Below are 144,179 nucleotides of genomic sequence, written 5' to 3'. Positions count from 1 at the left end.
ACAGAGCCTACCCCACACCCAAATTGGCTGTTAATGAGAGCTATCTGTTAGCGGAACCCACCCCACATTCCAAACTATCTAAAGAACTAGGTGTGTCATCTCCTAGTTGTAACTTCCAGGCCTACTGTGACTTGACCGAAGATAACCTCCTGCCTACGTGACCAACGAGGACCATGTGACCAACGTGAACCACGCGGCAAGAGCCCAGAACCCTGTGCCCATCCCCCCAACTCCTTACCCTATAAAAGGTTGTATCTCGTCCCTAATAAACGGAGGCTCTGACAAACTTTGCATGGCCTTCTTCCTGTCTCCTAGCCCATATCTTCCAGGTAGTGCCTCTCCGTGACCCTGGAATAACTGACTGCCAGGCGGGTTACTAACCCTAGACTAAGTAGCCCGCCAAGGCAATCAACAACCCTGTCTCAAAACAACAAAGATTATCATGGAAGAGAATTATGTAGAGTGCACATAGTTTATGACCTGCAATTATGTTCCAAAGGAAAATTTATTATTTCCTGCTAATGGTCAAAAACAGAATTTTGCATGCAAATGGATGGAAATAGAAAACACTGTCCTGAGTGAGGTATCCCAGACCCAAAAAGATGAACATGGGATGTACTCACTCATAATTGGTTTCTAGCCATAAATAGGGCTCACAGAGTCTACAATAGGCGAATCTAAAGAAACTAAGTAAGAAGGTGAACCCAAGGAAAAACATATAGTTATCCTCTTGGATAAGGGAAGTAGACAAAATTGCCGGGGAGAAAAGTGGGATCTTGGGGGGTGGGGTGGGATGAGGGTTAGGGGAGATGGGGAGAGAAAAGGTAGAAGGGAAGGAGGGGGGACTTGGGGAAACAGGAGGATCGGGATAAAGGAAGGTTGGATAGGGGAGCACGGAACCACAATTCTTAGTTAAGGGACCCACTTTAGGGTGGGCAGGAGACTTGACTCTAGAGGGGCTCCCAGGTGCCCAAGCTGAGGTCCCCAGTTAGTTCCCTGGGCAGCTGAGGATAGGGAACCTGAAATGACCCTACCCTAGAGCAATACTGACGAATATATTGCATATCATCCTAGAACTCGCATCTGGCGATGGGTGGAGATAGAGACAGAGACCCACACTGGAGCACTGGACTGAGCTCCCAAGGTCCCAATGAGGAGCAGAAAGAGTGAGAACATGAGCAAAGATGTCGGGACCACGAGGAGTGCACCCACCCACTGAGACAGTGGAGATGATCTACTGGGAGCTCACCAAGGCCAGCTGGACTGTTACCAGAAAAAGCATGGGATAAAACTGGACTCTCGGAACATGGCGAACAATGAGGGCTGATGAGACACCAAGGACATTGGCACGCGGTTTTGATCCTACGCAATGTGCTGGCTTGGTGGGAGCCTAGCCAGTCTGGATGTTCACCTTCCTAGATATGGATGGAGGGGGGAGGACCTAGGACTTACCACAGGGCAGGGAACCCTGACAGCTCTTTGGACTGGAAAGGGAGGGGGAGAGGAGTGGGGGGAAGGGGAGAGGGGTGGGAGGAGGGGGAGAAGAGTGGGAGGAGGGGGAGAAGAGTGGGAGGAGGGGGAGGGAAATGGGAGGCTGGTGGGAGGAGGTGGAAATTTGTTTTTTTTCTTTTCTTTATCCTCCTTTTATCAATAAAAAAAAATTAAAAAAAAAAACAAAAAAAAACCCCAAAAAAAACCAACCAAACAAACGAACAATTTTTATACTCTACTATATTAAATCTTATAGAATAAATATTTAAAAACAGAAAAAAAAACCAGAAGCAACTCTTTTTGAGCCAGTGGTTCTTGCATAATTCCTTTACATTGTAACAAATCTCTTGGTGTTATTACTTTATTCTAGTAGTGTCTTAGCAAATAAGACAACATGGTAATTTTACCAATAAATGTAGGACTGAAAGCAAAGCCTACAGGCCCAAGAACATAAGACTAAAAATGAGGAAAATTGCGGGTTAGAGCACACTTTGGAAGAGCCAGACATTTGTGCTCTTAGCCTCAGGTTTGTTGGATGTAGTTTAGCTGTCAAGCTAATAAGTAACCTTTTAATTTCCTCTATATAATTTCATCTATAATCAGATTCTGAGAGTAATGTTAAAAGTATCTGGAAATTGCACCATGGAACAAGATATGTTTGGCAGATAACACTGCTAAAGGGGCTGTACCAGAGCTGTATTCTTAATCAGAAGGAATGAAGTATTTTAGAGAAATACTGAAGGTACAAAGCTACAAAAGGTTACTGAGAGGAGTTGCTATAGAGATTCTGCAGTTATAACTGAAAATACGCAAGGGTTCTTCATTCAGAACCATACCTGGTTTTGAAAAAAGAAATTCCAGGCCAGGGCCCAAGTCTCAGACTACGCAGTGGGTAGTCACTCATAAAAGTGAATGCTGAAGAGAATTGAGGTCTTGTAAATGTTTGGGTGTCGGAACTGAGTGATAGTACTAGGTCTTAAAGAATTCTTGCTGTCTGCAGAATCCAGTGTGCCCACAAAACATGTTCCTGAGGAGCTAACGGAGTCTCTGATATGGAAGAGAGATATATGAGGGAGAAAGGGAGTGTTAGTGATATTTAGCTAAGTAATTGAGAAGCAAGGTGAAAGAATCTAATAAGATAATGGGCAAGGCTACAAATGGTGGTCCTGAGTTTGACCCGGGAGAAACACAACTAGCATTCTCCAAAGCAGTCAGGCAAAGCATTAAAAAATAACTGATAGGCAGAGGTTAAGATCTGAAACAAGAGGCGGTGTGGCAGTGCAATGGGATCAATATCGTTTCAAAGTGGTTATGTGAGCGATGTAAGAACCTTGGAGGAACCTTGGACCACATCACCCACTATCCTTATACCTAGGAGTTGAAAGAGTGGGATATGTACCTTCTGTGTTTTGATTATGCCTGATGGGCAAATGTAATCAATTCTATAGAAAAGATTACCAATTATCCCATCTCCCACCTGGGGTGCCATGGGTCATTAATTAGAATATAAAAGATTGGTCATTTTGCATAAAAGGTAGGACATCTTCCTGAATACGCATCATGTCTCCTATAGGACCAATAAGGGCAGCCTCCATGAGTCTCTGGCCAATGTTGACAGTGATTTCTAGTTTGATCAAAAAGAAAGTAGGCAAATGGAATAGGTGTGATAGATAGCAATTTAGGTGTTACAGGTACAAGTATCTCCTATTGGCAGTCTGCTACTGAGCAATCTCCAGACCCCGCCATGTGAGTAGTCTCCCACATTACGTGTCGGTTTCCCGAATTTTTGAAATCTTACTATAACAATAACACAGAGGGGGAAAGAAGTCTGGAACATTTTCCATTACCTTAAATCACTTTCTTGTACCTTCAGAACTTTCTTAAGCTTTTGTATCCTCAGACCTTCATACACTTTCTGAGACCCTCAGAACTTTCTGAAAGTCTCACATTCTCAGATATTCATAACACTTTCTTAGACTCCCACTACCACTGGGCTGTGTCTTCACCAACAACCTCTCCTGGGCTCTCTGTAGAAACTTCAGTCACACAGTGTCAAGTCTCAGTTTCTCTCCATGACTTCTTCATGTCTTTTTAAAACTAATACCACCTAGGTAGCTCTTACATTACCAAGTTTGACTACCAAGATGAGGTACATTCTTGTATGAGTGCAGGGCATTGCAGCTTTAATGCCTTACTACACAAGCAACTTTTTAAAATCTTATCATAAACCCTATTTTTATGGTTTTTGTTTTCAGGCAGGAACTATCATATAGAAATAGAGAAAATGGGCATGGGGTAAGGTACTGTGAAGGAGAGATGAATAGGGAGTACAGGGAATTAAATTAGCCTTTGACAACCTGTTACAGAGCAATTTTCCTACCCTATTAGAACAGGCTATTGGTTAGAGGTGGGAGTCTCCATATATAAGAGCTACCTACAACAGGTGCAGATAGGAAGAAATGGAGGAGGAGACACCAAGCTTAGATATAAAATATTTTCAAATCATTTGTTTGTGCAATGGCAGAAGTTGCCACCATTGAAAATCAAGCATGTTATTTTAGGCCATCAAAATATACTAAGGCCAAGTTGTTTTTAATAACAGAATGAGGCTTTAATAGTTTAAGTCGGTGAAAGAAGAGAAGGAAAGTCACAAGACGAACTCATGAACTCTGCTGGAGGGAGTTTTTGTAAATTTTCAGTTGGAGCTGACAGGCAAGAGAGAAGCTTAGGAGGGTGCAGAAAAGCTGTGAGACTTTGAGGATGAAGCTGAGATTCAGAAAAGACAAGGTTGCAGAGGCCAAGAAAGGCTTAAGAAAGCTACAGGACTTACCAGTCAGCCACCAGGAAGATAAGGCAAGAAAATAGAAATCTTCCAGTAGAGGGAGAGGAGTCAATTTCTCAGCAACTAGAGAGTGGCCCTGAGGATGAATTCCCAGTGGATGAAGCAGGGTACAGATACCAGAGAAAGGATACTTACCTAGTAGGGGAGATGTGAATGGACAGAGCAGGTGGAAGGAAGAAGCAGTTGAAGAAGAAGACTCTAAAATTTGGAATCAATATGATGGGTGACAGAAACCAGCAGAAACAAATGACCCATACACACCATGTGAGAGTCAACTCAGCAAATGTTGAGAAGTAAGTATGGCTGAAATGTCAATGTAGCATCCTCTACTAATACTAAGTGAAGAAAGAGGACTCTGGTAGGGGATAGTGTTTGGAGACCCTTCTAAGTTAGGAGATGGGATAGGTGGTGAAAAGGACGACAATCATGGTTAACCTTTTTTATTCTTGTATATGAAGTTCAGCTGTGGCCAGAGCACACAGGCAAGGTGTCCATTTTTGGACAGCATGTTCTAATCTTTTGATAAGTATGCAATGGTCACAAACGAAGGTCCCAGTTGGTACCCATGACTCCAATGGCATACCTTTTCTTTTCTGTAAACTGAAAAAAGAAGGGGGTGAGTTAAGACTAGAAGATGTAGGGTTAGTACCTGGAGGAGGGCCTATTGAAGCTTACAAATTGGCTCCAAGAAGGGGTTCATGTGAGGGGATGAGGGCCACCTAATATAGGAGCATGTAAGAAGAGAGAAAGGAATCTAAAAACAGAGGAAGATGGCCAGCCCTAGGAAGGATAGAATTTCGTCCTTGGTGGTAGGAGCTATGAGTAACTGAATTAAGTGTTTTCTTTCTAGGGTAATGAATAGCCTTGTAAATTGAAGTAATAGCTAATCCTAGATAAATAACCTGAAGGGTTGACATTTGTACTTTAGAGGGTGAGACTCCATAATGCCACCTGCACAGAAAGTTTAATAAAGAAGAGGTGTTAGCTTGGCTAATTTACAGGGATGGACTAAACAGAAAAAGACCAACTATATATCATAAAAGCTTGGATTTAGGAAAAGACAAAGAGACTAAGTCAGGGGCCAGAGCCTGGCCAAATAGATGTGGGATGTGGAACCCCTGGGGTAGGACAGTCTACTTGGGTGGAAAGATGAGTATCTGGTTCAGACCAAGTAAATGCAAAGATACTTTGTGGCTAGACATTGAGAGGTATGGAAAATAAGACATCCTTGGGGTCTAAGACAGATAAATAGGAGTTCCCTGAGGGAATGGTGGAGAGGAGAGTACTACAGGGGTTGTGTACTCTGAGCCACTATTCAGTTGCTGAATCAGAGATCCTGAGTCAACTGGTAGATTCCATTGTTTTTCTTTTTTTTTTTCTGAGAGTATAGGGGTATTAAAGACAGAAGAAGTGAGGAGCAGAAGATTCTTTCTTAGGGGTCAGAGAAAAGAGGCTTAAGTCTCCTGAGGCTGTGGAGAAAGAGTGGGTAAGGAACCTGGGTGATATATTTGATGGGGTTTGGTGAGGCTGGTAAAGCTGTCCCCCTATCCTGGAAATAGGGGAACAAGAAGACATGGGTCCCTAAAACTCTTGTCAATGTGGTGGCTCCAGTGTCCAGAAGGAAATGAATAGATAGTCCTGAGATTCTGGTATACAACCAAGGCTCCTGAACAGAGATGGGTGTGGTTGGGTCAAGGGAGCCTGGGCCTCCACAGTCATCTATGGTCAGACAGGAAGTTGGCTGAAAGGCAATCTGGGCTTGATGTTCCCATGCCATGAGGGATACGGAGGCAGTCAATACCCCACTGACCTTCTTGGTTGCACCTTGGACATGGTCTGGGTGGTTTACATAGGTTCAGACAGACTTTGGTGTTTTGGAATATTTGTTTACACTTTGTGAAGATGTGTCACTGTGATTGGTTTAATAAAGAGCTGAAAGGCCAATAATGAGGCAAGTGAATAGGCAGGAGTTTTTGGAGAGAGAGAGAACTCTGGGAAGAAAAGAAGCAGGGAGAAGCTCATGAGATGTAAAACAAGTTGGACACACAGTGCAGAGGAGAGGAACAGTCACGTGGCAGAACATAGATTAACAGAAACAGGTTAATTTGTGTTATAAGAGCTAGTTGGGAAAAAAAGGCTAAGCTAAGGCCAAGCTTTCATAATGAATAATAAGTATCCATGTCATTATTTGTGGGCTTGTGGGCAACGAAAGTCCAATTAGATAGTACAACAATACCTTGGCCTAGTGACTCTCCTGACTGCATTTGAAATAGGGTCCCAGAGGTTCTCAGGCTTTGGGAGACCAGGGAGTCTAGGCAGATGCCTTCACTGGTATCAGGCATTTTTATCTCTCCAATGGTGCACTTTAAAGGTCATTGCTAAGATTTCTGCCTGTGGAGTCAGGGATTCATTCTCTAGATATTCAAGTTTGACCTTAGCTGTTATCAGGAAGACTCTGGAAGAAAAAGTAGGCCATGAGGAGCTCGTTTCCATGTGGGTTCTCAGGATCCAGATTAGTAAATTGTAAAATGGCCTTTGTGAGGCGGTCTAGGAATTAAGGTGGATTATCATGTTTGTCCTGGATCACCTCTTGAATTTTCTCATAATTTACCCCTTTAAGGGTAGCCTTGTGAAGACCAGCCAGGAGGCAAGTGACAAATAAAACTCCCTGAGATACTGTAATTCCATTCAAGGTCTGATGTGGGATTCCCCTCTGTATGCTGTGAATATCATTGGTTAATAAAGGAACTGCTTTGGGTCTATAGCAGAGCTATAGGGGAACAGAGCTAGATGGGGAAAACTAAACTGAATGCTGGGAGAAAGGAGGCAGACTCAAGGAGAAGCCATGTAGCTCCGCCGGTGACAGATGCCTGAACTTTAGCCAGTAAGCCACAGCCATGGGGCAATACACAGATTAATAGAAGTAGGTTAAATTAATAGGTAAGAGTTAACCAATAAGAAGCTAGAGCTAATGGGCCAAGTAGTGATTTAATTAATACAGTTTCTATGTGATTATTTCTGGGCTGAGCAGCAGAGAACCAAAAGGCAGCTCTTTCCTCTTACAAAGGCCCTGGTCAGGGACTGCCTTAGCTTTGACTTGCTGACCAACCTGTTACTAAGGAGGGAGAAAGGGAATCCAGAGGGGTTAGAGAAGAAGAGAAGGGACTATAGGTTGAGGGTTGTCAGTATGATAGAAAATACTGGAGAATCATCTGGTTTAGGAGGAGTTGCTTCCTTGGTTGCCTTATACCATGTGGTCACTTTTCATCAAGTGGGAGTAAAGGTCACAAAGTGTATCCTTTGCAACCCTAGCAAAGATGGCTGTCAGCCATGTGACTGTCTCCATCCCAATGGGGAGATAGCAGCAAAGATGTAAGCAAGCCACTTGTTTCCTTTAAGATTACCTATGTGTGGATTTTTAACTGCCAACCACGGTGTTATGAATTTTAAATTAACCTTTAGTTGAGGATTTTACAGAATTTTTAGTCATACTCAATATGCTTATGACTCTTGAGGTATGGAAATTTTACACAATGGTTTTACAAATATTGAGATAAGATATATACCATAGCAAAAGCTTTAGAGAATTAAACAAAACCCAAAAGAGAATGAGACGAGTCGGAGTAGCCCTTTGTCCCTTTACTCTGTTTTGCTATCCTTTCTCTGTCACATAGTTAGGTGGCTTGCCTGAAATGGAAGATTTTGGAGGAAAGTTTTTAAACAAGTGTGCTTGGGTCTAGAGGAGGGGGAACCCTACTCCAACCCCAGATCCGGCTTTTAATTGATGTAGAACAGCACAAAACAATAGTCTGATGCCACCCATACCTAAAAGACACTTAAATTTCTATAAAACTGAATCTAAGATGCTAGAAACAAAGAAGGATTAGAGATGGGAGATTTTTCAGTCCTGGCTATAGATGTCCCAGCCATTGAAGAGTGTGTGCAGCAGCCTGTGCTCACATTGCAGCCTGTACACACCTTTGCTTTCTTCTCCTCCTGCTGGGCCAGCCTCCTGGCTACCACTTTGCCACCAACTTACAGATCCGTCAACTAGTGACTTAAAAGACAGGACATTTATACCATGGTGGGTGAGGGAAATTAGACAAAAACAAATAGGGCTTGAAACAGAGAAAAGGGAAATGGGGAATGGGGAACCACTTTCCACTTCTGTGATAGTTCACGGTATTTGTAATAGTTTTGAATAATATTAGGATCTAGAGTGACATTAGGTGGCCCCTTGAATTGATTATATAAAGGGGTATTGAAGCCAAATTTGATGGCAAAATAGAATGAATTCAGGGCCTTTTGGGTTGGGTGCCAGGTCTAGGGGCTGGGCATTTTTAAAAAGGCATTCTATGGGGCAATGAGAGCATGTGGAAGGCACCATTCCCATGGGTGAGAGAGGGAAAGGAAAGTGTCACTGCAGCATCTAGTCATGGGCATCCCCGGGACTCAGGGAGGACTGAACAAGGACCAAGCCATTCAGTCTTGCTAAAGGCAAGACTAAGTACATGGTACCAGGGTTTTCATGGATGCCAGAACAAAGACCGAGTTCTAGGAGATCTCATTCACAGGAAAAGGTTAGAGAATGGAGTCACAAAAGTCACAAAGGGATTATGGGCAGCTCTGAAGGGGAGGCAAGACAAGAGGTCAGGGGTGGTGCAATAGCCCAGGTGTACCTAAGGAAACTGCAAGATTATACCTTCAAGGGTGGGAAAATAGGGTTAGGTGAAGAAGACCAGACATAGTGAATCTTTAAAGACTATGGCTGGGGGTACATCTGCCTCCAGGAGTACTGGGGAAGGGGAGGTCCCAGACACTCAACAGTCACTTCCTTGGACTTAGGGAAATCTTTACACTGACCAAAGGGGAAACTTGCTTAATGGCCATTGGTGGGTGGAGTTCTGAATGATCAATGAACCTGAAGGTTAGTCTGTTTTGGGTGGACTTGGAGATGAGAGATAGGGTCCCAGTGAAGCTTGGGCCCCCAAGGGAAAATGCAGGAACTAGGGGAATCTTTCCTGGGTTTTCACAAGCATTACAAATTTGATGGAAAGTTTATCCTGGTAACTGGGACCCAAAGAGTACCACAAATTCACACCACACAACAAACTTCACACAAGAGATTTGTTAGGAGGGAAAAACAATAGGAGGGTGGCTGCCTCTGCTCAGGCAAGAAACAACAGAGAACTGAACAGACCACAGGGCTTATATAGAATTTCTTGGGGAGGGGGAAGGGCTTTTCAGGGTAAAGCTTTCGAGGGTGGCGATTGGTGGGATTTCAAGTCCAGAGCTTGGGATTTATATTCAGTAGGGCAGGAACAGGGTCAAACCATTAGGGCAGTTAGAGTATTCTGTGGGAGGTCCTCAGGGGAGGGGCCTGGCCACTCATGTAGCTTGACAGCTTACAGTGAGAGCTCATATTGAGAACTTGGTGACTATTTATTATAAGGCAACAAAAGAATCTTTCATGGACAAGTTCCGTCGAGCCTAGGAACAAGTGCTGTGTGACAGAAGCTATGTGGTTCAAGAAGATAGAGAAAAAAAATGTGTGTATTTGCTAAAAGATATCTGTGAAATGATGAAAATAATGTCTTGATATGCATCTCAGGTCTCTGATGCAGTGTAATAAGCTACCTAGCCACCTGCAGTTAAAATACCACCAACGTTCACCTTCTCAGGTGAGAACAGGGGCCCTACGAAAGCCCTTCTCCCATGGTAGCTTCTCAAATACACTTTGAACAGCTCTTTTAATGAGTCTTTCTCTGTTAAATTTACTTTTGTTCTTGCAGATATCTTCACTAACCTGGGAAGAATTCTTAGAGCTTAACTGTTTACCTATCGAGCTGAGATATCAAGTCTAGGCTGTAAAGTGATATCTTTTTTTTTTTTAGCATTATCACAGAAAAAGGTAATCATAAAATAAATCATGGTTTAGCAACCAAAGTCATCGTCAAAGTAACTGAGATTCTTTGAAATTCCTTATTCTTGAAACCGTTTCTTCCCAGTCTCCAGCTGCTCAGGTGTCCCTCACAGCACTCACCCCAAGACCCTCCACCTCACCTCCTAGTCATCTGTAGCCTCTCCACACCTTTTGTATGGACCTCTCACTTTTTCATGACTTTGGTCACAGAGGCCGACTGTATTGAGTGCTATGAAAACAAGATAGTAGACCATTGTATGGAAAGTCCCCTCCCGGGCATGGGCGGACAAACTGCACTGCCTGATCTCACGTCCTGCCCCTTCTATTCCTGGCTCCTCTGGTGAGATTTGGTATGGAGCCTTCTCTATAGATTCGAAAATGTATTCATTTCCCACACAGCTCATTCAAGGTTGCATAGAGTTCCATGAAGGAAAGCTATTTACCTAGGCTGGATAGAGGCCTAACATTCCAACCTATCTAAAACATAAAAGAGTTAAGCCAGTGTCGCTAGAAAGTTACCTGGCAAGGGATCACCCCTCAGGAAGGTAAGCCATGCCAATGAAATAAAAATTATTTCTCTTTAATGGTGTTCTTTTCCTACCAAGAATGTGTGCCCCTTGCTTCTTATAAAGCCATAGCATATGGCAGCCTGCTTTTCAAAATGACACACAAAAGGTAACTTTTCCTTTTCTTCTCTGTCTCCCTTCTGAGCATGCTTCCTCTAACCCTTTGCCCTTGTACTTTCTCTGTAGCTCCCGCCCTTCAGTGTGGCTGCCTGTCCACCATCCAGCTGACCTCCGCAAAGGCCTAACTCAGACAGCATACTTTCTTCTCTCCTCCTCTTTGTCCCTTTTGTCAGAGTTGCTGTGATTTTAGCACGTGTCTACTCTATTGCTGTTGTTGTTTTCACTTGAATTAAATTGTCCCCATGCTTCCTTTGAATTGGTTTTTCAGTTCGTTTACTAATGACATGAATCTCTAAGTTACACTCTCAAATTCTAGTAACTTTTCTTCCTTTCCTTGTAGAGAAAGAGAGACCATTTATAAATGAATGTCTAGTTCATAGACATAAATTTTTATTATAGAATGGCAATTATCCAGGCCTTCCCTTGTTTGCCCCATTACTCTCGACAACCAGATCAAAAACTATTTTTATGTCAAAGAGGCATACTTACAGTATCATATTCTAGTAAAAGTCTAGAGTGATTTTTCACTAACCCCATCATTAAGATAAACAGAGATTTGATTCAGTAACTAGATAGAAAAAGTGAAAGATAATGGAGTTTGAAGGACCATAAAATGATATCTGGATGATGCTGGTTAAGTTTTAGGACTGGAAGATTGTATCTTTCCTATGCAAATCTGATATACTTACCTGAGAGTGAAGAACTGAACTTTTCCCTTTGTTTCTTCAGCAAAATAATATTGGTGTCTACTCTGAGCCAAGAAATCTGACAGAAATCTGTGGATGTGCTGTGCTGCGTGGGTCGTCCAAAGGAGAGCCACTCCAGAATGTCATTGTAAGCTCTCTGGCAGCAGAGAGGAACAGCTACTGGGAATTGACCTCAAACCTCTATTCAGCAGAATATTTATTGATTTATACACTAACATGTTTGGGATGCAGCAAGTTGCTCATGCCAAAGCACCTTTGTTCTATTCTATATGATCCCTGAGAAAAATTATCACCCCTGCCACACACACACACACACACACACACACACACACACACACACACACACATCCTTTAGTCCCTGTTGCGTACTGTTTGCAGTACTCACTAATTCAAGATGTACCAAATGCACCTGGATAATCTTGTGACTAAAGTCTTGCAATGGATGGAAAACGTTCTCAGAAAAACAACTCTATAAATCATAGAAAGCAGTCACTGTCCTCTGCGGTAATTCCTTCAAGGTTTAAGTGCCTTCAATAGACACTAATACATTCTACTATTACTCTAAATACAGTGAGAAACAACTAGTATGTTCTAATGTTTACCCTACATACTCTACTAGATTTCTACTAAGGAAATCATACTGCAATGAAAAGCTAGGGAAAAGAAAGCCATCCCTAAACTAGACAGGAAGAACTCAGGGTATGGAGGTGAGCAGGATAGCCAAGATGATTTGTTGTCTATGTAAGGTGCCTTCTGGGTCACAGCACACCAAGAGAGAGCGGGTATGGCTCTGGATGCCAGTGAGGTGGCACTCCCGCAGGGAAGGTTTATTTTAGAGACATTGCTTGCATTTTAAAATTCATGATTATATTTTAATGTTTACCTTTAGTCACCTTTATGGTTATTATTTGTATTTATTTATTAAAAATTTCTGCCTCCTCCCCGCCACCACCTCCCATTTCCCTCCCCCTCCCCTAATCAACTCCCTCTCCCTCATCAGCCCGAAGAGCAGTCAGGGTTCCCTGAGCTGTGGGAAGTCCAAGGACCTCCCACCTCCTTCCAGGTCTAGTAAAGTGAGCATCCAAACAGACTAGGCTCCCACAAAGCCAGTACGTGCAGTAGGATCAAAACCCAGTGACAATGAGGACTACTGAGAAGTGAAACAAAAATGCATTTTATTTATATGGAAAGAGTAGGTCAAAGGATAACTTTTGCAAGTCCCTTTTTCTTCCACCACCAGGTAGGTCCTTGAAATTGAACTCATGGGATCAGGCTTCTAAAATCAGGAACTGAAACTACAGGACTGCGAACGTGGTAAAAAGAAGAGCAAATGAGTGTATCTCGGCACCAAGGAAATATGACATTCTAAACTGCGAAGAATCTCAAAAGATTGGCATCTGACTGGAGGATAGTCAAGAATAATGGCATTATTATTGTCCCCTCCATCAAGAGTCAAACCAAATGGGATTGATACATATATGGGCAGGAAAATAGTCACCAGGAATATTGCCTGTTTCAAAAGTTTAAGAAAGAGTAAAAAGCCCACCTATTGAATATGTGCACAGCACTCCTTTTGTTCTTGGCCACTCTCACCTCGAGCCTATCCCCTTCACCATGGTGTAAGCCCCGCCCATCTTCTGTGCTGTGCTCTGCATCTGTGCCTGGATTCTTCAAAGATAGCAAAGACCAAGGAGCTGAGGGGAGAGCAGAGCTAGATGCTGGTCCCAGACTGACTGCTCTTCTCTGCTTCTTTGTCATTGTTCACCTTTGGAGCATATGTGATGCTGACTGCATTGTGCAAACAAAATGAAAAGTAGACTGACTTTTTCTGAGGAAGGTGCTTAGGAAAAAAATACCAAGACTATTGAGAAAGTGCATGTAGTAAAGAATAGTCATCTGCAGTTAACATACCACAAAGTAGTAATTCCCAACTGAGCTTTGGGATACACTGTTTGGTGGTAAAACAACTTGTTCTTATAACCAGTTTTTCCTGACATCATAGAATGCTGAAATCACTGTCACTCACTGCCCTGAGATTTATCCAGGCATCTTTGAAGTCTGGATGTGGAAACCAGACCCCAGAGCTCATGCATGCTGTATACTTGTAGAGGAAGGACCCTACAGAAAGAGCCACATTTTCCCTTCTGTGCCCTCTCTTGAAGGCCTGAGACACATCTGTGCTTCCTGGATCTGTATCCGAGGTGACTGAGGAATGTTAGTCAGAAGGGAGGAGCAGCAACCTTAAGCTGCATATGGCATCAAAGATCCTTAGGTATCCATGACATATTTGAACATTGTTCTTTTACGTTGCTTATTGGGATTGTTAATCTCTGAAATGCTTTCGGGGTCATGACTTGTTATGAACAGAAAATACCCTTATCAAAGGGTCACTTGGTCACACCCTCAGTGTCCTTTCCTCAACATGTTTTTCTATCTTCATAACAAGGCCCAGAAGAAAACTCAAACCTTTAGGTTCTGTTTATCTTGTAATTGTTTATAACTGTGCCTTCAATGTGTTTCTCTTTTTTCATATCCCAAAATAAACAAAGGAGAGAGGTCATATTTCATTCCAACACTTAACTTAGATATTTATTCTGTCCAGCATCCTATTTATTACTCAGAAGTTCAAATATCCACAAAGCACTTGGTCATGAGTGTTTTTCAGTCAAGTTTTCTTTTACTTTATAAGAATAACCTTTCTTTTCACTTCCAATAACATAGTTCTCAGTGGCATTTGTGACCTCATCAGAATGACCTTTGCCTTCTGTTCTGTTTATTCCTCTGTTCCCTGGGCTCCTTCTGGAATAACTCTCTGGTATTAGTGCTTCATTCAGGGCAATTGTAAGAGTGTATGCCAAGGTGTCTTAGAAACACAAAGAAAATCAAAAGAACAGGAGAAGAAAAGAGCCCCTTGGAGCATTTGCATACCAAATACACATCTCTTCATCTTGAGGAAGCAGTCTGTTGCTTTGGACCCCTGTCTATACATATAAGACTACCCTTGATACTGAAAGCATCCATGCACCATGACCTTGCAGCCCTTCACTAGCAAGTCTGTTAGGGTTCTCTAGTCAAGCACAGTGCAACTGCCCGCTGCTGCTATTCTTTCTTTCTTTTTTAGAATTTATTTTTTTAAAAACAATCTCTTTTTATTTGTATACCAATCCCAGTTCTCTCTCCCTTCTCTCCTTTCACTCTCCCTACCTTCCCCCCACTTCACCCCCAATCCACTTCTCAGAGGGCAGAAAGATTCCCATGGGGAGTCAACAAAATCTGCCACATAGCTTTGAGGCAAGACCAAGGTCTCCCCCCGCCCATATCCATGCTAAGTATGTCATCCCTCCAATGAAAATGGGCTCTGAAAAGTCAAGTCATAAATCCTAGGCATAAATCCTGGTCCCATTGCCAGTGCCCCCACTGACCGTCACAGTCACACAACTGTCACCAACATTTGGGCTTATACAGGTTCTCCTGCTGGCAGTCCAGAGTCAGTGAGCTCCCACTAGCTCAGGTCAGCTGTTTCTGTGGGTGTCCCTACCCCATCATGGTATTGACCCCTTTGCTAATAACATCACTCCTCACTCACTTTGACTGGACTCTGGGAGCTTCTCCCAGTGCTAGCTGTGGATCTCTGCATATGCTTCCATCAGTTGCTAAATGAAGGATCTATGATGACAATTAAGGTAGTCATCAATCTGACTACAGAGGAAGGTCAGTTCGGGAACCCTCTCCACTATTGCTTAGGGTCTTAGTTGGGGTCATCCTTGTGGATTCCTGAGAAGTTCCCTAGTGCCAGGTTTCTTGCTAGCATCATAATGGTTCCCTTAATCAAGAAACACCTTTACTTGCTCTCCCTCTGTCCTTCCCCCACCTCGACTATCTCATTCCTCACATTCTCCTCCTCCTTTCCCTTCTTCCTTCCCTCTCCCATTATGCTCTCCCTCCTGACTTCTAATTTTCTCAGGAGTTCGGTCTGTATCCCCTTCCAAGGGGGATCCATGAATGTGTCTCTTCGGGTTCTCCTCGTTATCTAGCTTCTCTGGGATTGTGGATTATAGACTTGTTATCCTTTGCTTTACATCTAATATCCACTTATGAGTAAGTACATATTGTGTTTGTCTTTCTAGGTCTAGGTTACCTCATTCAATATCATGTTTCCCTGATCCATCCATCTGCCTGCAAATATCAAGGTGTCATTATTGTTTTCTGCTGTGCAGTACTCCATTGTGTAAATGTAGCACATTTTCCTTATCCATTCTTCAGTTGAAGATCACCTAGGTTTCTTATTTGTAGGCACCACACTTGTGATTATCATGAATTATAGTTTATTTTGGGGTGTACCATGAATGTCGACTCTGCCAGCCCCAAAGACCTCAGCCTCTCCTATATTTTACCTAGGACCATCCTAAAGAGGAAAATAATTTCCTCACACTTGCTCAAATTTTTAGCTTCTTCAGCATTTATGTCTAGGAAGAACAGTAAACTCTGTGCTTGAGGATACACGCGCGCACGCGAGCACGCACACACACACACACACACACATTTTGCTTTAGAATTTTATGGACTACTCAAATATACTTTTGTAATAGATTTACATACAGCTTTTTTAAAAAAATGTTTTTGAGCCAAAGGAACTAAAATAAGGGGAGAAAATCTCAGATTTGTTTATTAAGGGTCAATGTTTTTAGTTAAAGTGTCCTTATTTCTGTTTTTATTTTCATGGCTATTCAGCCAGTGAACATACAAAACATAAGTAAATTGCATAAGACAGTCCCAAAGACTGAATTTAATACACATCAACAATTTTCTGGGGAAAACTGTTATTCCAGAAAAGAGTATTTCTAGGGAGAGCTTTGAGGCTCTTTGCATTCTGTTTTTTGTTTGTTTGTTTGTTTTTGTTTCTTTTCAGCTTTGGCTTATTTGGGGGCTCTTTATTTGTTTTCTTTGGGTCTCCCCTCTGCTTTCTCCTTGGCTTCTGCAGTGGGAGTGGTTGAGCAGTGGTAAAACCCTGCCAAGGAGGCATCTTTGAGCTCTGAATGGCAGCATTCAGAGATACCAGAGCTAGAGTTCAGAAACTGTGGCACCTTAAAGAAAAACCTAAGATTTTCTTTCTTTTTCTAAAAGTATGTCAAAACACCAAGATAAAGCTAAACTTCCAAAATTAGATTAAAGATCTCTACATGATTTTATTATTCATTTATAAAATAAAGAACATTTAAACATTAAAGAAGAAATAGTTCTTCATGGTAAATAATTCCAGTCACCCCATGTCTTTATCATTCTGGCTTTATTGTAATGAAGCTGATTAGCATTCTTGGGCTCCATTAATCCTTCTAGGAAGACAACATCTAAAATTGTGTGTTTGTCATTGGTTTTTTTAATGATATTTGTTATGACTGTATATTTGTAAGCAATTCTTGAAAATATTGTCATAGGTTGTCATTGTCATGGAATCAGTATGTAATTGACTGGTAAAAATAATACATGTAATATCTAGTAGAGATCCCACAGGTTTTTTTTTTATCAGTTTTACTCATTTATCGTCCCTTTGTATTTCTTTATTAACATTCAAATTGAGGTATTTACAAATAATTTTTATCTTAGAGACTTAATTATAAATAGGGGAGAGAGGACTGTTCAGCCTTCCCAAGTCCTTGCTGTAAGAATGCACTGCAAATGCTTGCAGCCTGTCACTGATATGACATCATTGGTTACTGCAGCCAACGAAAGCTGGATTACAATATACCTCCTTTTCTTCCAAGCCAATCCTTAAAGATCAGAACAGAACACGTCCCCATTTGTGACTTCTAGTGGCCCAGAATATGCACGGCCAGCCCTTACTCAAGCAAGGTCAAAGTACCTTTGTTCAGTCTTTATTTCTAAAAATTTACTAGAACACACCTTATTCTCCTGGAGAGACTGGTGGAAACCCAGGAACTGGGCAGATTAAAATAAAAATATTGGAATGTCTGCTAAAGTGTACCAAGGCTCAAAAATAATTTTCAAAAGGAAGACATGACAACCCGACATTCAACACTGGCCTATCCTTACAAAAGGAGGGAAATAAAGGCACATCCTCGGGGTGGCATCTTGCACAGCAATGGGAAATGATGTTCAGAAAGAAGCTTCAGGCCAATACCTGCTCTTTCTGGAGGCTGACTCTTAGGACACAGTGTGGAAACCAAGCCAGTCTTCAAGCATTTGTGGGACATCAGCCCATTGTGGTCCCTTTTGGGTTTAAGTGCTCCAACTTTGCATCAATTATCCCATTATACTTAGTACTCAAAACAACTCCAGGAAAGCCTCCTGCTCTATCTACTTTAGGAAGTAAAAATGCAAAGTCTCTGGAAACTAAACAAAATTTGTATCATTTTACAGGTAGAAAAATCACATGGTTGGCACCTGACTTTAAGTCTCTTTGGCATTGGAATATCTTTTCTTCCATATCGCTAGTCTCCGTGTGCTACTTGTATTAGTCAACTAATGAAATTCATTTTTATCAGCATTTTCCTTGCCATCTCAGTCCGCAGCACATGTACTGAGATCTTTGCATCAGAGGAGAGGTGTAAGAAAGAAACAATAACTGAAAATGATGGAGATAACTACTAAATATTGTGGGTTCTGTACCTCTGTGTTTAAGTAATTAGAGGATTCGAAGCTTGGATATAAAGTATATGACAGACTTTGAGATAGGGTTTGGGAAACAAGGTCTAATTATTTTTCCATGACTTCAGAGGTAGAGAGAGAGAGCACACAGTCTTGAAAAGAGACTTATTAATTACTCATTGCTGTGAAAAAATATTTTACAAAAGCAACTTAAAGACAGAAAGATTGATTTTGACTTACAGCTCTAGATGATACCATACATCATGGTGGCAGGCGACAGCTGTGTCCACAGTCGAGAAGCAGAGTAATGGATAGGCATGCTCCGCTCCCTTTCCCTTCATAACTGAGTCTCATGGATTGGATTGGTAGCACCCACACTTAGGGTGGCATTTGCTACTTCTGTAACCTAACTTACATAGGCAGGCACAGACAAGCCTAAACGCTTGTTGTCATGGTCCTTCTAATCTTATCAAGTGAGCAATCGGGATAAGTCATTGCAGAGTTTATACCTTTGCTCCTAGTCAAGGATATCATGGGAAAGGGGCACTTGCTGGGTTCTTTGACTCTGCAGCTATCTATAGGAAACTGTAAGCTGTCTATGTGAGGATCATGTACCCTGTGGGAGCTAGGAAACTGTTGGATCCATCAAATCAGGCTTGGTCATGTGATGTTTCCATATTATGCAATTAATCAAATGAGAGCAATCTAGAGCTTGGACAAGTCCTAGAGGAGGAATGGATTGCACATGAGTCTAGATTGGTTGGATATAATGTCTATCTCCCTAAAATAACCGAATCACAAAACAAATATTATCTTGAATTAGAAGAAACTGCCATTTTTACTATTAACTTTCATCAGTTTTCTAAGGCTGTCATAACAAAGACGCGCAAATTGGATGTCCTGATGGTTGCTTGCTATTGCTTGTCAGCTGGGCACAATTCTGGACCAAACAGGTACTGGGATGTCAACTTCTCCAGCAGAAGCCAGCCACTATGAAACTACTCTGACTGCTTATAAATGCATCCTCAAAGATTGAGCAGCTTCTAGGTTCTCAGTCTTAGGTGTGAGTCAACAGTTATTGGTATTTTAAGTATATGTACTTTAAAAATACATATTTTTAAAATATGAATTTGGATAAATAATTCATCCAATGGGTTCTATTCTTCTAGAGAAGTCTGACTAACACAGTCATAAAGTGTTAAACCCTCAGGGTGACTGCATTAAGTAGAGATGGGGCTAAGTGGGACAGGAGAGAAAGACTTAATGATTGCCAAGGGAAACTCAGACACGATTCAGAGGAGAAATTACTAAAAAGTTAATGCAAGATTTAGGCCCTGCTTGACTTCTCTGTTAGTATTGCAAATGAGTTCTAAAAATAAAAGTGTGCCAGAGGTGAGCCAAGGCCAATCCAAGCTCCCACAGTTCATCTTGAAATGAAGAGCTGCTGATTGGAGTCATAAGAACCCTACCCTACTGTGAAAAGTAAAATTGGTTTTCAGAGGTAGAGGGTTGAGTGAAACCTGGGCTTGCTTTTTATATCAAAATGCTCTGCTGTTTAGGACTATGAAAAATCACAGAGCCAGGACAGACGAGGAATTGGTTTATGAAGTTGTGGAATTCAAAAAGTTCTATAGCTGCTAGCCTGCACTATGTAGGTCTATAAAAATCCCAGGTATTGATGGCTTAAGTGCCACTCCAAATGTAAGACAGACCAAGTCTTACCATCATCAAACATCATCACATGGTGATGGTTACATTCGTGGTTTCAAGATGTGTCTCCCTTCCACATCTTGTGTCTTGGAAACAGTCTCCAATGCCAAAGTGTTGAGCGATGTGGACTGATAGGTGTTGTAGGTCGTGGGGAATCTCCCTTCATAAATGGACTAGTGTTTTAATTAAAAGGGCATGTGAGAATGAGTTCCACATTTTTCTTTGCTATAAAAGAAACAACTTTCCTCTTACTGCTCAACGTGCTATTGTAGAACTAGAGACTGAGCCCCAATAAATGTTCAAACCTGCCAGCCATTGTCGGTGAAATTTCATGTAAAAAGTTGCAATCTTTCTGTTTTTCGTAAAATTTCTCATCTCTATCACTCTTTTGAAGCCTCAGACACTTAGGCATGTTATAATTAAGACATCTGGCTTGTAATATTAAGCATCACATTCTGTAAATCAAACACAATCAGACGCTAGGGAAAAACGGAGAGAATCTTAGAGGAGGTTAGAATCGGTATGCTCTAGAGACTCGCTGCCTGGGTGTCACATTTACTCAATACCTGACTTCAGGAAATGTTTACTTTTCTAGGTCTCTGATAAAAGACGCCTTTTAGAGTCCTGTCTGGGAGAGTTGTGAAGACTGATGGACATAAAATGGAACAATGACTTCACAGCATGCCTGGTGCAAATGGCACCAATGTCACTCGAAGTTTTGGGTTGAAAGGGAAATGTCTTAATGAGTTATACTTAAAGACTTAGTGATGTTGCTTCAGAAAGCTCCAGACCTTTAGAAAGTGACGTATTGCTAGATGGAGTGGGTTACAAGGAGAGCACCTAGAGGTTTTATAGTCTGACCCCATTTCAAGTTCACGTTCCACTTCCTGTTTATGCAAGCATGCAATAGGACCAAGCAGCCTCCCCCTGCTGCTATGCTTCCTGTTCTGTATTGTCCAGAGAGTGATCTAGCCCAACTTCCAGTATTAAGTGAGATGATTTAGCTAAATATAGATTGTAAATCAAAGTAAAAAAAAATAAACAGCAGATAGAAGCTTGAAAAAAAGAACAAGGAGAATGATATAGAATATTATTATACACACGCATTCCCTACCAATCCTTGGACCACATCCAAAGCTGTTGAGTAGTGTAGGATGCCTCTCTCTATAAGAACCAGAACTACTGATAGCTAAAGAGCTGGCCATAGACTACAGCACCATGCAATATGGAGGAGCCAGAGGTTTACTTGAGGCTCCACTACTGTGAATCAGCCAACATGACAAGAATTAAATCTAAACTGCAAGGGGCAGGGGTTAAGGGACTTTTATTTTCACACATTGCTATTCTAAGATGTTTGAAGAGTGACTTTCAATTCCTGATCATAGCACGTTGTTTCTTGACTGGCTGTGCACACGTCCACGTTTGTCATAGGGCTCCAGAAATGTTTTGGAACAACTTAAACCTCTCATTTTGGCATTTGTCCACAGAAGCTTGACTGAGAATAACTTTTATCCCTCTCTTTCTGTAGCCCCTCTTCCTTTCCTATGCAGACAATCTTCCAGAGTGTTTCAGAAAACAAGATTTTCACAAGCCAACGAGCCCTTTAACCAAATACCTCAGCAATAACTTTTGAATCAAGTTAGTGCCCCAGAAATAAGCATTGGATAGATTATAGGGTTAACCTAAAAGCAATGAACAATATCTTTTAATGTTCTGTCGATATCTGAAACTCAAGTTTGAGTGAAACGAAATCATTAGTTGGTATGGTCTACATGTTAGAACTGTTTTTATCCTAAGTTAAATTCACTGCCTCCCCTAGGATATCATTATATCATTCATTCTGTATTGCTGTAAATAGAAAAACTACATCAAAAGAATCCATATACAGCTTCCTGGCTTCCTATTAGGCCTGGATACAGAATTGGCAGCACATACCAGCACAATTACGAACAGAAAAGTCTTTTTTCAAGGTTTGTTTTGTTTTCCTTTCATTACACAAAGGAATGAATAACAAAGAATTTTCTTTCCTACAATAAAATCATCTATTTTCAGCATTTTAACTGATGAAGAAAATTGTTTTGTTCAAAATGAAAATAGAAAGCATAGCGTTAATATGTGAATTCATATCCAATCATCCACTTCTCGCTTACAGAAAGGAAATAGTGAGATATTCAAGCTAAAATGCTCTGCCCAGAAATCAATGCCACAGAAAGATGATTTTCTATAGAAAATGTTTCTTATTGTCTTGGGTCATATTCCAATTTCCAAATATAGATCTGTTGAATAGGGTTTCACATCAGTTCAATTTTAGTATTGAAATGTGTTAAAAGAATGGGAACTCAAGAACAATCGCAGTGGGTTTTTGATCCTACTGCACGTACTGGCTTTGGGGGAGCCTAGGCAGTTTGGATGCTCACCTTATGAGACCTGGATAGAGGTGGGCGGTCCTTGGGCTTCCCACAGGTCAGGGAACCCTGATTGCTCTTTGAGCAGATGAGGGAGGGTGACTTGATCGGGGGAGGGGGAGGGAAATGGCAGGCGGTGGCGGGGAGGAGGCAGAAATCCTTAATAAATAAATAAATTAAAAAAAAAGAAATGTGTTTTCAGGGGAAGAGATTGAGGTATTATCTATGGACATCATGCTGACTATCAGATATAACACATTTCTGCAGATATGATTTATACTTCTCAGTTTCTAGCGTTCAGATTTAACATGATATACCTAGTATAAAAATAAGTTATAATTAACTGGTCAAACACTATGCCACATGAGGTCATATCAGACTTTGGGGCTCCCAGAAGCATCTATTATGGAATCTGGCTGATTATACCAATTGTTAAAAACAGGGGACTTAAAATAACAAAAGTAACCCTTAGGAAAAGAAAACAAAGGATATACCATGTCAACACTTCTCAATGGGCATGCGTGTATTTTCTATATCAGTCCCTGTTTCCTGAAACAGTGGCATACTGACTTGGGACCCAATCATTAGCATGAGTTGCCTTTATGAAAAATGCCACATTAGTCAGAAGTCCATACTCCACACACACACACACACACACACACACACACACACACACACACGAACTTTCACTTATGAAAATAGTATACATGAAGCTATATTGTTTACACAGGGTAAAGTGATAGGGTTGATGTCTACTTTGATTTAAGTGACTCAGTTTACAACAGAGCAAACCTAACAGTTTTCAGACAGTGAACAAACGGTAGCATTGGACAGAGGCTGAGAGAAAAGAAACAAAGAAGGCAACAGTGAAGAGGAAAATCTCACAGCTGCCCAGAACACACATGCAATGGTTTTCCTTAATTTTTCAGAAGCACCCTTTTATTCAAGAAATGCTTGAATACTGGATGTCAGAATTAAAAAAATACTTGGGTCCAGTGAGGAAAATCAGCAAAAAAAAAAAAAGAAGAAGAAGAAGAAGAAGAAGAAGAAGAAGAAGAAGAAGAAGAAGAAGAAGAAGAAGAAGAAGAAGAAGCACTGAAGCTTTAATACAGTTTCCATTGATTAAGAGCAAAATGTAAATATAAAATAGCATGTAGATTACTTGAATGATGGATGACAAAGGAGATACCAATTTAGATGAGTCTCTCATTGAAGTCATATGCAAAAGACATTTGAGCAGAATCCTGATAAGCAAAGAAAAACATTAGGGCAGGAGCTTTCCAAACTGCAAACACAGAAACATTACATTTATAAATAATGAGTGGGATTGAGGTGTGGTAGAAAAGCACAATGAGTTAAGGGAACTTGTCATCCATTGTGTTGAAAGTGTCCAACAAAGACTAAATAATGTAGGACACCAGAGGCTATGGAAAAGGTTTCATATTTTATTACACATGCAGTATGTTTAATATGGAAGGCCTTGAATGGGTCAATTATATTATCAACATTCATTTATAAATAACTTACCTTGCCGGGCGGTGGTGGCGCACGCCTTTAATCCCAGCACTTGGGAGGCAGAGGCAGGCAGATCTCTGTGAGTTCGAGACCAGCCTGGTCTGCAGAGCTAGTTCCAGGACAGGCTCCAACGCCACAGGGAAACCCTGTCTCAAAAAACCCCCCAAAAAAATAAAAAATAAAATAAATAAATAAATAAATAAATAACTTACCTTGTATGGGGACATGGCTCAGCGAGTGAAGTGTTTGTTCTACAAGTATGAAGAACTGAATCCAGATCTTTAGCACGTATGGGATGAGAGAAACAAACTTCGAGACATAGGTCTATTGTTAGCAGATTGGTAAGTGAAGAATTGGAGTGTCTTTCTTAGGGTGCTTTGTGTGGTTACCCTGAAACTCTGACCTCATCTATAGCTGCAAAGTTTAAACTTGTGATCTATTTACAAAAAAAACTTAATCTAGTTTGAACTTGCTTGTAGTGGGAGCAGAGGGCTGCATTCCTGCCACAAATTGTATTCTTTTAAACACTGTCTGGCCCATTGTATCTAGCCTCTTCTTGGCTAACTCTCATATCTTGCTTAACCTATTTCTAATAATCTGTGTAGCACCACGAGGTGGTGGCTTACTGGGAAAGATTCAGCATGTCTGACCTGGCGGCTGGCTCCATGGCATCTGACCCAGAGAGGAGAGGCATGGTGATTGCCTAACTTCCCTTCTTCCCAGCATTCTATTCTGTCTTCCCTGCCTACCTATGTTCTGACCTATCAGGCCAAGCAGTTTTCTTTATTAATCAACCAATGAAACAACAGATAAATAAAGACCCTTCTACATCACTTGCTCTGAAGTAGAAATAGTTAATTGTGCACAGTGGTCTTAGCAAAAGGAGCAAGGCAAGCTTTTAAGTGTCTGCAGTCCTCAGGGGACAATAAATCTAGTTATGAAGCATGTCCTAATATATATTCTATATATCAAAATTATACAGCCAAATGAAGTCACCTTCCTGACCACTCATAGATGTATGTGACCATAAGTTTGAGATGTAATCATGATATTGCATACACATAACATAAAATGCATGGTAATGGGGAGATATCATAGCTGTTATTGCCCAAGTGACATTACAGATAAAAGTGAGTTTTCAGAGTCGGTGGTTCCACAAGCCTTGCGAGCAGGTTACCCTTGAATACTTCCGCTGGAGGATTGGCATCTGAATTATCAATTGCTATAAGCTGTAATTGTGTCATGGCCCACAATAGCTCATGACAAATGCTCCTGACAATCATTCATGAAGGGATGAGTGTTTCTCCACTACTTTTGGGTCATCCACACCCTGTAAGTAACGTTACTCATGCTCCTGTAAATAACACCAATGAACTCCATACTTTTTCAAGCTCGACTTCTATGAATACTTCTGTTGTCAGTGTAAACATAAATATGTCCTTAGAGATCCTGGTGGATCCCAGCAGAATCAGCACAAGTAACTGAGGGAACTGGTCTCTAATGAGGTTCTTAGTCTTATTTGTAAAAGAATTTAAAGGCAGCCTCTGAAAGACACTAAAAGGTACATTTATTACAGTTTAAAGGAAAAGCCGCAAAGCAGACAAGCTGTCAATCCCAGAAACTGCCCAGAGGAGGGAGTTAGAAACAGGAAAGTGATGGAAAAGCTGTGCTGCTGGAGTTAGAGAATTGTGGAAGTGAGCTGCAGGGTGGACAAGCAGCCACAGGCAGGGAGGAGATCCTGGAGAACAGGTGGGACTCTTACAGGGGAGTTAGGTTTCTCTAACCATTCAGGAAAGTAGGCAGCCTTATGAAGTTGCATGGCTGAGATTCTATAAGCAACTGAACTAAGGAGAGGAAATTCTGAGATGGAAAAATACATTATCTTATTAAAGAAATAATTATCCCTCCATTTCTTTAGTATTCCCTAAGGTGAACTCACCTTCATTAGGATTGGTCCTATTGTCTACTGACCAAATGGCAAACAGAATTTCCTCTTGATGGAGGAAAAGATAGCATGTCTTCAGCCGGAGGTAAAGTCGACTCTTTTCTGTAAGAAATAGGTACTTGTTTGTTTGTCCCCTGGAAAGGAAATGTCACACAACATAGATACAAATTTCTATTATTCATAAGACACTCGTTCTGTGTTACTTTTCTTATGGTACTACAAATGGACTAAAACATTGCCTGGCAGATACTGTTATAAATACTTGATAAGCAATGAATGGCTCACTTGATAGTGCAACTGCAAAACAGTTCATCTCCATTTTAGAAATGAGAAACTAAGGAAAAGACGAGTTCAGCAACTTGTTATATATCACAGTGCATTAAGAGATGAAGTCCATTTTGATCCACAGATTTGGGCTCAAGAATTCAGGCTCTTTGCCATTGTATGGTACTACAGAACCCTTAGTATCTGTCGGTCTTCACCTTTATCACAATGGTCTCCTTTAGTTTATCGAATATTCTATTTTCTGTTTCTTTCTCATGCTTTCATATGCTTTCCTAGTGGAGGAAGATCAGCTGGAAGAGCTACCAGTGAACTTAACTACTGATCCATTTTTCCAGCCCATATTGTATTATGGACAGAACATAGTCATTTCCTTGAACCCAGGTTCTTTTCATTAATGGGAAAAATGATCTTTCTCAGCCCAATTTTCAAAAGGCAACATATGAAGAGGAGACTTTCCGAAGGCTGTTCAACCAAAGAGGACACACTAGCTCTGCCACAGCGGGACTGCATTTGGCCCTGGTGATTGTTCATGTAAAATCCTGTGCAAACTTTCTTCATTTGGTTTCTACAAATCACAGTTTACTGATCAGTCTCTATGAGCCTCTATGAGGCCAGGTTAGTTGGTTCTGTGGATTTTCTTCTGGTGTCCTTGACCCTTCTGGCTCCTATAATCCTTCCTCCTCCTCTGCCACAGGATTCCCTGAGCTCTGACTAATGTTCAGCTGCAGGTCTCTACAACTTTTTCATCAGGTGCTAGATGAAACCTCCCTGATGGCAGTTGGATTTGGCACGAATCTATGTGTAGAGCAGAATCATTAGAAATCATTTCGTTGACTTTTATTTCTTTGAAAATTGTGCTCAGTTCTAACCTTGTTCTCTGGTCTATCCTGCTTCTGGGTCCTGGTTCTCAAGTGAGTGGCCTCTCAGGGTATGGGTCTCAAGCTGAACAAGTTATTGGTTGGTCACTCCCAAAGTGTCTGTGCCACTTATACCCCAACTCATCTTGTAGATAGAACAAATAGTAGGTCAAAGGTTTTGTGGCTGAATTGGTGTCCCACTCTCTCCACTGGAAATCTTACCTGGTTACAAGAGATGGTTAGTTCAGGGTCCACATGCCCCTTTGCTGGAAGTCTTATCTAGGGTCATGCTCATATATTCCTGAGAGTTTCCAATGCACACAGAGATGCTCCTATATTCCAGTTTTCTATCCCAGAACTTTCTCTCCATCTTCCTCACACCTGATTCCTCCTGTTCCCATTCCCACCTCTCATTCAGACCCCTTCCCTAATCCATCGAAGATGCCTATTCTATTTTCTCTTCACAGTAAAATTCATGTGCCCACCCCCATGAACCCTTTTTGTCACTTAGCTTCTCTGGGTCTGTGGATCATAGCATGGTTATCCTTTACTAACAGCTAATATCCACTTATGAGTGAGGATATACTGTATTTGTCTTTCTGGGTCTGGGTTATCTCACTCAGAATGATTTTTTTCTAGTTCCAACCATTTACCAGAAAATTTCATAATGTCATTCTCTTTAACAACTGAGTAATTCTCCATTGTGTAAATGTACTACATTCTTTTAAGCCATTTTCAGTTGAGACATCTAGGTTGTTTACAGTTTCTGGCTACTACCAATAAAGCTGCTACAAACACAGTTGAGCAAGTGTCTTTATGGTATGGTGAAGCATCCTTTGGGTGCATGCCCAGGAGTATAGCTGGGTCTTGAGGTAAATCTATACCCAATTTTCTGAGAAACCACTATATTGATTTTCCAAAGTGGCTGTATAAGTTTTGCCCTTGTACCAGCGTGGATGAATATTCCCTTTGTTCCACATCTGTGCCAGCATGAGTTGTCATTTGTGTTTTTGATCTTAGCCATTCTAACAGGTATAAGATGGAATCTAGGTATTATAACTTGAGTTGGAATCTTAACTGACTGTAACTCAAGTCCCTGGGGATCTGATGCTTTCTTCTCTCCTTGGTAACCAGGCACACATGTGGTACAGAGACATAAGTCTAGGCAATACACTCTTACAATAAAGAAATAAATATTTAGACAAATATAGTATATACTCACTCAAGTGGATATCAGACATAAAGCAAAGGATACCCAGTCTATAGTTCACAATCCCAGAGAAGCTAGAACCCTCATCCAGAAGCAGATGGAAGAAGATGCAGAGATTCACAACTAACCACTGGGTTGAGCTCCCAGAGTACAATCAAAGAGAGGGAAGAATGATAATATGAACAAAGGGGTCAAGACTATGATGGGGAAACCCACAGAAACAGCTGACCCGAGCTAGTGGGAGCTCACTAACTCCAGACTGACAACTGGGGAACCTGCATAGAACCAAACTAGCCCCCCTGAATGCAGGTGACAATGGTGTGGCTTGGGAAGTATGTGGGGTCACTGGCAGTGGGACGAGGATCTAACCCTAAAGTATGAACTAACTTTGTGGAGACTATTATCTGTGGAGAGATACCTCACTCAGCCTAAACACAGTGCCGGGTGGGAGGGGGGCTTAGTCCTGCCTCAAAGTGTTGGGATAGTCTTAATTGACTTCCCAGGGAGGTCTTACCCTCTCTGAGTAGAGGATGGGATGGGGCGGAGGGAAGGTGGGGGAGGGATAGTGGGGGAAACAGAAGGAGAGAAAGGAGGGGTAACTGGGATTGGTATGTAAAAAAAACAAAAAGATATTTTTTTAAAAATTAGTTTTATACCTATATAAATTTATTTTTATTATAAGAAAATTTGATCTGAAATATGGCTGCACTTGAAAACACTAAGTACTGGAGTTGAGGACCTGCTATCTCCATCAGGATCCCATTAAGTTAGAAATTGATTTCACTTCCCACATTGCAGGTGGTTGTGTAAGGTGCTTTAGAACTGAGAAGTGCACAGTATAAAACTCAGTGGGCAGTACGTCAAACCATAGAGGATGTTTCACCAGCACCTACTACACAAACACACTTCCTCCAGACACACTAGACACACCTCCAGACACACATACCTTTAGACACATGCACCTCCAGACACACACCTCCAGGCCGACACACCAGACACACCTTCAGGCGCACTCACCTCCAGACAGATACACCTCCAGACACACACACCTCCAGACACATACCTCCAGACAGACACACCTCCAGACAGACACATCTCCAGACACACCACACACACCTCCACACACACCTCCAGACACACACACCTCCAGACACACCTCCAGACAGCCTCACCTTTCATCTCTTTAGCTGCAGGATCCACAGCTTCAGATGGGCAAATCAAAATCAAAGTCCAGTGGACAAGCTTCAAAGTCCGGGAAGCAATTTTTTTATAAAAACATATATAAATACTTACACATTTATACCATAATATGCAACCTGTCCTGCATTATTTTGTAGTATTCTGAGTCATAGAGTATGTATTTAGTACAGTATGCTGTTTAGGTATGAACTATGGATGACCATCCATTGTTTCAATGGGACTTTTTTTCACTTTCAAAAATGCAATCAAATCTTATAAAATACTAAGACCCTACCTGTCTCAACAGTCCAATTTCATATCCTTTCAGTAATCACTATTTCAACTGCAGATCGCAGCACTGGACCTCACAGTAGTGATTCTGTGAGGAAGGTTAAATATTAATACACATGTGAGAAAAATAATTCTCTTCCTTTCTTGCATTCAGCACTTCCACTCAGAATATCATCATGAGTACATGAGGCTAATGTACATAGACCAAATGAAATTAAAGATATTAGCATGTTAATACCAAATGATGAAACAATCATTCTTACAGCTAGACTGAAATGCTTTCTCTCTCTCTCTCTCTTTCTCTCTCTCTCTCTCTCTCTCTCTCTCTCTCTCTCTCTCTCTGGTTAATTATTGAGTTTCAATTTTTAATATGAACTACCAACTCCTGGAACTGACTCTAATCAGCTTCATTTGTATTTTAAATAATTGCTGTTTAATATTATATTATGCATTACACAGATATTCACAGAGAACCCAATTACCTGCCACTTTAAATTACAGGTGCCCAGTAATTAGCTTCTGCCTTAGAAGCCACAATGGAACAGATTCAAGTTAGTAAAAACTCGGAATAAAAACTATTGCCACCAGTTTAGCATGAGTAAATTTCAGAATCATCCAATGTGTATATTTTAGTATATTTCTCTACAAGAATTAATGGAATTCCTGTTTAACCTTTCTGAGGCTCCCTCATGTGCACTAAAGAAAGAACAAAGTCCAGGTGGAAGGCATGAATCCCAGGTAAGAGGATTCCATCGGTAACCTACTTTGAAATACCTTTGATCCAGACAAAAATCGCTTTCAAAAGCCAAGCCTCGTATTATATTTAGAATAGAATCTGAAGACCTCTGTGACCTCCAAGGCCTTGTTGAAATGGCTCTCTAACCTGCTGTGTGCTAGCATCACTCTTAGGGCTACAGTTTAGACTCTGAGAGGCAATGATGGGATCGGGAGGAATGGCAGTGTCTAGCATGAGACTATGCCGTAGATTGGCCAAGTGTGGCGATGGTTTAGACCACTGCCTGACATAATTGCTTCTCGCTGGATTAGCCACGAGGATATCAGGATTGCATGTGATCAGATTCTACAGGTTCAGATGCTGTGGGAACTTGGCACTAGAAAAGTTAATAAGTACCCGTGGGAAATGAGAGTGAAGATCAGAACTCCAAGATGTTTAAAGTGTGTTTTACCTACCAGCAACATCAGCACCACTTGGGAGCTCGTTAAATCTGAAGAACCTCAGACAATCCCTGACCTTCTGCATCAGAATTTGCATTTTAACAGGATCCCAGGGTGACTGGGGGGCACAGCTGGGATGCACTACTCTGGGGCAAACTTGTCTGCAAATTGGAAGCACTTAGAGGAACTCTATTAAAAATACACGTTTGCTAAGCTGAGCAGGTGGCTCTCACTTCTCTTGTCAGCATACGAGTGCTATTTTGAATTTTTTTACAGTGTTTGTAAGAGGCTTTTAGGAAAAGAATTGGTATCTGGCAAAAGTTTGTGAGACACCTTTGGCCTTATCTACTGCTTTCTTCTCTGGCACAGTCTCATTGCAATCACAGTAATGAGTCTGATTGTTGCTTACATCTATACTGAGGACTTCACAGCACCCCTAACTCCTAAAGAGGCCGCTAGTTCTTCTTGGACAGACAGTCCCATAATGCTATGCTCAGTTTCCAATAGTCATCAAAGAGCCAAAGTCTGTTCATTTTCTTTGACGTTTTCTGTTTAACCCTAGGTCATGTTTTGTCCTGTTTGCCCAGGAGCACAGCACTAAGTAAGCCTTGGTTCGTTCCAATGGTTTTGTTGCCTCCCAGATGAACTGATGCACGGGTTAGACCTCTGCCTCCTCACTCAACATCGAGTGTCAAATAAAGAAAATGGATAAATGTTCCTTTAGTTTCAACTCACACTGAAATTAATTCTCAGAAAATGATTTCTAAAACGCACCTCTTCCTACTCTACAATGTCAAACCGCTGCTGCCTTCTGTGAAAAAAATGTTTCTCCCAGGCTGTATCTTGGGAATCTATTAGATGATCATGAGAGGGACTGGTCCTATGTTTTTCTAATTTCAGTCAGGTCTTTTGCTCTCAACAACACCTCTGCTGCCTCTTACCTGTGGGCTGGCAATGGTGTCTTTTCCTCCACACTAGCAACTGATGCTCATGATGTATGGGGAGAATCTTTCCAGAGTGCTTAGACCCTGAGCTCAGCCTCAGTGTCTAAGCAAGAAGCTGGGATGTGGGAAAACAGACGTCCGCAGAAAGTGGTGTTTGTACCACGTCTGCATGGTGTACATCTACTTCAAAGATAGCAGATGACAAGACTTTAAAAAATATTGTTGGAAGTCCTTATTGGATGTCTTGTTTGAATGCAGGTCTTCCTTTTTGTCCACTTATTTCTAACTTGTACTCACAACCAATTTCTAGTTTCCAAGGAAGCTTCCTTGTCTTGAAATGTCTTTAATCTTGAGACAGTGAGTACATGTGTTTAGTGTGTCAGCATAGATTATGATGGGTCTGGTCATACCATTTCTGAGTGGCTGAAAATGTCGACATTTCAGGAACATTACTAAACTCTAGGCTGTTTTGTTGTCATGTTATCTAATAAAATCTGAAATTAATCCAAAAAACAAAATCAAGCAATTCCTGAATTGTGGTCTGTTAAGAGAGGTTTCTGTCCCACCTGGTCCTGCAGTCATTCACTCCCAAAGAAATATACAGAGGTCTACAATATAAATTGGTTGGCCTATTAGCTCAGGCTTCAAATTAACTCTTTCTTACATCTTAAATTAGCCCATAATTCTTGCACCTTTTATCAGTGAGGTGTTCTCATCTTGCTTCCTTTGTGTCTGGCTTCTTCTCTATCAACTGCAGACTCAGCCTTTCCTCTTCCTAGAATTCTCCTATTCTGCTCACCTCACCTATACTTCCTGCCTGGTTACTGGCCAATCAGCATTTTATTAAACCAGTACAACTTACAAAACTTTACAGGGTAAAAGACTATTGTCCCACAGCACCCCCCCACCACCTTTTTTCAAAACAAGAATTCTAAATCGAATCTCCTTTGTTTATCTTTTTTTTCCTGACCATTATCCATAACAACTTGCAACCAACATACCAACATTCTAAACAAAGACAAACATCCCTAATCCATTTTGGGGGATTGTGGGCACAGTTTTGTAGGCTACTTTCTGCTGACTGGGGGTACTGATAATCTTATGGGGAAATAAAGAAAACTGAGAATTATGATCAAATCCTGACTGGAGTATTCTGTGAGGCTTGATCATCTCAGCCAACAAACTCTTCTGGATGTAGAACTTAGACAACTGGACCATCTGTTCCTATCAAAGATTTCTCAAGGGGGTCTTCCTTGATCAAACTTGATTTTTCTTAACCCGTAATGAATCCACATTTCTTAAAGAAACAAAAGCAAAACCTCTTCTCCAAAGTAGCATATCTTTTGATTAAATTTTAAAGTCAAGGCATTTTCAAAATACATATGTTGGATTAATACAGCAATATTTATAATCAAATGTCTTTTAGTAGCTCTTATTCCTTTCTGAGCCATCAAACAATTCAAAGACAGCACAATAACATACAGTATCCAGATTCTCTACGTATTTTCCATTATTATTCGGCTTTATTTTAAACTCTATTTCTTTTATTTTTATTTTTTTAGGATGGGGTTTTCTGTGTATCTTTGGCTGTCCTGGAACTCACTCTATAGACCAGCTGTTCTTGAACTCACAGAAATCTGCCTACCTCTGCCTCCCAAGTGCTGAGAGTAAAGGGGTGTGCCACCACAGTGGTCTTCACTCAAAAGATGTCTGTAGAGTAGATAAAAATCTGAGTGCGTGAAGCACTGTGTTTATGCTATTGTTTCATAAACCTAAACATAAATATCTGCCTAAGTATTATAAAGATAGCTTAGCATAGTCCAGAAATCTTTCCTGAATTTTCCCTGAAAGGAAATGTTAGATTGTTTTATGCAATATGTATTTATTTCAAAACTTCACATATCCATATATTATTTTGGATAGTGCTAGAATATACAAGATAAATATACCAGCTTTTACTTCAGATATTATAATGTGCACTTTAAAATTCCATTCATTTATTTTTTAAATCCTAGATCATATTTTAATGGATGCATGGATTTTTGACCATATCTTGCTAGAAAACAAGCAATTTGTTGTCTGGCCAAATATTTACTTTGCTGAACTGGAAAGCTGTGAAAGACATGATGTTCGGGAATTCAGCATGAAATTAAAGTCATATTTTTTTTGCAGTTTAGATAGATATTGATGAAAATGTATTTTTCTAAACATTTCTTTCAAAAAGGTATTTCAGAAACCCCAATACTCTAAGTCTTGTTTGCTAAAGCATTCAGCTTCATATTTAGGTGAAAGCCAAGCACGGTGGCATATTCCAGGACAAGATGACAAGAGATAAGTTAGATTGTCTTTCATTTCTGATGCTGACAGCAAGTAGAACTGTTCAAACAACAATGCATACTATTTTCTACTATTTGTCACAAAGAGGTGAACAGATTTTTGTACTTTCAGTATTATATTTAAACACCACCCTATTAATGTCCATGCCTGCATGTTCTCCCATTACTGAAAGAGTTATAACTGAAAATATTCATGAGCACTGTGGCCACTTTCCAGCAGTACATCCCAGTTTGTTGGATGCTTCGCAACTTTGAGGAGTCATAAGACTTTCTTTATTCTGTTTCCTTACAGGTAAGGAGACGTGACAATCCCTCTGGCATTAGCATTAAGAGAAGTGATTTCGTAATGTATTTAAGAAGTATTTATTGAGTGTCTGCTACATGCCATGCACCATTGCAGGTGTTAGGAACCTGGTGACATGCAGAACAGAAGAGGTCCTGTGCTCACAGACGACATGTTCTTGTAACAAAAAACAGACTGCAGCACACTTAGGAAAAGGCCTGGCACTCAGTAAATAGCTCCTTCTACACGTAGTTATTCAGCCCAGACCAGAGCTACATGAGTTCAACATAGTCATCAAATGCAAATCTTCTCTTCAATGTTGGCATTCCAATTTGGACTTTACTGTAATTTTTTTGTAAGTTTAGCAATGAATAGGTATTACCTGAGCAATAAATTCAAAATAGCAACAAAAAAGAGCAATGACATAACTCAATATATATCTAACAGTGTTTCGTGGTGTTAAGCAGAGGAATTATGACTTAGGTAAGCATTCCCTAAACATTATTTGCCCACGGTGTTTTTAGGGGAGATGCAGTCTTTCCAGTGCCCACACACTGGCCTATTCATTGTCCATTATTTCTCTTGTGCTTTGATCTGGTCTCTGTTCCAGAACCTACTCCTGTGTAGAAAAGAATGTCTGGTTTGTTTGTTTGTTTGTTTTCAAACCCTCATTTAACAAAACACAATCCTAATTTTATTTAGCTCTTCTATACTCAGATACTTCCAAGCCCCTCTGAGATTTGCTCTGTTGGTAAGAAGCTTTCAGTGTTCCTTGATTATTTATCTATGTAGGATGCTCGTGATAGAATTTATGGCTTTGCAGGTACCAAGTACACACTGTACTACTGAAACCCATCAGCATTCCTTGTTTCTTGCTTTTCTCCATAAGCTGTCTCCTTATGCAAATGCTCTATGACATCTCTATTTTCCCAACCTTTGTAGAAGAGACCGCATACTTAATGATTTTCTTCTTCTGTAGAGCAATACTAAATCCCTTTGCCTACTTTTTAAGAATCATTTTTGTCTTATTTTTATTGAGAAGTCCATACATGCTCATAATTTCTATATGTGATTACAATGATACAAATAGAACAACCTCACGGTTTTGAGGAGAGAGTGCTCGCTGGGGTTCTGGGGACTGGTAGCTTAGGCTGGGCTGAATCACACCTTTCAAAAGCAGGCATGACAATTAATGGCTACTGTGGGAGGAGGTGTGTTTCCTTATGGGTGTGGCCTCTGCGATAGTACCCATGCTCCAAAGGATGGTCCTTTACTCCTGCACATACAGACAGCATCACGTGTACTCCATGGGATTTAAACCCAAAAGAGCAAAGGGATTTTGGAAGGAAATGATGGGGAAGAAGATAGGGAATTGTCTGGAAGGTAAAAAACTAGTGGTGGGCTTGATCAAATGCCTTTATTAGACTGCAGCATTCTTTCCAGCTCTCCACACACCAATGTGAGGGTATGGTCCATCATTTAATGCTGAAAAATACAATGTAGTTAAGATTTAATGAAACTATCTTGGGCACTACGGAAACATGATGAGTTTAAACACAACTAAATACAGAACAACTTAAAACTGTACAATCTATTAGACTAGATCCAGAATCCTCGAGCCCGTCTCAGGGATTTCTTAGCTGTTTCTCATAATTTCAGCACACCTTCGTGATGGTACTCAACTGTCTTCACTCTTCAGCCTGGAAAGACCTGACCTTAACTTTCCATTCTCTGGTTTCGATGCCCCATAGAGAGAAAGTGTTCTAATGTCAAAGTTTGAACCAAAGGAGAGACATGATGTGTGAGACTGGAATTTCGAACTTAGTGTGATGGTCACACATGCAATCCCAGCACTTGAGAGACTGAGATAGGAAGTCGCATTTGTTACGAGCCTGGGTTACAAAGGACACCTTACTTCACAAACAAGAGAAGAGAGACAACAGCAGCAAATAGATTTACGGTCTCTCTAAGTCCACCCCCAAGAAACACACAATGCAGAAGAGCCAGGAGTCTCGTTTTTCTAGTTCCTTCTACCTGTGGACTTGTTTTAAAGCACAGCAAGTTTAGAGGCCCCTCAGATTCCAAATGGTTTCCCCAAACATAAAGGACACTATTGTTTTGGAAAGACAAATGCCTCTAGCGATTTAAAATGGTGACTTCACCCCTTGTTCTCCTAACATTATGAACAGCCATAAAATTTCAAAAATATCTGAAATTAATCTCAGAAAAAATTGTTATCCACATAATGTAATTTTCCTATTTTTTTCTTTGCTCCCAATTACAAAACAAATGTTGAAACCTGAGCTTGGCTGTGGTCTCCAGCTGAGGAGTACCATGCTTCGTTTATTAACTCTAAGCCTGAGGACACTGAATTAGGACTAGCCAGTCAGGTAATTATCCATGGCTGAGGCCGAAAAAGATGGCTTACAGCTTTAAACCACATGGCTAGAAGGGAGGCTTGCTAAATTAAAGGAGGGGAAGAAGGATGAGAGAGAATAATAACTGGGGGAGGATTAAAATGACCAAATTTCACTATTTATAGATATGAACCTGCCAAAGGAAAAGGAAAACCTGAAGTCTTAACTTCCTAAAAGGACACAATAAACTGCCAGGGGAGACATCTGAGGGGACGAGAGTAGAGACGCCCAAAGCTAGGCAATTTACCCATCTAATGTCAAAGTTTGAACCAAAGGAGAGACATGATGTGTGAGACTGGAATTTCGAACTTAGTGTGATGGTCACACATGCAATCCCAGCACTTGAGAGACTGAGATAGGAAGTCGCATTTGTTACGAGCCTGGGTTACAAAGGACACCTTACTTCACAAACAAGAGAAGAGAGACAACAGCAGCAAATAGATTTACGGTCTCTCTAAGTCCACCCCCAAGAAACACACAATGCAGAAGAGCCAGGAGTCTCGTTTTTCTAGTTCCTTCTACCTGTGGACTTGTTTTAAAGCACAGCAAGTTTAGAGGCCCCTCAGATTCCAAATGGTTTCCCCAAACATAAAGGACACTATTGTTTTGGAAAGACAAATGGGTAGGAGCTAACTTATGCCATACTCTTCCTGAAGACAAGAACCAGAGATCTCTGATCTTTGGTAGAGTAAGGACAAGAGGGTCACTGTGGTATGTTGGTCAGCTGCTCTATTCAAAATGGTAAACTCTTGGTTCAGTGGGAGAACTATCTCAAAGGCATATGGCAAAGAGTTATAGAGCAGGGTACCCGATGTCCCCTCTGGCCTCCATATGCTACCTGCAACTTGTGCATATACCACACAAACCACACACACACACACACACACACACACACACACACACACACACGGCCTTTTAAAATGAATAATGCAACAGAAACTGCTAAAAATTAATATAGTTTAGTGATTGATTGTATAATAGTATTAGGATAGATGGGAAAGAACTCAGCCTACAAGTCTTGCAAACTGATAGGTGGAGCCATAGCTTGAAGTTTGCCTCCTCTGAAGCCCTAGCTGAGAAACAATTGCTGTTGTGTCAATGTTAAGAGGTGGAGCTACTGGAAGGCCTTTAGAGCTACTGAGGTTAGTAGGCTACTCCTGTTATGATTAGTGGATTTACACAGAGAGAAAGATTCTAGCTAGTAAGTTGTTCTATCTCATAATGTAACTGATGCTCTCCACCAGACTCTAGGAAGACCCCAAGTCTAGGATCATGGACATCTCAGCCTTTGGAACCATGAGCTAACAACCCTCTATTAGATACCCAGTAGATAATTTTCAGCTATACAGCAAGAAAAATTATCAGAGAGTTGGCTAAGGACAGGGCTGGATAATAATTTATTCTGAAGCTTAGTATATCTGTGAAATTTCAACCATCTGGAACCAGAAGCCATAGTACAAAGAGTATTGAAGATGTGGTTATGAACAATATCGAGCAAAGATGAAAAGAGAACACGGAGATGGCCAGGAATAAAGGCTTTCACAACATCTGAGAAGTCTTTTCCGTTCCCACTTCGGAGTCCTAATCTTCTCCATAAGCCTGAATGTAACTCCATCTGTAAGGACAGAAACTCCAACAGTCCATTTGTAACTGTCCTGTTTTCCCATAGTTCCTAGACCACGGGAAGTACTTCTGGTTATTGACTAGATGGTCCATCTGACTAACGATCATGAGAGATCTGGGAACTAAGGAAATTTTGAGAGAAAATCATGCCGAAACGACCTCTCAGCTAAAAGTCTCATGTCACTCACTTGGACATGTGAACTTCCTTCTTCCAGATAGGGAGTGCTGGGGAATTACATCTTCTCTGCTTCCTTTTCAGTTTTCAAATTCACCCTACTTTCTGCTTTTAAAGGGTTGTGAGAAACAATCAGTTTCCTCATACTGCTTTTTCCGATTGTCTCTGCAGTGAATATCTTTCTTGGTTTTCTTGGGAAGTCACAGGCTTATTCAAAGACTGAAAAGTACAATCACTTTGTAGTAAGTAAACATATGCTACCAGTTTATATATAGTGTATATATAGTGTATATACCAGTGTATAGACAACCTGGGAGTCCTATAAAGAGTGCACAACTCAGTGGTCTTGGGTAGTGGCCTGCCTACCCAAGAAGTACCCCATCATGCTACAAGAGATTTATAGGCATACAGAGCCAAGCAATTTCCCAAGGTTTGGATTCAAAAATAAACCATGGCCATGCGCATGGTAGGCTGTTTATCACTGAGTTATAACCTATTTCCAAGATGAGTGACTCTATGTCAGTATGACGAATCTTTTTCAAGTCATGGCTCATGACAAAAAAGAACAGAACCCCACTGTACCATCAACAGAGAGGCAGTTCAAAGTAAGCCTTGAGAGTTATCGGTGGCAAAAGGGACTTCATGAATTGGGTAGCACCATCTAATAAAACAAGAGTCCCCATGTATTTATTTATTTCAACACATTTTCCTAGTATTTAAGAATACTAGTAACTATTAAACTGAATAGGAGGACTGAGTGCTAAGCATGACATGGTCTACTTTTAAAGATTATTTACTTATAAAAAATGATTCTGTAAAAACAGCTTAAATCATCTCATTCAGATTTTTCCTGTTAGAATTTTATAACTTACAGAATTAACTTTCAAATTTTATAATGGCTTTACATTGTCTGATCAAATATAGACCAATAACTTACAATGATTCATTCCGTTAAATCACTAACTTTTATAACTTCATTATAAGAAAAAAATAATTTTCAAATGTCAATGACGACTCTTAATGCATATATGCTTGATAGTCTAATCAATGGAAAACTTTGAAATATACATATGTCTAATATTGGATGAAATTCATAGTGGAAGTTAAGATGAAGAGTCCACAGTTGAGGAAAGAAAAATATAAAATTTCTGACTGCTTAAAACACAATTTTTCTTCACGTTTAAAAAATGATGGTAGTGGAGTTGGAGAGCTGGCTCGGGGAATAAGAGCACTTGCTCCTCCTGCTGATGACATGGATTTGGTGACCATCACCGAAGTGGTGGTTCACAACGAGAGGTAAGCCAGTTCCAGAGGAGTTTACCCCTCTTGTGGCCTCAACAGTCATAGGCACTTAGAGGTAAACACACACAGGCAAAATACTCATCACATTAAATGAACAAATAAATAAATGTAAAAGTGTTGAAGGGTGATAGTACATATGTATTAAAGTGCTATATCTGATTCCACAAAATAGTTTTAAAGGGTCGTGTTGGGGTTTAGGGAAGCTGTGGAAGCTAAGAGCCTGTGTGCAAGCATGACAACTGCCCTGAGCTCTCAGCACCACATGAGAGTCAGACATGGTGCCGCACATCCTTAACGCCACTGCTGGGCATGGTGAGGCACACAAAGACACGAGGATCCCTGGAGCTCATTGGCCACACAGCCTACCCAACTGATTGCTCCACAGTCAATGCAAGACCCTGTATTAAACACAGTGGAGAGCAATTGAGGAAGATACCTGATATTGACCTCTAGCCTACACAACCATGTGTGGATAAACATACATACATGCATCAACACCACACACACACACACACACACACACACACGCTCGCACGGACACACACATTTTATGTGCAGAAAGATGTAAAATGTTTTTCAGAACTGCTATATTTAAAATATGACAAAACAACATCCATTTTTAATCTTTTTAAATTTTATTGTGATAAAAGTCTTGAGACGTGAAATCTGTGGAACACCTACCTTTAAACTTTATTTTAGAAAGTACACTATCAAAAATCATTTAACGGCCCTCAGCAGTGCACTTTTGATCTTTGTCAGAGATCATATGATGGACTCACACAAGCTCTGAATTAAATTTGGATTAAAACCCAGACTTTGCTAGCTAGGTAAACACCTCAACAGACCCATTCTTGTTCTGTTTTGGCAGTTGCTCTTTCTTGTCCGGTTGGGATGCAAACATACCAGAATGAGTAATAATGGGAAAAGTTTACACAGTTTCAAATGACTCATTCAGGGTCCTCTACAAACTTTCTGTTTAAGCTTGTTTTAGAGAAGAATAAATTGAATGAATCATCCTGGTTTGTTTAGCAAATATGAGTCACAACATAGAGGAAAGAATGGTACCTAACTTTCAAGGCTAACTCCACAGTGTGGAGCCATTGCTTCAAAAACAGTTTCTCCGCCTTTCTAATACTAGACAGAATTAAAGAGAAACACGCTAAAACTAGCCATTACTGCGTCTTTCAGTACATGGTAACACTGTTTGTCTTTCTCTGGAACATTCTCTTTCATAGACTTTCCTCTTTGAAAGTGGCTCTGCACAGCACATGCGTTAAACCAGCTCTGAAGCTTCAGCAATCCATTTTCTTATGGTGTATTTACTTCCAAACTTCTTGAGTTTGATCCAGTGAGATCGCTCAGAGGGTGAGCATCCACCGAGCTTGAAGACCTTGGTTTTATCACCAGGTCCCAAATGTTAGGATACCACCAATTTAGTTATTAGTACCTCGTCCACTGAGTAAATAAGCCATTGTAAACATAAGAAGTTGTGTTAAAGAAACAGCAGACTATACACTAATGTAACACACTCAGAAGGAAAAGCAGATTTTGTTTCCCTTTCGTTTGTTTCGTTCATGTTATTTTCAGACAGGATCCACTCTGCAAGAAGGCTGGCCTCCGATTCATGTCAATCCTCCTCTCTAGGCCTCCTAAATCGTAGGACTGGCATCAGGCCTGGTTTCAAAATCTCTTCTGTACTATGCAAGTCTAATTTCAGGTGTAGTTTTGTTATCCTAGGAGAAAGATCTTAAAATAATTTGACCAACTTTTGTTGTATGATATTGTCTTTAAATGTGAGTATAATTAATTATTTTCCATATTACCAAAAAAGGTACTGAGTAAATGGGCCCATTGACTGTAACCAATATAAAAACTTTTATACGGGCACAGATGTCAAACTTATTCTCCGTTGAGTTTTCAGAGCCTATGACCATGCCTGGAATACAGGAAGTGCTTAACGAGGAGCGAAGGATTAAAACTTGAAGAACTCATTACGGATAGATGAATGTATGAAAACATCATCTGGTAATTGGATATGGTCATTTAGTCTCTAAATTAAGGTTCTAGATATAAAATAGTCATGAACATAACCTTTTAAGTTTCTCTTGAGTGTATTACACAGGTTCTGTAGATTATCTGCTTTCACTCCACACTATGAAGTTTGGACAAAGAACTTCATCTCTCGATGCTCAGTTCTCCTTCCAAATGCAATGGTGGTCATCATCGGCCTATTGTGAGACGATGCTTGTGGACACCTGTCTGGTTCACGAGAAAGTAGTCTCTCACTTGAGCTGTCACTTCCTAATCAGTCTCTTCCACATCAGAGACCCATGCACAGCGGGGACATCAGGAAGGGCACTGCTAAGGTCTCTAGCTTAGGGGCTGCGGGTGTGTCGAGCCCTCTCTCTACTAAACATAAAATTAATTCATTTCACTTTCAAATGAAAAGTTTGGTGTGTATTAGGGTCTAAAGTTGGAAATAAACAGACAAGTCACAAAATAGTAAAAGAAGGATTTTTAGGTTTCTTTGGTGAAACAAAAGCAGATATAAAAAGTTACAAAGGTTTCCATTCACAAAGAAGTCATTCACATTTTACACTATACATGTTATAAATACAGGGAAGGATTATGTGCATTGTAATGAAAAAGGAAAGAGTTCTAATAAGTCAACACAGTGATTTTTTGTGCTCTGAGACACATAGGATGTGCTACACTTACTGCAGAGACCCAGGATTTTGCCTACAACACCATGGATGCTCGTGAGCACAGTTATTCCTTCTAAGCCAAAGGTGGCTTCATGAGAAACCATCGGCATAGGGCCACCCAAGTATGCTCTTTTTCTATTCTTTTCATTTTTAAAAATTTACTTTGATCTCATGTGTAAAACATAAAATTTGCCCATATTTATGGCATACTTTATGATGGTTCAATGCTTGTATACATTATGTAATTTTAAAGTTTTGTTTCTGTTCATATTTTATTTGTAATTATTCTTAAAGTTTCTAAATGAACTTTGTGGAAAAAAATGAAAAAGGCTCAAATGCCTTCTTTCTGCTCGGGCTTTTATCTTTGAACCTTAAAAGAACTGGGTCCTGATTCAGTGTCATCTTCAGTGACCACTATTCAAATGCAAGGGGGGCATGGGGTGGGAAGAGAGAAGCAAAATCTCCAACACATAACGCTCCACTTCACTGGAAGAAACGCCCACACTATTTCTACACTCCCACTCTTGCTTGGAATGGGCAAACACCACTTCCTGGAAGCTAAACGCCTTTCCATTCTCCGTAATAAACACTTGAAGCAATCTATTCGTCACATTATTGAATCAGGAACACGGCGCCTATATGAGAAAGGTTTCGAACTGTGGAGAAAGTATAAAAGCTAACACTGAAACATTACTAGCATACTATACTGCTTTCAGGTCTTGGGGAAAATAACATCCAATAAATTAAATCCGTATGGCTTACTTCATTTATTTACGTGTGCTTCACAGCTGCAGCATTCATACATAAACATTCAAAATTTTATAAAGGATTAAAATGGTTATATGTACAAAATGGAGGGGTTTTTTTTTTTGCACGACTGTTGTTGAATTAAGAACCCACCCCCACCCTCCACAACAAGGTATAAACCCTTGGTCTCTACATCCATTCCTAATACCTTCATCAGCGTTAGTGTTAAGAAAGCCATTATAAAGAAAACCTGGTTGAGTTAATAATTAGCACTTTGACCCCTAAAAATGTTCCAGGTCATAGAAAAGTCCTCCATTCGAGCCCTTCTTGTAAATGAAGAAAAAGGAACGTGGCCAAACAGGGTCACACCCCGGAACTCTGAGTTTCGCCAGTCCCCTATCCGCTGGGTATCAGCTCGGGCAAGCGTGGCTCCCGAAGCTGGCGTAGGCGTCGGAGACCTGCAAGAATCTGTTTGCTGGTGGTCCAGGAAAGCCATCCTCAAACTTGCTGACAGTCAATGGGCAGACAAAACCATTCCCAGCCTAAACAAACTATAGCAAAGCAGCCAAACCAATGATGAAAGACCTAGAAAGCTCCATAATCATCATTAAATATGCCTGAATTCAGTGTGATGTTTTATTTTATATACAGGATTAAAATCAACATTAAATCATCTTATTTACATGGCCATCGGGGTTGAAATCGCGTTTCTTTTTTAAATAGTACAGTAGGCTGGCGTACAGGAAGTGGTCTTCACTAGCGGAAGAGAGAAAACTAAAGAAATTAGGCTGGGGTGGCTACTTTCTTCCCTCATTTGCTCTCATTTTATTCGCTTTTTTTTCTTTTAATTCCATGTTTCATTGAAAATACTTTAAGAGCACAGCAACCCCAAATGACCAGACGGCAGTCCCCAAATCCAAACCAACTGCTAATACTTCTTGAGGTGCTAGGAAAGGCACGGAAAGTCGGGACTTTGGCTGAAGTGAGGAAGCACATGTTCGCCATTTTAAGGATCAGCGCCTCGATTCCTGCCACCTCCGGCTCCAGCGATGCTCATGTTTTGATGCATTTATGGAATTGTCCTTTGCTGATGAGGAATTTTTAAAGTATTTCTTAGAATAAGTCCTTTGGTATGCAGATGCTACATGGAAGAAAACAAACAAAGAAAACACAACAGTATTACTTGCTCCATACCCTAAACTACCAGTACCACAGCTGTAAAATGTGGGCATCTAGAATCTGCTAAAGCATGGTTGTCCATTCTTTCTAAAGTACCACTTACGGTTCATGCAGGTTATTTTAGGCATAGCCCATCTCCCGTTTCCTAGACACCGGATAGTTGGAAGATGACGCTGAATGAAACCATCTTTGCAGTGGTATCTAACCAAGGAGTTGATTTCATAACGTGGTTTCATTTTTCCAAAGGTCTTGGCATTTTCTACAACAGGGGGCTGGCCGCAAGCAACTAAGAAAAGAAAGCAAATTGTGTTACTTCCAAGAAATAAATCTATCTATCTATCTATCTATCTATCTATCTATCTATCTATCTATCTATCTATATTAGTGTAAGCATCACAATCAATTGCGCTTCTGTATTTCCTCATTGCAACATTGCCAAACCTCAGTCATATACCTTTGTGCAAAGGCATTAATACAGAATTTAAAATTTGAAGCAACTTTAAATATTTAGCTTCAGGCTCTGAATGTAGATTTTTATCTTAGATCAGGTCATTTTTGAGTTATATTTCCATTAAAATGCAGTATCATTAAATGACCATACATTTATCTATCCATCTACAAAGTCACTTTTCTAAAATACCTCCCAATCAAAAAGCACATGTCTGACAGCAGAAGGGAGCCTACTGATACTCTCTTATTATCCTAGATTTTACCAAGAATCTTGAGTTGAGGTGATGATACATTTGCAACAGCTAACTATCCTTCCCTGAAAGAAGAAGTATAATCTTCAACAGCAATAATTTGAAATATAGAAATATACTTCTAAGTACAAAAAAAAATGTTATCTGGTCCCACCTCTTCTATACTAAACTAGCGAATAGTGAACAGTGTTCTTGCCTTGGGTTTGCCTGTCTGTCTGTTCGTTGTTGTTTGAGATGGAATGTTATGTAGACCAGGCTGACCCTGAATTTACTGTCATTAAGGATAACATTGAACCCCTGATCATTCTGCTTCTTCTCCCCACACGTTGATACTACAAACAAATGTTACTGCGCATGGTCTATGCTGTTGTGGACTGAACTTAAGCTTCTTGCACATTAAGCAAGCGCTCTCTTTGAGCTGCATCCCCAGCCCCTCAGGCCTCAGTTTCTTAATTAGCTTAACATACATAGTCAACTCTTATGAAAGGAAGTGAGAGGAATGCCTAAAATACATTATTGTATTTTAATTCACAATGGAAACTTTAGCTATTAACAGACTAAACAATAAGAAGAGATGATAAGAAGTAGATGTTAGACATCTCACTATATGAAACTCCAAGATGAGAAAACCACCTCAACTGAATTTGTATTCATTCAGTTTTCATGAGTCCAATATCTTAACTACTCTTTAAAGATTTATTTATTCATGTATTTTATGTGCACCAATGCTTTGCCTGTATCTTTGTCTGTGTGAGGGTGTTGGATACCCTGGAACTGGAGTTAGAACAGCTCTGAGCTGCCATGTGGGTGTTGTGAATTGAACCATGGTCCTTTGGAAGAACAACCTGTGCTCTTAACTGCTAAGTCATCCCTCCAGCTTCTATTTTAACTATTTTTTAAACTGTTAAAACTATTATATTGTGATATCTATTCCTAATAGAAGTATAACATGTATAATTCTTCTTAAATAATATTTCTGACCCCACTTTAGCCATGTGCTAATAACATACATTGTGATGCCTTATGAAATAACATGACACCTTGGTGGGAAAATGGTTATGAGAAATTATGAGAAAATATACTTCAAATCTTAATATATTAAAAGTTTATAATTATTACATTTGTTTACATACTAAAAGGCAATTAATTAGCACATTGTTTTTCAATGACAAATTCAGGTTTAATTTTAATATTTAGTTCTCCCAATTTACTTTTGCTTTATCCAACTTGCACCTGCACAGTGTATTTATTATAATATTAAATGCTATAATTGGTCCCAGATAATGGCACAGATCAGGTAGAATGAGGTTACAGTGATAGAGAAGATTAAAACAGTCAGCTAGATAATTGATTGTATGTGATTCTGTAATCTGTTAACAAATTAGAACCTGAATTTATTTTTATTTTTAGGAAAAGTTACATGATTTCTTCAAAGTTATTTATATGTCAAAATTAATAAAAAGCTAAAATAATCCAATTGAATATGGTAGTGGCAAGGTTAAGAAAGTATGCTGGAATTATATTCAAGCATATAAGCTTGATATGTGACAGAAACAACATGTCAGAGTAGGAAGGAAAGCAGTCTTAAAACACAAGGGATCTGGTATTCATATGGTGAAATATATTTGATTCTGTACCTCCCGGAGCACATGGAAAGTCAGATCTAGGTAGCTTCAACACGCAGACACAAATGCAAAGTTATAAAACATTCAGCAAACAATACCACGTATCTTTATGATTTTCAAGTTCATAAAGACTTTCTAAAGCACAGGAAAGTTGAAATAACAAAGACATTAAAAATGATGAGTTATCTTCATCAAAAAACCATATTATGAGAGAAAAGAACAACTACAAACTAGGAGAAGATATTTACAAACTATGTAAATATCAAGAGATTAGAAATAAGAATGCAATCAGAGGCCCTACAAATCAAAATAGAAAAAGAAAACCAATTTTTTAAAATAAGGAAAATGCCTGAATAAAAAAAATTAACTAAAGGAGATCTACAAATAATTAACAAATATATGAAAATATATTCAGCAAATTACCAAGAAAAGGTAAAGTAAGTCACAAATGATAAATTTTCATACCCACCAAACTGGCCCAAAATTTCCCAAATCCAAAAATATCATATGTTGGAGAAGAGGTGAAGAGACAGCGCCTCTCACATATGGCTGGTGGGACTGTGAATTGCTACAAGTTTGGGATTTGCAAATCCAATTGCAATTTGACGTTTGCTAGTAAATCTGATGGTGCATAGATCTCATGAGTCAGCATCTTCAGTCCTGGAAATGTGTCCTACAGAAACTCATGAAAGTCTACGAAAAGCAAGTTTAGGAATATTCATAGAAGCATTACTTATAACAATAAAAACACTGACTACAATGCAGATGTTCACTGGAAAGAGAAGTAATAAATAAAATACAATTGTATATAATGAACCACTTACACAGCAGAAGCAGAGAATATGTAATTACATACATCCATGTGCACAAATCTCAACAAGACAGAATAGTAAAAAAGCAAGAAATAGACTATATAAATATAATCCTCTCCGTATATAAATTTTCAAAAAATTGGGAACAATCTGTTTTTCTGGAATATTACAGGGAAAAGCAAGAGAACCAAGTCATTATCTCTGGCAGGAATTTTGATGAGGAAATAACAACAAGATGGTCCAAAGATGGATGGACAGCATGAGGGAAAGAGGCTCTTCTAAAAACATCACTTTTCTATATATTAGGTATCTTTTCTTACCTGCAGCTAATAATTAGAAGAACTACTTGGGGTAGGTAGGTTTAAAGGTATATGAAATATCTAAGAGATTACCTTTTTACAAAACTTGTAAACACTGACATTACAAAACTCTTCTGGAACTGTGAAAAAAGATTCTAGTCTTTAGTGAAGTAAAATTAGCATCTTTCAAAACTCATTCCCCATTGAGGAATTTTAAATGTATTTGTATTATGCATATGAATCTTTTTTGGATCTAGAAATTCTCAACCTGCAGCAAACTTTCCTTTCTCTCTAAATTGTAACCACCCTAGAGAATATGGACTTATGTACAAGAATAAGGTCTTATGGGTTGGCACAGCGAGGAGAAAGTATGGAGGCATGGGTAATACTGGCATGCAGTTCACATGGGCCAGGAGGATGCTAAGTATTCTTGATGCACTCCACAGTCTGTCATCATAAAGAAAATACCCTGCTCAAGACATCAACAGCGTTGCTTTTGTGAAACGGCGAGAGGACAACGTAGCTTCGAAGACAGCATGTTGAGACCACAAATGAAAAACATGACTCTGGGACCATTTCGAGGTCGCAGAAGACAAACATGACATTTGGATAAAGACAAACAGTTTATTAAAGACTCGTTATCCTGGAAAAAGGAAAACAGCAAATACTCGATTTGCTATTTTTACCAGTTCCATGCAGACGTGCTGAGGAAATGCACAGGCAGGAAAGATTCTTACAGACGTAATGCATTGTGGGTAAGTTCTACCTTTGGATGAGAGAATGGCAGAGTAGTCAATGAGAGCAACTCTGAGTTTCCGCTGAGACTAGAACTGTGTGTATCTTAATGGGCTCTTTCTCCTAATACAGTTTGTTATAGGTGTTAAAGTATTGCCTAGCATGTTTATTCCGTGTGTGTGTATGTGTGTGTGTGTTCAAGCATGTGCGTGTTCATGTGTGTGTGTTCTGTACTTTTAAATATAAGAACTCAAATGAGTTTTACATTTTGTATCAGTAGTTCTCACTTGTCCTTTAGCTGGGTCTTTTAAGAAGCAGATGTTTGCACTTTAAGATCACTATTGCAATCAGTGTTGAAACTCTTCCATTTGCTTCAGGAAGACAACTATATGCTACAGATATTCAAACATATTCATCAATGACAAACACAAAATAGAGTTAAAGTTCAGCTTTCTCGGTAATTGGTTTTCCCAGCTTAGCATTAACTAAGGAATTCTCATCCTGAAACTTCCCTTACAAATACCTTTAATGTTTATTGAGGGTTGAAAGTACTCAGTTACAGGCATAGGGCTAATAGTTTTGTTGCATGGGTTATAAGTAGAAAATAAACCTCTAAAGGAACGCTTAAAAACTCAAATGCCCCTAAAGACCAAGCAGTTAGTAAAAACTGTGAACATTTTGGTTGAAGAGTGTAGTGAATCTGAGCCTGCAGCCCACTCTGGGTTAAGTTTCTCAGTTCTGCATCCTCAACCCATGAAAAGTTTGATCATGAGCTAAGTGTACTGGATTCTCTTATAAAAACAAAATTGACTCCTCCATGACATATTCAACGGTTTTCCTGGCAAGGTCTTCAGTATTTTCTTCACCAGAATAAAAATGTCTACAGGCTCTAGGCCAGCAATTTCTTTCTTACAGATCCTACTGGGCAGGTTTCCTGTATAAATGTCACCTTTTTATCTTAAGCACCTGTAATCTAAAGTGAGGATAGTACTGAAAACAAACGTTTTAATTCTATCAAGACAGCAAGACATCCTTGGGTAACAAGAAAGAACATGTCTAACTTTCACCTGCAAGGGTGAAACCCTTCTTCCCTGACATCTGCCAGTTGAGATGCAGATTTAGCGTCCAGCAGCCGCAGTCCTTACCTGTTCCCTTCTTGCAGGTGTAGGTGAGGTGGTAATTGCAGGGAACATCATTCCATTGGCCATTCTCATGCCAAATGATCACAACACAGTCTTCTCCTGCAGAAAAGAAGCTGTCTGGCTGGTTGGGTCTCCAGTTCTCATATTGCTGTAAACGTGGAGAGAGAAGATAAACACTCAATATTCAGAGGGTAACCTGACTACTTTAGTGGCTACCTGTTGGGATGAACTCAACAATTGCTGTTCCACCACAGAACTGAAATTATTTTCATTGTAAATACTTTCAAGCACTTATGGGAAATAAATATATCTCAAAGACTTTGTTTTACAATAAGCTAATAGTTTTTGGCAATGAAATGTCCTTGAAAATTTTTGGTCTAGTTAACCCAGATTCCTAAATATGTGATCTGCCCTCAATTTAAGAAATTTCATCATTATCTGATTATTAAATGTAATAGACAAAATTTTCACAATCTCCCTCTTAGTCAGTTGTGTTTTTTCTAGATTTTTGTATGCATATACAACCTTGTATAGTTGTAATTTGTAATGCAATTGAAATAAGTTTTACTTTATTTTATAACTATAAAATATGTTTTTCATTTAATGCAAATGCCTTTATCAAAATACATTCTTTGAGTGTGCAAACTGAAGGTGTTTGCAGTTTGTTTGTGTTTATCTGATAAGCCTATATTCAAGGTATTTTTTCAACATTCCAGAATCACTGTGCTTGTGTTTAATTTATTACTCTTATTTGGAAAAACAGTCAAGTTTTGTTTTCTGTCCTAATCTTTCACTAATAACATTTGTCAAATTTATGCATTTTAACATGAGTGATATACTTTCAAAATGCATCAAATGATATGTTCCCTGTGCAAGGTGTTCAGATAGTTATATGAATGCTTTCTGCTATCTTTGCATTTATGTTTGTAATAATACTTATTGCTGGTCTCTTTTCTCTCTGCACACACACACACACACACACACACACACACAAAGTACCTTTAGCCCTCTATTATGCTGTTACATATCATTTTATTTAGCATCAATACTGGATAAAGACTTTTCCTAAATACTTGATACACATTACCTCTTATAATAATTTGAGACAATTGATAATAATAGCCTCAGAACTCATAGGGATAAGTTTCTTTCTTACCTTAAAATGTTGCCTACATGGTAATAAAAAACACAGTCTTTCCTTGCATCTACATACATGTCTACATACAGAGAGAGAGAGAGACAGAGAGAGAGACAGAGAGAGAATGGTGAGGAAGTAGGGAGGAAGAAAATCAGAAACAGACAGAAACGACACCCAGCCCTCAAGAGGAGTAGGTATCTGGGCTCCAGTCCTGGCTGTGTTCCCAGCTTGCCCTACAATATAGCAAAGTTTGAATTCCCCATCTTTGAAATGACCAGGTTGCCACCATTTCCCAGATTTTGACTGAAGTGGTACTTAAAGGATATGAGTTTTAGCCCATGGACGGGTATTTTTAAAAATTGAACTAATTACGTATTTAACAAACAATACAAATGGCATACCAGACCCATGATTTTGCCAGTATTCCAACATCATTTACATTTCTCTTTAAACTTACTACAATTTTTTAAAAGGCACTATATAGAAAAATGGGTCGATGATAAAAGTTATTTGTGGGTGATGCAAAAACTGAAAGTGTAGATATTGTTGGAAAAGATGGGGTGCTGGTGAAATGGTTCAGTGGATGAGGGTGCTTCCTACTAAGGCTGATGACCCAAGCTCAATTCTCAGGATACACATTAGAAAGATAGAGCTGACTAAACATTGTATTCTATCTTCTCCAAGCATGCCATAGTCTACACAAGAGTACATGAACACACACACTAAGAAATGGAAATAGGAGGTGGAAAGATGGCTCAGCAGAGGACCCAAGTTTAGTTCCCAGCAGCACATCAGGTAGCTCACAGTCTCCAACAATTCCAGCTCCAGCAGAGCTGCTGCTGGGAGGTATTCCTGAGCACACATTCAGAGACAAACATACTTACACATATACTTAATTTAAAATAATAAAAATGAATATATTTTTAAAGAAATGCAAAGGTAAAAAGGAAAGCAATCTTCGTGACTGTCATACTATCATTAGAAGGCCATTTCCTAGATTAGGGTCTTCTTGATATGAATGTGTTATGAGTTCTTTCCTATCTTTCTGGCTCAACTTAAGTATTGCTCCCTCCCCAGAAGCCCTGCTGAGCTTTACCTACGATGGTGTCTTATCATGAGTCTCAATAGCAAGACGAATTCATGTGGACATGGTTGGTAATGCAGGCTCGGATTTATGGGACAACTAAACAACTATCGCTGGAGACATATACATCTTTTAGCCTTTCCTTAAATTCAATTTTAAATGCATCTTTAGTCTGATGCTGAGCAAAGATTTTACTTAGCAAATGTAGTCAGAAAAAATTGAAAATTAAAAACGAAAATTCTAAATTTAGAGTATATTACAAAGTCTTTCTGTTTTCTTAATCTTACCAGTAGCTGTTTTTATTGCCATAAACATGCATATTCCATGTTTTACTTTCAAATATCTATATTTTTGGGTTTGGATACTTACAATGTTTTTCATCAAATGTTTCTTTTTAGTTTTTAATCTTCAAAAACCAGTATTAGAGAATCTTCCAAGAAATATTTCTTTACTTATGAAATAATTTTGAGTATCAAGAAACCCTATACTAAAAACCCTGGAAGTTTCATTACTATGACAGAGAAAGGCTATAATTCTTCTTCTCAAAAAAGAAAAATAATTTTGAGAACTTTAAAAAATGATAAGCTGCTGAGAAAGCAATTGGTAAGTAGAATGACCCAGAACTAGAAGACCTGCCTGCCTTTCCATCTCCTTGCTTAGCTTTACTTGCGTCTCTTCCTCATGCTAGTCACAAGAGGAGATGAGCTTCCTGCCACGTGAAAAAATTTTGAAGGTTGATAGAATTGTGTGGAGCCTTGGAGCTAAATGAACCTGTTTCCTCACCCCACAAAACAACAAAAAATAACTCTTAGTTCTCTGGGGCAATGTATTTCAGGGTTGAGAGAAATTTAAATGCTGTCCTAGTAACTTGAATCCTGCCATAAAGATATCCTACAGGGCCCTGGAAAGGTGCTTAGGAGACCACACTCTCTAAAGCACTAGGACTGGTGGGTTTCCTGGCAGCCAGGAACTGACACTCGCTCTGAGAGGGTTTTTAAATTTCCCTTTTCCTGTTCTTTGCTTATTTCCTCACACTTCCTTTTTCACCTCTCACCCTCCATCACCAAGACTTTTCCGTTTAACATTCTACTTTGATGTGGGATTTCCCTCTGTATGCTGTGATTACCACTGATAAATAAAGGAACTGCTTTGAGCCTATAACAGAGCTAGGTGGTGAAAACTAAGATGAATGCTGGGAGAAAGAAGGGCAAAGTCAGAGAGAAGTCATGTAGCCCTGCCGGAGCCAGACAGAACTTTACCTGGTAAGCCACTGCCACATGGCGATACACAGATTGATAGAAATGGGTTAAATTAAGGTGTAAGAGTTAGCCAAGAAGAAGCTAGAGCTAATGGGTCAAGCAGTGATTTAATTAATACAGTTTCTGTGTGATTATTTCCAGGCTAAGCGGCTGGGAACAAACAAGCAGCCTTCCTCACTACACTACTTTCATAAGCAACAAAGGAGAAGTAGGAAATTCTTGTTCCTTGTGATGCTGATGAGTCATTCAGTGGGGTTTTTGAAATGTATGAATCAGTATAGGGCAGAAAACTTGCTAGATTCAGAGGTCAGAGAGACTGTGGCAAAGAAGTGGTTCTGGACATGAGAGGTACATTCTCTCATGAACGCATGGCAGCTATGGCTTCCTGCAAAATAGCTGGACAAGATCAAGCCCACACCATTCCAGCATGGATAATGGGAGGCACAGGAGGTGCCATCTCTGCTGAGGCGGTATTGACAGCTGTTGGCTGTTCAGTGGAGGGGACTATGGACTAGTGGATAGCCCCTCACCCATGTGTACATGGTCAGTACCGCCTGGCCTCAGTGGGTGTGAATGATGTTGTATAGTCCCTCCTTAATCATCTCTCCCATGCTGCGCATCCCCAAAAATTTCTACCTGACAGTCACCACTCTCGAACATCCTTCATAACTGATCCATTTGTTATCTTTCTTCCATGGAGTAAAATATATGTTCAGTGAAAACTTGCTTATTGGCTTATTTTCTTTTCTACTTCATATTTAGAGCTATATATGACATGTGGTTTAAGCAGTGTGATATTTAGAAATAATGAACTATAGTGAACATTTCTTAATAACCCAATTCATTATCCTCCTCAAAGAAGTCCCTTGCTGACAGCAAAAAATAGGGGAGATTGCAGCTATAATTTAGATGGTAGAAATAAGCTTTCTGAAGATGCTTGGCACTGTATATCAGGAACCTCAAAAGGTTCCTACCCTTGGATTCATAATTCTGCTCATTATATCCTATTCTAAAAAATAACCAAAGATAAGAACAACATTTATGATAAATACTCTTTATAGGAAAGTTAAATGAAAACCATTATATAGGAAGATCATATTTTGATGTGGACAGAAAAATGGAAAGTTATATAATCACAAAATAAATTATTCTTGAAGACTATTCAAGGAAATGAGAATATAAATTTAGAGATAAGATAATGCCAGACTCACACATCATTTCAGATGCCATTTCATATGTCTATAATACCAAAACAAAATCCAGTAAAATGTCATAATGAGTACTATGACACCAAGAGTATTTTTACGTATTTTCTAAATTCCACAGAATAAGAACAGTTATGTTTCTAACCAGTGAAGTTAAATGTTATAAAATCACCTACGCATTTATCTAAAGTAGTCACAGATATTCTAGCTACACTGCTACATCTAGCAGATGCCCCTGAACGCTCCCAAAGACACTCGACAGTTTTGTACTCTTCAGCCGACATTTTCTACCGGTCTGAACAACGCCTGTGCCATTTTCACACTGAAATTAATTTGAGCTCTATGCCAGTGAGCTGTCTCTTGGTGCTTAAATTACAGTCTTTGCGGAGAATTGAATCTGGCACCTAACAATGTTTCCAAATGTGTGCTTTTCGTGTTGGCCGGCAGAGATCTGGCTAAATTGTGTATGTAGTTTGTATAAGAATGTCTAATGCCTGTAGGCATGTCACACTACTGCCTCCTGATAACTCAGTGGTGCCATTTACCTTAGCTAAGATGCTTCAGATTTGTTCCTGTTATTGCCAAATTGACGCAGCAAAGGAAGCCCAGATTGCTGCTTCCTCCTTAATTGTTTTATAGGCTTACTTAACTTTTATGGAAAATGAATATAAATAAATAAATAAATAACTGTGGATTCAAAATAACATTAAATATTAAGAAGAAGTCGCTCCTGAGTAAATCAATCTAATTACAATAATGTAAACTCTCATCTTCACTATCTCTAGCAACAAAATAAGTATTCGTCAAACAAATAAAGAAAAATCCACCCCTTGAAATCCTTTCCTTCACTATGAGTTATGAACAAGCATCTTGGGTGTTGGCGTTTGCTTGGTTTTTTGTTTTGTTTTGTTTTTTTCAAGACAGGGTTTCTCTGTAGCTTTAAAGCCTGTCCTGGAACTAACCCTTGTAGGCCAGACTGACCTCGAACTCACAGAGATCTGCCTGCCTCTGCCTCCCAAGTGCTGGGATTAAAGGTGTGCACCACCACTGCCTGGCTGTTCTGTTTTTAAATAAGCTTTCTAGGTATTCCAGACCAGCTTCAGACTTGATTTGTAGTCTTGGATGATGTCTCGTGAACTGACCTGTCTCAGACCACTGGGATGAGAAAATTCTCTTCAAAATATTTGTTTGACAAGAATAAGTGCTGGCCATACATCTACATGGTTATGCCTCTGAGACTTAGGTTTCTCACCACAAACCTTGAACTCACGTTCCCTTGAGAGAGAATGCTAAAATTATTTTGCTCTTTCATTCTTCTCTGATGGCAAGGAAAAACTGTGACCTAAAACTCAAAGGACTGAAGTAGAGGAATGCCAACTCAGATGTAAATTTTCTTCTGTTTTATTAAAAGATAATTATTTGACACACTATGAAATTGCTTAATGCTTTGTATCATATGACAAAATTACTCTGGGAGTTTCAATTAAATAGCTAGCTCTCCATACCTGCAAAACAAGTTCTCAAATGACAAGCATTGCAATTAAATTAAGTTCGGTCACTTTTCAGCTACCCCTCCAACCGAATTCAAATGTATCACCTGCCAAAATAATAAAATGGCTGAAAAAAAACCTGGATAAACTCCAACTGCTAATAAGTATGGTTCTATTATACAGAACTGGTCTCCATATACAGGAAAGCTGTTTCAAACCAACCTTAAGGAAAACTCAGAGCAGACTGGAGTTATTCCACTAAGGCTACCAAATCATAAACGCTTAGTTATTTGTTACAAATAGTCTTTCTTATTAAAATTATCCTGCAGGTTCTCTGAAGCCCACGTGACCCCTCAGGCTGGCAGCATCCTAACCAGATTACAGATTGCAAAGCAACTGAAAGGGATTTCCCTCGAATGGGTGCAGCTACTTTCTCTCACCTGAAGTAGAGTAGGATTTGGGAAGTTTTCAGTGATGTACTACCAGGAGAATCTCTGATTATATGGAGACTAGCAATTCAAAATTCCCATTCATACATAATAGGTGATTTTTTTTTCTAGCTCTATGTAAGACTTAGAAATCAAGGTGTTTCCTCCAGTCCTTAAAACGAGTGGGGGAAGTAGTCTTGGGTTCAGCTTTAATACCACTTTTATTGGAAAAAAGAAAAGAAGGTTTTCAGACATTAGCTGCTGTTGTGGTGATTGAGATTTGGATTAGTCTTTAATTGACACAAATAAAGACCAATTAAAATCTGAGGAGGAGTGTGAACGTCCGGGTAGCAAGGACCACAGACAGGTTAAGAAAATTTCTTAAACATAAATGAATTCACTCTTTTCCCCATGCACCACACCAAAATACATTTTGGGCTTTTCTTTTGCTTTTGTTTTTGTCTATACTAGGATTTTTGAAAGAAATCTTGAGAGAAGAAGTAGGAGAAGGTGGAGTAGGAAGAGGAAGAGGAGAAGGAGGTAGTGTCTGGGAGGAGTTAGAGGGAGAATGGATCTTATCTAAATACACTATCTTCATGTATGAAATTACCAAAAGGATATAATAATACTTTTAAGAAAACTGAGGAGAAGAGTGGGGGTGAATATGATCTAAACACTGTATAAAATTCTCAAAGCATTAATAATGTGGCAATAAGTCATCTAAAATTCTATCTTAAAAAGATCAAAACCCTTAGGACACAAGGTAAAGGAATTCATAGAATACTAAAATGTCTAGTAAGGAACTAGAGAGATGGCAGTGTTTAAGGGCACTTGTTGTATATGATCCAGGTTTGGTTCCCAGCACCCACATAGTAAGCTAGGGGATCAAAAACCATCTTCTGTCATTCTCTTCTGGACTCTGCAGGCCCTAGGCATGCAGATGGTGCACATACATATACATAGAAAAAAACAATAATACACATAAAGATAAATCTGAAAGAAGACTTTTAAAAACACCTTGTTTAAATCTCTTTTATCATCATCTTAAAACTGAGACCTTTGGGGCTGGAGAGATGGCTAGAGGTTAAGAGCACTGGTTGCTCTTCCAAAGGTCCTGAGTTCAATTGTCAGCAACTACATGATGGCTCACAACCATCTATGGCTAGCGGGATCTTGTTGTGAAGAGCGGTGGGCTATGTTCTTTCCATCCCGGGGTAGCTTATGCCCCGAAATAATTATATGGAAATTGTATTCTTTTAAACATTGCCTGGCCCATTAGTTCCAGCCTCTTATTGGCTAGCTTTTACATATTGATCTAACCCATTTCTAATAATCTGTGTAGCCCATGAGATGGCTTACCAGGGAAGATCTTAACCTGCGTCTGTGTTGGGTGAGAGAATCATGGCGACTCATTAACTCAGCTTCTTTCTCCCACCATTGTGTTCTGTTTACTCCGCCTATCTAAATTCTACCCTATCAGAGATCCAAGCAGTTTCTTTATTAATTAACCAATGAAAGCAACAGATAAGATACAAGTCCCACCTCCATCATTTCAAAATCTGATGCCCTCTTCTGGAATAAAGGTGTACATACAGATAGAGCACGCATACATAAGATAAATGAAACTTAAAAACAAACAAACAGACAAAAATCTAAAAACTTTTCAGTAATTTGAGGCCCATTCCAGGAGAGGGAACCCACACTTCACACTGCCTAGAGGGCCAGGAAGCAGAGGCTGGACAGTCCAGAGACCTAGGAGAGAACCAAACACAGCTGGCAAGAAAGAAAGAAAGAGAGAGAGAGAGAGAGAGAGAGAGAGAGAGAGAGAGAGAGAGGGAGGGAGGGAGGGAGGGAGGGAGGGAGGGAGGGAGGGAGGGAGGGAGGGAGAGAGGGAAGGAAGGAAGGAAGGAAGGAAGGAAGGAAGGAAGGAAGGAAGGAAGGAAGGAAGGAAGGAAGGAAAAAGATAGATAGATCAAGGAAATGATTCCTTAAGGATATTTTGCTAAACTCCTCGGATACCTGAGCCTAGCTAGCCCTTTTCTTCATCCAGACACTGATAGAACTCACAGTCAACCATTACACAGAGCTCACAGAGACCACAATGACAATCAGGAGTCTGCCTGGGTCTAAGCTAGGTCCTCTGCATGTATGTTATGGTTGTATAGCTTGGTGTTCTTGTGAGATTCCTAACAGTGTGAGTAGGGGTGACTCTGACTCTCTTGCCTACTTCTGGGACCCTATTCCTCCTACTGGGTTGCCTTATCCAGCCTTGATGAGGGGATGTGCCTAGTCTTATTGCAACATGGTATGCCATGTTGGGTGGGTATTCCTGGGAGACCTGCTCTTTTCTGAAGGGAACTGAAGAAGGAGTGGATCTGTGGGAGAGAGGGATCAGAGAAGCAGAGGGGGTATCTGCGGTGAGGATGTAATAAATGAGAGAAGAATACATAAATCATTAAAAAAGAATTTGAGCAGTAGCTAGTTCCCCTTCTGATTCTTTTCACTTGACCTTATTTAATTTGGTCAAATAACCACAGAGAAAATCAGTGAACACTGATTTTCTTAATGAATCTCTCCTTAGAGACTGTGGGAGTCTTTTCTTCTGCTGGTTCCTAGTTACTACAATGTGAAAAAGAAAAGGAAACAGTTGTCATAGACACTAAATAATGTATTATTATTATTTATTATTATTATTTTATTAAGTTTCATCTGCATGGGAGCCACAGCTTTGAGGTGTACTTTTGTTTCATACACACACACAATCACATACACACATGCATGCACAAGGGTCTATCCATATAGCCCTAGTAATAATTATGGGCACCTAGAGGGTGTGTGGAAGAATTCGAGGATGTCCTTATGCATACAGACTTGTGTAGCAGATGAATTTCTGCTGAAATGTACTAGAGAGAAGACTCAGGATGACCAGAGCAGTAGAGAGAAAGATTCCCTGCGAGACGGGAAGTCGGAGCTGTCTACTGTGCAGAAAGCGAATGGAACACTTGGTAAACGCTGGCTGCCCATCAGGGCCAGATGAAGTCTGTGCTGTGGGGTATCTCAGCTATCACTGGCACTTTAAACCCTTACTCTGTGACTGCAAGGACCCTACTATATGTGCCTCTGCATCCACTCAAATATTTATTATAAGTCCTAAGCTTAGATGCCACTGTATTTTATACTTGAAAATTCACCATCCTTTGGATTTCCTAACGTAATAATTAAAGACTATCTTTTAGAACTATTTTCATAGTGCTAAGAACATTTAAATATTATCCACAACCTGTTAGTAGAAGCAATCGTGACAGCTTTCCAGGCATGATTTGAAAAGGGAAATTTACTAAACTTCCAACTATAATTTGGGTTTATTTTCCTTGATAAATCCATTCATTGCTCTCCACTTATCCTTTTGCTCCAAACACAAATAAATGAATTCACAGAGGGAAAAAAGGTTTCATACTAAACCACAGAAGTCCTCTCAGGTTACCTCTCAAGAAAAGAAACTAAGGAAGCTATTCTATTGATTTTTATTACTATGTTTGGAGTGAAAGTTCAGGAAAGAGCTAATGTTAGCCTTATCTACCAGGACTTTATCAAGCATATGACTAACTGGTAGCTTCCTGTTGAACTTTAAAATTATCTCATTTTGCATTTAGCTATAGGCTTACAATACTATACACATCAAGGCTATAGAAACCTAAACATTCCTCCTTGCTCTAGTGGTGTTCATTTTGAAACACAAAGCACAATGTGACCACTAGGTGGTGACATAGACCGCTTATTGTGGTCATAACTTTTTGTCAGCGTTTTAGAATCACAAATATTAACTCCAAATGGAGAAAAACTTAAGGGTTTACCTGTGGCATGTCCTGCCAATCTTAAGAAAGACTTCAGAACAAGACAAAGCTTCTAATCTCAACCTGTTCTGTTATTGACTGATATTATCTGTCATAAGAACTTTCTGCCAATGCACCTCCAAAAACTTGTTTCTCTATGTTCCTATTAATAGTATCTGATGATTTACTTGATTTACATCAATAGTAAAATTTCATCAAAAGTAAAGTCACGTCTAGTGTATCCACCAAACATCTTTATAAGCAGGACTAATCAATAATTAGCACCAACGCACAAAAATGAAACAACTGCTGTGTGAATCTGAAAACTTATTTTCTGAGTATATCATACCTGTAATACAAGCCGAATTCTCTGGGCAAACTTCATTCATCACCAATGTCCATTATACTACTACTGACCTCCAAGAACTACAAACAAAATCCAAATATAGCCCATGCCACCAAGGACAAGCAGACTGTTGCCAAAGAATACAAGCAAATTCTATATACAAAACACTTTTTTAAGATAGGTACCTACCTACAGCACACACACACACACTCTTGCACAATCATGCACACATACTGATCAGTAGTTTTTCACTAGGTAACCTCTAGAGTCAGCAGGTGCACGCGCACACACACACACATACACAGAGTCATGCACAGGCACACACACTGATAAATAGTTAGCTTTTCAGTAGGGAACCTCTAGAGTCAGCAGGTGCGCGCACGCACACACACACACACATACACAGAGTCATGCACAGGCACACACACTGATAGTTAGCTTTTCACTAGGGAACCTCTAGAGTCAGCACGCACACACACACACACACACGCACACACACACACACACATACAGAGTCACACACTGGCCTGCACATGCACATACATTGATAAGTAGTTAGCTTTTCACTAAGTAACCTCTAGAGTGAGCTTCAGTCTTTCCCAACACAGGGCAAATGGTTATCTGAGGAAAAGGCTCTGGGACCACTTATTACAAAAATCAAAACATTTGGTCCCTTTCAAACGCCTTCCCTCCTGAATAGCTGGTGCACAATAGGCATTTGTTCGTAGTCTGCAGGGGTCATATTTAACTGTTCTACTTGAAGGAGGCAAGTTCCTTTCCTGCAAGGTAGGTATACCCGCTTTTGATCCCTGCAAGCTGGTCTGGGTCATGATTTATTTATGTTTTGCGGGAGGTTATGGTTTTTCTGTTATCATTTAGTTGAACCCACAACTGGAAAAGAAAAGAGCAGCTTTGTTTCAGAGGAGAAAGAGGCGTTTGTTTGGGTGTCGCTACGCGCTGGAAGCCTGCAGTTGGACTCTACCAAACTGAGCATGCTGAAGGGAAGGAAAATTAACTTGGGGTCTCCAGATAGCTGTTAAAGTGGCAATGTGCCCATTATTTTCCTAGCTGGCAAAGTTCTGCGCGGGAGAGACAATCTGGCCACTCTTGAGTAAGGCACTAATCTTGGGAAAAGTGTGAGCTCACTGCCTGACAAAGCAGTAATTATCAACAGCATTTCCAGAGGGCTGTGAGTTCCGCCCACTGTGAGACCACTGTGAGACAGGGGCCCCAGGCAGAGCCCCACGGAGCAACATGCACTTAATCCATGCAAAGCACGGTGCCAGTAGGCTCCCGCACGAGCTTGTTTGCACAAGTCGTCAGTCATGAGATGCTAAGGAACCAAAGGCTGGAGAAAGTGCCAAACCCATTCAACCTCTTTCCCTTCGCTTTTTCCATGGTTGCGCACAGCCTTAAACTAATTAGCAGCTAAATTTAAACATGTGCATGTGGTTCTAAAGTTTCCTGCGGTGCTGGAAAAGGGACCCCCGCATTCATTAAGTTTTCTTCACTTGCCGGACAGACTGGCCAATTACAAGGTGATTTTCCCGTGGTGGCAAACATTGTCTTAGGCAATTTAAACCCATCCTTAGACATCCGAGCAGCAAGAACAAAAGGTATGGGCATGAGTTTTAAGTTCTGCAGATACAGCATGACTCATAGTATCCTGCATGTAAGTTCAGAAGAAACATCTGTTGATTCAAATCAAATTAAACCACAACAGAAGTAAAAATTTTCATTAGCAATGTAGTGGGCTTTGGTAGAAAGAAATCTACAGTCTTCTACTCATGAGTAATATGTTAAAGGCTGAAGAAAGGGCATATGCTTTTCTTGGCTTTGAATTTAATATAATGAAGCCTGCAAAGTTCAACATAATTAAATTAATACTGACACACAGTGCGACTTGCTCACAAAGATGTGGCATTTGGCTGGAAGCTAAAACCACATCACAGATAAAACATGCACAAATATCTTTTTTAAAAGGCCTTCTAAGACTTCCCAGGTGAAAACGTCAAACTCAAAGACTCTTGGTGGGAGAACAGAATTTTAAAAATATTTTCATATTTAATTGACACACAGTAATACATGTTTTAGCATACAGTGTGGCGTTTCAATACACTGAAGTGACATGAAAAAAATCACATTAGAGTAACTAATCATCTCAAACATTTATCATGTCTTTGTGTGAAAACTCAAAATTCTCTCTACCTGTTATTTTCAAAAATATTGTTTTAAAAACATATATTATTTTTAAAGTATACACATACATATATGCATGCATACATACACACATACATGCATAAATACACACATACATGCATACATACACGCACATACACACACACACACACACACACACACACACACACATATATATATATATATATATATATATAGAGAGAGAGAGAGAGAGAGAGAGAGAGAGAGAGAGAGACTTTATTTTCAATCATTTTCTGCCAAATCACATCCAACCCTTTCTTGTGGGTAGAAACCTATGAACAAGTCCAGCAAACCCCTCTGAGTGAGTGAGTTAGTACTCTCTTTTGCTGCCCGAGACACACAGGAGATGAAGGACAGCCTCTGGTGTCTGTGAAAGGACAGCAGTGATGCATTGCTGCAGAAAAATGAGCAAGGGTTTATTGTCCGTGATTCCTTACTGCTTTTCTCTGTCCTTTAGAATGTCTCTCTCAGTTATAGTCTGTTTTTGTACTATTTCTATTCATTTCAAAGCTTTCTTTTCCTAACAACCCATTGTTTGACAATTTTATGAAAAAAAGAAAAAGGATCTCTGGATATAAGGGCAAACCCACACCAATGCGGTTTTTCTGTGTCACAATTCTAATAACAGGCTGGAGAAGAAGGGGTTCTGAAGTACTGGCTGTGCTAGCTTGACAATGCTAAGTCACAATTACTAAAATGGGGAGGGGGATTCAGGAATCACTCAGAAATACTTTAAGTGGACTTTTAATAAAAACAACAATTAAAATTAATTACACTGTTAATTAACCTATTTTAGTCTACAACACAGCTATCAAAGGCAACCCGAGATGGTTAGGATTAGAAATATGACATTTCTAGCCCTATGATTCAATAAACTTTTTAGTACTTACTGGATAGACAAAGAAACAAAGCAACAGCCCTAAACAGGAAACTCCATCAAATCACTCTACTCAGGGTCCAGTGTACCCCACTGAAGAGATGGAAAGGGTATAGGGGTCAGAGAGGATGGACAACCCCAAAAACTAAAACTTTCTAAATAAATATCATCAGGACACATATGAACTCAGAGACTGTGCACTGTACACACAGGGACTACATGGTTCTTCACCAGATGGGGACCTAGAAGTAAAAGGAGAAGTAGACACATGCCTGCATCCCTAACCTAGAAGCACCTGCAGTGGAAAACTACTTGCAAGAAACAACGTGAAAGCTGAAATGTGTTAAGAAAAATAATAATGAAAGCATAGATCACAAGAGAAGGCTGGATACTATTGTATTCAGAACAATACTTTATGAAAGTTATTGGGAAAATACCCCAAATAAATAATGAAAAGATTCTTCAACTATAACATAAACAAGAATTTGGCTTTTTATCACTATTATCAACATTTTATTATAGAGGCCAATAAAATGTAAAGATTAATCAGAATCTGAGGAATACAGGCGATTCTCATGACTTAGCCAAACAGAACCACTACCTTAGCATAAGCATATGAACTGAATTAGTCTAGCTCTAAAGAACACTCATGTTAAATATGATATGATTATACTGCCAGCTTCTTGGAAATTTAATTATTTAAATAAAGCAAATCGCTGACACTGAGATCTAATTGAAGCTTTTTTCCACCCTGGATTATACTGATTATTCCTGGATACCAAATATAGCAAGAAAAGCAAAAGATATCAGGTAAATAGCAAGCATTCTTTGTCTTTCTTTTTTTTTTCTTTTGATACCGCTCTCCCTCCTAAGCTGAATAACTCTAATAACTGTCAAACAAAATATCTGAGATGGCGGAAGAGGAGAGAAAGCAGCCTAATACAGAAGCGAGGTCTTTGAAACTGCACGTGGCCAATTGACTTTCCCCAAGTAATCGGGTACCATTCTTCCAGAGGAAGACTTGGCCACTGTAAGGACATGTTAAAGTGGAAACCCTTGGACTACACAGCGAAGCAAAGGAAAATTACTTTAGCCAGTGCCTGCACACATATGGAACCTGTTAAGGGGAAGGGGACTACACAAAGATCTAGGGGGGAGTTCAGGAGAGACACCTAGGTTGTCTCTGAACGAAGGAGGATAGAGGAAAGGGTGGATCCAAAGGAAGAAAACTGGGCCAGAGATCAGTCAATTGTAGGCAGGCTGGTGGGCAGCTGTGCACTTCTGGTCCCAAATGTTCAAAGTTAGGGAACACTCCTTAACATGTTTTTATTTCTCTAACACAAAGACTGGATTAAGAAGAAATCAAGGGTGTATCAGTTTGTTCTGGATGTACTTTGGTCGTTTCCTTAATTAACCTCGCTTGTTTACAAGATTTATTTTAGTAAAGGCTCGGTCCTCAGACTTTAATGATAGGTGGGACCTGCGAAGACTAAGCCTCCAGCTAATGTCCTATGGTTGTCATGTTACATTATTCTGTCTTCCCTTAACAACATCCCAGTAGATACTTCTCTCTCTTGAAAAAGTGCAATGCTCACCGTCTTACTGTATTTAGTCAATCTTGAGCGTAGAAATGATAATTAGATTAACTTTATAAGATTTTATGCCTACATGAAAAATTTATGGGCACAGATGAGGCAGAAAGATAACTATAGAGAAAATTTAAGAAACTAGTCATAAGCTATTATCTTCTGAGCATAGCACAGCCATTGCAAATATGATCTCAAGGCAGCCATGGTCACCTACACTGGCCCTTCACAAAACTGGGCCTGTCAACAGTCATACATGCGTACATCCAGGAGGGACTCCAGGCTCTTGGCCTCCCCAATGAACAGCTGGATACAGCTGGTTGCAGGGAAAGACACAGTCATTGTCTTCATCTGTGTACCCAATGGTGAGCACATCGAGTTCCAATGCATAGTTCTAAACCCAAGGGCACACAGGCCGCACTAGTTAAACTCAGTTTGTCACAGAATCAGACAAAAAAGATGTGGCAAAGGGGTTAGAGGGGAAGAGGGAAGATGGCAGGAGAGAGGGGGAGAAAAGAAAAGATTGATAAGAACTCACTGTAGCTTTAGATACATAGAAGAGATTGTCAAAGAACATTGAATAAATAAACGCAAAAGCAACAAACACAAACAAAATGAGTTGGCTTGCTTTCGTGTGGAACAGGAGAATAATGATACCGAAAGCTCATCTGTGTACATGTGTCAGACAAGGTACATTCCCTAGGTGTATGGATGTGGCAGAGAAGGTACACTCCCTAAGATGTCTTTCATACTCCGTAGAGTTGCCAGAAAGAGGTCAGTCTGGTCTTATGGAGCTAGCTTATAGGGCTCAGTAATATAGGGTTTATTTTGACAGGAAATCAAAAACAAGGTGGTGGGGGTAGTGGCCCAGATCTACAGGACACATGCATTGCCAAGTAAACTTGACCAACTGAGTCTTGAGCATTCCAGTTTCCGTTTGAAAAAGAGCAGCTCACAGGAAATGGCATGTCTCTCTGAAGTATGAGAAGGAAAGCTTTGCAGCAGTTAGACTCGGGCAGGTACTACTGCAGCAGAATTCAGTCAGGGAATGCACTAAAACCGAATGTGTGCTCCAATTCACTTTGTTCTGGCTTGGTTCTGAAATGTTCCCCACCAGCCCATCATTTGACTACTTGCTTGTCAACAGTGCTATTTTCTGGGTGGAGTTTAGGAGGCTTGCAAGTGGAACCTAGCTAGCAAAGTGGGTGTTTACAGGTGGGACTTGGAAGGCTATTTATTGCCTGGTGCCTACATTCAGTCGCCTGCTTCCAGGACCACCATGGTATAAGGACCCATCAATACCCTTCCATTATCAACTATTCTGCGCTGCACTATATTTGCACAATGACTAAAACTCCCTGGAACCAAGAAGCAAAAAATATCTTCCCTCCCCAAAGTTTTTCCTGTAATATATTTCCATTGCAGGAAAACAATTTTTTTTCCAAAAGCCTCCTTATAATCATGAATGACAAATAGTGCTAATTTCCCAGATATGGTGCTGACAGGGAGAGGGCCAGCTGAGCTTTATGTGGAGTTACTCAAATAAAAATTATAGTAAATTATGCTATTTATCCACGGAAAAGGGGGACGAGCCAGAAGAAAAATTGACTCTGGACATATTACTGAACTCAGGTACAGGCCTCGTAACCACAGTTTGGCGATGCTGGACAGAGAACTCAACTAACAGGTGAATTCTATGGGTATCTTGACTCTACCCAGATGTGTGAACTCTCTCAGTGGATATCTAGACTCAGATGTGTGAATGCAGTGGCTATCCAGGCCCAGATGTGTGAACTCAGTGGATATCTAGAGCCAGATGTGTAGTGAGTCCAGACAGGAATCATTGGACAAAGCAGAGATTCCAGAAATAGAGAGGAGTTCCGCACTGATTCCAGAATGACCTTTAGCTTTGCCAAACACAAATCCAGATGACTGGCAGGTAGTAAGTAAAATTTAATCACTTAAGTGATTCATATACAAAACTTAAACCTTAAACTTAAAAATTACATATAATATTTTCCTGTTATCATATCTAGAACTTACTTACACTTACTGTCCAGCTGAGTGGCTCTCCATGCTGATGGAATTTCGGAAACACCCGGGACTGCCCAAAAACTACAGCTGCTAGGGGCTTTGCTAGAACACATCTGCCCTGAGGCCTGGGAGAAGGTGTTTAATTATTCTCAAGCGGCCATTATGCACAGTGGCACCGAGCACATCCAGTGTGGCCAATCACAGCTGCGCGAGCCCTAAAACACTAGGTTCTCTTGTCCATTCAGATTTAAAAAGTTATTATACTACATACTGAGCAGCCGGCCAGTCTGGATTACATAGTGAGCCCCTTCCTAAAAACCAAAACAAACAAAAACTAGTGCAGTTTAAGAAGAGTTATAGCCAGAATTGCCAAGTTGTATTTCTTATGGGAAGAAACAGAAATAAGTAATAAATAAAAAAGACTATTCAGCAATAAAGAAACGGAATGAGATTTACAACATTGTAAATTTCCTTATATTAAAAAATGAACCCTTTTCCTACATAAAAATGAGCCACGCTTTATAGTGGAATTTCATTGCGATTGTGTAAGAAGAAAGAGGTACTTGTCAAAGACTCTCTTGTCTCTCTTACATTTATTCTTCTCCTTTGATAACCACCTGAAAGCATGGTCGAGCACAATTTTTATGGTCTAGCTGTCCCTTTCCACAGAGTTTGTTCTACTCTTCTTCAAGGACGCCACTACTCGGGGAGAGGGACAAGAAGGCTAGAGGAGCTAGCTGAGAACTCTTAGTCATTGTTTCAAGGAGTGCTGCTACCCAGCGCATTGCTCACTGTATAACCCAAACCAGTGCATAGGACCCTGAAGCTTCATCTCCATCAGCATCTTACCAGTGCGCTGCCATCAGTCCAACGGAAGTCGTGCTCAAACATCTTGTCATTGAGGCCTATCCACTGGTAATCATGGCCCACACCTAAGTGACAGAAGACAGATGTTTTATCTCTGTTCCAAAGCACTATTTCAAAGAAAACTATTCTCAGAGTGAGTTATGCATCCTCTTTTCTGTTTCTTTTTACTTAGCTGTTCATAAATCTTTCTTACTTTATTCTTCTTCCTCCCAATGAGCATTACATTAACAAACACATTTTCAAACACTATGAAAAATTAATATATCAGAGGCAATCATTTCCCTGGGAATCAATCATAATTAAATTATGTTCTATCTTCACTCATAATAGAAAGCATCTATTTACTTTTCTTGCTAATCTATGCCATTGGGAAAGATCTAGTGGCCCACTGAAATACACCAGATTTTGCAGTCTACCCTCACTTGGAAAAAAAAAACTCTTTTCTCCAAATAATAAACACGAAGACCAAATAGTCCTGAAAAATTACTTTCAAAGACATTTACCATAACATGAGTTACTAGCTAAAATATCAGGCAGTAGGGTTCAATAAACTCTACCCAGATTACCCAGATTACAAATTAACAAAACTATGCCAAAAGAATAGAAGGATACAACAAAAGGACAGAGGGTACAACTAATTGAGCACCAAACTATGCTTCATGAGCAAAGCAGTTGACCCTGTGCTGGACACACTTGCTTCCCCCTCTTTGCTATGACTTAAGATTAACGTTAGGAAACAGCCCCAGTACTAGATTTTATCTGCTTTCAATCTTCACCTCTCTGTGATCTTGATAGACAGCTCACTTTCTAACATGAGGAGACCACTGTAGGAGAATCGGGATGCACAGTTACAATTAGGATGCTAGTCACAGCTCTGATTTGCAGGATAACCCTCAAAGCAACTTTATTCAATATTCAAATATTCAAAACAGAAGGATAATGATAACTAAACGTGACAAGAACTATATTGAGCCAGAAGAAATAACTCTCTGTGTGAGGGTAAAGATCAAGTAGCAATTGCTTATGATCCAATCTATAGTTACACCTGTCACTGCTGCTGCACTAAGTAACGGCTTCTTGTACCCTACCTACAGGAATCCTAAAGTGGAGGCGGTAACAGAGTTTATCTTACATAGCTCACAGGCGAGAGACCTCATACACCGAACAAAGGCCTAGAAAACTACTTGAAACTGGGATCCAAAGAAAGCTAAGGCAGCGGAGAGATGAGTGAGGCTCCAAACAACTGATGTCCGGTACATACGATTCACAAACATCTGTTCCTCGTGAGACAGGATGCTGGTGAGGTGGGCACCCTGCAGGCGACACTCCCTCTCCGCAGCATCCCACGTGCGGCGGTGAGCGAAGTACTTGTAGCACTGCCCCTGGAACTTGTGCCAGCCGTAATCACAGGTCTCCGTGTCTGGGAAGAAACAAGGCCAGCGTTTAGCAAACTTACCAACGGCGTACGAATGGGGCTCCTTAGTCCCTGCGTGAAACGCAATGTTCCTGAGGAAAATGACTCAAAAGTTTTGATCACAGTGACAAAGACATCATTGTCAAGTAACTGCAACTGATCCCCGTGAAGTGAGTGGCTGTGCACATCTTTGGACTGAAAAGGCACTCTCTAGTTGCAGTTTCCTTAGTTAAAGACAGTTTTCAAAGGAGAAAAACCAGCAGAGCAATAGGCCTAAAACCTCTGAGGCTGCAGAGAAACTGACTTACTTGTGACATAGTTGCCACTAATTTCTTTTCAACACACCTTCTCGAAGCAGATGGTTCACTAGAGATGGGATGAAGATTCCCGCTAACAGGGTCATGAACACTGTATTTGTGCAATGACTTCAAAAGCTCTGGAAGAGTTCACTCCCCAGAGAGCTCTCTAGGAGGCCGCGGGCTCTTGTCATGTAAGATTTATGAAAAGAAGAAACACCCTGAGCAGACAACTTCAGGGACACGGTTTGGAATGTGTACTTCCTTCCTCCAAAGAGGAATAACTGGGAAATTCTGATGCAAACTCACCAAGCTTTTGAGTTAATTAAAAGTAAAACGACCAAGGCCTTTTACGATCTATTCTGAAATAATTTTGATCTTCGTAAAATGTATCTCAAAAATACATTGAAATAGTTCCATGTTAAAAAAAAAACTGCAGCATTAACAGAATTTTAGACAAAAAGGAGAACCTTCTTGATCTCCAAATAAAATTGACTTTGCCATCATTTTACCAATTCATAGATTAAAAAATACGACCTTCCAGTGCTTGCTTTATATGCTGCCCATGGTAGCCCCACTGGAACTCAACCCCCCTGACTCTGGTCCAATTGATTCCTCTTGGTGCAGTTTTAAGATTTTCATCCTAAGGGATTTAAATTTCTCCCCTGACTTCAGTGTTTTCCAGTCACAGTTTCCATGGAATGTGGCTCATCTATGCAAATAGTCAAATAGTCTTTAGGTCTGTTGCAGGCAGCAGCTGACTGTTCTGGATAATGTGCGCTGGAAGGTTGCCTTGTGATACTGTTTGGACCTCCTAGTTCTCATAGGAAGGATGCATAACACAGCCATGTGCTTCAGATAAAGTGGCTGGCAGAACCCCCAAAGGAAGTCAATTTTAGTCGGTTAGATATTAGTTTGCCTTTTGGGAAAAATTCGCTTGAAAGAATTCAGTAATGGGGGGGAAGTCAAGGAAAAAAATCGATTTCCATGAATGAGGTTCCCTATACAGGAAGAGTTGAAAACCACTTAGAACACTTTTCCTGCCAAAATCCGTACTGCAAGATGTAACTGTGCAGCTTGCCTTAACCGTGCAACTCACCATTTATACTAAGATAAGGCACACAGCGTTAGCATCCAAATTTCTGATTAACGCACCAGGAAATTAATCTGGACAGACTTTCTTATCTTCCATAAACTGAGTGATGTCAGTTCGACTTTCTTTTTCTGTCTTTTATCATTAAAATGGACTGTCAATAACTGCGTTTTTCTTTTCCACAAAACCAAAGTCATAAAATTCAAGTGCTTGACCACGCCAGCCATTCACAGTTTGGTTGTGCCTAACCCTCCAGAGGTCCATGTGCTGGAGACCAGTCCCTGATATCAGGCTGTCATTAGGTGCTATGACAGACATGAACCTGAATGGAAGGGAAGTAGGCGAAGGGACCCTACCTGGTGACGCTGATGCTTTGGGGTGTCTTAAGGTAGGATGCTATAGAAAGAGCAAGTCTGCCCCTCTTAGGTCTCTAGTTTGTTTCTCTTTTGATTCCTACCCTCTGCATGAGATTAGTTTATTTTCTAGTCCTCCATCGTGTCATGGTATGGCAAGTAGGCCCCATCAGAGACCAGATAGATGGAGCTACCCTGTTTTGAACTTTTAGCCTTCATAATTAGAAATTAAATAAACCCTTTTCCTTTATTATATTATTATTATTATTATAGTAGTTAGCATCAGGAAGTCTGTTACAGCACAACAGAATAGACAAATGCCTTCCTTAGGTAATAGTGCATGGAGTCTTATAAAAAGATGGGCCCAAATATTAAGGAGCCAAGTTTTTATTAATACCAAGGTAGGAGAATTTACCACCTGCAGTATCTAAGTAAAATGTATTCCCTTTCAAAAATCATAGATAGAACTAGGAATTGAGCCTATTGTCATAGCATGCTAGGCAAGTGCTCTACCATTGAGTTATAACCTTAGTCTTTCCTTTATGTTTTTTTTTACTGAAATAACATATCATTAAATTGGAAAAACAGCCCTTGAACTTACAATCCTCCTACTGAGCCTCACAAGTAAGTGTGATTATAAATAAGTCCCACAAACACTTGCTAAGTCACAGCTGTCTGAGAGCTGTAAATATCTAGATGAAGAACACTTAGAATTAAGGAACTTCTGTTTCAGTCAAGTCAAAATCCATTTTTATCTCTTTAATTTCTAGTATTCATGAATTCAACAGTTGTGTGATGGGGAAGTTACAAAATTAAGGATCACCTCCCAGCATATATTTCCATGGGACATTTAAGAATTGCTCTTGGGCACAGCAGTGGGAAGCAGAGGCAGGCCAATCTCTGTGAGTTCGAGAGCAGCCTGCTCTACAAAGAGAGTTCCAGGACAGTCAGGGTTGTTATATAGAAAAATCTTGCCTTGAAAAACAAACAAACAAATTTCTCTGGTGCTTTTTCAACTTGATCTAAAAATAATGTGAATCTTGGTATTTTGTTGCTGTTGTTTTTCTGCTTTTTTATTTGTTTGTTTGTTGTTGTTGGGGTTTTTTTTTGTTTGTTTTTGTTTTTTTGTTTTTTTTTTTTTTTTTGATTTTCGAGACCGGGTTTCTCTGTGTTGTTTTGGAGCCTGCCCTGGAACTAGCTCTTGAAGACCAGGCTGGCCTTGAACTCACAGAGAGCCGCCTGCCTCTACCTCCCAAGTGATGGGATTAAAGGCGTGCACCACCATCACCCAGCTTCTGTTTTCTTTTTTAAAGGCAACACTTTGAAGTATTTTTAGTCCTCCTCCCCCTTGCCCCTTTCAACATTTGGCATCAAACCCAGAGCTTTGCACATGCTGGGCAAGCATTCTACCTCTGAGATCTGGCAGAGATCCCCACACTAGTTGCTCTTAAAAACCCATCCCCCATCACGATAGATGGGTATCATCTGCCTCACGGTCTGTACAGCACAAAAGTTACAACACAAAGACACGGTGACTCCTGCTCATAAGGGCAGGGCCTGAAGAGTCACTCTTAAAACTACTCCATAAACATTGTCCCATAGGCTGTGGAGGTGACGTTTTCTGCACTTCTGAACCAGAGCGGCCAAATTTTAAAGCCACTGTCAACACCTCGACTCCTTGCCTCAGCAATCTGTCATTGCCTTCACAGCAAGCTGTCTGTGCCTGTTTCTCTAGTATTCCAGAAGCCCTTCCTAGAGTTTGTGACCATTCACCAAAATATGTCCCCTGCCCAAAGTTCCTGAGGCTTAAGCAGTTACTCGTGCAGGGTAAAGGTCAGCTGAGGAAACAATGACACAGTCACAGGCCCCTTGGACAGAAAGCCCTTTGACAACAGCACTGCTGTTAATGAAGAAAACATTTGTTCTTAGGCAACCTGAAAAGAAGAGAGAAAAATGTTCCTGTGCTGGGCGGTGAATGGGAGGCATACAGCTGTGCTAGTAAACAGCTGGGTAGACAGTCAGAAGCAAATAAAAGCAACAAAGCTAGGCTTGCTGGAGAGGAAACAGAGGCTCCTGAATGTCGGGTGACCCCATTAATGAAGAAGCAATCTATCTCGTTTCAAAGCAAAGGGGAGAGTAAGGAGGCCCAAAGTCCCTTCATGGAATCTGTTCCCACTTAACCTATTAGATGCTCATCAAGTAAGATCTCTGTCTTTGGGGATTGCTTCGGATGCAAGAAGATATTGGAAAACCTTGGGCTTTAGAAGTAAAGCTGCTCAGGATCATCAGCTTGAGTGCATCACTTGTCCTCTCTAAGCCACAGTTCCTAACACAAAGCAAAGTTGTTAGCACTCGGAAAACCATAGCACTTTGATGCAACAGTTTTCCCTGATTTACCAAGATCAGTAAGTGGACCCTGTTTGAAGGTTCACCTTTAGGGCTGCAGTGTCGGGACAAGCGCTCAACAAATACTTGGTCAATTACTGTCTGCTTTTGTTTTATTTGTTCCTCGTACTGGAAACTGCATGTTGGTAATCATTTCAATGCACTAGAGTGTTTAAGTGTCTTCCCTTTTCGTGTTTGTGTAGTAATATGTTTCTTATTCTTACTTTAAGAGTATGAGCTTGGACCAGGTGGTGGTGGTGCACGCCTTCAATCCTAGCACTTGGGAGGCAGAAGCAGGTGGATCTCTGTGAGTTCCTAGCAAGCCTGGCTACAGACTGAGTTCTAAGACAGCCAGGAATACACAGAGACCCCCTGTTTCTAAAAACTAAACCAAACGAACAAACAACAACAGAAAGATGTCCTCCTCCACATGTGTGACGTGGTACCTACAGGCACAAAATAATAAATAAATGTCCAAAAAAGAATGTTGGTCTGTTTTCATTTGTAAACACGGATGCTGACAATTTTTAAAAGAGAAAACAAATCTTAACAATGTAGCCATTAGCCCTCCCCTACAACAGTAACTTCAGTCCAGATGGCAATGGGTTACTCTTGCTTTCTTGTAGTGACCGTCTGGATTAATGTCACAAAGACGGAGAGTGCCCAATATGTCTGGATGTCTAGTATATTTCTACTTTGCTTTGTAGAATAGAAGCTCAGCACTGAGCATTCTTATCAAAGCCAAAGCACTTCACAGCTTTAAGCAGAGGAAACCGGCCTTCTGAAGTTCAGTGTGCTAAGTGAGCCTGTAGCCCATTTCTGAACAATGAAGTAAGCAGGGTTACCACTAACCACCTGAAACACACTGTGAGTTTGGCCATAATTACAAGTATTGGGAGATTTGGGGGCTTTCTTTCATTCAGGAAACCCAGATGCTTCTTCGATGGAATAGGTTCCTGGAAGCAGCTGTGCATCCTCTCCCACAAAGCAGGTGGCAGGCCACAGCTAACAAAACGCACTGTAACCATGTGTCAATGCCTTCTCTAGCTATGGCTGAACAAGAGCAGAAGCCCCAGCATTTCAAATGCTTATGGGGATAAAATTAAGGCAATCCATTAGTCCTGATATACATACTGGTCATGAAATGATAAATGACTTGTGTTCCCAGAAATAATACTTATACGTATTTCTTTAATGACCAGATATCCTTAAGTTGGCTTCAGCATGCCCATTATGACTCCAGCATATCAACAACACAAGCAATCCAGTCCACTCTATAGTTTATATGTTTGGGGCTAGTCACATACAGGGAACCCAACATAACCCGTGAACTTTCCCAATACAAAGCATATAGAACAAGTCCCAAAATTAATGCCATTAGCGTTCATCACAAAGGATGATATAAAATACTGTATTAGCTCTTACCTTGTTCACACAGGGCACCAACATAGCTTGGAAGGCAGAGGCACCGAAATGTGTTAAAACCATCCACACACGTGGCTCCATTTCGGCAAGGGTTAGAATGGCATTCATCAAAATCTGAAATAAAATTTTAAGCATGAATAAAGAGGGCAAAAATGTTCTATTAAGAGATATTGCTAGATAAGACACATGATGGCAGCTAAATTTAATTCTCCTATTTTATAAAAAGTAATTTGTGTAAGTTCATTATACTATATTTTGGACAATGTTACACATACCCCAAAAATTCCATTTTTAAATATGAAATTCTCTTTCATGAATGTTTGTTTGATGAGACTGGAAACTCTAAAACAATTTCAAAAATATCAGGAGTAAGGTGTTTCCATTGCTAATTGGTGAATCCAGTGAGCCCTGAAACTAATAAAGAATCTCACATCTGGTGGTGGAGCTTCAGTTAGCGCAGATGTTCACAGAGATGGCCTTGTGAAGCCTGGGTGGGTATGGATTGGAACGACAGAACCATCAAAAGCCTGATTAACTTATTTAATACACATTTTGTTAGACACAGGTTTCTCTGAAATTGCGGATGGAGTCCACAGTACACCTTCTCTCCCATTATAGCTGCCAGAGAAGTACCATAGCTTTCCAGCCAAGAGCATCTTACCCAGTTCACACTGGTCTCCACTGAAGCCAGGAACACAGGTGCACACATAGGAAGTCTCCGTAGGATAGCAGGTGCCTCCATTGAGGCATGGGTTCGTTTTGCAGTGATCAGGTCCTATCATGTTCAGGAAAAATAAAAACAATTAGCCTCCCCTCCCAAGTTAAAATGTGTTTTAGCACAAAACATCACTTACTTCTACCATAAAAATAAGCTTTGCCGCAGCAGTGTAGAGATACTGTATATAAAATTAACTTTACTCTGGAGTGTTTCTTGGCATTATTACTAATTGTTACAAATTCCATCTATTCATTTCTAGGATTCGATCATTATTACTTGCAAACAATACATTATACCCCAACTGGCCACTACTATATTCTATGGCAGATTTAGTTGGCATGATAATGGCATTGATTTTAGTTGAGGATGATTACACGTATGTGCACAGTGAATGGAAATGTATTCTTTTACACGATGTTAGTTCATGTGAAATGGCTGGGAACACAGAACATGCATTCTTTTAGCAGGTTGGCTTGTTACCAGTGTTTGAATTACTATTGCCTTTTACCAATTAATGCTCAGAAACTGTCTTCGAAAGTGTGCACTGAAGTTTCTTCTGCTACATTAACGTGCCTTTCCAAAAACACGCTCCAATGCACTCCTTTAAACTATACTTGAAGAAAAGCAACACAGGCATTAAACTCTACTGTATGAAAACAACCCCAAACACAAAACACTCACTTAAAACGAAGCCCCAAATTTTATTACAGTTTCTTAATAAAACATAAATAGAACTAAGCCTCCTAGAAGATGGATGAAAAGGCAAACGCATAAATTTTCAGTGAAATACAGTAGTTTAAGGTGCATTTTCTAAATATAAATACTTCATACCTCTGAAGCATGTATTTTATTCTGTTACTTTGTTACGCAATATGGATATATGTATTCTTATTAAAAATTTGAATATTGTTTCAGAAATACTTAATTTTTAAAATATCTGAGGATCCAGTTGAAGTTCAAAAGCTTTACAAAACAATAAAATAAAATATATGTTCTATGGACACAACCATAAATCTTGCCTCCCCCAAATCCTGAAACGACTGCACGCGAAAGGATGTGTAATTTCTGAAGAATCCCTGGCTATAGCAGTAACATGACCCGTTCCCAGGTAAGAAGCTCAGACTCAACCTTCCCTACAACTAAATAAAATGTGGACAACTGCAGGTTCTGAGGAGTCTACACATCCATTCATAACCTGGACAACTACAAGGGCCTGGCAAGTCTACACACATCCGTTATTCAAATTGGGTAATCTCAGATGCTTACTCAGTTTCTCTAATTTTTTTTTTTTTTTGCTTTTTCTAAAGTACTTTCTCTTGTATTTTCAAGGATAAAAATTTTCCCATAGTCCTGGTCTGCCACATATTAAAGTACACTGCCTACACTAAACAGAATTCAGCGGACACTTAGGTGGCGATGCCTCTGGCACTGTGACATGCTTTTACTCCTATCATAGACACCAGACACCAAGGTGAGGTCATGTGGCAAGTCTGGTGGGAAAGGAGCTTTTCCTGTAAACTTGAATAAGTTCTGGTTAAAAGACAAGTTTGCTTTTCAACATCTCATTCTTCCCTAAGTACTCTGGGAAAGCTGACCCTGAAACAGATAAGCTGGGCACTCCCACACAAGTTGCTGTCTACAGAACTACAGTACAGAAGGGGCTGAGTCTCAGTAAATAGTGTGGTTTGGAAAATGCAGAGGTTCCCTTTCATCTGCTAATTATTTCCACGTCTTTAAGTTCATTTCAGTTTACTGATGAAACAATAAATATTAGCCAGATCACTAGATTACCATTATGTATTTAATATAGTTATACACCAAAGTAATCCCAGTGTCAACTACCTTGAATTAATTTTATTCACAAAATACTCCAATGATAAGCCCTTTATGAAAGTCCCAAGCTTCTGATAAATGCGTTCTTCTGATTCCCAAAGAAGAATATCTGTCACAGTAATATTAATATGACGAGAAGAATAATTCTAATATCTATGACCTAAAGTACAGGATTTAAGATGAGACATGTTTTCAGCAAACACAACCCTCAAAATTATGTATCTCCTCCCTCCCTCCCTCCCTTGCTTTCTTTCTAGGTAGTGATAGTGGTTATTTGTGTGTTTCATTATGATTCTTATTTAAATAATAACATTCTAAGAACAAACAATAAGAGCTAACTTTGCAAACTTTTTAGACTAGATTAAAAAAGATTACTTCTATTAAGTAAATATTCTGGTTTTGGTTTATATATTATTAAATATCAGTTGTTAATTTTATGCCATACTAAAAATCAATAAAAGGGCAGTAAAAAGACCATGGACATCAGCGTATGATTGTTTTGTCAAACCCCATTTTTGCCATTGTGTGGCTGTGCATCCTTGGGCAAATTATTGACCCTTTCTGAATACCTATGTCTTATCCTTTTACATTGAGTTCATGTAAGAGGATGAGTTCTAAGGCATTTTGTGAAGATTAAATGAAATGATCTATATGAAGTAGTATCAAATATATGTTTTTATAGTCAGTATATAAATAGGAATTAATTTCTCAAGAGGCAGAAGTAAACATACTGAATACACTATGGCTAGGAACTAAGTGAGATTCATGTAAACTATTTCAAGCAAGGAAATCACACTAGAGTGCAAACTGTCATTGCTCACACCAACCACAAGGCATCTGGAAGAAGCAGTTCACTATTCTCAAATGTTAAAGGCCTGACCGATTATGGTGCTGCCATAATAGAGTCATTGAAGTCAAGGGGTTTTAAAAGAAAAGCCTGCTCTTCCCCCATTTTTACTGCTATGATATATGATTGTAGGACACAAGACAATATTTCAGCTGTGGATAAAAACACATTGAATTTTAGACCATTATTTCACTTTATCTATAACTGTATGTTACAACTGTATGTTGTCCGTGAGACGCATAAAAAATGCAAAGTATGTTTGTAAAGTACAGAAGTGTCCATACTTACATTCATTGCCTCAAGTTATGACTCACTACTGTGGCTTGGCCTGAACAATATAAAAGTCTCTATGAATTTGACATTGCACAGAACCTATATACATATATATGTGTATAGATACATACATCAAGGGACTGATCCAAGCCTTGGAAACAGATGTATCAATGCTGACATCTTACCTGGTAGATAAACTGCTGTGCCTTCCACGGATTCTTCATTAATGCCAACCAGGAAAGCGGTTTCATTAGAATTGTCCAGAATGGAAAATGGTGTTACCGAACGTGGAGTATTTCGATCCAGAGTGCTGGCTGTTGCCTGACTACTGTGATCAATTGTTTTTGACCCTTGCTTTTCAGATGTCGTTATTACGGAGTTTTCTCCAATTAACGATGTGTATGTTTCACGGTTAATTTCCAAAGGAGGAAAGGTGGGCTCCTCGGGCTTCTGTGGGATGGGCTGAGGTACCACTCCTGTCTCAACCCTGAAAGCCAGAGAAGCAGAAGATTGCGGCTGCTGTGTGGCACCTACCAACTCAATGTCACCTGCAGCTGTCAGGGCATGTCCACTCTCTGGTGTTTTGGCACTGGGGGGCATTCCAAATATTTCTCCTGGAAGCTGATTGTTGGCTTTGTTTAGGTAATCTTGTGAGATCTCAGTTTCTTCTTCAACAGCTGGTTCAGTGGGAGAAGTTTCCAGCTCTACTAGTAAGGTAGGCTTTCTTTCATCTTCCAAAATATCTAATGTAGGGTCAGGAGACAAGAATAGGGGCTCAGTTCTGGGGACATCCTCTTCGCCGGATGGCTTGATGGTTGCTTCAATATTAGCACGAACTTCCTTAAAGGTGTTGTCTAGCGGTCTTTGGGATGAGGCAGCACTAGGACCTGGCTGAGCCCTCGTGTGGGGAACCTCTGGGTATTCAGAGACTCCACTGTCTATGAAGACAGGGAAGGGAGAAGGTGGTGTCTGGGGAGACAACTCTGCCAGGGAGAAAACTGCAGGTGTTGTCTCCGTGTGAAGTGTGGAGTCAGGTGCCTCTGTCACTTCAGGGGTTTCTGTTAAATGCTGAGTGCTACCAATACTTACAAAAGCAGGGGGACCTGTCAGTGCCTCCCCTGCTCCTGAGAAGAATTCTTGCTGGAAAGAAGGACCTTCGTATTTCTTTTCCTCATATTCTTCCCGTGTCCTTTCCAAATGACCCAGGGTTGATACGACTTCACTTTGGTCTGCAATCGCTTGGCCGTCAGACAATGTGCTTGATTCAAATATATCATCCAGAGAAACTGCTTCAATGTTGGGTTTTTCAGTCTCTGGACTGACTGTTGTTAGTTGATTAGGAACGTGCAAGGTGGCCACTGTGGGAAGGAAAGTGTCTACTTCTGTTTCTCTGCTAGAAACTGGGATTCCAGTTGCAAAGTTAAAGCCTGTGTCTTCTGCCTGCCTGCCATCCTGAGAACTTCCAGGCTCACTGGAGACCGCTTGAGTGGAGCCAGCAAGAAGTGCATCACCAGAGCCCTCAAATGCCTCCTCGGTAGTAGAAAGGTTAACAGCTGCCTCATGCTTCTCTTGGCCTTGAAGGATTTTTTCATTACCGCCATGGGAGCCCAATGGCATCTCTGGATCGAGGTCAGTTTGTATTCCTGGGATATACTCATATACGGGTTTAATGTGATCAATGTCTATAATGACATTTTTATCTGATGTCAGCTCAGGCAGAATTTCAACAATGGTACTCTCAGTAACTGTTAATCCTAAATCCTTACCATCCTCTTTGTCTAGATCTATAATAATGCTTTCAGTGGGTTTTCTTCTGTTAGGCTTCAAGGTAGAGCCTTCAAATCTGATATGGTCTTGTAAACCATCTGCAATACTTTCTGTGAGACTCTCATATGGCACTGTGCTGGGCAGCGTGCTGGCTGAATACAGGGAATTCTCATTGTACTCTGAGTGATGCAATAGCATTGCTGAAGCTGTTGGTCCATCAGTAGTGCCGACCTCATTCCTTGACTCCTCTGGATGCTTTTCCAGGAATCCATCAGATGCAAATGTGCTGTCTCCTTGATTGGTTCTCTGAGTAGGTTCAGAGGTGTACATTAAATCACGAGCATCCACTTCTCCAGATCCTTCTCCAGAATTTACATAAAAGAAATCAGGTTGTTTTGATGCTGATGCAACAAATGCTTTGGTCATTTCGATTCTGTAAGTTTGATCCAGAAAAGCAGTGGAAGAGGTCGTTGCTGCTTCAGTTTCTGATGTTGAAGAATTCTCACTAGTAATCTGTCCAGTTATGGTATGAGGTGTATGAGTGTGGATTTCATCTTCCCACATGAGGGTCTGATCTGGAGAATGTTCCATGTCTATGTGCTTGGTGAAAAGAAGAGGTGGAGTAGTAAGTCCTTCTGGTCCAGCATCACTCAAAGTTGTGCTGGGTGCTTCCTTACTTTCTTGAGAAATGTTGCCTGTTTTGGAAATGAGTATTCTAACTTCGTCTGTCCCATTTTCTATTATCTCATTGTCTTCTACTTTATCAGTTAAAACGTTTGTTCCTAAAATACCCGTGTGAGATGTGTCAGGATACAACGTACTAATGATCTGCTCCACTTCAGTCAAAGTCACTAATGCTGTAGGCAGAGGAGGCAAGGACTCCCCTGATCCCAGTCCAGAGAATGAGAGATCAGTATTTGACTCTCTAATTGTTGACTTCATACCCTTTTCAAAGAGTTGTGTACTTTCTTCTTGATTTGAGGTATCCATGACTGCATCTCTAGCTGGTACAGATTCAGTCACTAAAGCAGTAATTAGAAAAGAACGTGGCTTCTCAGTAGTCTCAGGATGAGTAGTATATGATTCTGAGCCTTTAATCCCTGGATCTGGAGTAGACTGATGAGCTGTGGCCATGTCTTCCTCCCCCATTTCCTCATTAGTGTCGTATGATGTCTTTGTTGTTAACAGAGAGTGCTCTGATGTTTGGAGTTTATCTTCAGAAAGTGTTTGGGATTCCAAAATAATTTGTTCTGGTGCGAGAGATCCATGGAGAGATTCAAAAGTCTTTTGTTCTTGAGCTTTTGCTTCAGGTGTTGTTTCACTTTCAATGGCTTGTTTTACAGTATTGACTCCCTGTTTAGACCATAATTTGGTTGGATCCATTGTTTGGGGAAAGTCCACTGACACTGTGGTATTTCCCTTTATGTCCCCACTTTCTGTCAGCTCTACAATATTTCCAGTGTCTGCTGTCGGCAAAACAGTGGATCTTTTCTCTACTTCTGTCACAGCACCGACTTCTTGAAAACCTTCATCAAGATATTGAGACTCTGTACTAGGAAAACTGTCCACAACAAGGGGAAGCACTGGACCGACAGAGCTCCCGACTGAGGTCAGCTGCTCGCCTGAGCCCTCAGCTGAGGCAATAAACTCTTCCCAGGGGAAGGCTGAGGTGCTGGCCGGGGTACTGCTGAGTCCTTTGGAGGCAGGCACTAGGTAGATGTCCTCTGAGGTAGGTGGTGTAGATGATGGAGTCTGCGTATCTCTAACTTGCTTGTTCTCAGAGCCTTCCGTCCCCACTCTTTCCTCTCTCATTGTTGGGTAAGACACTGTTGACTGTTCACTAAAGTCACCGCTAAAATCTTCTCCGAAAGGAAAGGCTGTAGAAAAGTCCCTTACTTCTGGCAGGAAGCTTGGATTTCCTGGAACTTCTGAAGTAGGTGTTTCCTTAGATGCCTGGTTCATAACTTCAGCAACTCCTCTGTCCGATACCGGACTCAGAGCTAACCCTGTTGGCTCAGAGGGGAGCGAAGTTTCCACATTGGGAAACAGTGTACTAGGTGATTCTTCTCTGACTTGGGTTTCAGACTTGGAATTTAATAAAAACGAAGCAATGGTAGATTCTGGATCAGCGCTAGCATCTCCTGAGCCCTGTTCCATAGAAAGAGAGGAAGGCCATCCTGAGAGAGTGGGCAGCACTCCCTCCACCTGGGACTGGCTGCTACTACTAAGCTTAAAGGGCTGTGCCTCCACATTGACCAAACCACTTGTTTCTCTAAAAGCAAGAGTAGAATTTGCCATTTCCTTTTCAGACTGGATGGGTGTTGTCTCTGGCATGAAACTTTCCCAGGTAGCTGAATCACTAGGTGCAGCTACATTTGGGCTTTCTAATTCTGGAGGGAAAATTAAGTGTTCTGACCTCTGTGTTGGCGATTGGACTTCAACGATGGGGACTGCATTTGTAGCTTCCTCTTTGTCTTCTTCTCTTTTCCTTCCTTCAAAAGGTGTACTGGAAACCCACTCAGAAGCATCTGTTTGGATTCCAAATTGTGTAGGCCTTCCATCTACAGAAGGAAGCTCTGAATCTAAAGGAGTGGTGGTTTCAGGAATATATAAATGGCTGTCTGTGATCATTATCTTGCTTATATCCAAAGGGATGAGTGTATCTGTAGGATTTCCCTGTGGTAAATCAGTTACCATGGAGAAGACTTTATTTTTATATTCTTCTACTTCCCCGGACCCTTCAGTAATAGGGGTTAAAATACTCCCTGAGAACTCTACCGTTTGTTTAGGTGTTATATTGACCATGGTAGAAGAGGAGTCATCAGTCTGCTGGATTCCTGTTAGGGTAATTGGTTTTTCCTCCAAGATGTTTACTGACACAGAACTTGAAAGAGTATTAGAGGTAGACAGGGTAGGACTTTGTCCTGCCTCTTTGCCTGGTGCTACTTCTGTAGCCCCAGAGAAGATGGTTTTTTGAGATACTTGGTCAACAGCACCCTCTCCTGAAGACTCTTGAGAAAACAGAGGTATAGGCTTAGGCTGCTCGGGTTCAGAATTTTCAAGGTTTGGACTGCTCTCTGTGATAGACTCTGCCCATTTGGTGGCTTTATCCTCATGGAGTGAGATTGTAGGTAAAATATCAGGCTCACCACTTGAAAAGTGTTCAGATGTTTCAGGGTAGGTCTCAGGTTTCCACGTGATTTCTAACAATTCGGTGGTGGCTTCTTTAGATTTGTTCAACTGTGTGGCAGTTGCCCGTTCCGTCTCCGCTATGATAAACTGATGGGCATCACCTGCAGAACTGTCTGAGAAATTAGGAGAAGGTGCAACACTTTCATACTGGCCACGCCTAGCTTCTGCAGCTTCCGGGTCCTTGGGCACTGTGGTGACAAGCTGCTTCCCATTGATGTACTGCACTGAGGGCGTAGTTGTGACATCCGTTGCGTTTGCACAGTCCTCCTCTCCTTCTTCCTCGTCCTCAGTGTGATATATGTCTATTTCAAAGGAATCTGGCAACTCTGGTAAAATTTCAGCAAACAGGTCATGCAGTGGATCTGTTTCTTCACTGCATGGCTCATCTTCTTTAGGCTCTGAATCTACTGGGTGACCATTCACAACCATATCACTCATTCGACCTGAAAAAAACAAAGAGTTTTCACAATACTTAAATGGAAGATTTGGCATGGCATGACAGAAGACAGGGCGGCTCACACTCATACACACGGAAAAGAAGGTTCTGAATCTTTACAAGCCAAGTGAGATCACCCTGCTGCAAATGCTTCTTGCTCTTCAAATTTGCTGCTGTATAATTATAATAAGAAGAAAAATTCCATTTTAAGGGTGTAAGAACAAATCATCAAAACACATCAATATGCTTAATATGACAACAGAGTTTTTAAAAGGAAAAGAGAAATCACATAGACATTTTGGTCCTGAAATGCACAATTGATGATACTGCTGTGAGCTGCAAGAATAAAAAAAAAAGTTGAAATTAAGACCTTTTCACCAGATCATATATAAAAACTATTGGTCTTTGTTGCATAGATCAAAAAAAAAAAAAAGATCAGTCTCTATTCAGTAAGAAAGGAGAAAAGGTTCCTTCTGGCCTCTTCATTCCCTGCCCCAAGTGTCTATTTTTAGACAAGCCAAGTTTGTTTCTGTCCCATTTATAATGCAGTGGTCACCTGTATTCACTGAAGCAATGAGAAAGGAGCCTGAGCACATCAAAACCAGGACTCCCTGGATGGGAAGGACTGGTACAGGCCTTTCTCTGAGAAGACCAGGAGGAGCCTTTCACTCCTGTACAACACTGTCTTTTATAATATACGCCGGGACCAGACTGATTCTACTCCTTGCTATTGACATTTTCACCAACGACAATCTCAACGTTGCATGCAAATATTCTAATTACATATTTCAAGGCATACATATCAAACCATTCTTTAGACTAAGTGTCACAGGGCACCAAATACTAAGCCTGCTGACAGAAATACAAAACTTCCAGCCTAGGGTTCTAAGAAATGAGAGAAACTGAGGCTTCAACCATACCAGAATGACATTCAGTCACCTGTGACAGAGTCCCGCTGCTGCGGGTACCCTATTTCCAGTGCCTGCGGAGGTGCCGGACCATGGAAGATACACAGGCTGCACCAGGTCTCCACCTGCCCCGAGGAATGCCGCTAGAGGATTCGCTTTCTCTGACACACGGACGCAGGATAAACTTCCACAGGGGGAACAACTACGACGGAGCCAACTCTGCCACTGCAAACCCATCTCTAAAGAAGAAAAAGATTCCTTTCCTGCTGGATTGCTCCTCTTCTCAGCTCCTTCTTTTCATACAGAAGGCATAAATGTTCAATCTCCATCCATCCTTACCTATACACTCAGATTGCATTTATTCAAGCTAAAGCATATGCGTATTCAAATGATTAAACATTATTAATAATAATGATTATTAGATGAATGCACAAGTCTGGTGAATATAATAGCATCAAACAACCGAAAGCTATTTTTGGTACAGATACTGCAACTACTCTTTAGCACCAGGTTGAGGAAAACAATTAAATACCTAGCCTTTTACCAAAGCATCATTAAAACTATGTGTGCCCAATATTAGTTGTTACTATAATCTTACAGTGACCATTGTAAGCTTTAAAAGAAGATACGATACAAACTTCAGATAGTTCGAATGAAGATACACTTTGTCCGATGAGAAGGGTAACATAAAGACAGTGTTCAAAGCACATGAAAGACACAATTTAGATGCCTCTGCACATGAGTCTCTTTTAATATAATGTCAATAATTTAATCATTCAACAAATATTTCCTTATCATCAATACTATCTGAATATAGTTAAATAAGGCCAGATTAAGTTATAATTTCAGCATACATCCATGAAAATTTAAGTAGAGTTTCAAAAAGTGCCTGTCTTAAACGGCTTCCATTCTCATGAGCTTCATTTTGTCTTGTTTCCTTAATATATAATATGCTCATTTGATAAATACTGTAGCTTTTTTTTTGTCATATGAAGTCACTGGATGCATTAGGTTTACTGTATGTTTATTGATGGTAGAGTGATTCGCATAGAAAAGCACGCTGGCATATCATGCCATGTGGGTTTTTATGTGACAAGAGCACCTAAAATCCTTAACAGTGTAAATCATACTCTTTATGTTTTATGGATTCCAAGAAATTTTCCTACTAAGTAAGACTTAATTCAAACAAAAATGCAGAATGAGAGTAAAAGTTATTGTTTCCTTCTTCTGAAAGGAATGTCCTCCAAGTTGACAAATGGTCCTTACAAATAGTGTCCTTGGGTTCCTTAACATCAGTTTGAGGATGGAACAATGTTACCTACTTAGGGATTTCAACTCGCATTTTTTCACATTTTATTCTGTCAGTATATACCTGGTTTGTCCCCATGCCTTCAACACTTCATGAACAGGGGCAGAGCTTTATAAAATCTATCTACAGTATGCATAAGTAGATGAATTCTTCCCTGCCACGTGGCCTGAATTGCCATCAATAATTCCTTACAACTCATCAAATCCTATTTGGTCTCCTTTGTTTATTCATTCTCCAAAATTACCCCTTCATTCCCCTTTACTGTCACCACCCCCACCACCACACATATTATTAGGGAACTGCAACAGCTATAATTATGGCAAACCAGAAAAGTTTCTTTGTGGCATACGGTGGGGGGAGGGGACGCCTGTGCTATTGTCCTGTCTCGTTGCAAAACAGTGATCTGCTCTGTTTCACACTAACAAGAACAACTTAACAGAGTGGCTGACACTCCAGGTTCTTAGAAGAATGAAGCCTTATGGAAGACGGCTTTAGTTTAGAATTTTCCTAGAAAGGATAATATAGCTTTTATTTAGATTTCAAGAGTCAAACCACAGAACTCTGTAGGCTGAATGTATAATCTTTTCTATGTTTATATGAGCATATTTTAACAGCTTGGCTTGACTATACTAGAACCATAGCTAATGGGTTTTTTAACGACATTTCGCACAAGGCTTTATGGCTAACCGACCTTAAACTATTCAACAAGTGTTTTTAAGGACTTCACAGCCGAACGTGGCTGACATAGCACAAGTCTTGCAGTCATGCTGTGACCAGACACAAAACATAGCTGCTGTGATGCACAGGCGACAGGGCAAGGATCAGATTCTCGTCAGGGAATTTTATAATTTAAGTTTAAGAGTTTTTAATTAAACATAAGCTATTGCAATGTACTCAGCAGAAATATATAAGATTGCATTTCCTTTAAAATGGAATTTGTTCTAAAATAAAGAAAAAATATCAGGTTTCCTTATTCCAAAAATAAATAGCCAAAACTGTAGGGGTTTGAATGGAGCTTGCAGATCTTAAAGTGAAGAATCTTGAAATTCCTCACAAAGTTAAATTTCCAATCATATATGTATAGATTCAAATGCCAGACAGAAATAAATGCTTTCTTTGATTCACTTTCCCCCGGTTACTAATTGAAATATAACACTACATAGCACATTAAGGGAAAAATATGTGATTTTTAAATCAAATTGCTTAAGATATCTAGAATCTTCAATATGTTTTAAAATTTGGAATACTATAGGCTGATTGTCCCAGCAAAAGGGATCAAGATACAAACAGATTCCCAAAGTTTGTAAGATGCTCTTGTTCCTTCATTCCTCAGGACTTGGGTAGCATGTACTGCTTCTGGTAATACAGCAGAGAGGTCAGCAGAATCAAAGATGGAGAGATCACTGTGTTCTGTGACCCTGGCTCCTTATGGCTTAGCTAGGATGCAGCCTGCTTGGGACACCACTCAGGCATGTTGTCTCACCCTGAAAGCCATGGTATGCCGAGTACAGTGCAAATATTTTTCTCTTCACAAACTACACACCCTGAACGGATCGTACATATATGTAAAAACTGAGGCTGATTCTGATGCCTCCCTTGGAAGAGGCAGCATGTTACATGGATGGTAAATAGGTACCATAGCTTTTCTCAGTTTCCAATAATCCTCAAACAACACAGTTTCTTCAAGTGAGAAGACTGACTTTAGATACAACTTCTGGCTTGAGTATACTTAAAGAGATATCACAAAATATAGGTTCTTCTTCCTTCTAAAGGACCTAGGGGATTCTAGCCCCATTTCAAGAGAGCAAGAGATTTCTCGGACAGAATATTCAAATAATCAGAGACATTTGAGAAATTTCTAAACCGTAAAAAAGAGCTTCATAGCTGGGCGGTGGTGGCGCACGCCTTTAATCCCAGCACTCGAGAGGCAGAAGCAGGCAGATCTCTGTGAGTTTGAGGCCAGCCTGGTCTACAAGAGCTACTTCCAGGACAGGCTCCAAAGCTACAGAGAAACCCTGTCTCGGAAAACAACAACAACAACAAAGCGCTTCATAAAAAGAAGCAATTAAGGCTTCAAGATGCTTACAAGAGTAATGACACTGGGAGACCGAGCATGGTCCAAGAGATAGCCCCACCCCCACAGAGGATCTGAGCAGCCCAAACTCAACTAGATAGGTTAAAATATTAAAAGATGATAGGAATTTGGGTAAGTTGTTTAGTAGAAGTGGATCTGGGAAGAGCTGGAGTGAGAATAATCAAAATACATTCCAAGTTCTCAAAAAATGTTTTCAAAAATATTAAACACAACAAATAGGGGTTGAAGAGATCACCCAACAGTTTAGAACAAGGGTCACTCTTCCACAGGATCTGGGTTGGATTCCTAACACCTACATAGCTCCTCAAAAGCTGACTATGACTTGAGGCCCAAGGGATCCAGCACCCTCTCTGGCCTGTCTGAGTACCAGGTGTGCACATGGTACATGGAGAGACATTCACACCAAACACTCAAGAGTTTTTTATTTGAGCAAATAAAGACCAGTCATAAAGTGGAACATTATTACCTGTTTGCTTTAGTTTTCTAGTACTCAAGACCTCTGAAAAATACACATACACATGTAGAGATATAGACATAGTCATACAGAAAGATATTACCAAATATTTTAATGCCAGAGCCAGAATAAAGAACTTAAATGTAAGTAAATCTTTGGCTACAATAAGGCAAAGGACTCTAAGAAGTAAGCATGTATAGTTTCTCTTCAATTATAGAAACCCATCCACTAAGCTATAGTGTATAAAACAACTCTTCTTTGCCATTGCTCTGTCAAATGCTAGTCTTGTTTCCAACCAACTATTCAACCTGACCCCTTCACTGGGACATTTAAACAGCCCGAATAACTGAGCTAAATCATTCCACTCCTTCCATTCTCCATTGGCGTCCTCTGTACCTGCATATCTGAACCCAGCAATACCAGAGTCTGCAGTCGTCCTGCAGTCTCCCAAGTGTTGGCGTTACAGTTGTGAGCCACCACAGGAGCCTCATTCTCTCACCTCACTTTTCCCAGTTCTGTGTCTCAGCATAAAGTCATCCTAGAAGACACGATGATTTCCTTTAAACACATAATATGTTATCCATTTAGTTACACTTTTGAGAGTTCAGGTAGAAGAACATCATTCTAGGGCTTTATCATCAAGGATCAAAAAGTGGTCATTGTGTTGAAATTCCTTTGAAGATTTATATATCCAACCAAAGAAACCATCAGTCTTTGATGGGACTACAGATCAAAAACTGAGACAAAAACAATAAATCATACCCCCAAAAAATCCTCAGATAGTATAGAGTTCGAGGGTTATGGAAATTTAGATAGTCTGAATATACAGTCAGAGTCTCAGTATTTTTAATCACTCACTGTCTTTACAAATTTATAGGCATTTATGAAGACACTGAATACCAATTTTTTTCTTTATATGTAAATGAATTGAAGAAACTTACTTGGTCAGTACAAAGAAAAAGAATTATTATAACATTAACGCATCACTGGAAATTCCTGTGCTTGCAGACAAAACGTAACAGGGATATAGCAGAATAAGACGCGCAGTTCTAAGGGACTAAAAATAAGCTGCCCGTTCATCCCATTCATCCCTACTGCTTTGGCTTTAGTGATAATTATTCCTAGTATTTTGAAAGTACGTATAAGTCATCGATGTTTCATTCTGTTTTCTTCCTCGTTTACAGATATCAAGGTGTAGTAAGACCTTGTGACAAACAGTACACTTGCTGAGATCTGACCAGTTTCAGGGAAGAAGGTTTAAATCAGACAAGCTCCTTTCCCTTGGAATTTTCAAGTACAGTTCAGCCTCATTAAGACTGGAGGCAGCTTCTCCAGAGGACCTGCTGTGTCTCAGTGCACTGAAGAATCAGGAACTTTTTGCACTACTGGTTGTTTAATACATTGTTCAACAAAACTATTTGGGAAACATTTGAAACTACAGATTCAAAGATTAACAATATCTCAAGCCCATTTAAGAAAGGAAATAAATTGCAATGCTTACACCTCCCACCAGCAATTCAGAACAGTTGTCTGGGGCGTTGGAATTGTCACCGCTTTATCTGGAGGTTTCTGGTCTACAGCCAAGTGCAGAGGCAGTATGGGTGAATCATGCATCGGGAGGTTTCCCTGTGCCCATCAAACTGTGTCAGGCAGTAGCATCTTGGAGGATTATCTGCTGCTTCCTCAGGTTGGTTTGGTTGTGGCCCCCAGGACATCTGACTGGTGCTCAAGGATGGGGTGGACAGCACAGGTTTCTCTGAGATGAGTTGGAGGATCTGCCTAACACAGACACCTCTGATCTATTTTGCATTACTCTTTAACGTGTTTATTAACACATGGCATTCTCTTTTCTGTGTACTCATTTACTGAGTATTCAAGTTGTCTGACTAACTAAACTGTAAATCACATTGGCTTAATTCCCTAGCTACACAACAGCTGGATTGAATGAATGTCCATGGGAGATATGAAAAGAGGAACAGAGAATTTTTACCTACTAATAGTAACACAGGCTCCCTAGAAAGCCAAGGAGTGTGAGCTACTGAGAGTGAATATAAGAATTATATTGTGTTCCTATATATTCCTAAAAAACATACATTAATATCTTCATTTCTCCTTTTCTCCCTTTAGCAGTACAAACACCCTCACAGCTTGTGGCTACAATAACTAAATTCTATTTTCTGTGAGACATCAGGAATGCTGTTCTGATATATGAAACACTGGCTCTACAAGAGCCTACCACACACTAACTGTCTACTAATTATATGTGTGTACAGAAACGTTGAGGACATCTAAATGACGCAATGTTTTCATTTTCACAGAGTTTGAAACTTTCTCTTTCTGCAGGGATCCTTTATATTTTAAAATCTTCTATTTAAGCTTTCTGTTATTCATGGAGAAGTACTGCACATGGCCCTGTTATTCAGAAGTAACACAGGTTGTACTATTTAATTATTTTCCCTCCATCAGATCAATTGTTTTGGGGGAAATCACAATACCTCAACACAATTGAAAACATGTATCTACCAGCTTTACTGAAACACAAATCCATACCACAATCAGCTCTCAACTAGCTAATCACCATCACTATTCTTGGAAGTCATCTGTAAATGAAGTCACTTCATTAAACAACCATGTTTGTATATGGAAAACTAGTTTCACTGAGAAGTATTTCTATGCGTTTCTAAAATGACCAAAATTGGCAAAGCTCCCTTAAAATATACAAATTTCAGCTTTACCTCTTTAAAATGACACTCCAGAGAACTTTGTTTTCCTCTTCCTTCTGGTCCTTTCCATTTGCATCTCTCCCCTTAGCTAGCCCCTGGTTCAAAATGTTCTGAACACTATCTCTGGACTCCTTCACTGCACAGATGAAAGGTAGCAAAGTTGCTAAGGAAGAAGGAAGCAAGCTCTGGGTAGAAAGTTGCAATATCCCTCACAGCAACCAAACACTATCAGGTACTTTCCCTATATTTTATGAAAACAGAAGGAGAGGTTAGGACCATGCATGGGGACATTTAAAAGAATTTGTCAAAGAGACAATCTTGAGACAAGAATTGAGATAGCTATTGCCACCAACAGCTCTATTTTCATCCATGTAGAAGAGCTTGAAGCTGAAGGGTTCTGCTCACAAGCCCTATGGAATCAACACTGCAGTGAAATTACAAAGGAGCTGTAGCTGCTGCCAAGATACGCTCAAAGTGGCACGACTGTAAACCAACATTTACTATGGGGGACTAAAATTTTAATATGCCCTTTCAGTTAAGAAAATTACCAAATTATAGCTCTATTTGTTTCCTTCCATGATAAATAACATGTTATCTAGTGGAACAGAGATGTCAACAAGATTGAAGCAACATCGGCTTAACTGGCTTCATTTAGCATAATGAATAGAGACAACAAAGGTGCCTATTAATAAATGTATGCCTTTATATAAGCGAAAGGTAGTCATAATCAGCCTTACTGAAAATGCATTTGGGGGTTTGAACCATGATCCAGTAGTTAAGAGCACAAAATGCTCTTCTAGGTGACCCTGGTTCTATTCCCAGCATCCAGATAGCACTTCACACACATCTGTAACTCCAGTTCCACGGGTCTGACACCCACTTCTGACCCCTATTGGCAGCTTCAGGCATACAAGTGGTGCACACACAAAAGTGTAGGCAAAACAACTGTACACATAAAATAATATGATAAAAGAATTTTTTTAAAAAAGTCTATCTTCCCTTTAAATTTCAGCTCATTTGGGAATGAGTGCTTCTGTTTCATTTTCAGTTATATCTTCAATTCCCTTTTCTTCTGGGGCTGAGGCACATGGCACTCCAGACACCAGCTTGTACACTCCAACATTAACAAGACAGCCACTATGTTATGACACATGGAGGCCCCTTAATCTACTGTTTGAAGAATGAAATCTGATCCTCTAATTTAAAAAGAAAACATAAAGTACTTTACATATGGCTATAAAATTTTTAAACATAAAATGTGAGTCCTAAAAATTGTATGAAAAAAATTCTCAATTAAAAATAAATACAATTTCAAAAGAAAAATAATTACATTTTTGCCAAGAATGAAAACAAAAAAATTAGTAAAAATTATATGGCTCTCTTATAGAATCACCTTAAATCAGCCAGTGATTATCAGTATTTGTCCAGACTGCTCACTCGAGATCCTGCCTCTTATTGCTCATCTCCCCCACAAGAGCTTCCCCCATAAGAGCAAAGCTCTCAAAAGCAAACCTACAACTTTGATGTATATTTTTATATTTAGTAGTAGTAGAAGAAATAGAGCCGATGGGAGTTATTTCTAAATGATGCCACCAAGAACGTGCAGTAGTTCTGCCCAAGGAAGCTAGGCAAATGAATCCTGATGCTGTCCTGGTCAAAATCCAATTGATGTGCATATTGCTAAACTAAAAATTTCACCCGTATCACATATTTATATAATTTCTGCCTAATATTCAATTTTTTGCACTTAAGAAGACAGAAAAACCAGTAAAACTAATTAAGAAGAACGCCTAGAAGATTGGCAGGGCTGACATGTGATAGCATCTATACGCCTGTTATCTGAGTCCTTACCTGATGTTGGCACTTAAAATCCGCACATTCCAAATCATTCCTTGACTTAAAGACGCTGCTACATCTGAGTTCTGTTTCTTTGTTTCCGTTTGTTTAACATCTGCAGTTCTGATATACTAACTTGCAACATTTCAGGTAATTTTCCTAGGTAGTCTTTACAAACCACAAAAAGAAAACAACAGCAAAAACCCAGACGTAACTGAAGAAACTCTCCCCATACTGTCGGATCCTGCAACCTTCATACACATTCACAAAGAAAGTCTTTGAATAATTTTCTCAAGTGCAGGTGTGCAAATTACTCCTGAAACAGACAAGTTTTCAGGACCCCTGTACCACTTTTAACCACACCCCACGGCGTTTTTCAGCTCATAAAACCTTTATAAGCTGCGAAGTTCCTTCAGGTTTTTAAACTGTTAACCACACTTGCCCTCCAGCAGCAGTGCAATGCCCTACAGTGACATTAGCATCCTTCTGAGTGTATGATGTAAGCGGGCATTGAGTAGCGTGTCTCGTTTCATGGTATTTCATAAAAGTCAAGCTTTATACCACTCTCTGAGTGCAGAAAAAAAATTATAAATGTCTTGGTTTGGGGTAGCTTGGGTGGCATTTTTACTTACTTGGATACATAATATATGTTAAGGTCAATTTTACTCTAGGGAATAGGTTTATACAATGGCACCTATGCATTGAGGATTTTCCAGTCGGGAAACATAAAAATGCTGGCTTTCCAGGCTTCCCTCATTAACACACCTGCCTTAGAATTTAACTGAACATCTGGGTGCCGGTTTTCATGAGCAAAGTTCAAAATATTGGGGAAAATTAAATTATTGTTGGAAAACTAGCAAAATTTGTTAACTGAGTAGTTGGGTCTAAGTATTTGGGTCTCACTGCCTTCTGAAAATAACAAACCAAGCTGCTATTCTTAAGAATGAAAGTCTAGAACACATAAAACCAGGTGAAGGAGAGCCTACTCCAGTATTCCATGCCCCTCCCAACAGGCGCATACTGTAATTCTCTGCCTGATGGAAATGGCCAGATCTTCCACAAGTTTCTCAGAATGTACTATAAGTATAGCCCTAGGTTTTAGCAGTGGAGAAAAGAAAGCAGCTATGAGGGTCCTGCCAAATGGGGACAAGGGGGTGCATATAAACCAGCCGCTATGCGGGTTCTGCCGATTGGAGACGAGGGGGTCCTATAAATGTGCAGCTGTGCAGTCTTCAGAAGCCGCTACTCTCACCCTGGCAGACTCTCCACGTGAACTGCCACTTATGAAGTTAGTGTGTTTTTCACCTGATAATTGCCATCCTTCAGAAATGGGGGTGGGACGGGTTCAAGTTTCAGCCTTTTTACTATTTTGTAGTTTGATTACCCTAAACTGAATGTACAATTTTCCATTTAGAAGAGCCGGTAGGAACCATGTATTTTCATACCATTTCATACAGTTTCATACTATTTGATACAGCTTAGTATGTCCCTATGAAGAGAAAAAGATGAATTAAGAAGATATGTACCTAACTGGTATGTACTTTACACATTCTGAATGCAAAGGTTGATACCAAGCTTCTCTATGCCCCCTCCCCCATCCCATTTTGAACCCTAGTTTTGAGAGATGTAGCAGTCAGGTAGAAGACGGGAATTGGCTTATGATTCACAAAATACAGTATCGAGAACAAAAACAACATCAACAAAACAACCAAAAAAAAAAAGCATACTTCATTTCGTGCCTCTAAAATGCTATGCTGGGAAGAGAGGAGTTTAGTAATGCAGGGCTGTATAGCCTACGAATCGAGCCATGCAAATATTTCCACACCAAGAGAATGCTAATGAGGAGATAATAGAAGCCACGAAGTTTCTATCTACAGCACTGGATCCCGACTCAATGAATGCTACCGTTACCTGTTCGTTTTCACCGGGTGTACTCCTGATCATGCTAATGAAAATGCCATCTCTCTTCCGTATGACACCCAGCAAGGCGTATCCCAATACGAAGAAAGAAACTGATCAACAAGCATCTTTCCCATACGGCTTCTCCGAACCAGGCCACAGAAAAGTGAACATTTATTCATTTAATTCTTATATTCAAATTTGAACCAAGCAATTTAAGAAAACCAGTAGACTTGAGCTCTAAATTTAAAGGACACAAAGATGGAACAGTCCGTCAGACTGTCTGTGCTATATAGTCTCAAGTCGGTTTCTCCAATTTAACATGATGGTGCACTCTCACTTCCCGGTAAGAACAAGACGTGTTTGACCATGACAACTGCAAGTATCAACCAGTGCAAATAAACCACTTTTAGAGGAGACAATGAAATCACAATACATATTTCATGACCTGAGTTTTAGAAAGAAAAGATAACGTTTACAAATCCACCTTCTAAAAGTTACCCTTGTTAACGATTCCAAGCAGTTCCTAGAACTTAGATAGGTTGTGTTGGTTCTCAACAGTTCAAGCTGCATTTTAGAAATATCCTGAAAACAGTTAACATCTTGAAAATGTTAAATTCGAATCAAAATAGACCAATTAATTACCCATTCCACCACTTATGTGACAAACCTGCAAAATCCTGGAAGAGAGAAAAACAAAACAAACCTTTAGTGATCTTTCGGTCAGCCCTAGGGATGGATGTGCAAAGTCATTTAGCCGTTTACGTGAGTGCTAGGGGTTAATGGCTGCAGACCAATGGAATGTTAGCACAGTCTAGTGCTACACTTGAGTAGTAAGGTATGGAAAGACACTGAAATTAAAACACTCGCTTCTGCGCGGTCTGAAGTGATGCAACAGTGATGAAGTGGTTGTATTAGATGACAAAGCAGGGCTTCTTACGACTTGCAAAATAAAACTGTGGCTAACATTCTTCCCAACGCTTTAACATAGCCTTCCAATTCTTGTACAGCTGCATGAAGCTAACACATTTTTGACACTCCAGTTATCAGCGCCTAATGGCGGCATTTGTTACGGTGGTTATTTTAACTTTCAAGATAAAATGCTGATTGCCTTGAAAGCAAAGACTTACCTGTCTTGTTTTCTCTGACCTCAATAATATAAACATTTATGTCAGGGCGGGATTTTGTCCCTGTCGGGGCTGGTGAAGTAGACAATGCCTGAGGTTTGGAGGTTGTTTTTCTTTCCACAGTGGGTGGTCTTGTTGGCTGTGTTACCGGAGGCTTTGAGGTCACATGATCCTCTTGGTCAATGTCAGTTTCCGTTTCCTTAGCTATGATATCCGTGAGAGTTGTGGGAGGGGGTTGCGTTACAGATTCTCTAGGAAGTACAATGTCACCTGTCGTTTTCTCACTGGGCTCCTCCACGGCAGGCGGTTCTGCAGTGAATAAAGAGGGCCCGGAAGGTGGAGTTCTGTGAAGGCTGTCTATCGAAGGGAAGGCACTGGTATCGCTTGGAACTATTGGAAATTCTGGGAGTTCAGTGGCTCCGGGTCTTTCAAATAATCCTGAACCTAAATCTGTATCATCTAGGGATGGCACTTTGCCTTCCTCAGTAGGTTCCTGCATAAGCTGTGTGACTTGAGTACTGAGAGGCCTCAGCGTTGATGCAAATTCTGTCAGGCTACTACCTTCTGCTTCATACTTTAATTCCGGCTCAGGACTTGAAACTTCCTTTGGCCTAATGGTTGATACTAGGGGTACCATTGTCTCCATTTCCACTTTGGGCTGTATTATTGTACCGGGTGGATAAGATTTACCATGCTCAGTTGTTCCAACTGGAGTAGTTTCTAAACCAGGGACTCTCTCCACACCTGTCACCCACGTGTCTTCAGAGACAGTATATGCTGATCCCTCCCCCTCTTCTTTAAATGCCACTGTCTCCTTGGTCATGCCTGCAGTAGAACTGAGAACAGGAAAGGAGCTCCCTACAGTCTGCAGTTCTTCCAGGCTTTCTCTCTGTGTGGTTTCTGCTGTTCTCAAAGCCCCAGGAGGCGTGGTGGCTTCTAGGTGAGTCTGTTCAACCATATCTTTATCGGATTTGCCTAGAACCTCATATTCTAGGGGAACAGAAGACTCCAGCACACTCCATTCTGTCTCGGGAATTACAGAAAGAGGACTGGTGTGGGACTTGTCTACGTAAGTAGTGGGCTCTGGGGTGCTGCTGTAATTAACAAAGGCCAATCCTTCCACATAGGAGGTGTGTGCAAATGGGGGGAGAGTAAACAGTGGTTTGGAGGCATCTGCCTCTTCACCCCAAGCACTTCCTTCCGCAGTTGCAGTGATGACTTGGTGCTCTGTGCTTGTGGTAGGAAGCACCCCGTCTTCAGTTGTAGACTCTCTCAAAGTTGACTCATCAGCACTACCAACTGATGGAGCTGGCTGAAAAGGAACTGTGAATTCTCCCGATGGGAAATCTTCCTCAGGAACCTTCTCTGATGGTTTTCGAGTACTATCTGGAAAAAGAGTATATTGGTCTCCTACATGTGGAAAACTTGGGGTTTCTTTAGCCTTTCCCTTTGTTCCTACGGTGCTAAGTAAGATGGGGGGCAATGCAGTAGAGCGGGCAAGCTCTGTTGAGGATAAAGGCTTTGAAGTTGAATTATCTTCTTCCCATGGCCATTTGGATACTGTGACCACTTCCACATTTAAAGTACTGTGGGTCAAATGGGCTGCTGTAACATCTCGGGAGGGCTTTGACGTATCTGTGTCTAATCTAGTCAGAGTTGCCATTTCTTCTACATCTCTGGCTTCTGTTGGCTTCACGCTTAACTTTCCAGTTGTCAACGCTGGGGAAACAGATTCTTCAACTGAAGGTTCTGTAAAATGAATTTGTTCTGAGGGAGACGTAAAGAGCTTCATCCCAGATGAGCCTTCTTCTGTTATCCTTATAAATAGATCATTGGTGATCTTTTCTTGTATCTCATCAACTGTGTACGCTTCCTGTTTTAGCTCTGGTCTTGGTGTTTCTGTTCTTTCTCTTCCTTCTGTCACTTCTGTTTGCAATGAGGGATAAACAACTGTGGATATTCCCTCTACTGATACCATGTCACCAGAATAGGGAGACAACTCTTTTTCGGTAAAATGCTCTGATGGCGAAGGGGTTGCAGGCTGTGATTGACCAAAAGGATCTTCGGTCACTTTGTCATTAGTTTTCGGTTCTTTCTCTTTATGTATGAGTGATCCATCTACGTCAAGCATAGTTAAAGGTGAAACAACTGTTGACGTTGAAATGGACTCTAAGTCCCCTGGCTGGGAGTAGGTAGTGTCTTCTGATGTCTTTGATACCGTGACGACCTCGCGTATTTGGCTGAAGTCCCGGGTGCTCTGACCAGACCTAACTGTCAGTGTTCTGTCTTCACTCTCACCTTCTCTCGAGGTAAATCCATACTGACTTGTGGTCACCACTTCGGGAGTGGTGCCAACCGTTGACATTTCAGTTTTCTGTTCCAGGGTCACTTCTGTGGATTCCAATGTCGCTTCAGATGCTGGCAGTTCCTTGGAAGAAATGTGCTTTGTGATTTCTGTGGATGTCACTAATGGGGCCACTTCTATTTGTTCAATCTGTGTCACTGATTCATGTGTTTGCATATCTTCTGTAATTCCGTCCTGTGAGCCAATAGCATGCTGGGAGATGACAGTTGTACTTTGGAGTCCTTCCTTCTTAATTTCAGATATATCTGGCTTCCCAAGTGGTTCTGGCCCAGAAGGTGAATAGTCATCCATATCCCAGTGGTTCTTGGTACTCCCAGCAGGTGTGGGTGACTCGGTGGCTAATATGTCTGTAATAGCCTGAGATTGGACTACAGATTTCTGTTCAAAACTGACTATATTTCCTGCAGGAGGGAAGTATGTGGTAATGATAGGTAATTCGGTGACTAATGGAAAGATTGGTGTAGCTCTGTCAGGTACCATGTGTGGTTCTTTGGTTAAACTGGGTGATGCAGTTTCTGCGAGGATATTCGTTTCAATGGTGGTTGCCTCTGATATATTCTGTTTAGCTAAAAAATAATTTCAAAGAATTAATTAGACAAGTCACTAATATGGAATTGCATGACCAGTGTTTTAAGTGGACCAAGTGATCTCTGATATAAAGGAGTCTAAAATCTAAACTTGAAATTAATGCAAAAGAAGATAAGTGATCACTTAATCAATAATCATCAACTGGTAAGTTGTACTGTATTGCAAGTCTTATTATACTTGATTGAACAAATAATTGTTCTCACAAATGAACATCGTGTGTTTTAAGATAAGTGGATGCCAAAAAGCTACTAACACAGAATTTTCATAAATGGTTATCTGTAACAATCTACAGTAGCACCACAAAACTTAGAAGGAGAACTTGGCTTTGTTATCTGGGGACGGATGTCCCCTGCTGTTTAGCTTTCTCCAAATATTGCCTTCTTTTCAAGCTGCAAAGTGTCTCAGGGGACAGGGAGTGTTTCAGACTGCAAAACAACAGAAAGCCACATCAAATGGAACCACGTGACACATAAACCATGACATTGTCCATAATGTGTAGACTTTCATAAAAACAGGATATTAAACTTTTAATACCGGCTCTTCATTTGGTTCCAGGTGTTGGACATTTGACTTCATCTTCCTTTCAACTCTGGAGGCGTGCTGCCAGCAGACCATACAGCATGTCTGCCAGAGGCTGGTTTGGCATTTGCTGTAGTCCTACTCTTTCTGAGCGATCTGCACACTGTGTTTGTACTTATCCTGGGCCTTGGTTTCAGTCTTATGTTAGCATGAAACACAAATATAGTAAAGAAAGTAGCTACAAGATAGTTTTCAGCCTGTCACTACAAATTCCTGGGGGTGGGGGTGTTCCTGGATCATCACAGAGTGAGCACATGCTACATAAAGTACACTTGTCATTATAAAAGGCTACTTTATAATGGCTCCAGGCTTATCGAGAATGACTGAGTTAAGGAAATTTAAGCTGTATATAAAAATGACAATGTTATAAATAAAAGTATTTCTCAACACAGCAAATGGAGCATCTTAGTGTACAAAGACTGTGTTTTCCAAAAGAATCAGTACTTTCTAAAATCAAAAATGAGTTGCCAGTGAATTTAAAAGGAACTGCTGCGAGGAACCCACATCCGCCATCTTGATACATTCTATGATGTGAAGTGGCCATGTATGTAAGGCTGGTCCTCTCTGTTAGAAACTGTTGCCTCAGGAAACTCTAAGGACTGGATCTTCCTCCAAAAAGAACCACTGAGAATCAAAATTGGCTGCCTATTAAAACCTTCACCTGTTCTGTCAGAATTCCATGATAAGCTAATACGATTTTATCCTAAATCTGAACAAGGCTATAAGTACTAATTTGGGGGAGGGGCTGGAATTTGTTATTAGCGCTTGATATTCTCCAAACCATTTTAAAAGTCCAAAAACATCAGTGTTCTGATGAAAATGCGGTGTTCATTTACACTATAACATATGTTCTTTAAAAATCCATCCGTGCTTATCCTTTTATACTTAAAAAGAAATTAACCCAAAAGAATACTGGGACCTTGAAAAGAGTGTTATATGAACTCCCCCCCTCCTTTTTTTTTAAAAAAAAAATAGCAGTAAGCTGCTTCTGCATTTATTTCCTGGCACAAACATTAGTCAATTTTGATTGACAAGAACAACTTAAAGACCTAAAATGTGTCTGACTAGTTTTCTTTTAATTGAATTCTCTATCCTCTGAAATTCCATCACGGTTACCTCACTTAACTGCCAGATTTGATGTTTGTCTTATAACTGCATTCTTTAGGGAAATAGTAAAAAATATGTATGGAGAATGTTCCCATGGAAACATAATACAAACTCATAGGCACTTTCATATTAGAGAAAATTCAATCATATTATTATTAATAACAGCAGAATTGTAATTTTACTTTTCCCCTCAGAGCATTTTTCATGGCCAATGAAATTAACTTAGGAGAAGGTGGCATCGCACTGGATCCAAGAGAAAGTCTGTGGATCTGGTCCTCCTGTTCCATCTAGCAACTCTTCATTTAATCCTAAGGAAATATTTTTATAGCATTTTAAAAATGGACTCAGATTTTTTAAATCAAATAAGCACATGTCATTATCAATTATGACTAATTTTCTGTCTCTCTCCTCTAGCCTTGCTGCACAGTAAGGTGAGAGCATTGAGTCTCGCTGTGCCTGTCTTACAAAAGCCAGGATTTATGTGACTTTGTTTTCAGGGGGAAAGGAGGGTTTAATAATTTTAGAGTCCTATTTAAGAAAGTCTGCTTACAATTACGTTAATTAATTCTATGACTTGAAATGGAAAACCTCAGACTTCCTTTTGGGGTTGGGTGACTTTTCTCATCAACCCTAACAGCTGACTGCCATCAAAACTCCGTGTATCTGATAATGTGTGCCACTTGCTTCAGCCATCCCAAAAAAGGAAACAATCTTTTAAAACACCACCTACAAAGAAATAGCCTAAGAATAAAAACCATTGCATTACTTTCCTGATGATTATTCTAAAGAGAAGAATACAATTCTAGATTGTTGTACAAGTATCCCCTCCCTTAGTTTCATTCACATTAGACACTTGGATTTTGAAAAACTCCGATTTTTTTTTCAATTCCATTATTGAGGAAGCCAACAAAAATCAGCATGCTTTCTTTCCCACAAATACTCCCTTGCAATCTTTGCAGCTGTCTGCCACACAGATGTTTCACATCAGCACGCTATGGTGTTCTACACCCTATGGACTATCTTTTCCGTGCGTCTTCTATCATGACACATGAGGCAGACTTTCCTAACACAATAGAAACCCATATCACCAGCATAGTGGCCTGTTTAGCTCCTACACTATCTACATTTTGGAGAAATGGCCGACGCTGACTCGAGTCTTTTATATGGGAACCATGTGTGAATGTGAATACGGGGACAAGGGACAAGAGCAGTCAGTGGGTGTTCCACAGTGCGACTAGAAGGTGACATGTGAGGAATGTGTCATATTGATACAGTAGGATTCAATTTATCTGCCAGCTTAAAGCTCTACAAGTGATTGGATGGTAAATTAAGTCAGTCAATCAGTAGGAAACATTGTGAAATACAAAATAAGAACTATTCCATTTGGTACCTAATGGCATATAGTTGTTTAGGGTACAAAAAAAATCAATGATGTGATCATAGATTAGAATAGCCTAATTATAAACATGAAAGCGTATGAAGTGTGGGGAACCAATTGAACCTGCTCTAGACCGTAGTTCCAAATCTAATGAGAGAAGGAGAAACAAGAAGAACAAAACCAGATCAAATGGTAACTAGAAGTTTAGACATTATAACTGTCATCAATGGAATTGTTCAAGTTGGAGGAGATGTAGAGAGACAATCAAGGAACTATATTCAATAGAAATGCTGCTTTTTTAAATTTGATCAACAGCTTAAAAAAAGAATAGTCCAAACTCTGATGTTCAAACTTTGATTAAAAACAAACTAAGAGTGAGAGCTAAAGAATATTAGAATGACTTTTTTAGGAAATGTGGAATTTTCCCTCACATGGAGATCCTTAATGACATGCATTAGGAAATTTTCAAAAGTCTTCAATTATTTTGATTCATTTAAATTTGGAGATATTTCACATGAAATTTCAAAACTCTGAACTAAATTCTTTCATAAAATGTTTTTATCCTGAAGCCAAAGAAAATTAGAAAGTAGACAGTTTTTTTTTTTTTATCACAGAATGGGTTAGAAAAGTTATTTTTAAAAGGCATTTAGTTGCCTGTTTTTCAAATCTATTTGACCAGTTAATTTCTATCTGCACATTATCTGCTGTTATATGTGTGCTATTAACTGCTTTTAAAAGGAAGAGGAATTAGAACAAAATAAGATTTGAACTATCTATTTACTACGTGGCCTAAAAACCCACTTTCTATGTTTGACAAAACCAATGCTTTACAGCATGCAAGCATCTCTTCTTCAACTTAACAAGACAGCTGCACAACACAGTCACCACTTCAAGGGCTGCAGAGGAGGGCATGCTTGGTGACCACGGGACTACACAGGAAAATTGGACATCAGACAAATCATCTGGGAATAATTTCAATCTTGAAGTATACACCTATTAAAAAGAAGTATCGCAAAATGCACTAGAAGCTGGAAGAAGCTGTTGCCACTGCCACTTCCTAACCTCTTCTGTGATCAACAAACTAGGAAAGACAGTCTTAAGGACGGAAGAAATGAACAAAAATCTGTCCTTCAGTTTACATAGGGGAAATATTACTGAATTTATTCCAAAATTCTATTCATGTAAATGAATAGAAAAACAAATATCAACCACTTTTGTACTTAATGTAAGTTAAATTTAATGTGGCCAACCTATTTAAATCTAAGGGTTTTTCTTTTTATGTATCCATGTAAATTTATTTAGATAAGAATTTAAAATCTGCCAGGATAAATTCTTTAATAATACTCTCTATGGCTACAGATAAGCTTGGGTTTCCATTTTACCATCAAGGAAAAAATGTGGTTTTATTTCCTGTTGTTAATTTTATGCAGTGCAGGAAAAACTAGTGAAGTTCAATAGTCAGAGCAACGCCTCTATTCCCCCCTTAGAACTTTTCCAGTCCCATCCCTTTCTCACCATCAGCCCAAGCCTGTTCCTTCATCACATCAGTAACTTAAGGGGAAAGTCATTTTATAACCTGATTTATATGAATATCATTAATGACAGAATTTGGCACAAATGAATATGCATGCAGTATATGCATACGTGCATATATGACTATATTTAAGATAAGACCTTTCATTATTATTGTTGTTTTTTTTATAAAAAAAAAACATTATAAAAACTTTGGTTTTAGTTTCAATGCCTGAGAAGAAAAGCTAGCATTTGCTAGGCCTTTCATGGATCAGCCAGCTTGAATTAAGCTAATACACAACATATGGCTATAACAGAGGCGCAAGTCTAAAGCTGAGATTTAGGCAGAGGCAGCCTAGTGGGGAGACAGAAGTCTGTGAACGAAACCTTCCCATGCTTCTATCAGTTCAGGGATCCAAGACCTTTGCCGACACACTGCTTGGGCTCGTGGCTCTGTCTTTTTCTCCCTAAAAAATGCCTGCATATTTCACTCTCGAAACCAATTAATAACCAACTAGTGTATTATCTAATTGTTTTAGTTACCTATTGCTCCAACAAGAAGAATTAGTAAGCTAGTTCCAAACACTTCCTGTCTTCTAGACATTTAATTACTATATTAGTCAATGTGGAACTCTCATCAGGTTACTAGAATATCTAAGCATTTGTTATTTAGCTGACATAATACAAACCCTAGAGTAAATATTACCATAAAAGTTTTAACTAGTTATTGTTTAGTTAAACACTCTAAAATTATCATACTATTAAATGTGGTTAATATTTAAAAGTAATTTAAGGATATCTAAAAGTCAAAATATGCATAGCATGAATGCCATTTAAAAATTAATTTTAAAAGGTAAACTTAACTAAGCATAGCTAATTAATGCTACATGTTGCAAAGAGTCTATATTGTACTTTAATTAATTAAAAGCAAAAATAATAACTAAGAGATACATATTCTATTACTCAAAGCTAAATGAGATATATGAATTATATTGATTATTTGATCGTATTGTTCATTTTTAGGTATGAATTGAACATAATTATTTTCAGTTTCAGCAAAAATACTCACCTGTAGTTACTAAAATTTAAACTGTCTGCTTTTTCTGATGAGAATGATATCAAAGGCAACATAAACAGAATTCAAATGCTTAACTCAGATTCTGTTGGCTTAACATTGTTATACCAACTGCGAGACTGCATTTAAAGGCCTCAGCTAATAGGAAATGAGAATCCAGGATATTTTCTGTGATGCTTGGTAAAGCAGAGTGCAGTGAAGACTCTAATCTGGCATTCCCATCCCTTCAGAACAAACTACTTGCCACACTCCCTACCTTGTTTTAACCTTTGTTCTGGTATCAAGTCTGTTGCGTATAAGTCACTAAACTATTTCTATTCCATGCACACCGCACAGGATTCAGAATCCATCCCAACATCTACTTGAACCTTAATGAATATCTTTGCTGCAGCTTTTAATTCTCTATTTTTAAGAAAGATATCAAACACTTACGTTTAAAGCAGTAGGCATCAAATCTGCTATCAGGGGAAGGGAAGCATGTCTGGTTCTCAAAACGATACAGGGTTCTCACCCCAAGGAGACCACCTCCACACTGGGCCCTGGCCACAGTCACAGGGTGCCGTACACTGGCATCCGACAGCCACCCGTAATCGCATTGGTCAAAGCCGTTTCTCCAAGCTGCGTGCAGTTCCCCAACAGTTGCCAGCCTAGCATCCTGGTTCTCACACTCTTCTTCAGCCTCCTCAAAGGTGAACTTATTGGGAGCCGTGATGTGGAACACATCGCCTGGAGCAAGAAGAGGGAGAAAAAACTTAAGGTTTACTGCTCATTCTGTTCCTATTTTGATAAATGTGGAGGGGATGTGTGAGTCTTTGTGCAGTAAGGAGGCAGCTTCTTATACGATAAAGCAAGTAGAAACATAGCTACTTCAATAAAGCTATTATTACCATATAATAAAAATAATACATCACACAAATTTAATTCTACGTAAGTGTTTGTGTATGTATGTGTGTGGATGAGTATATGTGTGTCTGTATATCTACATATATTTCCTTCCAAAAGGTTGGTGGAGCATTCACTTGCTAATAACATTTGATAAATCATTAAGAATGAGATCTTTCCAAGTGATTCTTCAACATCCTGTTCAAAGAACCCTAAAATTAGTCAGTAGTCCTCTGACTCCCTCTTCTCTTGTGTTACTACTGCCCAAACAGATTAATCCGGATCAGACTTCTAGATGAGAAAAGTCCCTGGAAATCTGATTTGGAAAAGGATTGCCCTGTATCCCTGACTCAGTGTTACTGTAACAGGTTTGTGGGCCACCGTCACGCAGCAACACGAGGCCAAGTATGTGCCACTGAACAGCTAAAGAGACCATAGCCTCTATGGGGGAAATCCTTCCCTGCTCACTTTCTTCTTACTTGTTCTACCCAGAGAAGAAGACACATACTCTAATTTTCACAAAATAACCAGAAATGTCAGCAGGGTTTCTGGCGAGATCAATATGCTCTAATACCTGCTGATCGATTAGCAAGCAAATCCTGAACACTTGCTGTGCTCATCACTGGATCCAATTAGCAAAGGCAACTGCTCATTTTCATCTGCATATTGCAATATAATTCTGGAAATTTGAGCGGTTAAACCTGTATTTTTATTTGGGCAACCAGTGTCAACAATTTTTTTCAAAATAATTTGACTCAATTTAAATGATGTTTTTAAGATATAAGCACAAATGGCTCAAAGTCAGAGGAAACATTGAAGAACACCTAAATAAATTTACCTTTAACAGGAAGGAGTAACATTGAGATGCATAGAGTAACATTTGACATGCCAGTATTGCAGAAGCCAGGCCCTGTTTCTATAACTCAGAGGCGATCTCTAACTCTGTGCATTATAAGACAATAAGGACACAGAGTTCTTAGGATGTCTTAAGATGCACATGAAGAGCATCTTCTGCCTCCATACTCCTGCAGTGTCAACCCCTCCTCCTACAGTGCCAACCCCTCCTCCTGCAGTGCCAACCCCTCCTCCTGCAGTGCCAACCCCTCCTCCTACAGTGTCAACCCCTCCTCCTGCAGTGCCAACCCCTCCTCCTACAGTGTCAACCCCTCCTCCTACAGTGTCAACCCCTCCTCCTACAGTGTCAACCTCTCCTCCTACAGTGTCAACCCCTCCTCCTACAGTGTCAACCCCTCCTCCTACAGTGTCAACCCCTCCTCCTGCAGTGCCAACCCCTCCTCCTGCAGTGTCAACCCCTCCTCCTGCAGTGCCAACCCCTCCTCCTACAGTGTCAACCCCTCCTCCTACAGTGCCAACCCCTCCTCCTGCAGTGACAACCTCTCCTCCTACAGTGACAACCTCTCCTCTTGCAGTGTCAACCTCTCCTCCTGCAGTGTCAACCCCTCCTCCTGCAGTGCCAACCCCTCCTCCTGCAGTGCCAACCTCTCCTCCTACAGTGTCAACCCCTCCTCCTGCAGTGCCAACCCCTCCTCCTGCAGTGACAACCTCTCCTCCTACAGTGACAACCTCTCCTCTTGCAGTGTCAACCCTTGGTCCTGCAGTGACAACCTCTCCTCCTGCAGTTGCAACCCGTACTCCCATAAGTTTTAAATGCATCAAAGGCATTCTACCAGTTACACAGGGTACACTCAGTAATATGTGTTAAATAAATGATATCTCTTGTTCTTGTTAGAAATAGTATCTTTCTCCATGCTCCTCAAGAAACATATTGGATAAAATTAATTCTGGTGCCACCTTCAACAATCATTGAATTTCATTTATAGACATGGCACAAAGAACTTGGGAAAGACTGGAGGGAGATGTCCTCCTGTACAGCCTCACTTTTCTCAGTATCACACCTGGCTTGGCCTGGAATTGGATGCACATTTAGGGAGGACATGCCCACATCTGTCCCTCAAAGTTAGAACACATGGGTTTGTTGGCACAGCTGACATCACTCCAGGCATCTCAGTTGCCTGCATTGTTGACAGTCTGTTCTGAAAACACTACTCTTCCCTGAGACTATCAAGATTGAGGTGCCAGCCAGCAGAAGCAAAGAATCTCAGTCGTTAAGGACAGCTCTACTTGTACAAACAAAAACCAGAGAAATGACTAATACGGAACAATGACCCCAGGATAACTAGATCCCACTTTTCAAGGTCAAACATGGCTGGTATTAAAATGAATAAAGATTTAGTTATTGCCAAAATGGTTAGAAGGGGAAATGCCATTTTTACTCACCAATCAAGAACTACATACTAAACTTTCTGTGTCAGAATTAACATCAAATTTAACCTTACATCAATGATTTAACTCATTTGCAGGATATGACTTCCCTTTTCTCTGTAATATCAGAGAATGATTTTACTAGTTGTGCTTCTGTAATCCCAAGACTAATTAATTTCCTCTTTGTTTATCTGTAGGACATTTCCAACCTTGCAAGGTTTAATTTCATTTACTTTACATTTTATATGTATTTTTATTTCATTTACATGTATGTATGTATATGTGTCTCTCTGTGTGTATGTTCTCTCAGAAGCCCAAAGATGTCAGAGTCCCTGAAGCTAGAGCTACCAGCTGTAAGCAAGGCAATGTGAGTTCTAGGAGCTAAATCTGGTCCTCTGTAAGAACATCAAGTACTCTTAAACACTAAGCCATCTTTCCAGCCCCCAATATTGTGAATACTTAAAAAAACTGAAAAAAGTTGCAGAGCATATCATGCCACTTATATGAAAATGGAATATTTAACAAGATTGTTTGAGGTTATTTTAAGGCAAGGATAGAAAAAAAACATAAAGATAAAATGTAGTCACTCACCCTCTGTGGTATAGTTGTTATTTTGGAGTAATAAGAAAAAGGGAAGAAAACATATTAACTTTAACTCTGCTTCAAAATTAAGGACCTAAGCGTTCCTACACCAGAGTATTTTTAGTAAAAACATTACCTCCGCTCATCTCAAAGCCCTAATGATAACAAAGCCTGCCTCAAACAACTGTATTATTGTGCTTTAGTATTCTACAATCACGGTCAATGCTCATCCCGGAGCCACCACACTCCCTACACAAGGAAAGCCACACCTGCTCTGTCTCCGAATATTCAAGCAGGACATTTGTCAATGGGTTCATCTCCTGAAATGTTCTGGAAATTTTTACTCCAAGGACACGTAGTTCAATGAACTAGAGAATTCACAAATGATTCATAGTGAAGAAATCTTAAAATCTGGTAGATACTAGGAAGCCTGTTCACAGAAACTGAAAAAGTGAACCAGGTTACCAGACAGAACCAAAACAGGAGACAGCAATCCAAGTACGTAGCCAGTTGCCTCCCGTGGTTCTATCAAGGACAGTGAGTAAACAAGAGGACCAGGGTACGGTTCATTAGTCACGTATCTAAGTCAGCAATTTAAACCAAATGGAGGAAGTCATCTCTTTTATGCAACAGAGGCATGTCTTCCAGAAAATAAGGAAAATTCGTATGTTTGTACCCCAGCACTGTCTTTGGCGCTTAGGAGGCAAGCACAGAGCCTTTGGTGAGGAAACTTAAACTTTACTAGAATAGGACACCTTTACTCTATTGCCCCTCATACGGACGTGTACCTGAGCAACCAAGGTGATCTTGGATGCAGCAGACAGCTGCCTCCTAGAACAATGATTTTTTTTTATACTTTGCCAAGAAATCCACTGCAAAGTTCTGGGAGTGGCTTTTTCAAAACAGCTGTGTGAATTTTTTAAGGCGTTTTAACCTATTCTTCTTTTGATTAGCTCTCCAGGGAGGATCTAGAACACTGGTTCTCAATTTGTGGGTCGCAACCCTCTTTCACAGGGGTCTCATGTGAGATATCCTGTATGACAGATTTTTACATTACAATTCATGACAGTAGCAAAATTACAGTTATAAAGTAGCAATGATAATACTTTTATGGTTGGGGGTCACCACAAAAGGAACTGTTTTAAAAGGTCACAGAATTGGGAAGATTGAGAACCACTAGTCTAGAAAGAGCTAGAAGGAATTTTATTTAGATTTTAATATCTGCTGGCATTGCACAAACTAGAACTTTCTTAATCATAGGAATTACCATCATCAGAAATATTAAGGAAAATTACTTTAGTTTGACCAGTAGCCACCGCAGGACTCCTTGGAATAGAGCATGCCTGTGCTTTTTCCGTGCTCTGAGTGCTGGATAGAAAAGGCACTTCTTGGCAGACTACAAGGTGACACATACTGAACCCGAAAGCAATGACGAAACGAATTAAAGCTTGAAAAGTGATCCCTGGTGTTCAGACGTTAATGCTTCTTCCCAGGAGACACAGCAGAACTGTTGGAAAGCTAAGTCCAGAGCTGGGATACTAAAGAAAGCTAATGGCTGCTCTCAGTGGTCAAAGCTGAAGCATCACCACGGTTTTCTGAATGAGGGAATTTTCTGGGTGGCATCAAAAATTTTAAGCTTCTTTTTTTCACACATGCTAATTGGTCCTGTTATACCCAACTAGGTGTTGTGACTATCAGTTCTGTAAACCAGCAAAATCCCTGCTTTTGTTTTAAATTTCACTATAAAATTTATATGTGTGTATGTATGTATATATGTATGTATGTATGTATGTATGTGTGTATGTATGTATGTGTGTATGTATGTATGTGTACACATAACCTTGTTATTTGGGTAAACCCTACATGTGAGCAGCTTATTGTTGACTGAAATAAGTGAACAGGAAGTAACCAGAGAAGATGAACATCTAAGTAGCCATGAGTCAAAACCACTTGCCAAATATGCCAGACCTAGTGGTGTTAACAGCAAGTCAACATAATCATTGACTTCGACGTATTGACTTAAACTTTTTCAAAGGATTTCTCCTTTACTCTTTCTGTCAGATTTTGACTCAAATGCATGTATACACCTATATGCACTACTAAGATAAAATGAATAAATGAATTTTTAGTATCCCATGAGTCACAAATCAATTAACTATACCTGCTTGCGGTAGCATCTCATCAGCTATGTTAACTGATTCCTGAAAGAGTCACTATCTATGTGGACATGTGTGTCAGTTCCACTAAAATTGGGTCTTACGACCTGCAGAGCAGCCAGCCTTCTGCACACAGTAACAGGAAGGCTCTGGGCTGGCAGAATGACTTCGCTGAAGGTCAGAACCCAGATCAGCATCAGGAGCCAGTCGTTCTCATTTGGGAGTCAAGACATTGGAAAGGGACATAGGAGCTTTCCGAATTTCCCACTTGTTCTAAGCTAATGTTGAGATAAAAACGTAAATTAGCACTGGTAGATGGGGTACAGTTATGCTGACAAATACATGGAGATCAATTGATTGCTAAACACTTGAAGCAGATAATTAGAAAGAGAAACTAAGAAAAATTTATTTACATTCATATCAAAAATATAATGCTAAGAATAAATTGTACAAACTTTTGCAAATTTTATACTCTGAAAACAAAATTTGATTTCTTGAGTGAAATCAAATATTTGACCACCACCCCCAAAGAAAAGCATCCTATGTTCGTGGACTTCCAGTTGGTATGATGGCAAAATCCTCCCGCTTGCTCTGGAAACTTAATGTCTACTGAATCCTAGCTGATGTCCTTGTAGAAATTGGCAAGCTGATTCTAAAATTAATTTAGGAACCCAAGAGACTCCAAATAGCAACAACACTGGAAAAGAAAAACAGAAGAGGTCTCACATGTTCCAATTTCAAACTTAACTACAAAACTATAGCAACAAAGGCAATTCATAATATAAGCCAAGCATTAAGTGTTACATCTACACCCTCAACTTGGAGGCAGAGAGAGGAAGATCAGTTCAAGACCTGCCTTGACTACACAGAAATGTTGTGGCCAGCCTGTGCTATAAGAGGTTTTATAGCAAAAATCACAACAGAAAAGACAATAAATGGGATAAGTTTGGGCAAGTAGGTCAACATGGTAGAACTGAGAGCCCCCAAATAAATATATGTTTGCTTGATTTGTTTTCAAGAGGGTGGAAAACTCATTAAATGGAAATATTATATATAAAAAGAAACTCAAAATGAATTAAAATAAAAGCAGGAAAATAAAAAAGTCATGAAATTCAGCTGAGCATTGTGGTACACGCCTTTGAATCTCAGCATTTGGGAGATAGCGGCAGGCAGTTATCTGTGAGTTTGAGAACAGCCTGATCTACAAAGTAAGTTCCAGAACAGCCAGGGCTATTTCACAGAGAAACCCTGTCTCAAAAACCAAAAACAGCAACAAACAAAAAGTCATGGAATTCTTTGAAGGAAACACAGTGGAAAGTTTTTATGATTGCGATGTGGCAATATTTTTAGTGTTGACACAAAAAGAACAACAGCAATAGATGAACTAGATTTGGTTAAAATTAAAAACTTAACTTCAAAGGAGTCCTAGTTTAAATGGTCAAAGTCTAAATGACACCTCACAGACTTCAGAAAATATTTTCAAGTAATATACAAAGTAATAAGCAACAATTTAAAGAAAGAGGGAAAGAAAGGTAAGTTTAAAAAAAATTTACAATTTCTATCGCGACTTTCTTGGCTAAGGCATGTGTGTTCATGCCTACAACAATCCCTTGATGTTGGCTCAGAAATAAAACACAGAAACTTATTATCTTTTCTCAACTGAGAGTCATATTTTTTTCCAGAAATAAAACTGGCAATGTCACATTTGAAGAAAAGAAATACCAGTGTAAACAAGAAGAGCCAATTAAAAAATTCTGGAAGCATTAAGCTATTTAATACCAGTAATCTAAGGAGTGTTCTCTATGGCAGTCAGTGTGCCACTGCAGGGGAAGCATGTGCCAGGTCTGCAGAGGGTCAGGCGCTTGGTATGCACTCAGAGTCACAATAGAGAAAGGGCAAAGTCTGAGTAGGTGGTGGGGGCAGTGACGACCAGGCAGAGTCTGTGCTTGTGGAAAAACACATGAAGTGCAATGTTTGGTAGGGGAATGGCAGAGTCAATGTATTGGATTTGCACTTATGATACAAAATAGATCTTCTGAAGAACTGTTACAGACCCCATTCGTGAATCACAAAACCAAAGGCGAGTGACAAAATGATGCACAAATGGAAAATACCAGTGTATGTGACGTTTTGAATAGGAATGGCTCCCCTAGGCTCATGTATTTAAATGTGTGGTCATTAGGGAGTGGTATTACTTGTGAGGAATTAGGAGGTATGGACTCCTTAGAGCAGGTGCAGTGATGTTGTTGGAGGAAGTATGACACTGGGGGTGGAATTGGGGTTCCAAAAACTCAAGCCTGGCTCAGGTGTCTCTCTGTCCCTGCTGTCTGTGGATTCAAATGTAGAACAATCAGTTCCTCTCCAGCACAATGTCTGCATGCATGCCTTGCTTCCTGCCGTGATAACAATGGACTAAGCCTCTGAAAGTGTAAGCAAGCCCCAAGTAAATGTTTTCCTTTAGAAGAGTTCTTGTGATCATGGGGTTTCTTCAGAGCAATAGAACACTGAGTAAGACTGATATGGGATTCCCCTCTGTATGCTGTGAATACCATTGGTTACTAAAGAAGCTGCTTTGGGCCTAAAGAAGCACAGAATAGAGCAAGGCTGAAATTCCAAGCAGAGACAGAGGAGAAAGCAGGCAGAGTCAACGAGAAGTCTTGAGGCTGCCAGAGGAGACAGATGCTGGAAACTTGCGGGTAGGCCACAACCTCGTGGTGATACACAGATTAATAGAAATGAGTTAATTTAAGATTTAGATATAAGAACTAGTTAGAGATATGCATAAGCTATTGGCCAAGCATTGTTTTAAATAATATAGTTCTATGTAATTATTTCAGATCTGGGCAGCTGGGAACAAATGAACAGTCTCTGCCTATATAAGACAGTGTGAAATGAGGAAAAAGTTTGGGGCCAGACATGCAAATCTACAAATTAACATTTCATTGTGGATTCATTTGTTTTTATAAAATACTTTGGTGCCCCATTCATCCCAGAGAGCATGTAAATTCCAGTTTACATAGAGGACAATAGGAAATTAAATTATCTATTTTGCTGATTTATTCAACCTATGGAGGACCTACTGTGTGACGATGATCTATTACGAATAGAAGGATAAATTTGTATGATTTTTCTCCTCCCAGAATTCCCAGACTAGCAAAAGAAAGAGATGAAAGCAAATATTTTTAAGGGGTGATTACTGCTATACATTCAAGGTTCCTTGATGATAAAGGTTAGAGACTGATCAGAACTCAGAAAAGAGACAACAGAAAATAGAGAAAATCCTCAGGGAAGGTCTCTCAGCACACCAGGAGCCTCTGGAAAAGCCTGAGGCCCAGAATGGCACCAAGCTCCTGGAGCTGAGGCAAAACCTAAAGGCAGGGCTGCACAGAAAACACAGGCCAAGAGAAGATAGGACAGAGGTCTCTACAGTGAGTAGAGGGAACTCTGAGGCAGTCAGTCAAGTCGGGATGCAAGCCTAGGATTGATTCATTTGCAAGGGAACTCAAGGGGTCAGCCACAAAGGGAGGCTCTCTGAACCCATTCGGCACACTCCCGTTCATCTGCAGAGAAAATAGAACACTTTCAAAAGCCAACTGTTTTCTGACAAGTACGTATTAGAGTTAGAAGCCCAAACAAATATTTTCCTTGAAAGGGGGATGATTTTGTTTTAAGTTTGAGGTATTTTTAGCTGGAATATTTACGTTAGTGGAAACAGGGTGCTCTTTTCAATTGTTCCCACTCTTCTCATTTCGGGATTGCTTCTCACCATATAGCTACAACGAGGCACACAAACCTTCTAACCCACTGCCAGCTTCAGCAGAGAAACATTTTAAATCACAGCACACCTTCAGAAAGATGTCAACCTTCAAACAGCAAGACCACGGCCGTGGGTCTGTGCGTGCATGAACATGCGGAGAGGTAGAGGTCAGAATGCTCCCAAATGCTGTGATATGGGCAGACAATGTCTCATCAGAGCAGATTTATTTCAAACAGATTCAGGGGGATAATATTAAACCATTTATTTACAGTGTTTTCTTTTAAGTATTCAACAATGTTCCAGTATTAAGTTACATTCACAATGATCGTATTCACGGTGCCCTGTTTCCAGCTGATCCATCCACCCTTCAAAGTGCCATGACTCCAGCTGGCTTTGACAGAGCGCTGAACTCTTAACACCTCACATCAAATCTATTTTTAAGAAGTCTCTAGGGATGAAACTTCGTAGTTTCCAAAGACTTTTCAACATTTAACAACCGTCATTCCTAGAAAACTTCACCTCCTATATAGCCTAATACAGGAAGGTGTGGCTTCAAAGGCTTTTCAGCTCTGTCTGCAGTGGGAATAAAGAACCTCTCATTTTCACAAGTATATAGCAGCTATGGTTTATTAATCACTAACCTGGTACCATACAGCGTAGTAAAAGCAACTCTTACTATTTCATTCAATCTCCGTACCATGCTTCAAAAGTAAATACTCTAAATTGTCCTAAATTTCACAAAAGAAGTAACCATTAAAGCTTAAAAGATGCCAAATTTGCCCATGACCTGACAAGTAGTAAATGGCAGGGTAGAACTGCACCAAGGTGTTTCTTTTTAAATAATACTTTATTAATTCTTTAAACCTTTCATACAATGTAGTTTTTAAATCACATTTACTCCCCTCCCAGCTCTTCCCACATCTACCCTCATTGAGCACAGTTTGAGTTGTCCAGCTGCTCTTGGGAGTGGAGCCTACCCTAGAGTGTGATGGGTATGACTCCCTTTCAGATCAGGTATCAAATGCCAATACTGCCTAGGCTAGTAGATGGATTTTCTGCCCACCTTCCCTCCAACATTGCAATTTCTCTAAAAATACTTTATTTATTGGATTTTTTTTAATGATCTCACTTTGTACTCCTGCTTGGCCTGGAACTCACAATGTAGCCCAAACTGGCCATACACTCACAGAGCTCTATATGCTGAGACTAAAGGCAGATGACTAGCTCCACTTTTGTTGTACTGATGCTGAAGAAAGGAACCTCCTCTTGAGGCTGCTTTCAACAGGGTTTTCACCCTTCCTAAGTAGTGCTGGTCCCCAGTAGGCTATGGCTTGAGTTATGACGATCAGACTTACAGTGATGTGAAAGTAGCATGTATTTCATAGAATCATACATAATATGAACTGTGAGTTTCAACATTTTCCAGAGCCAACAATGGACAGTTTAGTTTCTTACCATGTTGGCATCCGCATTAAGCCAGAGAGTCTATTCAGCCATTCTCTCAGATAATAGCAACAACTGGCATTTTTCAAGTTAATATTGCTAAGTGATAATGCCTTGTAGGCTACATATTAAATACATGCTCAATTTATAATAGCTTTATGTAATCTCATCACAAATCCAGGCCCTCTGGGGTCTCAAAATTTTATCTATTTTTCTGAATCATTTTATCATCTCAGTTCTACTTTAAAGGCATCTCAACATCTTCCAAATTCAGTTGATAGGAAAATGAAGATTACATATAATAATGATTATTTCATGAATCTTAACTTCTGTGTTCCTATTTTAAGCCCTAGTTCCCACTGATATTTTAATAACATTATTCTAGTCCTAACTCATATCTAATAAAACACAAACCCTAGAACAGTTTTTAATAACATGAGCTAATGTTGAAGTGCTCACGAGTGGGCATAGCCGATATATATGCCCTTTTATGCTTTCTCAGCTGTTTTTTCAAAGTAAAACTGAATATTATATTCATGTGCCAAATTATGCTATAAATACCACATTAGAAAAGTCAGAAAACTGGTTATAATGTATATAATTAGTTAACTTTTAAGAAAAATGTCAATGTACATATGACATTCTAAATTACGAAAGCAAAAAATGCTTAATGTTCTGCTAATGTAACATTTCATGATAACTAAATTTAAAGAAAAATTAGTGTCAGTATCTACAGCTTCAACTGCCTTCACCATCTCTCATGTACTTGGCTTCGCTGAACACAACTAAATATGGGCAGAAATTATTAAATCTATGACTGCACCAATTTTGGGGCATTCTGGCTCACTTTCAAATAACTTTTATTAGAACAGTAATTTAAAAAAAAAACAGAAGTAATTTTGTGCTGTCAACTCTTTACACAAATTTTTGTCAATTCAATTCAGCTAACAGGCAGAACTTTTAGACAGGAATGGGAGAAACTTTGTGGGAATGAGTGTGGCCTTTCACTTATATCACCAGCCATAAAAGTTTATTTAACCGTCATTCCACTTCAATTTCAAAGTGAGAGAAAAGAGCAGTGTCTAAAGAGTTTTTCAATTTCCCAAGTGCAATGCACAAGGGAGAAAAGGCTTCCCCAGCAGGGTTGTTATAAACACAGTGGTGTCCCCAGAATCATCAAATGTCTGAAACAAAAGCCTGGCTGCTCTGTTGACACAGATTTTAACAAGTGTTTGACATACTGTTTGTATTGATTCTGGTCTCTAGCTTCCAACTTTTATCTACTAAAACAACGTGGTTCAAAGTCTGTTGATTTTGTCATGCTATATTTCCACACAAGACTGTAGTCATCAAAGGTGTGAAATATTTATCCCAAGTAACATACAATCGAGCTGGGTTACACTGGGACAGATGCAAACGTTATATAGCACACCTGCCTTGGAAATAAGAATGAGGACAGAGGTAGAAAGGCACTTCTGTTGAGAACAACAAAAGCAGGCCTGAGAGCTCAGCACCGGGAAGACTAAGGCAGAGGATTGTGAGTGTGAGGCCAAAGCAGTCTATACAGCCTGGGGAAGAAGAAAGAAAGGAAGAAAGGAAGGAAGGAAGGAAGGAAGGAAGGGAGGGAGGGAGGGAGGGAGGGAGGGAGGGGGGAAGGAAGGAAGAAAGGGGGGAGGGAGGAAGGGAGGGAGGATGGATGGATAGATAGATAGATAGATAGATAGATAGATAGATAGATAGATAGATAGATAGACAAATCCTTCCTCATGGTAAGTTTCATACATATACAGAGAGCTACTCTCTGACAGAATCTAATTACTGAACACCAAAAATGACACTTGCAGGTAGACGGTGAGAGACAACTCCCTGAGAGACAACTCCCAACTGGTACAGTGTGGCTAAGAGATCTCTGGCAGACTCCTACCATCCAGACTTTCAAAATGTCTACAACTTTTAAAAGCAGAATTCAGGCAGCTCCTTTGAGGGACATTGGAGAACAGACCAACAGAAGGATCCCTGAGTACACAAACCTGGCTTTACATCAAGAAGTTTGGCTTATGATTTGTGCCTGAATGTTCATCATATCAGTAAGAGTTGATAGAGTTCTTTCCAATCGATTGGATCTCACAAATATCTTTCATAAACTACCTCTGGCTCTGATGCAGATTTAGCAGCATCTCAGATACATGCATTGAAGTCCTGAGAAATTTTATTCTAATCTAAAAGCATGATACAAATTTCCACCATATTGAGATTGCAGTAGGAAATGTATTTACTGGAGCCAGGTATTCCAAGTAACCATTAAAAAAACCCTGCTATTAAAAACTATTTTAAAGATATTTTAATCAGTTAAAATAAGAGGAAGAGAAAGGTTCTAATTTTATTGATGTGGGAGTGATTTCTTTCTAATCTGTTGCTTTCATTGGTTAATTAATAAAGAAACTGCCTAGGCCCATTTGATAGGCCAACTTTTAGGTGGGTGGAGTAAACAGAACAGAATGCTGGGAGAAAGAAGCTGAGTGAGGAGTCGTCATGATTCTCTCACCCAACACAGCTGCAGGTTAAGATCTTCCCTGGTAAGCCACCTCGTGGGCTACACAGATTATTAGAAATGGGTTAGATCAATATGTAAGAGCTAGCCAATAAGAGGCTTTAACTAATGGGCCAGGCAGTATTTAAAAGAATACAGTTTCCGTGTAATTATTTCGGGTATAAAGCTAGATGTGTGGGCGGCTGGGTGCTGGGGACACAGCCCCACCGCTCCTATTACAACATTTTATAAGCATCAATAGTAGTTTGGCTAATATCTATGTCTTCCTTTGCCCATGTACAAAACCAAGAGGTGTTGGCACTGAAATCTGTTACTTAGAAAACTTACTTACTGGTATCAAAATCAGTGTAACAGGAATGCTAATGTACCCTTCAAGGCACATTTAATCAATGTGTAAGGAAAACGGGAGCTGTTTATAGCCTAGCACTCACATCTCGTAACGACTCATTCAGTGAACAGAATTGTAGAGTCAAAGCCTGGGAGAGTGGCACACGCCTGACCCCCAGCTATGCAAGAGGTCAAACGGCATGACCTTTTGAGCCCAGGAGTATGAGGCTTGCCTAGCCAACACAGCCAAACTCAAAATAAGGAACAAATGAATAAAAACATCAAACGGAATCACAGAATTTTAATGCTGGAAGGGACTGTCTCATCTAACCTCGTTTTATACTTGTCAAAAATTGCAAGACTAAGTCAATTTAACATCATTTATTTATAGACTTGGGCTTCTAAGATAACTGCCACTATAAAATAAAATCCATTTCAACTTTGTTGGAAGACAGTCCAAGGATGGAGTTGTACGTAGAGAATTCTGAAAACTTGTGAGAAAACTCCAAGAAAACAAGAGTCTTGAGACTTCAGTTTCTTTGAAAACATGAAACTGTTCTTGTTACGTGTTTTTGTGTGCCTACCATGTGTACTGGATAGGAGTATGCTAACTTCAAATTATTCATTGCTACTGGCTATGGTTCCTTGTTTAGGAGCCTCTATGGAAAAGCATGTTTTGCCACATGGAGCTTGATTACCATGGGCAGCCTGTCCTTGTGGTTGTACTCATGTGATTACTCTTAAATGTCTGATGCTCCAAATAAAGGTGACCAACGCATGAGACTTTAGTCTGCCTCATTTATCGGCTCCATTCACCCAGGTCTACAGCCTCTAACGTGGTAAACATCATCTCTCCTCCCTTGTTTTGGAAACCAGCTTAGAACCCTTTAGATACTTTCACTGATAACCTCAAACACTCTTTACTCAGGCAGAGAGAAATGACAGAGCTAAAATTAACCAGACTCTGCCATCTTCGAAAGAAAAGGTTTTATCTACATTGAATTTCAGGTCCCTGGCAGTTAGCAGGCTACCTACAACAGTAGGTGTTTTTGATGTCACTTTGAATGTGTGGATTGGTTAGAAGAATGACTTCTCTGAAAACTCCATGTGACAAAGGAGACTGGAGAAGAAATCTGATACCACCTCATTTGCCGGTTGATAGTGTTTACCGCGTTTGGGAGTTGTGTTTATCTTCACTTGGAGTCACAGCAGCTTGTCACTACAGGGTTTCTACCTGCCTCTCACATGAATAGGTGCCAACCTACCAGTTTTCTATTCTGAATGCTCTAAGAAGGCAGCATGACTGGGAAGAGCCTGCCATTGGCCAAGATGTTTCTATCCTGCATAAACATTTACACCGCCCTCCTAACCTTCCCACTGTAATTTTGGCTTATCTTACCACAAAATCATACAGGCATGGAAATAAAATGCTGCCATGTGGAATGCAAACAAGCCTGGAGACTCGCTCCATGCTCTTGTCTGGTTTTCTCTTACATTCATAGGAAGCTCTATATAGCTAAATGTCTTACCATCCAGATGGTCCACATAACAGTATACGTCGTAGGTTTCGTGGGGAGAGCGGAATCCGTAGGTCCTGACCCCTTCCTTCCCCATCATGTCTCCATAACAGCCTTCTCTGGGAGCCCGTATGGGATATCTAGGAAAGCAAAGGAGATGTGAGAGGCACTGTCCCTGGCATATGAATACTGAAAAGCTTTTAGGCCCAGGCCTCTTACCTAACAGTTTGATCAGACAGCCACCCTGCATCACACTGCTCAAATCCATCTTCATAGGCAGCAAAGAGCTGCTCTGCTGTGGCTATGACTGCCCCAATGTCCAAACAAGCCTGTTGAGCACTTGCAAAGTTCAGTGTATATCTACTGGTCGCTGCCCTGTAGTGAAACACAACTCCTGCAAAGACAGCAAACAATAGAAGGTTTCAGTGTTCAAATCCCCATTGTATTGTGCAAAATTTCAGAATGAAGTAATATACCGATTAATAACATTATCATAGTTAATTATTTTATGATGCAAAACTCTTGTAGAATGAAGGCATTTAAAAAGGCCACCTACCTAGGGGTCCTGCTCTTCATGCTACATCCTTAAATCATGCAGCATTGTGACATTTGATTTCACAGACAGTGTGGTAAGGCAAAGAAAAGCACCAGGCTATACGCGTGACAATACCTATTTCAGTCATCGTTTGCTTCTTCATCATAGACTACTTCAGTTCTCTGAACCGTAATCTCCTGTCTTATCCAGTGATCTAATATTTATTTGATCTGAAAGTTGGGTAGATTATAGTGCATTGTCTACTGTCTGGATATACGCCACATCCACTGTCTAGCTCGTATTAGTTTTGTGTCTGCTATGACTGAGGCAAGTCTACAATTTCCATGCCAACAGAGGCCTTCCCAGGTAAAAGCAAGGCATGCTTGTCTCAGGTTCCGCTTTGTTGTATTTTAAGTATTGCTAAGGAAGTAGGTAGAAACTGTGTTCTAGGTTTCAAATGACTGTCAAAGAACTGAAGAAAGAGCAGCGAAGGGGTGGAACTGTCAGTCCTTTCTTCGCAATTCAACATGCTATCCATATTTAACTGGGGGAAATATGAATCATCAAAATGATATTCCAGGGAAGTCACCGCAAAATACAGATTGGAGCAACCAACTTTTAGAAGTGAATTTTTATCATATCATAGTATTCAAGACCACCTTTTGTTGTTTAAAATGAATTGTGGTTTCCAAGATATCTGCTGCCCTCCTTTGATTCCTAGTCATTTCCTGGGGTTGACAGATCTGTCTTCCACAGTCAGACTGGCTATCAGAGTGTCTCTCTCATGTTATTCTTTATATTGTGTCTCTGTCTCAAGACAAGCCAGCAAAAGAACCGAGGAAGAATAAAATAGCCATCTTGCAGATAAGCCTGTTATCAGTACCCACACAAAGGGAGCTACATAGCAACTTAGAGATGGACTGACTGGCAAGGAGCATTCTTTTTCCTGTTTTTCATCTTTCATGTCTCAAAATGTCACCAAATGCCAGTCTACTTTCATGTGGCCTTTCTACATACACACCCTGTATCTAGTAAGCGTGAGAAATATCCTAAAGTAACTTTTAAGCATTAAGTAAGAACTTGAATCGGTTTAAATTAGTTTATAGTGGTGAAAGTTCCAAGTAATTTGGGGAATTATAAATCTTCCACCGGTGCTGAATACTGGTACTAAGAGGGAAAAGAACAGGGGGTCTTGCCAAAGGCAGGGACTATCAATCCATATGTAAGGTAAGTGTCTGCAATTGCTAGACTAACCTGAAGACAGCATGGGGCTAAGAAGATTAGGTGGAGGATGTTCATTGTTTGTGAGCAGCAAGAGGCAAATCCTTTGCTAAGTCTTTAATGATGAGAAAAAGAAATAAGAAGCTATGAAAGTCTGAGAATTTTAGAGAGTGAATGTATGCAATATATTTTATGCATATACATATATATGAAGAGACAGTCTTAGACAAACTGAAATTAATGATGAACAACTCAGGGATAAGATCTCAGGGATTGAGTGAATATAAAGACATCAGGAAACAGATGAATTTAATGATAAAGGATGCTCAGTGAATTTGTTTGTTGCCCTGAAATTCAAGTCATTTCCTTTTGGCTAAACAAGAAAGAGTTTTTAGAAAGCTCCTTTTATGTATTTCTGAAAGGTAAATATTTTATAGGGAAATTGAGAGTTGGAAGAAAATCTGTCCCATCATGTCTGGGTATTAGAGTTTTGCTTAATAACTTGCCAGCACATTCTGGTTCCAAGAGCTGCGGTATTATGTGTGTGCCCAATTAAAGCAATTTCTCTTTGCTTTGTCTTCTAACTTAAGCTCAAATGACATATAAACCATCATTAAAAGGGGGGATGAAGGTAAAATGAGTCATTACAAACCTAATGGATAGCAACTAGTGTTAAAGTTATATTTTTTTTTACTCTGATTTCTTGCTCTGAACGAACTGCAAATTCAAATATTGATTGCCTTTGTAAGACATTATGATATAAATCATGGTTAGTTTTTCAATGAAACTTTTAAATGATACTTCTTGAAATTAAATTCAAAGGCTTTTTTCACTCAGTGTGTCTGTGTGTACATGCATGGAGGCATGGGTAAACGCGTGCCCTTCTACCACGTGGATTCCAGGAATCAAACTGAGCTTTTCAGGCTCGGACGTGAGTATCTTTCTCCTGAGCCAATTTACAGATAAGCATTTATAATGAAAGTAAGGAGTTTTGAGGTTATAGTTCAGTGAGAGAACACTTGCCTAGCATGCACAAGACCTTGGGTTTGGTCTTCGGTAGCCCCAAAAATCACACTAAGAGAATTAACAGAAAAAAGGGAAAAGTCTTTTATCTATATATGTATGTTTATACATATGTGATACTTGGAATGAGAATTGCCCTAGAGGTTCATATGTTTCAATACTTGGTCTCCATTTGGTAGGAATGTTTGAGAAGAACTAGGAGGGGTGGCCCTGTTGGAGAAGGTGTGTCTTGGGGGGAGGACTTTGACTTTCAAAAGCCCACACCAATTCAGGTTAGCTCTCTGCCTCTTGCATAAAGGTAAGGACTTAAGCTCCCAGCTATATTCCAACACCATGCTTGATGGTCTGTTGCCACATGGTCATTGCCATCATGGTCATAGCCTTTTGTAACTATCAGTCCTAAACTAAACCTTTTCTTTTGTAAGTTGCCTTGGCTGGGGAATTTTATCATGGAAATAGAAAAGTAACTAAGACAACATATATACAACATCAAACTTAAAATGTAGAATAGCCTTTCACTAGTAGGTATTAGCACTAAATAACGGTTTAAGAACTAAATACTGTGTCTTGAGGTTTTCATTATTTCTAGTATACAGTACATTACTAGCCTCAATCAATAAAGTTGCTTCACAAAAAGTTACCTATTCTTAACTAAGTTTGGTTTCAGTGGAAAGCAAAGATTCTTGGGTTGATGGTTTTCCTCTTGTTCATATGCTGAACAAGAGATATGTTTGAGTATTGGCCCACACTGCTTTCCTGGGTATCATGCTACAACCTTTCTTACAAATCTGAGAGCCTTACCATCCACGGCCAGTGACACGGAATCCTGAGTGTCTTCAATCCCGTACATGACATCACAGCGGTAGACACCAGCATCACTAGCGCGGAGTTTGACCATGGTGAGGGAGGCATCGCCCACATCCTCAGGATGTGTAAGCACTGACACCCGTCCTTTGTAGTCCTGACCAATCTTGATATTCCCATCTTGAGCCACCAGGACAGTAGTCTCCTTTATGTCTTTTCCGTTTTTGTCCACTTCCATCTTAGACCATTTGATTCTGAGAAACTCACTCGTGTTGTAATTGGGCGGTAGGGTAGGCAGGGTGGGAAAATGACAAGGTAGGGTCACTCTTCCGGAGAGAGAGCCTTTAACAGGTGGACTGGTTTCCATTTTCACTAGAGGAAAGACAAAATATCAAATCAGTATTCCTGAAAGGCTGAAGCTGCGTCCGTTGAACGTGTGAATGGAAAGGCAACAGCCAGAGAACGTCACTCCGTCCTGAGTGTGTAGAAAACCGAGAATGATTTATATAAAGAAAATAGCACAGGACTTCAATAATGCATTACAACAGTGATAGAGATTAATGGAGTTCTCTTTGTACACTGAAATATAGAGCTTGTTTGAAAGCATTTGTTACTCTATATTTAACATGAAAAAAGAGGGAAGAATAAGCAAACAATGGCAGAAAAGAACAGGGCAGGCTAGACTTGGTACTATAGACTGAGAGATTAGAACAAACTGAGATGCTGGGTGTTTGTGCCTATCAGTCATAGTACTCAGGAGAATGAGGCAAGGGCATTGCTCTAAGATATAGTTTAGTTTATACCACAAAGAAAAAAATTAATTCTCACCCTTCTCCCTCCCTTTTCACCCTTTCTCTCAAAAAAAATCTAGACTAGTATTAAGATAAACAGTTAAAGGGGAAACCTTATGTTTCTAGATCAGAGAGAAAATGATCATTTAAGAAAACTGCCATATATATTACTTTGGGAAAATAAAATTAAAAAATTAACATTGAAAGACAAAGTAAGAATTTGAAACAGTCCTTGAGAAGACTAGAGACAGAATAAGGCTCATATTTTAAGAGCCTTCTTTAGCCCAGCAATTGAGGCAGGCAAAATTTCAAAGCCGGTTTGAACTTGTTACTTTTTAACAGGTCAGAGATGAAACTCATTTAAGGTAACTACATTACCTTAGAGAAAATAAAAATAAAATTGAAAGAAGAATTTGAAAGAGCACTTCATGAGCCTGGAGTGAAGGCAAGTCTAAGGTCTGAAGAGCCCTCCTTGGGCCCTGGCTTCAGCCTAAGGCCTCCTCATAATGACAACTGCAGCTGCACCACATTGCAGACAAACACCGCCTTTCATTATGCCTGGGCCGGAAAACCAGCTTCTGTTCACCTAGCGGGCCTAACATACTTATTTCTGTTTAAGCTCTTAAACATTTAATGACAAAGGGTGCACTGGTTACAATTTAACACCACTGCCTACAAAAGAAAACATCCTTTCTCCCTTCCTGGACTCCATCCCCCTCACCCCAGCCCTCCTGCCATTTCCCAGCCTTCACTAACAAGGCTAAACCAGGAGTTAGAAAGGAAAAAGAAAACTTAGTGTCCTTGCAAGCAATGCTTGCTACATGAAATGCTGGCCGAAAGTAAAGAGTTGCCTCCAAATCAAGTGACGCTGTGACTTTTATGTTGTTGTTGTTGTTGTTACATTGTGCCAGTGACAGAGAAATATGGGTCCCCAAGTAGACATGTATCAGCAATGATATAGCTCATTGAACCCTTTTCAGCCAGTTGAGTCATTTTCAAAATTACAGGAAGATATTACTCTCTTTAAGAAAAAAAGGAAATTCTATTGCCAAAGACAAAAATGCAACTTTAAAGATGGTGGGTCTAAAGTTGGCACGGTGACTCATGCTTGCAATCCTGGGTGTGAGGCATCAGGATAGGTGACTCTCCACTCACTGGAGACCAGTTTATGCTACATAGAAAATTCCAAGCTTGTCTGGGCTGCACAAGGACACTCTGTTTCCTCCTCCCAAAAATATGATTAATATAATGTCTGGTGTATTTATGATAGGAGTCACTCACATATTCCAAAATTGCAGTGACTGTTACTTTTAAGACTAGCTCATCATTCTGTTAATCTACATATGTAGCTCGATCACATGATGTTTAACAAAATTAGTTAAAAAATGAAGTGACTTATTGGCTGCACTAAATTATTCTTTAAAACACTACTGATATTTTTTTTATTTTACAAGGTAAGGTAACAATCTCATTTACATTGCTAAACAAATAAAACCTTTAATTTAAAGTTCACCCTTTGAAACGAGCCTAATTTCTTGGTGATAATGTCCCCTGGGAGGAAAAAGCCCCCCAGCTGGCTGGCAACACACCTGAGACAGAATATGTATCTTGTTATATCTAACCAAGCAATTTTTAGCACTGGTATTTATTAATTTCCTCCCCTGTCCCTAGATTCATTTCCACAGCAGTCTTCACTTTGTCTCACTCTCGAGACACCTGCTTTAGTCACTGCCAGAACAGAGAGACTTTGAGTGATCTCATCATCTCTTCTACACATCCATAAAGTCTATGGGAGACATACTAAAAGTGACCCCTACTTATTCACATTCCTTTAATATACAATGAACTAAAGGGACACCAGCATTTCTGTTCTATTTCTTTGATTAGCATGGGGATTCTGAGATTTGCAAATTCTGTACCTAAAAATCTAATTTACAGTTACTGAATATTCTACAAGTTCACACTTTCCATCCTAAAGAATCAGCTAACACAAATAAAATATAGTTGCATTACCACAAATACTAAGGTTTGTTTTTAATAGAAAAAGAAGCGATTTTATACCAGTGTAGGATAGATGATATCTAATTCCTCAATATCTATTTCTAAATTACAATTGCTTTCACAATTATAAAAGAATAGGGGACGACATAGGATTCAGCCAAGCTATCAAGTAGAGAACTTCCTGAAATATGGACATAATTTAATCACTCCTGCTGTAATGAAGAACACATTGAGACAAAAGATGGTGTCCGAGGGCTACGGACTGTTCTGGCCATTCATAAACACACAAATATTAAAACCTTCACTCTGAAATGAATACACTCTTACATAGACTCTAATCTTCAAAATAAGATTAACCAAAAGATGTGTGGTCAAAACTTATGAGTAAATTAAGACACGGGTCTTAATTTACCAGGTCACAAAAACCAAGTTAATCACAGCTAAATAGTTAAGAGTTATCTTAGCACTCTGTAGGATCATGTAGATAAAGTGTGCACGTTTAAAGAATCTGCTACCTGCAGGAACTTGTCTGAATCTAGTAAAAAAATGTATCTGGACAAAACCAGTGATTTTTGGTTTGGAGTCTACATAAGTACAGTAAAGGAGGACTATGCATTGTGTACTGAATGATCCATTACTCCCCATGCTGTGCACAGACTCTGCACAGCAAAAATGGCATAAATTCCATCTGTGCAGACAGAGAAAGGGGCACCAGACAAATATCAGATTGAGAATATTGGGATTTAGTATGTTCTTGTTCAATTCATGATCTCACAGCTCTGCATTCTGTTTTGTGCTATTAGAGGGATATTAAAATAAGCGGGTATGATCAGTAATTAAGATGGTTTCTGATGTAATAGGTATTGTTAAAGCAGAGTGCTAAAGCCAACAAGTCAGTGTGACATGGCTGGTGTTCGTTAAATATGAACAATCAACCTTTAGAATCCTATGACCAACTAGAGTAGACAACAAAATCCCTGCTTCCCCTCAGCAAGTTACTGCTGCCTAGCCCACTGTGAACAAGGCAACTGGCTTTATTTGCATCTTAAATTTGTATACTTTTTACTTCTGCCTCTCATAGGAAAGAACTAAATATCCCTCACTTTAGATAAACATTGACTATGTGTAGTATAAAAGATGGGGCCTCAAAAAAAAAAAAAAGATGGGGCCTCAAATGGAATAATTGAGTGATATTGTTAGCTTTAATGTTTTCTAATTCTTTGAAGGAAATACACTATGCGTTGTTTTGTGTTCAGTGTGAATCTTTATTTCAAATGAGGGATGTCTTTGTTTCTTCTTCAACTATTAGCCAACCCAAACTTTTCCCCATCCTCTTGACACTCCCTGTCTTTACTAGGTACTGTTATTCTTTCCTCTCTGGTCTCTACATCTACTCTTTGAAAACTTCTAAAAAGATGGTTTTGGGGGTATTAACAGATACTGGAGTCTAGACTCCTCATCCTCATACCCACCACCTGAAGTAAGTTGTGGTTTCATGTCCAACCCACCACAATAATCATCCAAAATTAACTCCTTGCCACCATCCCTGTTCTCCTATAATAAGAACATGTGTGTGTATATATATATAATCTTAACAGAACAACAGCATAAGGTTTAAAGAACTTGATGCTACATGTCCTTTGTGGACTGAAAACCTTTAGTGAGTGTTAGCGTACACAAAATAAAATCTGGTCTTCTAAAAAGCCTGCACGGCCCCAGACAGATGAGAAGTGTAAGACAATGGTGAGGGCTGTGCCTTATGCTTCCCTTCCTCATTCCCTCCCTCTGACCCTTACTGGATGTGGAAAGCAATTGTTCTGCTTGGTGCTTCAGTTTCCTCTTTATAGCACACGGGTAATGGATGTTTTGGTTAATCAATGTTAAGCACTTAAAATAGCTTCCAGCTCGCAGCGAATCCTGTCTACGTGACTAGCGCTGCTTCTATTTATGTAAGCTGATCTCTGCTTATCTCTCTGCTTATATCTCCCTCTTTTCTTTTGATCACTACTGTCCAACAAGACTGACTTTCCTGCTACTTGAACGTGTTTATCTTTCTACCTGAAAGGCAGATCTTAGTAGGATGGCAACTCTTCACTTTTATTTCAGTTTGCATGTTACTTTTTCAAAGAGACATGCCCTGCTTCCCTCAACCGAAGCCATTCACTGGGATGCTTTCTGCTTTATTTTCATCATCGGGAGATATCTAGGTTGGTTATTTGTTTGTTTATTTCCATTACATAGAAAACAAAATTTATAATACCCACTGATACATCTGTGGACATTTAGAATAATACCTGATACAAAGAAGGAATTAAAAAATATTGACAGACGATAGAAGGATGGATTGGTGAATGGATGAATGGATGGATGGATTGATGGCTAAATGGATGGGTGAATGGGTGGATGGGTGGATAAATGAACAAAGATGAGGAAGCCTTCAGTCCTGAAGAATAAATTAAAATATAACTTAAAAAAAACCCCACAGAGGAAGTGTCAAACAAAAGGAATCACATGTGAGAAGGAGGAAAGACAAGTTTGTGGCTAGGCAAATTATTTCAGAAAGTCTGGAGCATGGGTATGCAGAAGTAGCAGCAGGGTATGCAGAGTCCACAAAGCAGAAGTCAGTGAAGCTCACCACGGGCCCTTCCAGTTCTTCCTGGTGTCTCCTTGGCTATACTAGAAACTAAAGTTAGAATTATAGGGTCCTCGCTGAATAGCTATGAAAGTGAAAGCTAGGCAAGACAGTGTCGTGTGTGCTCGCTGGCCACTTACCTTTTCATAGACAAAGACAAAGGGAGATGGCTACAAATACTTGCTGGCAACATCTTTTAATTTTCCTAGCTTAAAATTCTAGACCCCAGATTTAATTTATTTTTTTGGTATAAGAAAGTTTAAAGACTTTTTTTTAAAGAAAAGCAGTCCAGAAGAAATTAGAATTTTAAATATTCTCAACGCTCTAAAAGAGTATTTTTACACGGTTCAACTTTGGAGGCCAGACATGGTAACACATATTAGTAACCTATCATTTGTAAGGCTCGAGTAGGAGACCCACAAGTCTGAGGCTAGCTGGACTACCTAATGAGAGACTGTTTCAAAAAACAAAACAAAACAGAAAAACAAACATACAAACCAAATGGGCTATAGGTTACCAAAAGTTTCACTAACAAGAATTTGTTATTTTGGTCTGTTTGGTTTACTGATATATGCGACATCCAGTAATACTTCAAGTACAGATCATAAGCAATGCATAGATTTTTTTAAATGATTCTTAGCTGTAGTGTCTCCATCTTATAATTCCATTCCCCACTGCTTTTTCACATCTTAATAAAGAACAAGTTATTCTACTTACCTTTAGGTAGTGCATGGGTTATTAATAAGGCTGAACAGATCCATAAGATGTTTTTCATATTTATCAACATCTTGCCTAGAAATGAAAGAAAACCAAATTATATCACAAGTATTTATGGTGGTGGCTGGCTGAAAATCACATGTTAATAAGGAACTGGGTGCAATGAAAGAGGCAGTTCTCTGTGGACTGTAAAAACAGGGGGCTTGTCATAGACGATATCACAGTATTGGAAGTAATAATTTCAGTCACACTTGAGACGATAGTTACCAAAATAACTCCAAGCCCAAATGTGGGGACTTACAGGTGATGGCCACAGCTGGGAGGGCACAGGAAGAACGCTAGAAATAACAGTCTCTGTAAATAAAGTGAAGAGCTGGCTCCAGGAGGATAAGGAACCCTCAGAATCTAATGAGAATGAGGAACGTGAGTGTGGACAGAATGAGAAAATGATGAAGATGATGGAAAGGAGGTGCTGCAAGCCCAAGCATCCAGTGTGAGAACGAACCCACCGGTGGCTCCGGCAGACGCTATCACCAGCCAGATTAAGGCCTTCGGAAGGTCTGTGTTATAGCTGAAGCACAAACAGCACTGGCTGTCCAGCTGGCCAAACAAACAAAATAAATGTACCCCAAAGAGCTGCTAATGACAAAAGTAACCAGTTTTAAAACACTCTCCACAGCCTTCGAGTCTCAACAGTAAACAATGAAAGGAGATATCCTTCACTGTAAGTCAGAAAACACTGACCTTGGCTTAGCTACTAATTTACTGTACGCTTTGGGAAAGACGTTTTGCAATCGGAGTCACAAAATGGGCCCTTCCAAGTCTGGATTTACAGAAACCGGCCAGTAAGGATAAGCACCAGGGCTGAGGGTTGTTAGTGTCTCCATTTAAGTATCTTTCAAAGACCCATATTTGGAAAGTTTGGGCCTGAACATGGCTTTGCTGGAGTTGGAGAAACTTCCAGAGATGGTACCTAGTGGGCGTTCTCAGGTCGTCAATGTGGTGTCCTCAAAGGGCTGTGGGCTGTGGCTGTCTTCCTCTCTGTTTGCTTTCCCATTGGCATCATATGAGCAGCCTATTCCACCACATGCTCCCGGGCCTGATGTGCTACCTGGCCACGGGCCCTCACCCAAGGCCAATCAATCATGCACTTCATCTTCCAAATCTGTAGAGCAAAATAAACCTCTTTCTGTGTACGTAAGTTGATTGTCTAAGCTTTTTGTTATAGTCTTAGACTCATAGACATATTACTGTTTGAATATATTCAAGAACACTTTGTTCCATACAGCCAAAGATATCTTCACTGGCTCATATGTAAGTTGGTACCCAATTGAACTCCCTTTGCCTTCCTTAAAAAACAAAGTCTGTATTACCTAGGAAACCTGGACTGAAATAAGTAAATTATGAAAGATTCCAAGTCCAGTTTGTGCTCAAATATATTTTAATACTCTGTGACAGCTACTTATTTTTCTTTAATAATATTCTGCATTTGATCTTGTTTTATAAATCTTAAAACACTACAACCAAACTAAATGAAACTGTGAATTGCTTAGCTTATGGGTTTATGGCTTTACCTGTGTCTTGATGGACTGACAGTGTTTGAGAAATAAGAGATATTAATTTCACAGGCAAGATGAGAATTTATGTCATAAAATCATATTAAATATAAATATATGCAATCCCTGAATATTAATTTAATCCAGATAGAAAGCCTTCTTTTAATCCTATTTCTAAATAAAACTTTCTTTAAAGAAAAATTAGTCTCTTCCTGTTTTAGTTTGTAGGACATCTTTATAAAGTATTTCTTAATGTTTGAAATGTTTGAACTCTACTGTTAAAGTGTCTTAAATTCAAATTCTGAATTTTCTACTTAAATCCTCAGATTATAATGAAATAGGTATGCCTCTCTAAAGTTTACTTCTCTATTTACTTTCCAAGCTTGATTATTAATGTGCACTATAGAAATGATTGCAAGACCTGAAAATATTGCAAATAAAATATGCTTGTTCATATCTAACATAGTCGATACTCAGTGATTATTATTAAAATCAGTAACTCAAGCTTTCTGTAGATGCTCTAATTCTTGCTTCAGGTCACTAGTAATAAAAGATTTGAAGCCCTAAGTCTTACTTTGGATCACTTTATGTTTATAATAAACTGCCATCACTTACGTTGGCTTTAATCATTACTTTGAAATATATTTTACTGGCCAGAGCGGTTGCTCAGTGGGTAAAGGCACCTGCTATGAAGTCTGATGACCTGAATTTGATCCCTAGGAACTACTTGGTCATAGAGAACTGACTCTTTCAAGTTGTTCGCTGAGTTTTACATGCTCACTGTGGAACATTTGCAAATACCCAAATACCCATAAATGTAACAAAATATGTTTTATATCCACAGAGCTACTTACTAAATCCCACAATATTCTATAGTTCTAGGGTCAATACCCCTTGAAGAGGGTTTGTAGACCAAATGTGTAATCAGTATTTCCACTTTGAAGAACTAGCACTCCTTATGAAAATAAGTGTATATGTAGGACTAATGGAGATTTGAAACACATATGAAACTGTCTAACTGAATATTAATAATACCTAATAAAATATTGGACACATCAATATTCAGACAGTCAAATCTTATAAAACCAAGAGAAAATGATGAATTTTGACTCTAGAACATAGCCTCCACATTCTTACTTCCTGCCCAGGACAAATGCCAAAAAAACCTAACTCTTTATATACCAACCTTAATCCTTATAAACAGGTCTGTAGTTTTTCTAAATTAAAGAGAAAAATCTGTCTTCATATCTACAGCAAGTCTTCCCACCTGCCCAGAGACTCTTATTAAACCTAAATTTAAAGAATAAATTCAGTGCATTAAAAGCATAGAGGTGAAACACGTTTGGGATGCACTGGTATTAAATTACAAAAATGTGCTTGAATAAATTGCTCCAAAACAAATATGAGAGCTCTCAAACTAAATCCCAGATCTCCAACGCGGTGGAAAATGAACCAGAAGATCCGTATTCTGATTGTTCAGTCACCAGCAGTAAGCACACAGCGGCCTCCCACCTTGAGTTTTGTGCTGGAGGTCACGGGTGCTCCAGCTAGCCTCTTCTCTATCTCCACTCATACCTACCCCTGTCAGCACGTTTGCCACACTCAAACTGAAGGATGATGAGCCATGGCTTTGGTTACTATGTCTGAGAGCCGTTCCTGATTTGGGGAGTCTCAGATCTGTATATCTATTGTCCCATCATCGGCGTAAGTAAACCTGTATTTCCCTTTTTTTCTTTTACAGTTTTGTGAGACCTACACATATGTCTTTAAATAAGGTCTACCACGTTTCTTCTGCATCTGAGCCTATCGAATGAGAAAACTGACTCTGTTTCTAGCATGCCTCCAACTCCCATTTCTATTCTTCTGCTCCAGAATCTGTCTGTCTGTCTCGTAAGTGTGGTCTGCCAGTGATAACAAATCTCTGTACATGGAAATACTGAGGAGATAAGCCCACTAGTAGTCTCTATATTTAGCCATATACTTCAGTAAAGTCAAAAATAGGAAAAAAAGCCATCGAACCCTCAAGGTCCAGCTGACTGCAGCTGTTTAGTTGCCTGGGAAACAAAAGACAAGGTCAACAGAACTTGTATCCCTGCGAAATGTTTGCAGAGAAGAGGGGCACCGCACACCAGTAATAGACTGCCAGGGCTCTATTAATCAGATAGTTAGTATTCTTCCTCCTTCTTAGGAAAGCCTAGATGAGCGAAGGTAACCTAAGGACAAAGACACAATGGTTCCATCTACCATCCTGCCAAAGAGTTATTCTGGACCACTGGTTGCCTTGGATACCTCAGTTACAAATTAGATATACTAAGCATTACACGTTATACTATAGTGCTTAGTAGTGCATTATCTCAGGAAGACTCTCCAAGAGATGCTCCTGGTTTGTACTTCCCAGTATTGACTGTACCACAGGAATCTGTCACAGCCGATAGCTAGATTCCTGGACCTAGACTCAGTTAAGCTTTTTACTGATGTCCCTTAGCACTCTGTTCCCTGCCAGGGACTCTGCTTTCATTCCTCCGTCTCTGCCATGCTCCATTCTCACTCTAACACATGACATTGCTTTTCTTATGTATTTGTGAATTATCTTCCTCTTTTAACCAACACAGAAACCTTAAGAGAAAACCTCTAACATTTTTTTCACTTCTAGTTCTACAATACCTAGGATGTTCAGTAACCGATTGTTTTAAAATGATGACTATGTACTTACTTCATGTCACTAAATAATTCTCTCTACACTGTCCCCTTTTATTCTCTTCTATTAAAAACACATTTCCAATCAAAAAAATACAATTTCCATAGTATAGTAGAAATGTTTACTCAGCAAGTTCCTTGGGATGAATCCTTAGGATAGTTCAAAGCTTCAACTATTAAAAAAAATTACGCTTCAAGTCAGGCGTGATCACTCACACCTTTAATACAAGCTCTTGTGAGGCAAAAGCAAGCAGATCTCTTTGAGTTCAAGAACAGGCAAGCTCCAGGACAGCCAGGGCAGTTACACAGAAAAACCCTGTCTTGAAATACCAAAAAATTTGCCTCAGTCTATATGTAGTAGAAAATACCTGTAATTCAGCACTGGGCAGTCTGGATGAAGCAGGAGGATTGAAAATGCCACGGGGAGTAAGGGTCCAGAAGAAATCTCAGACTTGCCTTGGTACCTACCCAGGCCCTGTCCTACAACAGACCTATCTGTCAATAAAACACTTCAAGGAAAAATCCTATGCATCTATCTTAAGTGATATTCCTACCATGATTGACATAACATGTAAAAGTCAATATCCTTTGCTGGCAAATTTAAAAAATGTTTGCTGAATTGTTTTCTAAAGAAAATGAACTTAATGAAGTTCTTATAATAATTTATAACTTTTGTTCTCTGCAACCCAGACAACACATGTTTCCCAAACTTTTCCTTGACTGACTGGTGAAAAAGTAATGCAGTATGTTGTTGCTGCTGTTTTAGTGACTTAAAAAAAAGATTTATTTACTTTATTTTATGTGTAAGAGTGTTTTGCCTGCATGTACGCATGTGCACCATGGGTATGCCTAATGCTCTTGGAGGCCAAGAGAGGGCATCTAATACCCTGTAATTGACTTACAGATAGCTATGAACCACCCAGTTGGGAACTGAACCAAGGTCTTCTGCAAGAACAAGTGCCCTTAACCACTGAGCCATTTCTCCAGCCCTTTTTGACTATTTTTACAACTATTAATGGAACTGAACAAATATTCTCACGGGATTCAAAAACATATTTTTTACAACACTACCAGGCTGTAATTTTGCCCAGTTTTTTGCTAAATTCAAGATTTGTTTTAACAGGGAGAGTACATCAGTATCTCTCACTTATAAGTTTTCTATTTTTCAAAGCTTTTTCATAGGTATTTGGTATTTTAAACATTATAACTTTATCCATTTAACAAATGATGACACTGAAGGTCCAACAGTTCCATTTAACTTGGTTTCCCAGCTACAGCATCCAACACAAGCTTTCTGATTGCCAAATCTATTGGTCACTCCATTCTGTCTCAGGTCAGGTTGAAACAATAAATTAACGGTTTAAAAGACTGTAATTTATAACTTATTACGTCTGTGCTTACTATGAAATGGGTAATTTATGTTTTAAAGTATTTTATTTTTAGAGTGTGTGTGTGTATGCACAGACGTGAATGCATGCTTGTGTGACTCTGTGTGTGTGTGTGTGTGTGTGTGTGTGTGTGTGTGTGTGTGTGTATGTATGCTAGTGCAGGTGCCTTCAGGGGCCAGAGGTGTCAGATCTCTCTGCATCTGGGTTAAAAGTGATTGTGAACAGCCTGACATAAAGCCGAACTACAGTCCTCTGCTAGAGAAGTGCACACTGCCTAACACACTCCACTGAGGCTCTCTGTGCTGAAAATAGTTAATTTCTGGCAAGCAGTCTATATTTGTACCCTTCTATGTATGACAGACCGATCAAAAGTGTTTAGTTAGCAAACACTTTTAACAAAGAGACCACTGGAGAAAAACTACCCAGTCACATCCAATCCTAAGAACGTTACATCAGATTTGATTTTGTGTCCTAGATGCATTTACAGATTTTCATATCTACCAAGTCTAGATTATAAGAGGAAACTGTCAAATCTTCACTTATCCAAATTGAACTTGGTCAAACATGTCTTTACTTTCCCTTGTTCTGACTCCAAACGTATGCAACAGGTAGCCTACTTTTCCATAGTAGGGCAAGTAACCTCTAACAATGAGTGTTTGCCTGTCTCCTCACTGGTGTCTCTGGGAGGGAGTGAGGGGGAATTTTTAAACCCACTTAGCATAGGCATTCATTCCTATGCCACAAAGCACTAAGAAATTCTGCCCTTCTCAAAGCCATAACCCATCTGAAATGTAGCCAAGGGATGTTTGACCAAGAATAAAGTCAACAAAGATGTTTAAACTCCAACCAGAAAAAAAAAGAGATTAAGTATACGACTGTGGAAGAGGGAGTCGGTTGGTCTTTGTGCTTCCAGGGGCTCCGGGATGTCCTATTACTGACCAATCATTAACCTGAGAGTGTTTAAGCATAGCCCTGTAAGGAGAGACGGAACAATGGCTGCATCATCCACATTAACAATATTCAGTTTTGAGTTAGCTTTTAATAACCTTTTCCAAACAGAAAGTTACTCCAATACAGATGGAGGTAGCTAGGAATACCAGAAGGATTGCCCTCCAACTTGCAAAAGCAAAGAAGGGGAGACCTGATCATAACCACCCATAAACCCGAAAAAAATTCTTTTCAGACTTCCTTTTTTAAAAAAAAGAACTAAGACTTATGAAAAGGCTTAATTTTTTTAAACCATCAAGGAAAACCAAACTTTGAACTTGTACATCAATTCAAAGTGATGGTCTTGAATCCCATCCCTCTTTCCACCGCCCACAAGAAGATTAAGGACTGTGGACTTCCTGCTGGAGGAAGTAATTGCTCAATTGCCTCGGAATCCACTGGAACCCTTTGCAGTGTTAGTAGGGACAGGCAGATGCAACTTGTCAAATATCCGTTTCTTACTTTGTGCTTAGATTCTTTGAGATCCCCTCCTCGCTACGTAGCTCTTACAATGGGAACCCACTCCGCCTCAGAAAACTATCTGATGCTTCCTTGGTTGTTTTCCTATTAAAAATCAAAGTATTCCGTTTCAGCACGTTGTGTATTTCCTGAGTTGAACACAGTTGCCAAGCTGTACTTAACACAATTTAGGTCATAGCTTTCAGAAAGAAACAAAACCAGTAATGGTCCAATTACAAACACAATTTAAGGTGAGAGAGTGGACCATTAAAACCTAGCTCTTCCCAACTAGAAGCTGGAGAATTTCAAGTGAAGATCTTTGTAGCAGCGTCCAGTCTATATCGCCACACCCACCTCACATCCCCCCACCCCGCCCCAAGTCTTTTATCAACCATTTGGATAACTTGTGGGACACACCTACCCCCTGCCCACACTAAGGGTCCTGATTAATACTCAGTTAATTTTACTATTAATAATTAATTAATACACCAGCATTAATTTTGTCCATGGCTAAAAAAGGTATTTAGGCAAATGTGAATGTATTTAAAAACGAGTGCAGGGAACAATCACAAACTTGTCTGATTTTCATGCCAGGAGTTGACGAAGAGTAAATCTTCCTTTCTCCTTTTAAAGTAAAAACCCCGAATCTTGCATGTCACTCTCAAGAATCAGGAGGGGAAAAAAGAGTATTTTAAAGGCTTTTAATATGAGCGTCTAGTACCATATGAGCAGAAGTTGGGTCCGCTCCAGCTTCAGCAAGCCTCGGGAGCTCTAGGAGGCATGCCAGCCAAGGCCCCACCCGGATTCAGCCCAGTCCCGCCCCAGTTGGCCACAGCCGCTGGAGACCTAGGCTGAGTGGATCGCCGGAGCAGCTGTGCAGCTGTCTCAGAGCCCAGGAAGTCACACCCGTCTCGCGCCCTTAACTGAAGCTCCAGCCCACGTGGCGGATGGCGAACCCCCTCCGCTGAAGGGAGTACCTAGCAGCGTCCCTCCCCAAAAAAGCAAGATGAGCTCGGGTAGGCGGGGCGGGACCACCTCTGCTTATGTAGTCTCTTCCCAGGCCAGAAGCAGGCAAAGATGCGCTTGCTATCGCCTTGAACATAATGGGCACAAAATTGAGACCAGTATTTCGAAACCTGGCTATTTGCATTCATCTGTTTCGTCTTCTTTCCTTTCTTTTTCCGCCTACCCTCCATTGTCCTCGTTTTTTCACTATCTTTTCCCCTCCTTTCCCTTGCTTCTGGGCGCCCTCTCCCTAGTTTCCACGTGCAACGCATGTCCCCGTGTGGAGGAAGTTAAGTTGGATTAGGGGGCATTCTTCCGCAAGAACCTGAAACTCGGCCCTAGCATTGTGTTCAAGGACCTTAGCTAAATTTGCCAGAGCAAGTATCTGTATTACTTCTCTTAAAAATGAGCAAATTGCATGTCAAAAAACCTCAAACCTGGCTCAGTTGCCAGCCTTGTGTGTGTGCCCACCCAGCTGCAGGCGCCGCCCAGAGCGCCGCGGGAAGCCAGGGGGACTGAAGAAAAGGAGGCCCTGCTCTTGGGAAGGCCACATTCCCTTCTTTCCATCTCCTCCAAACCCCAAGATTCACGTCCCAGTTTCTGAAATGGAAAACTGACTATTGAAAGGAAACCGGGATCTTCTCTCTTTGAACCCAAGGATGAGAAAGCGGTTTACGGGCCTTCTTTTTCTCCGCTTGTTCTTAATTCCTCCATCAGGGGGAGCTCACACCTACTACAAAACTCCCTATTCCTAGACATCTGGGTTCTGAGAGTCTGAAAGACCCAACTGCAAGCAGATCTTAAGGAGCGCACCGCCCCCCTTGCTCCTCCCTCTGGGCCTGCCTCCTCGGACAGAGAAGGAAGGGATTTCACACTAGCCATTCATTTGTCAGCCATGGGGGAGGGGACGCAAAAGCAGAGAGGAGGCAGAGAGGGGTGAGAGAGACGGCAGAGAAGATGGAGACGGAGAAGGAGACACAAAGATGAGGGGACACAGATAGCGAGCTTTACTCGAGGCGGTACAGCATTGCAGTCTGGCGGGGGGGTAGGGCGGCTCTCTTCCCCTTTCTGCAGGATCCCAAGAACACGCAGGACATGCGGAGGCGTACTTAGTTGGATTCGAGAGTAAATAGTTTAGACTATGACATTATTTTTTTACCTCTATTTCTTCAGTCTAACCCCCTGACCGCTCCACGCCCATTGACATAGAGAACAAGCCGGGACAACCGGGATGTCCCGGGTCGGCAGGCACCACCGAAGACTCTGCAATGCCCACGCCTACTCAGGGCGATGGGACTCTCCGGGCTAGGACGTCCCCGGGGACTCCCAGCACGCGTTCTCTGCCACCACTCTACCAGCGGGTAAAGTTGCTCAACTGAAGTGGAGAAATGAAAGCAGAGCGGGTGGAGATATATAGCGGGGAACAGAGGACCTCTGTAATCCAGGAGAGAAGACTGGACCAATTGGTCCCTAACTCGGGTCTCTGTGCCACCTTTGTCTGGAGAGCGCTCTGGGTCCTGTTTTACTACTAAAGATGAGGGAGACAAGTTCCCATTTCGCTTTTCAGGGCGAGGGAGAAAAATAGTGCACATCTCTCTGGTTCAGGGCAAGCTTTCCCGCCCAGGAGCCTCCCAGACCTCCACGGTGTTCCAACAACCCCACCCCCAACCACAGCTCCTTCCCTCCGGCTCCGGCGCACCACGCGCAGGACAAAAGAACACAGGGGCAACGTGAGAGAGCTTTGACAGCCCCCAAGTCATCAAAGAAACGCAACCCCAGTACCCTGCCCAGCCCCTGCCAGAAAGCTTCCAATATTGCTTGTGCGGGGACCGGAGGCAGGGAGGGGTCATGTCCGCGCAGGTCCGAGGTAGCTAAAGTACCCCGCTGTCTAGTCGGGAGCAGCCCAGGGGTGGCTTTCCAGGAACAGAGATACTGACCACACACCAGGAGCCCGGAAACCAGGTGGTCTGCCCTAAGGTGTTTTCAGAGACCTGTATTTTGGGCGAGTTTGGGAACTCCCCATTCAAAGTTTTGCCTCAATCAGTTTAAAGACAAAAAAAAAAAAAATCAAGGTGTGAGGAGTCCCTCCTATTCTTCCAACTCAAGATAGCATGACTTTTCTAGGATTTCTCTACCAAACCCCGTCCCCCTATTCCGTCCGTCCTTTTCCTCTACCCCACCCCGGGCTTCTTTGTCTACATCTTTTTCAGCACCAGTCTGAATTCCTCTTTAACAAGCCTCTTCAAAGTTACCTGCATATTTTAAAGTGAGCACATTGTCTTAACTTCGCCTTACGGCTAGTCCTCTTGGCTTTAATTAAAGCCCTCTTCCAATTGCAGTGCACCATTTCCCCCGCAACTAAGCTCAGCGATTTTCTTTTCCCAACAAGTTTTACCCCCTTTCTTTTAAATTGGGGAACAAAAGAAACGTGATTACCTTGAAAGACGGCTTACTGCAGTTTGGGGAGAAATTCACTGCTGAGCTGTGAGGATGGGCTCCGCGTTGCCCCTGCAGATCACATAGGAAGCGCGGTGGACTGGGGAAGGATGTGGCGAGTGCGGGACAGAGCAGGAGGTGAGGGAGGATGCGCTGCTCGCCAGCGCAGATCCCGGTCCCAGCGCCTGTTCACAGCACCTACTGCTCACTGCTGCTGCGCCCGCGCGCCTTGAGTTCTTCCCCCAGAAAGGCTCGGGGCAGCTCGCCTGCAAGTTCAAATGCGAGTTGTGACACCCATCGTCATTATATCACTGTACCGTCAGCACCGAGGAGGAGACTCAGCGAGAAGGAGGAGGGAGAGGAGGAGGGTTCATTCACAGGCTCCAGAAGCGCTCGGCAGCTTCAGCCACTCCAAAGAGCCCAGGCTTGGAAACAGGCGGAGGGGCGGTAAGGAGCTACCAGCGCCCTCCGAGGGACCGCCTGCCTCTCTCGCCAGGCACTCCCACCTCTAAGTCGTTCTTCCCGACAAGAAGTACCAATCCGCTGGAGGGGTGGGGGTGGGGGGAGTGCGCTTCTCATTCAGGGACGCTGTGCCATCTCACTGTGCGCTCTCAAACAACTGCGTTCCCACCGTCCCCCACTCCCCAACCCCCTTCCCCGCCCTGTACAGCCACTTCTGAATTAGGGGAAAGGAGTCCCCAAGCCCTGGTGGAGCAGGCAAGCCTGGAGCAATTAAGTATGGTCAGTTTTTAGGGGCGGACAGGACCATAAAACGAGCAAAGAACTTGCTTATAATGTGTTTATGCTCCCACAGAGCTTGCCTGTCCCATCTGAAGAGGTGTCAGGCTCGAGGCTTCTGCCAACCTGAAAGAGATACTGAGAAAGTGAGACCCTGAGCTCAGAGAGACTGTAAGCATTCGCTGCTGCCCTCCCTAGGGAACTGCCCAATGGGGAGCCCGCGGCATCAAGCTGTACACAAAGACCCTGGCAATAAAGGGCTGGACAGGAAATCCCCCAGGCAATCCCTTGTCCCATTCAAAGAGAATCCTTTCTCTGACATAAATCCGCATCTTTACTTAAATGTACTCTGCTTTCTTCCTTTCCTCTGTCTTTACAGGACCCGTTGGAGATTTTTCTGCCAGAACACAGATTCCATGGACTTATCAGTCCTTCCATGTTGTCAGGAAACGGAATCTTTTATGTTTGTATTTTTTCCCCATTCTGGCTTAGCCGGCGATGTAAACATCAATATAAGGAAGAGCAAGCACCCTTCACTGAGTCACAAAAGACTTCCATTAGGACCTTAAAGAGCAAGGGGTCAACCAGTTAACACAAAGGAGTTCTGTCCCTGGGAGAAGGACTTTGAATTTTCTGTTACTTTGAAGTCTAGTATGATTTTACGCAGTGGGTACAGAGTAAGTTTGCAAGACGTATGGAGGTTACTCTAGGGGTACTGAAACAATTACCAACTTCTCCTTCTACACCAATGTGGAAATATCCTTGTAATTATTGGCTCTGGATGTTTTGCTTAGAAAATTGCATCAAGCACAGGACTTCAGAAATGGTAGTGATTAACGCACAAAGTTTGTCTTCATTCTGGATTTCTTTAATTAGATTGGCCGCATCTCACGGTTCTCAATGTGTAATACGGACCCCTCAGAATGCGGATTCCTTTTCTACGGTTTATAGATTCAATACGATGGTGGATTTTAACTGATAAACGTGGCAGATTTATCAGTACGATCTCGTCCTCAAATGTGTGTTCTTCATGATTCCCTTTATTTCTCAGCCATTGCAATGGGTGACTTCACTACCCTGTGGACCACTTTGACATCAGTTTGGCTTGCAGTGAGTAATTTACCCTTTAGGCAATGGTTATACTACCATGGCTAAAACTGAAATTTCATCCCATGTCTTGTTTCAATTGAAAGTCACAGCTCGGAATCAGACTTTCGCTCAGCATTTAACACTCGAGCCCAATCCCGTTTAGAAAGTGACTTACCAAAGTGACACAGTTACACCGGAGATTTTTTTTTATCAGAATACAGCTCTGGAGTCAACATGAATTCATTCAAAATGAAGAAAAGTAGAATATAATGAATTCTCATTGGAATTTATATGCCAGGCGTTGGGGTTGAATTTTCTCTGAAATGCTTCAAGCTGTGTATCATTAATCTATTTCTTAACTTTGAGGGAAGCTAGTTTGAGTTTAAGTGGTTTGCCTGAGGCTACTTTGTGACAGATCCTTAGCCTAAAACCTTATCAACTGTTATTCTTCTCTCCCTTCTTACTACAGTTGAATAAACAATTCTAAGACACAGAGCAGAAGCAAGCAACTGGTAATAGCTGATATTCATTGCCCAGACCTGCTTATGATCATTATTCACTGCAAGGGCCATCTACAAACACATATGATGGGACACCACAAAACTTCATTGGTTGCATATGTTTTATCATAAGTGCTTACGTACAAGCCCTACCCCTGTCCACGTAGACCCAAAAAGGTTAAGATGTTGGGGATCTCCAGCTAGAGGCCCCATTCCACAGTATGGTCTCACTCCTCCCATTCCAAACTCCACCCCGAGAAAGCCTAACAAAAGTCACCCCCTTCCTGGGGCTGCCCAAGACCACACTTACAGGCTATATAAGACCTGGTAGCCATATTTGTCAGGTGGTTCCTGTCCTCCCCTTCCAAGTGTCACCCAGAAGTTGCTTTGCTCTGTTCAAAACCTGGATATATCATTTCAGTTTGATTGGCTTATTACATCAGTGGCGGCAGATATCTAAAAATCAGGGATTCAATACTTATCAAAATTTTACAGCCGGGCAGTGGTGGCGCTCGCCTTTAATCCCAGAACTTGGGAGGCAGAGGCAGGCAGATCTCTGTGAGTTCGAGACCAGCCTGGTCTACAAGAGCTAGTTCAAGGACAGGCTCCAAAAACCACAGAGAAAGCCTGTCTCGAAAAACCAAAAAAAAAAAAAATTACTTTATCTTGTCAAATGTTTTTTTTTTTATCTGGTCAAAATTTATAGTCCCTCACATTATCTGCTGACATGTGATCTACAGGGCAAGGGTGCTTTCTCAGGCAATGTCAACTTACCAAGGAATGGACAGTTCTACAAAGCTTTATGTTACATGTTTTGCCACCTTCTTAGCTCTCAAAATTATTATTTAGAAAACTATGTTGTCAGGTAACTAAAAGAAAATCATACATACCTTAA

The 144,179-nt window shown here is 40.2% G+C and overlaps 1 protein-coding gene across 3 annotated transcripts; it reads right to left on the bottom strand.

The window, feature by feature from the left end:
- Positions 1–43,982: 43,982 nt before the first annotated feature.
- Positions 43,983–141,239, bottom strand: Vcan (versican). Of its 3 annotated transcripts, XM_075976359.1 has the most exons (15): positions 140,958–141,064; positions 130,430–130,504; positions 124,286–124,660; positions 120,925–121,099; positions 120,718–120,845; positions 105,640–105,933; positions 96,607–99,534; positions 79,043–84,259; positions 75,848–75,961; positions 75,187–75,300; positions 69,482–69,640; positions 68,203–68,285; positions 49,857–50,001; positions 44,643–44,825; positions 44,242–44,501 (listed from the first exon to the last, which is right to left on the bottom strand). In XM_075976359.1, exons 2-15 carry the CDS (start codon positions 130,497–130,499, stop codon positions 44,374–44,376), a joined length of 10,113 nt encoding a protein of 3,370 aa, XP_075832474.1. In that variant the 5' UTR covers positions 130,500–130,504; positions 140,958–141,064; the 3' UTR covers positions 44,242–44,373. The 3 variants fall into 3 exon arrangements, with proteins under 3 accessions (XP_075832473.1, XP_075832472.1, XP_075832474.1); XM_075976358.1 differs by lacking the exon at positions 79,043–84,259 and having other exon boundaries at positions 43,983–44,501; positions 140,958–141,239; XM_075976357.1 differs by lacking the exon at positions 96,607–99,534 and having other exon boundaries at positions 44,207–44,501; positions 140,958–141,135.
- Positions 141,240–144,179: the final 2,940 nt, after the last annotated feature.

This window comes from Microtus pennsylvanicus, chromosome 6 (genome assembly GCF_037038515.1).
Source record: "Microtus pennsylvanicus isolate mMicPen1 chromosome 6, mMicPen1.hap1, whole genome shotgun sequence".
NCBI classification, from domain to species: domain Eukaryota; kingdom Metazoa; phylum Chordata; class Mammalia; order Rodentia; family Cricetidae; genus Microtus; species Microtus pennsylvanicus.
This window is presented reverse-complemented; position numbering and strand designations above follow the sequence as displayed.

Coding starts and splice junctions, on each gene's coding strand:
- Vcan (XM_075976359.1), bottom strand. CDS start 130,499: ATGTTGATAAATATGAAAAACATCTTATGGATCTGTTCAGCCTTATTA. Junction 124,661..130,429: donor AACCCATGCACTACCTAAAG/GTAAGTAGAATA, acceptor TCTTTCCTCTAG/TGAAAATGGAAACCAGTCCA. Junction 50,002..68,202: donor GGACTGATGGCAGCGCACTG/GTAAGATGCTGA, acceptor CCACGTTTACAG/CAATATGAGAACTGGAGACC.